At 36.2% G+C, this 144,179-nt stretch overlaps 2 protein-coding genes across 3 annotated transcripts; both read left to right on the top strand.

The window, feature by feature from the left end:
- Window positions 1-48,915: 48,915 nt before the first annotated feature.
- On the top strand, window positions 48,916-102,260 carry LOC117318132 (serine O-succinyltransferase-like). 2 transcript variants are annotated; one of them, XM_033873149.1, is made up of 11 exons: window positions 48,916-48,985; window positions 91,142-91,355; window positions 95,323-95,435; window positions 95,812-95,845; window positions 96,029-96,115; window positions 96,476-96,555; window positions 97,236-97,385; window positions 97,942-98,125; window positions 98,827-98,980; window positions 99,180-99,271; window positions 100,055-102,260. In XM_033873149.1, exons 2-11 carry the CDS (start codon window positions 91,146-91,148, stop codon window positions 100,136-100,138), a joined length of 1,188 nt encoding a protein of 395 aa, XP_033729040.1. In that variant the 5' UTR covers window positions 48,916-48,985; window positions 91,142-91,145; the 3' UTR covers window positions 100,139-102,260. The 2 variants fall into 2 exon arrangements, with proteins under 2 accessions (XP_033729040.1, XP_033729034.1); XM_033873143.1 differs by lacking the exon at window positions 48,916-48,985 and adding an exon at window positions 84,873-85,474.
- Window positions 102,261-104,412: 2,152 nt separating this feature from the next.
- On the top strand, window positions 104,413-131,736 carry LOC117318124 (glutamine synthetase-like). The gene is given in 9 exon segments (XM_033873129.1): window positions 104,413-104,641; window positions 108,482-108,679; window positions 115,681-115,842; window positions 118,302-118,448; window positions 128,982-129,109; window positions 129,420-129,509; window positions 129,511-129,620; window positions 130,785-130,971; window positions 130,973-131,736. Coding segments are annotated over 8 exon segments (1,110 nt in total). The 5' UTR covers window positions 104,413-104,641; window positions 108,482-108,501; the 3' UTR covers window positions 131,081-131,736.
- Window positions 131,737-144,179: the final 12,443 nt, after the last annotated feature.

Genomic DNA, 144,179 nt, shown 5'->3' with positions numbered 1-144,179 from the left:
TTTCTGTACCTTTTTAGTACCTTTTTTGTAACTTTTTAGTACCTAGAAAAAGTTATAACTTTTTTTTAACTTTTTAGTACCTAGAAAAAAGTTATAACTTTTTTGTACCCTTTTCATACCTTTTCTGTACCTTTTTAGTACCTAGAAAAAGTTATAACTTTTTTTTAACTTTTTAGTACCTAAATTATACCTATTTTTGTGTGAAATGTAACTTTTTTATACCTTTTTTGTACCTTTTTTATACCTTTTTTGTACCTAATAAAAGTTATAACTTTTTTTAGGTACAGAAAAGTTATCAAAAGTTATAACTTTTTAGTACTAGATTGGAACCGCTGTTTAAACATGGTTCCAATCTAGCATCAAAAGTTATAACTTTTTTGTACCTAAAAAAGTATAACTTTTTTGTACCTTTTTTTGGTATGGGTTATTTCCCTCGATGTCTAAAAAAAGATGTATACTATCTAATTCTCTCGTTACTGTCTAAAACTAGGTGATGTGTCCTATTATTCTTCAATTTTAACTATTTTTCCTGGTCGGTACTAGAAATATTGGACAGTGTCTAAAATTGGAGAAAACGACTAGTTTTCTTGGGACAAGGACTAATTTTGACAGATTTGCCTCGGGCTATTTTATGGCACAGCAACACCAGCACTGCTAGCTGTATACTACCTTACCTGGACGGGGTGTTCTCTGAACGCCAACATTTTTTTAAACAATAGATAGGTGTTGTTTCAGGAAACAATGGGGATGCAATTATATACTGTTTCATATAAGTTGTCCTTTTTTACCTGTACAGTCAACTGAGATTTACATGTGTTTCACTAGGAATATATCATAAATATATTTTTCCCCAGCTTTTTGTACATGCCCACATTCAATAAATGGTAACAAATATATGATACAATGTACCATGTAATAACATCATGTTTTTATATATATGTACTTATACAGATCACATTTACTAGAAATGTTCAAAGAGTTAAATATAGTTTACTTAGCTTGATCCTCTAAACGTTGTTTGATCAAAGGTAATAAACTGAGGAGCAAGTCGCATCCATATAAAACCCAATCCAAGTTCAAAAAGTTCCTGTTTTACAAACTCTAGCTAATTAGATTTTGGATAAGCTTTTTCAATTTCTTGAGACAAAAATCTGTAAATTTCATTCAAAATACAATATGTACAATTATCATGATTTAACAACAAACTAATATTTTATGTGATTAAAAAACGTGGTTATTTCTTAATCTTAAAAACGGAGATAGATTATCGCCTAGTCGGACCCCGGAAGAACTAAAAAATACAGTTGAGAATACACCATCTTTACTTACTTGGGCCTTGATACAATTGTACAAATTTTTAATAATTCGAAAACATTTGCATCGATGTTATTGATATTATTGATCAAAGATTTATTCCAAAAAAGACCAATTCGCCATACACTATCAAACGCCTTTTCAAAATCTATAAAGGCGCAAAACAATTCTTCGAAACCCTTCCTGATTTTCGAGAATGAGTTCAATTTTATTAGCATATTCATTTAAACGGGGATCGAACAAACTACCATTATTTTTAAAAACAGGAATAATAGATAAGAAAAATAATTTAAGTAATGAGTATACCTTTGATATTAGCATTGTCACATCAGAGAAGATTACTGAGGCTGACATCAATTCTGTGAAAGGAACAGAGCTCATGGACAGCGAAGATGACGATGATGATGGAACTGACCCGGAAGTTTACATGCGTCACAGATCGCGAGGCCCTCGAATGCCTTGACAACATGAAACGTGTGCACATGTGCTGTGCGTGCATACATGGTGTTGCACATTGGAAATACGACCCCACATAATACGAAACCCGTATAGTACGAAAACATTTGAGGGGTCCCCTGAAATTCGTCATAGCCGGGTTGGACTGTATACATAATCACGTTTTGAAAAGTAGGAAATTTAAAAGTAGGAAAACATCTTCTCTTAATATTTATTTTCAAACATTCCAAAGAAACTGTTAATGTTATATATCTAAATGGAGTTCATTTGAAAATCGTACGCTTTGCATAAGCATCTAGTATTTGTAAACTACAAGACAAAAACACATTACGTTATAAAGATGGCAAATATAAATGATATATTAGCTATTTAAAAGTGATTTTCTCCTAAGCTTAGCATGAATCAATATCTTCCAAAATTCCGTTACTTTGTAAACCGATGGTCGGTAATAAAAGTATGAGTAGATATATTGTAACTCTTGATTCTGAATAAATTGACACAACAATATAAGATGATTTTCATCTACATCTTAATAACTTTCACATGGCGTATCTACCAGTATTAAAATTCAACGAATGTGCACTCAACTTATATGTACAGAGTGTATAATTATATGTATATTGCTGTTTGGATATACTTTTCTATATAAAGCTGTATATATTTCACTATTTCATTTATCGCATTAAACATTTTTTGGGGAAAATAAACAGTTATAATTAAAGACTTTAATTTTAAGACTGTGATAAATTCAAATAATAATTTTTGACATAAAAATCATATTCAGAAATATAATATTGTATTGCATTTTTTTTAGAAATGATATATTAAACTTTAGAAAAAAATACACATATAAGTATATGATGTTTAATTTAAAATCCTTCAATTTACCTACAAGTGAGTATCAACAGTAAACATTTACAGGTAAATTTACCTGTTAGCATTGAGACTCCTTTTTGGAAAAAGACTATAATCACTATCAAAACAAACTGCCCTACAGGTGAATTCAAAATGTTGGCGTTCAGAGATACACCCACCTGGACAGCAGTAATCCCTGACCACCAAGCTCAGTGGCTAGCCCTGGCCTGGAGCGCTCATCCATGAAGCTGTCTTATATAATTACCTAATTGATGGATCAGGTCTTGAAATAATTAGGACACAATAGGGAAATATTTCATCATTGTGATAATTTATTTGTGAAAATTAAAATACATATGTCTAAAGTTTAGTGATATGAAAAGGACTACCCAAAAAGCTGATGAATATTTCGAGGTACGGACAAAAGCCCCCCCGGACATTAGCCCCTAGGACAAAAGCCCCCCCCCCCCCCCCCCCCCCCCCCCCCGGACATTAGCCCCTTCACACTAATCAAAAAGTGGACAAAAGCCCCTTCATAAAAAAAATTAAATATTCATTTTTTTTTTAAATTACAATATATGTTTTAGCAGTGGTTATATTAAGTGCTACATATATATGTAAGTGACTTCAGTCACCAGTGGCTTCTGCAATGTAAACAACTACTTGGACTGTTACATAAACAATAATCTGTTACACAGGTGTTTGGTAGGTTTTTCATTGATTTTACTGTTACATAAACAATAAGCTGTTACACAGGTGTTTGGTAGGTTTTTCATTGATGTTGTATTCTCCTCGAAGGAAATATATCATTAATGGCTTCATGTGTATCAACAGTGAAATTTCTATGTTTGCACAGGTATAAATTGTTTTTATATTGTTCCTTTGATCTTAATCATTCCTAAAATTAAAATTACAACACAGAGCAACATGTTTTGTAGGCATCTTTGATTATCAATATTTGCAGTATATTACAAATTTCAGAGATAAAAACAGCAGTATATATACAGTTTTTGTTTTTCAAAAGTACAGATTTATATAAAGTATACCAGCTAAATTTATAATGAAGGGGCTTTTGTCCGGGGGGGCTAATGTCCGGGGGGGCTTTCGTCCGGAGGGGCTTTTGTCCTAGGGGCTAATGTCCGGGGGGGCTTTTGTCCTACACTCGAATTTTTCATCAATTAAAGGATTTATTCAGAAAAATGGAGAACAAACTGTTTATTGAACATAATCATAGACGTATATATCACAATATTGTATGTGTTTTAGTGACTAAATGCTATATCTATCTTTGATAACACAATAGCTTAGCAGATAATGACAATTAGTCAGCGACAGTGGTACATGTATACAGGATAATACAATATTTCACACTTTTCAAGTTTGCATTGTGACACTGTATTTCATTGCATCATAAGCAAAATTATATGTCTGCAAATATCTTATCTGTCATCATACGTCAAAGTATAAATAGTAATATAATTAATTTTAAATAGTTGTGTTACAATACAAGTAGTATTTTATCAATACTGATCGATTACATGGTGCTATCATGTTCCTAAAACATCTCCCTTTAGTAGTATCTGTATAATTAGTTTCAAGTGTATCTTATAGCTGGGTATATCTGTAAAAGACTATTGGACTACTTAATTTATCAATGATATAGGCTACTTTATTATAGATATTAAAAGTTATAATGGTTTGTATTCCATGTAAAGGACTTGGTATAAGGTTATGGTATGTAGTAATTGTCGTGAATAGAATAGCAGAAATTGTCAAAATAACAGTTTAGTTTACAGTGTATATATATTCAAAGTTTCAACATTTTGCATTCCATGCATAGGACTTATAGGTTATGGTATGCAGTAGGAGAAATTGTCAAAACATCAGCTCATATTAAAGTTGGATAGGACGTAGTGATAAACATAAAAGATATATAATCAAACTTTTCTCCATATACATGAAGAAGCAGATTTTGATAGTATTACATAAAAGCAGGGTGAAGGTATATTTTTTAGATCACAATGTAACTTATATCATCACTTATGTCAGTAAATAACCCAAAAATAAGACCCTGTTATAAAGTGACACTTCAGTCAATAAACAAAAGAAGTGTAACCTTTCCTATCCTTGGCTTTTGTTTCAGCTCACCCAGGTATCACACCTTTACGCCTGAGTGAGCCCCTCCTAGTCCCTAGCTCTACAGGTAAATACCAACACCAGTATAAGGAGATCAGTATTAAACCAATTATTTATTCTAATTGTTTTCTTTTTTTTTATTTCCCTCTAAAGCACTGACCAATTTGATAGTTCATAGCTTGAAATATAACTTTATAATATATAAATATAGTTAATATAATAGTAGTTAATCGTTAAATAATTTTGTGAAAAAATTTTTTTTGCATGATCACAGGGTACCACCAGGTTCTTTTCATGGAAAGCGACATTCGCCAGTATCTTATCATTTTCAAGATTCAAAATTGAAGTTTTCATGTACATTTTTTAATGATAGGTTATTCATTATTGATAGTAATATTTAAACTTTTGCCTTACGTTTATATGAGTGTAGGATTAACAGTATAGACACTCGATTATTTTTTTTTTGAATAATAATTTACTCCGGATTCTATTTACCCAGGTCAATAAAAAAAAATCATAAATTCTTAAGTTTTAACTATTTTATTTAAAAATATTTGATAGTATTATATAATATCATTATTTATCATATGACTACCGTTATATACGGTGTCATAAACCCATCACATAAATTTTCTTTATGACACTAGTGTAATAACACCTTTCGCTACGCTGATTGGCTGGTTCCGTGAGAACTGTATTCATACGCGTGGGAACGACCTACTTCTTTTTACTACGACTCGTAAAAATGGCGACTAGTGCTTGTAAACTTTGAAAAAAAATCAACTGAACGACAAATTGGTCTATTAACATAACATATTGTACAATCAAAGATAAAATCCAAGATGTAAACATCCTAAGTTTTTTAATTATATTTATACCATAAGATGTTAAATTAGGCCTGGCAAACATCTATTTTATGACCCCTAGTAACATATTTCAACTCCGATAGAAAATTGCGGTTGCGTTGTCCGATGAGACATATCTAGTCTAGATTCTTTTCAAATAAACAAATAATAACATTATTTAATAAAATCCTCATGAAAAACGGCAATGTAGTTTGTTACAACTTGCCTTCAACGGTTACTCAGAATAACATGCTGACACTGTCGTCGACAAACACGTGTAATGTCAAAACAAACAACACTGCCAACAAATCGGCATCCAAAGTCGCTTTTCACGGCAGTCTGAACACAATGTTCAGTGGGAATATTCACGGTGGAACATTTCACATCTCCATAAACTCCCGCGAGGACGAGGATAAACACAAAGCAGTGAAAAGGCGCCGTACAATGGTTCTGTACGACAGCGACAGCGAATAGACATTTGTACAACGAAGCCTCCATTATCGCGCCAAGTGACGTCACGGCTTCGTCACATCAAAAACAGTCGCTCATGAACTTTCAAACTAAAATATTTTCCTCATTGTTTCAAACACCAAGGACAATTTATCTATTATAGATTAAATGAAAAAATGCTGAAATTTTGTTTTGAGACGTGTATTTAATGAAATGAATCCTTTTCAAGAGTCAGTTGTGTTAGAACTATTTCTTCTCTCGTCGGTATAATTGACCTACTTCGAAGGTTCGGGTGATTTGGTTGAGATGTGACGATTCAAGGCAAAAGAGAAAATCAGTTTTTGATGGGGAACGATGAAAGAAAACGTCATATGATAAAAAGAATCTGTCATTCGTTTCCCTTCATATTAGATTTATGATACTCGTTTAGAATTTTTTATTTTTGCTCGCCAGAGGCTCGCAAAAATAAAAAATTCAAAACTCGTATCATAAATCTAATATGAAGGGAAACTCATGACAGATCCTCTATATGTAATACAAAATTCCTAAAGCAAATGAAAATTGATATTATGTAACACTCTTTAAAATAGCACTTCAATTGCTAAACATGCTTCGGTTTGCCCAGGTAACACACCATCACGCCTGAGTGGGCCTCCCTCAGTCCCCTGCTTTACAGGGAAATATTAACACCTATATATATTAAACATGTTTCAATTTTTGTTTCTCTCTGTAACATTGTGACCAATATGATAATTCAATGAATATATTTTCTTTTAAGTGTAACTGTTGAACTACGATATTTGTCACAGTGTTTCAACGAAAAAATGAAACAAACAAAAAAATTAGAATGGGTAATTTGTCTAAACCTTATCTGTTTATCTGGTGTTGGTTGGCATTTACCTATAGAGCAAAAAAAACTTTGGGAGGCTCACTCAGGCGTGAAGGTGTGATATCTTGCCAACCTGAAACAAAAGTCAAGGATAGTAAGGGGTAGGCTTCTTTTATTTCGTGATTAAAGTGTCACTTTGTAACAGGGTCTTATTTTTGAGTTGTTTACTAACAGAAAGTGATGACATAAGTTACTTTGTGATCTGAAAGAGGTGATTTGATCTGCTACCATAGTTTTCTTATATTCTACTATATGTATGCTGAGGTACGGACAAAAGCCCCCCCGGACATTAGCTCCCCCCCCCCGGACATTAGCCCCTAGGACAAAAGCCCCCCCCGGACATTAGCCCCTTCACACTAATCAAAAAGTGGACAAAAGCCCCTTCATAAAAAAAATTATATTTATTTTTTTTATTTTTTATATTTTTATTTATTCATTTTTTTTTAAAATTACAATATATGTTTTAGCAGTGGTTATATTAAGTGCTACATATATATGTAAGTGACTTCAGTCACCAGTGGCTTCTGCAATGTAAACAACTACTTGGACTGTTACATAAACAATAATCTGTTACACAGGTGTTTGGTAGGTTTTTCATTGATTTTACTGTTACATAAACAATAAGCTGTTACACAGGTGTTTGGTAGGTTTTTCATTGATGTTGTATTCTCCTCGAAGGAAATATATCATTAATGGCTTCATGTGTATCAACAGTGAAATTTCTATGTTTGCACAGGTATAAATTGTTTTTATATTGTTTCTTTGATTTTAATCATTCCTAAAATTAAAATTACAACACAGAGCAACATGTTTGGTTAGGTACTTATTATGTTATAATTTGAGACACTGCAAATAGGGATCAAATGTTTATTGCTTTTGTAGGCATTTCTTTGATTATCAATATTTGCGGTATATTAGGAGGTCAGAAATTATGTGTAAAAATAGAAGTACCATAGACCAACTGGTGAAATTAGAAAACGAAATTAGAAAGGCCAATTTAAATAAGGAGTCACTACTAGCAGTGTTCATAGATTTTGAAAAGGCCTTTGACATGATGTGGAGGGATGGTTTACTGTATAAAATGAAAAATATTGGAATAAATGGAAATATATATGCATTTATTAAAGATTTTTTACAGGATCGATTTATACAAGTACGGATCGGAAATGAAATATCCGATACCCACTATCTAGAGAACGGTACCCCCCAGGGCTCAGTTCTCAGCCCAACTCTTTTTAATATATGTATTAATGATATATCAGACTGTCTGAACAATAAAAAAGATATTTCTCAGTTCGCAGATGATAGCGCCATCTGGAAAACACACAGAAATATCAAATTTCTAAGTACCTGTATATCTTCAGAATTAACAAAAATACTAAACTGGTGTAACACATGGGGCTTCAAAATATCAAAAACAAAAACAGTTGGTGTTCTTTTCAGGAAAAAACAAAGTGCGAGTTTACACTCAAAATTGTCAGACGTAGAAATACAAATGGGAGACACAAAAATATCACTCGCAAATGTAATACAATTTCTAGGTATGTACTTCGATAGTGGACTTACCTGGGGTCCACATATCGAAAATATTGTACAACGTTGTGAACAACGGCTTAATTTACTCAAGTATTTAAGAGGAACAGATTGGGGGTGTGACCGCTATACATTATTGACGTTGTATAAAACTCTAATACGTAGTATACTAGATTACGGTGCCGCAGTATACAACTCGGCCAGTAATTCACAATTAGAAAAATTAAATGTTGTACAATATAAATGTCTTGTTACCTGTCTGCATGCCATGAAGGGAACTTCACTCTCTAGTCTCCAAGCCGAGGCTGGAGACCCTCCGCTTCAAATACGCCGAAATTCCATCATCGCAAAATATCAATTAAAACTTGAGGGGCTGACAATGGCGCACCCTACATTGGAAAGTCTTGAAAATGACTTCAAATTCAAATATAATGAAAATAAAATACTGCCTTCATACAAATCGTATTATACATGTCTAAAAGATATCCAATCTACTTTTCAGCTGGGTAACATCAACGTACATACAGCAGAGTTTAGTTCAATCCCATTGTGGACCCTGAACAAACCGATGATTAATATAGACTTACACGAGACCGTAAATAAATCAATGTCTCCTGCAGACGCCATAGTTCCAACACGACTTTATATCGACTCATTTAAAGGAACACATATATACAGATGGATCTAAAGATCCAAATACTCAAAAATGTGGATGTGCTTTTGTCATTCCAGCCTTAGACATTAAAAATAAGTTCCGATTGAGTAATAATATTTCTATTATGACAGCGGAACTTGCAGCCATACAACTTACTTTACAGTTTCTAACCAATACAGCGGCAGATAACTCCGTCATACTTGTAGACTCACTGAGCGCACTACAAGCATTACAAACACCAGAACACAAAATTACAAACCCGATTATATACGAAATCTTGAAACTATCATCTATTTTAGGTAGCACTGTATCCCTGGCATGGATACCAAGTCATATTGGTATCCATGGAAACGACATGGCTGATGCCGAGGCCAAAAGTTCTTTAAACTCAGAAAAAATTGACATACATGTACCTTTAGTAAAAGGAGAAATACATTCCTTTTTACAGAATAAAATGTTTGATTGCTGGCAAACATACTGGGGAGATCCTGATATCGGCAAATCAATGAAAAAACACATGCCAATTCTGAAAACTTTTACCAAAAAAATCATCTGTAATAACAAACAATTAGTCACTGCATATACACGTTTAAGATTAGGAAAATGCCGATTAAATCATTATCTATTTCAGATGAATCTACATACAGACGGTCTTTGCGAAACTTGCAACGTACCAGAAACCATTGAGCATTATTTATTAAAATGTGATCGTTTTTATATACAGAGGCAGAGGCTATTCCGGGATATGGACATACAGCCATCCACATTAACTAATATATTTCCAAATTTATTTGCAGACAATCCCAAAGCTACTACGGCAGTACTCAAATATATTTCTAAGACTGGTATAGCAAATATGCTATAAATACAATTTATTTTTCTTCAAAATAACCATCAAAATCTAGGTGCTTGTCACGTGCTTTTAAACCTTTTATCATCCTTTGTAAGACAATACCTGTCCCCAACATAATGACGAGGGGCACAGGGACCTGTCTCATCAAACAATGGTGTCCTAAATTACAAGGTCACTTTTTAAATAATTTAATTAACATTGAATTTATATAATGCCATAACATGGCACTACAACTCTTGACTCATCTTCACTCATCTTCGTCTTATATGCATCTATCTCAGAAGTAGAACTTCTTTTTATTATTATGTCTTAGAATAGGCCTAGATTTTTAATTATAGTGTATATAGGAGGAATACGGCAATTAGGGGTGTGACGTATTGCACGGCACACTCATACGCTAATGTCCTCATGCCCCACTCTATCATTTCTGATAAATAACTGTATTGAATAAATAAGGGGGGAGTCGTGATACTGCTGCGACAGTATACACGAACTATTTCTTTAAACTATTAAATAAAGCCCGTATAAATAGGGAGGTATTTTTTCTACCGTATAGACTTTAATAGGGATAACATTATAAGCCTTTCAGTAGGTTTTTTTTCTTTTTCCCATTTATAGATAGGATAAATAGAATTTAGATTACACTTGGTAACACCGCTGGCGGTTAGCAATTTAAGTCAGCCCAACATGAAGGTGGATCGATACAAATATACAGGTACGGGTGAGCGATATGAAGTATACAGGTGACGGTATATATGGGAGGTGTGTCCTGTTGGTAGGGGATTGCCCAATCACTAGCGCACTTCTCATTATACCCCACAGCAGCCATTTCAGTGAATATTAACACACCCGTGTGTTAATGGCATATATATGTGTGTGGCTCAGATCCCGGTACGGTTAGAAAGAAGTAACGGGAAATGGGTCACAAGGTCAGTCATGAGAATGTAGGGCGAGCCCACCTAATACAAATTGTTTTAAAAGGGAATTACTCCCTAAGTAAATATATGAACTAAAATACAAAAGTTTATATTTTAAGTAAATATATATTCATGTATAGACTCATGAATACTCCATCGCCTTCATGTTCGGAAAAGTGTTATCATAGTGCTAAAGAATTTGAACTTTTTTTTCGGGGCAATAGATTACTAATAATACTTTGTACATCGACTAATTTCCTTAAGAAAATAGTCGATATAACTCAGGAATCAAGGTTTCTTTTTATAACAACTAACAACCCTTGATATCCAGCTTGTACCTTTTTCTTTTTATAAAGAACCCAACTTTTTCCATAATAAGTGCTCCGCACATAAATTTTTATTTATATATTGTGAAACGAGTCAACCCCCCACTAATCCTTTAGTGGACCAGGGGAGACAACTCCAAAGAAATACCGGTCAGGACACTAAATGGGTCAAACCCGCCTGACAATCTATACCTTGTACTTACTGGTATAAGGATATTTTTTTTTATTAGATTAAAGTGAAAACTACATATGGAGATAACTATTCCTGTGGCAGAGGAAATAGTTAAGTAATAATTTTTGTTCTCTTTTTTATATCATCTCCACATAATAGCTGGTAATATTTTAAACCAAACTTCTTCAATTCTACTTCATTCAATTACATTAATCTCATCAGCATCGTATCATTTTTTTTTTTTTTTTTTTTTTTTTTTTTATCCCACTTTCTTGGCCAGGACACTAAAGGACACAGTCCGCCTGGCAACCAAAATAACTTAAATATTTTGTTTCATCAAAATGATACCAGACAACTATTCCTGTGGCAGAGGAATTAGTTGATTTTTTTTTAATGTTTTTAACTGATACATTTTATACGTAGCTATTACGTAATTATTTAAATAAGCTGGGTACATTAGCCCTCACGTAACAATAAATTACTTTTTATAAGTATTAGACAGCTAAATGATTTTTCTCCTCCTTTTTATGTTAAATCTTTTGCTTTTCTTTTATAAAACTTCTATTGCCGCTTTTTTCTACATTTTCTCATACTGTATAATTTGCATACATCAGTATAAGATAAAAACCCGCATACACTATAGGGACGCCCCGGACCATCTATACCTCCAGCCAAGCCCGGCAAAAGGACAAAGTACTGTACCTTACGGAAGCAGTGACGTCCTCGACTGTCGGGTGTAACTGGTGGCCTTAGACCCGGGGTACACAACAGACACATTATATATCACCCCTATTCGAACATCAACATACGACAATAATCTCACTTTTGAACAAATACATATATCTATCGATTTTACTTTTTTGCAAAGATAACTTATCAATATATAAAGATAAATTTTTAACACAAGTATATAGTAAGCCTCTTGGCTCCCTTCGGTCACCCTCCCACGACAAAAAAACTATAACGTGGGCTATTTTAATACCATCGTAGAGCGACTGGCGTACATGGGCCCGCCCACAACGCCACACCCCCATCACATCGTCGTCGTGTAATCAGTAACAATTTGTTCAGCATGGAGATCATACGTACTGCCAAAGGTGGAGTGAAACTATGTGTAGATGGTTATATGTTTACGAAGAAAGGTACATTTCCTGAAATGTTCAGCTTACTTAATAATATAAAGTTTGAACAAATAAATTATGATGTTTAACCACAGACATATAATGCAGCTCTGACATTGAACCAAGGACCTTCATTTTCCACACAATTATTCTCCAAATTTCAGAGATAAAAGCAGCAGTATATATACAGTTTTTGTTTTTCAAAAGTACAGATTTATATAAAGTATACCAGCTAAATTTATAATGAAGGGGCTTTTGTCCGGGGGGGGCTAATGTCCGGGGGGGCTTTCGTCCGGAGGGGCTAATGTCCGGGGGGGGCTTTTGTCCTACACTCATGTATGCTATCACTATGTCCTATCCAACTTTAATATGAGATGATGTTTTGACAATTTCTCCTACTGCATATATCATAACCTGAAAGTCCTATGCATGGAATGCAAAATGTTGCCACTTTGAATATATACAGTAACTACGTAACTATATACTATTATATTACTATTTATACTCATAAAGTATGTTGATAGATAAGCTATTAGCCGTCATATTGTGTTCATGATGCAATGAAATACAGTGTCACAACAGAGACATATGTATATATGTCTCTGCATGGTCACAACGCTAACTTGAAAAGTGTGAAATATCCACTTCTGTCGTGAGCTGCATCATTGTATTATCCTGTATACATGTACCACTGTCGCTGACTAATTGTCATTATCTGCTAATCTATTGTGTTATCAAAGATAGATATAGCATTTAGTCACTAAAACATATACAATACTGTGATATATACGTCTACGATTATGTTCAATAAACAGTTTGTTCTCCATTTTTCTGAATAAATCCTTTGAAATATTCATCAGCTTTTTGGGTAGTTCTTTTCATATCACTAAACTTTAGACGTATGTGTTTTAATTTTCACAAATAAATTATCACAATGATGAAATATTTCCCTATTGTGTCCTAATTATTTCAAGACCTGATCCATCAATTAGGTAATTATATAAGACAGCTTCATGGATGAGCGCTCCAGGCCAGGGCTAGCCACTGGGCTTGGTGGTCAGGGATTACTGCTGTCCAGGTAAGGTAGTATACAGCTAGCAGTGCTGTGGTGTTACTGTGCCATAAAATAGCCCGAGGCAAATCTGTCAAAATTAGTCCTTGTCCCAAGAAAACTAGTCGTTTTCTCCAATTTTAGACACTGTCCAATATTTCTAGTACCGACCAGGAAAAATAGTCAAAATTGAAGAATAATAGGACACATCACCTAGTTTTAGACAGTAACGAGAGAATTAGATAGTATACATCTTTTTTTAGACATTGAGGGAAATAATAGACACTGAAAACAATATTAGTGTCTACTACAGAAGTATTAGGTACATTTCACAAAATTCGGCTTGAAGGCAAAAAACTAGTGTGTGAATTTCATAATTAGATATGTTTCTGAAAAAATAGTCTGTGCTGTGCTAAATTAGTGCTTATTTGGTAAAATTGGTGAAAAATTCTAAATTAGGAGAAAATATGAAAAAACTAGGACATTCGTGTCTCCCAGTGCCTGTTAACAGGGCATCAGAGAAGTTTGTGTTTGTCGGAAACTTTGTTATTATCAATTAACACCATATATTTACTTTCAATTTCATGTTACTGTATTTATCCCAGAATATTAGTCCCCTCCCATAGTTTAAAAGGTTAATATTAAAGTTAAAGAGGACTTATTTGTGAACTACATTTAGCTTACTTTTTTAAATTAATGTCTCTCCAAAAATAAAGAAGAGAGCTTCTTTGTGCCCAGGGCTTATCTGTGGATATAAATACAGGAATGCCACTTATTTTTCATGTGAGATAATTAATACTTATTTCCATTTCAATTTATGTAATTTATATGTTTTTGGGAACAAAGTGGGGTATTTTTTTTGGGGGGGGGGGGGGGGGGGGTTGGCTTTAGTCTTTTCATATAATAATTAAAGAACTCTTCTCTAAAGTCCTAACTGTCATGTGCCGTCGATGAAGCAGAGGACGCTCAACCTTCTGTGTCTCCTTGTCTTATTCTCCTTGTACAAGAGTCACATGCAGATCCATACTTTTTGTTCATATTCTGACCTTGTTTTGTAATTGTTTTGGGTAGAATTACAGTTTCGTTATTATATTGACTATATAAAAACCAGTAACATGTTCCGTATAATTAATCTCAAATGAACACACCCCACCCCCACCCCCCTCTCATAGTCTAAAGGTTAGTGTTAAAGTCATAAGGTCTAAGATATTAATTTTTTCAGGGAAATGACTCTTAAATTAAATGGATTTAAAAAAAATACCTCGTATCATTTTGTTTTCACTTTAATATAGTTATTAAAGATCTTTTTCATCATATCTCATTACTATCGAACCAATAATAATTACCTAACGATTTCAACATACAAAATCACATTTCTCTAGTAATATTAAAATTAAAAGAAACTTTCGTACCTTTTTTCATTTTAAAATCATATAGTTATATAAATTAAACAAGAATTCCACAGAAGTGGATGCGTCACCTGCACAGCAAGCTAGGATTTGAATTTTAAAAATCAAACTGATCTGCTTTGCAAATCAAAACAAGTTTCATGCCAAATTTGAGTGTTTTTCATACAGAAATCAGAAAGCACTATATGAATTTTTAGGTTGATTGACCCAAAGGGAACTGGAAAGATTTTCTATTTATTTACAGTGACCGTGACTTTTGAACCTGAAAGCAATCCCAAGCAAGCACTTTTGATAAGGAAGTACTATGCAAAGTTTGAGCTTAATTGGTCCAAGGGAACTCGAGTTATCAAATGAAAACAAAGTTTCTATTAATAGCAACAGTGACCTTGACCTTTGACCTTTGAACATCGAAACTTAAAGCAATCCCAAGCAAGCACTTTCTATAAGAAAGCAATGAATCAAGTTTGAGTTTGATTGGCCCAAGGCAAACCTATTTTCTATTTATGCAAACTGTAGTAGCAAGGACCTTTGAACCTGAAAAGCAATCCCAAGCAAGCACTTTTGGTAAGGAAGCACTGTATGAAGTTTGAGTTTGATTGGCCAAAGGTAACTCAAGTTATTGGATGGAAACCATTGTGCGGACAACGACGCCGTTGACACCGCCGCCGCCAACATAGTAATACCTATATGTCACCTTTTCAAGGCGACACAAAAAGATATGGGCTTACATGGTGACCTCAGATGGAAAGGAGGTCAGCTAACTGGAGGAAATAGAGATGACAGATGGAAAGGAGGTCAGCTGACAGGAAGACATAGAGATGACAGATAGGAACAGTTTTGTAAAAGTAAAATGAAAGATCAGATAATGATTTGTAAATCTGAACCAATGGACATAAATTGTCAACACTTAAAATCATTTGACAGGAAAACAGCTAATCACAAAGTTGTATCTGTGGTTTCTGTCGTAGGAACTCAAAGAAATCAACACAGCAAACAATTAAATTAACACTGATGACAATCTGAACATTTCTATAATTTGATGGAGACTTTCCTAAATAAACTGTCAAGTTTGATAAATTATCACAAAAAATAAGCTGATATTGAAGGAAATTTAGGTCATATTTAAGATTTTATCAGTTTTTATCTGTTTTTCTGAAAATGTCAAGGTTTGAACTATTCCAAAGAAATGCTGAGATTTGAGACATGACATTAATTTTTTGGAAATCCTTGTCATCTTATCAAACAAACCGGAAGTAATACTGTTGTATATCAATCTGACATCGCAGAGTCTCTGTGAATTATGGGTAAAACACCACACAGGAAATTAAAATGTAGAGTCTAATTATACCATGGCATTTAGGGAAGTGTGAAGCCTTGTCATAGTCTTCTCTCACTCCTGATCTTTATAACTCAAACAGAGATGCCATATATCTCAAACAGGGATGTCATGTATCTAAAACAGGGATGTCATATATCTAAAACAGGGTTGTCATATAAATATCTCAAACAGGGATGTCATGTATCTCAAACAGAGATGCCATATATCTCAAACAGGGATGTCATATATCTCAAACAGGGATGTCATGTATCTCAAACAGGGATGTCATATCTCAAACAGGGATGTCATGTATCTCAAACAGGGATGTCATGTATCTCAAACAGGGATGTCATATATCTCAAACAGGGATGCCATATATCTCAAAATCTGTTTAGTATTACAAAATGACGAAATGAGCATACAGTGGAATAGTACATATACCCTACTGGCTCCCACTAAAAATAGTTAACGGTGACCTTGACCATGACCCAAAAACCCTGAAACATATAATCCAGATATAATGGTATCATTGTGTGAAGTTTGATCAAAATCCCTCAAGGACTGAAGCCACTATAGAGCGCTGACAATCACTGGTGTTAATGTTCATAAATACATACAAGACAGACGGCGAGGAATCCTCTCCTCAGTTTCACTCTCGTATCAAGAGGACTATTAATCTATAATGATTATCATATTTCTGTTTTTATAATTAAAACACATCACTGACTTAACTGTGTCTCATAAATACTTGTTTGAAATTTAACCAATCAATTTTCTGTTTTAAACTTTGAACTTTTTATAAACAAATTTATTAAACAAACAGCCTAAAGGAAAGCCTAAATGTTTGAAACTGTAAATAGATGTAATCATAAATGAGTCTCAATAGAGCTGAGCCCCTCTAATGGTATCACACTTTTTGTAGGTGCTATATCTTCTGTGAATAAATTTTAGGGCGAGTGCCTAATATGGAAGGCTTTTAGAGCAAAATTGATGTCATATGAGTCCATATTTTATGACATAGTCTGAATATGACCTATACTGATTGAACAACCTGCACCAATCTAAAGGAAGAGTGCCAATTTGGGCCCTCTGGTGGCTATCTGTACTGATAACTTTTATTTTTGTATACAGATACTTTATGGTTAGGTGGTCATGACTGAGGCCATTTTGAGCTATGAGGGGGTATAGTGAGAGATCAATTTCCTGATTGGCTCATGCAATCATGAAGAATAAAGATAGTATTTCAATCTTTCTCCATAATTATGATGCATAGATATTTTGAAATAAAACTAACTGAAAAAAAAATAACCCATCCTCAAAAGTAGGTCACATTGACCCAATTTTATAAATGCCAGATATGTATTCCATTTTGTGCCTTCACGGACCATGGGCAGTTTTATTGTGGCCAGTGTGTAACAAGTACATAAACATAAACATCTGGCTTAATTACCTAGTTACAACAACCCTCTGTCATCAGACTGACCAAAATGTTTAGGTATACCAATCATATATAAACATCTGATTGACCTAGACATATAGCAACTGAACATCTGGCTGACCCAGACTGAACAACCACAAACATCAGACCGACAATGATTGCATGATTATAAAAATCAAGATTGGATGACTTGGGAACAAGCTTTCTTATCTACTGAGTGCATGCTACTCTTATATCAGTTTCACAGCCACAAAGATCTCCTTAACATAGAAAATAGCAACAAACTTTCTTCACCAGAGAACATATTTAAAAAACATTTTTAGAAACCTAGACTCTGTACATATTGGAATAGCTACATCCAACGACTGCTGATTGACAGTTACCTTATTTTTTTTTACCTACCACGACTGCTGATTGACAGTTGTCTTACCTACCACAAACACAAAATCAGGAAACTTTATCCTGTTGGCATTATACAGTGTCAATCAGTTTCAAACAAAACATGGATGACTCAAATTATGGCCCAAGTGCATGAAAAGGTGAAAAGCGCTGCTCATAAAGGAGTAACTTATGTTTTTCTCCCAAGGTATAGTCATACATCAATGGAAATCCTGATAATTAGGACAAAAGACTATAGTCTCTACCCGATTACATCAACCTATATGTGAGAACTGTATGTTGGAACCGACATGAATGTTAGTGATCTCAATGGCCTCTACTGTAGCATATTACTAACCGACTTTAAAGTGGTTCTGACGTAGGCAGTATTGAGAGCTAGGGTCACTGTGGGACACCTAACCAACTTATACCACCAACCCTAGATTGTCTGCCAGCTGCCAATCACAAGACCATCTTAAATGACATAACTAACCTTATCTTAACTGAAATGGCCCTAGTGGGACTCTCCAAACTCCATGCAGTGACTTTTCAGACAATGCAATATTAACCAAATTGGCCGATAGAACAATCAACTTAGTTGTACACCTGTTAACCTGACTGACTTTTGTGACCTTTAAACTCTAGCTGGCTAGTAAATAGTTCCAAAAACAGTCTTATTCAGACTAATATCAATATAAAATTTGATGAATGTCTGTCTAAGCTTATATTTTTCAATTATGTTGCCTCCAAAATTTGTTAAGGTAATTCATTTTTTCTAAAGGTGATATATTAGCTTGCTTGTTTTTCCATGGCCAGCGAGCTACAGGCCAAGCTTTCAATGTGGACATTATTCATTAAAACTTGATCCATGGGACATTTCACAGATCACCATCTTTCTATTACAGAAAGACATATATTGCACAACAGACCAGTCAACTTGGTCACACACCTGTTACTGAACCTGTTGCCCCTTGTGACCTCCAAAATTGGAAGTCACATTGTACTAATTAATTGAAAATGAAATCCAATTAATGGCACATTTTAAGAGTTAATTTAATTAATAAGCCAGACAATTTGGGAATGGTCAAAGGCCATAAACTGTCAACATAAATTATACACATATCTGCATATATCATGTTTTTTCATTTAGTTAAAAAATCAGAATCTTTCTCTTTAACCTGAAAGGGGCCAGGGTGGCCGAGTGGTTAAGTTGTCCCGACAATTTATCACTAGCCCTCCACCTCTGGCTTGCGAGTTCGAAACCTACGTGGGGCAGTTGCCAGGTACTGACCGTAGGCCAGTGGTTTTTCTCCGGGTGGCGCCTTTCCTCCACCTCCAAACCTGGCACGTCCTTAAATGACCCTGGCTGTTAATAGGACGTTAAACAAAATAGACCATAAACCAAACTTTAACCTGAAACCCAGAAAGTATGAATATATTTGAGTTCCTAATTGTGTACTTGCACCTTGATCAACTCTCATCAAAACTCATTGCTAAATCTTTGTCACTGAAGGGAATAATCAGGATAGGAAGGAATGGATAAGGAACAGACCTGGATTGTATACACTTAAACTTATATATGTATTTGACAGGACACAATTAGCCTGTTACTGGAAATGGCAGGCCTAGCAGCTAACAGGAAATAATTGGTAGTTACTCTATATATCGGAGCACATTTAGATGGCATTATATTTGTACTGTATTGTATCCAACATGTATCAGTTAAGTATATCTTACAAGCTGTCATCTTCATCAACGAAAACATCTTCAGTGCACAGCCATACAGTTCACCAAGGGCCACATGGGAGTTGGTGAGGGCATCTGGTATCCTATATATAGCAAACATGATGACATAACTTAATATTGTACATTTAAATATAATAATACAACTTTTTATATGAATCCAGATGGAAAATGATATGCAAAGGCATGTCGCTAAAGTACATATCAGTCTGCCAACCCTTCCCCATAACTCTTTGCCAGCAATATAATATTACCTGTGACATGTCCTATCAAAAGTCTGCCAACCCTTCCCCATAATTCTCTGCCAGTTATATAATATCTGGGACGTCCCATCAGGAGACTGCAATCCTACCCCATAATTCTCTGCCAGTAATATAATACCTGGGACGTCCCATCAGGGTCTCCCGACCCTTCCCAATAATTCTCTGCCAGTTATATAATACCTGGGACGTCCCATCAGGAGACTGCCAATCCCTAACCCATAATTATCTGCCAGTTATATAATACCTAGGACATCCCATCAGGAAACTGCCAACCCTTCCCAATAATTCTCTGCCAGTTACAGTGGACCCGCGATAATCCGGACGCCGATAGTCCGGAAAACTCACAGTCCAGACGGAATAGCACAGGAACGGATTTCCGTAACGTTATTTGTACTCACCAGTCCGGAAATTCGGATTCCGATTCCGGAAGCCCATTTTGGGAACGGAACATACTTTTTAATAGTAAATTTCCCGCAATAATCCGGACGATTTTTTCACCACGAGGAGAGAAAAATGTCGGGGCAAGTCACCCGTGTCAGCTGTACAGACTATCGCTTGACACTGTGCGTAGTCATAGCGACCGCTGCCAGGTCATAGCCCCGGGTGTTTACCTGTGTAACAATGTAGCTCTGTTTTTTTTAGCAAGAATTATTGCACTAACATAGTACGTGATACGATAATTAATCAATCTCAAATACATGTAATAGATTTATAATCGGTAAATAACATCATTCACACTTGTATTGGGTACACACGGATATCGGCTTGCAACACCGTTACGTGAAACGACGATGCATGTTATTTTTAAATACACATTTACGTATTAAGCAGTGATCACAAGAACTGGTTTGATTACACATAAATTAGTTAATAGTCGTCTGATACCTCTGATCTACTTAATTAAGTGTCACATTGTTGCATATGAATACGTGTTTAATAATTATCGGACAGCTTGGGTAGTTCTCGCGTACTTTTAAATAGGTAGCTAGGAGTTTCTGGTACAGCAAAGTGAGTTACGATTCACCACATTAATTAATTATTTCAGATTTTTAACTTACGTAAAAATCATAAAAAACATGGACTGATGGTAAGTTGTACAGACCGCGGGTCTTTCATTTTAGGTTTCTAATTTATGTAAAAAACGTACATTGCACATAGCGGGTCTTTCATTTTAGGGTATTAACTTACGGTAAAAAAACGCAAAAACCTGGACTGTTCGTACGTTGTAAAATCCGGTCTTTTATTTAAGGTATTTAACGTTTGTAATTTCTACTCCTCCGGGACGTGACACGTGTGTTGTTTGTAGGTCACATATGCCCGCTATAAATAAAACAACTTTCACTTTACATGCTCTTTTAAAAACAAAGTTTATTTTTTAGTTTCTACAAAATAAAACAAAACAAGAATCATATCAGAAACATAAGTTTATTTATTGTTAAAAAGACCGACAATTAGACGTGTTTATGAAACGTCCCGGATTGTATATAGTCAAGGGAGATAACTCTTACACGACAATTTTTTTTAACCTGGTAGACGAAATTCGGCAGTCCGGAAAACTCGTAATCCGGACGGTTTGGGCTGGGAACGAAGGTGTTCGGATTATCGAGGGTCCACTGTATATAATACCTGTGACGTCCCATCAGGAAACTGCCAACCCTTCCCAATAATTCTCTGCCAGTTATATAATACCTAGGATGTCCCATCAGGAGACTAGCTGCCAACCCTTCCCCATAATTCTCCGTCAGTAATATAATACCTGTGACGTCCCATCAGGAGACTGCAAACCCTTCCCCATAATTCTCCGTCAGTAATATAATACCTGGGACGTCTGATCAGGAGTCTGCCAACCCTTGCCCATAATTCTCTGCCAGTAATATAATACATGTACCTGGAACGTCCCATCAGGAGACGGCCAACCCTTCCCCATAATTCTCTGTCAGTAATATAATACATGTACCTGGAACGTCCTATCAGGAGACTGCCAACCCTTCCCCATAATTATCTGCCAGTAATATAATACCTTGGACGTCCCATCAGGGGCTCCCAACCCTTCCCCATAATTCTCTGCCAGTTATACAATATCTGGGACGTCCCATCAGGAGACTGCCAATCCTACCCCATAATTCTCTGCCAGTAATATAATACCTGGGACATCCCATCAGGGGCTCCCAACCCTAACCCATAATTTTCTGCCAGTTATATAATACCTGGGACGTCCCATCAGGAGACTGCCAACCCTTCCCCATAATTCTCTGTCAGTAATATAATACCTGGGACGTCCCATCAGGGGCTCCCAACCCTTCCCCATAATTCTCTGTCAGTAATATAATACCTGGGACGTCCCATCAGGGGCTCCCAACCCTTCCCCATAATTCTCTGTCAGTAATATAATACCTGTGACGTCCCATCAGGGGCTCCCAACCCTTCCCCATAATTCTCTGTCAGTAATATAATACCTGTGACGTCCCATCAGGAAACTGCCAACCCTTCCCCATAATTCTCTGTCAGTAATATAATACCTGGGACGTCCCATCAGGGGCTCCCAACCCTTCCCCATAATTCTCTGTCAGTAATATAATACCTGTGACGTCCCATCAGGAGACTGCCAACCCTTCCCCATAATTCTCCGTCAGTAATATAATACCTGGGACGTCTGATCAGGAGTCTGCCAACCCTTCCCCATAATTCTCCGTCAGTAATATAATACATGTACCTGGAACGTCCCATCAGGAGACGGCCAACCCTTCCCCATAATTCTCTGTCAGTTATATAATACCTGTGACGTGTCCTATCAGGAGACTGCCAACCCTTCCCCATAATTTTCTGCCAATAATATAATACATGCGACATGTCCTATCCTATCAGGAGTCTGCCAACCCTACCCCATAATTCTCTGCCAGTAACATAATACCTGGGACATATCACATCAGGCATCAGGGGCTGCCAATCCTACCCCATAATTCTCTGTCAGTAATATAATACCTGTCCAATCAGGAGACTGCCAACCCTTCCCCATGGAATATTATGTAACAACATGGAGACATGTCATCTCAGAAGAGCATCTGGGACATATATCATGTCAGGAGAGAATCTGGAACATATCTTGTCTGGAGAGGACAAAATATATATATGGACATGTCCTTTCAGAATACCATGTGTGATTTGTCCTCTCATAACAAGATCTAGATATGTCCTTTCAGAATGATAACTTCTCTCAGGACAATATCTGGAACATGTCCTCTCAGGACAATATCTGGGTCATGTCCACTCAGGACAATATCTGGGGCATGTCCTCTCAGGACAATATTTGGGACATTTCCTCTCAGAACAATATCTGGGACAAACCCCCTCCAAACAATATCTGCGACATTTCCTCTCAGGACAATATCTGGGACATATGTCCTCTCAGGACAATATCTGGGACATGTCCTCTCAGGACAATATCTGGGATATATATGCCCTCGGGACAATATCTCGGACATGCCCCCTGCTTTCATATAATGGCAGGGATATGCCTTCTCACTGGTATAATTACTGAGAAGTTTTTCCTTCCTATAGTTCCAGGGCAATTCTTTTCTTAATTACAGTAAATAAAACCTAGAATTGATACCGTCTCATAATATTTAAAACCCTAGAATTAATACCGTCTCATCAAATAAAACCTAGAGTTGATACCGTCTTATCAAATAAAACCTAGAATTGATACCGTCTCATCAGATAAAACCTAGAATTGATACCGTCTCATCAAATAAAACCTACAGTTGATACCGTTTCATCAAATAAAACCTAGAATCGATACCGTCACATCAAATAAAACCTGGAATCGATACCGTCTCATCAAATAAAACCTAGAGTTGATACCGTCTCATCAAATAAAACCTAGAGTTGATACCGTCTCATCAAATAAAACCTAGAGTTGATACCGTCTCATCAAATAAAACCTAGAGTTGATACCGTCTCATCAAATAAAACCTAGAATTGATACCGACTCATCAAAAACCTAGAGTTGATACCGTCTCATCAAATAAAACCTAGAATTGATACCGTCTCATCAAATAAAACCTAGAGTTGATACAGGCTCATCAAATAAAACCTAGTGTTGATACCGTCTCATCAAATAAAACCTAGAATTTATACCGTCTCATCAAATAAAACCTAGTGTTGATACCGTCTCATCAAATAAAACCTAGAATTTATACCGTCTCATCAAATAAAACCTAGAATTGATACCGTCTCATCAAAAACCTAGAGTTGATACCGTCACATCAAATAAAACCTGGAATCGATACCGTCTCATCAAATAAAACCTAGAGTTGATACCGTCTCATCAAATAAAACCTAGAATTGATACCGACTCATCAAAAACCTAGAGTTGATACCGTCTCATCAAATAAAACCTAGAATTGATACCGTCTCATCAAATAAAACCTAGAGTTGATACAGGCTCATCAAATAAAACCTAGTGTTGATACTGTCTCCTCAAATAAAACCTAGAATTTATACCGTCTCATCAAATAAAACCTAGTGTTGATACCGTCTCATCAAATAAAACCTAGAATTTATACCGTCTCATCAAATAAAACCTAGAATTGATACCGTCTCATCAAAAACCTAGAGTTGATACCGTCACATCAAATAAAACCTGGAATCGATACCGTCTCATCAAATAAAACCTAGAATTGATACCGTCTCATCAAATAAAACCTAGAATTGATACCGTCTCATCAAATAAAACCTAGAATTGATACCGGCTCATCAAATAAAACCTAGAATTGATACCGTCTCATCAAATAAAACCTAGAGTTGATACCGTCTCATCAAATAAAACCTAGAATTGATACCGTCTCATCAAATAAATCCTAGAGTTGAAACGTCTCATCAAATAAAACCTAGAATTGATACCGTCTCAACAAATAAAACCTAGAATTGAAACGTCTCATAAAATAAAACCTAGTTGATACCGTCTCATCAAATAAAACCTAGAATTGATACCGTACGTCTCATCAAATAAAACCTAGAATCGATACCGTCTCATCAAATAAAACCTAGAAATGATACCGTCTCATCAAATAAAACCTAGAATTGATACCGACTCATCAAAAACCTAGAGTTGATACCGTCTCATCAAATAAAACCTAGAATTGATACCGTCTCATCAAATAAAACCTAGAGTTGATACAGGCTCATCAAATAAAACCTAGTGTTGATACTGTCTCATCAAATAAAACCTAGAATTTATACCGTCTCATCAAATAAAACCTAGTGTTGATACCGTCTCATCAAATAAAACCTAGAATTTATACCGTCTCATCAAATAAAACCTAGAATTGATACCGTCTCATCAAAAACCTAGAGTTGATACCGTCACATCAAATAAAACCTGGAATCGATACCGTCTCATCAAATAAAACCTAGAATTGATACCGTCTCATCAAATAAAACCTAGAATTGATACCGTCTCATCAAATTAAACCTAGAATTGATACCGTCTCATCAAATAAAACCTAGAATTGATACCGGCTCATCAAATAAAACCTAGAATTGATACCGTCTCATCAAATAAAACCTAGAATTGAAACCGTCTCATCAAATAAAACCTAGAATTGATACCGTCTCATCAAATAAAACCTAGAATTGATACCGTCTCATCAAATAAAACCTAGAGTTGATACCGTCTCATCAAATAAAACCTAGAATTGATACCGTCTCATCAAATAAATCCTAGAGTTGAAACGTCTCATCAAATAAAACCTAGAATTGATACCGTCTCAACAAATAAAACCTAGAATTGAAACGTCTCATAAAATAAAACCTAGTTGATACCGTCTCATCAAATAAAACCTAGAATTGATACCGTACGTCTCATCAAATAAAACCTAGAATCGATACCGTCTCATCAAATAAAACCTAGAAATGATACCGTCTCATCTGTTTTTAATTTGTAGCTAAAATATAAAACTTTGAAATATTTTACTTATAGCAAGAATGATGTTCCAAAACTTTTACAATATGGGAGTCATGAAATTTGGAAAACATATCAGATTACATGACAAACATCTGCTGTCTAGTGATGCAGCTGGGGGATGTGGCCACAATTCACCACAGCCAGGGTCTTCTATAGGACATTATTCAATTACAGGCTCTACACAAAATCAATTTCTTCTTATGAATGAATGAGATGGACAGATTGATGACAAGAATGTCTACAGTGCTGTCAATATCCTGTAGGCTCTGAAATGGGCAACATTTACATTGGAGTCAATGTCTGGGGCCGATATTCTAATCTCGACTCCATCAGCTTGCGGTCTAATGATATAGAAAATATGAATATCTTTACATATATGTGTTAGTAGTTATACGCCAAAATTTCTGCTTCCTCACACCAAGTGATAGCCTATTACAAAATATGTCACCAAATAGAAGGCTTCAAAATGTCTCACCATCGATGCAAATTACTTGAGTATATATATGTTTGCTCCTTCAGTTTCTTCTTTTTAGCTGTTAAATGATATTTCTAAGATATTTTGAAGAATTTAATTAAGTTATATTTATAGTAAAACTTCAGAATACTGAATGCTGTATAAGCTTGTAATTTCCCACTAATCTGTCCAATATTCAATCAGTTTCATCATTGTTAATTTTACATATCAAAAAAATATATCAGCATCAAAAGACTTCATCAAAAAACTTACTAAGGGGGATTTGTAATATTTGCGATTTCCAGAATTCAATTCATATTTGATTCCATCAACTATTGGGCAGACAGACATGAGATTTCAAACACAACATTGTTTCAACTCTGCTATAGGAGAGAGAAGTGTTATGTGAGTGAATCCTGGGCACTGATTTATCTATGGTCTGGGTTGACAGTCATTCTGGAGAACGCATTGACCTTTGCGTTTCCACTTAAGCTCTCTGCTGTAATCAAGATATCTTATTCCCAGTGTTGTATTCTTTGCTAATTGCAGAGCTCAACTGTCACGGAAAGGGCAAAAGGTGAGTGCTTAGGTCAAACTGGCAAGAAAGTCGACATCTGAACTCAAAAGTACAGATCATATATACCTTATCTAAAGGATTTTACTCTAAAAATAATGCGCCTACAATCAAAGGGATAACATCTAATTATTGAAAGGTTGAGGAATAATCTTTAGTTAATAGATTAAGAAAGAATTTCCAAAATCATAATGACACAGTATAGGAAAACTGGTGGGAGTGACTTTATTGAGGAAAATATACTAATGAGATGCCACAACCTGTCTTGAACTTTAAAGTGTTATGTAAATATATACAGTGGATGATTTTTGTTATGGTTACTAATTGCTTGATGAAATTGTAAAATAAAGAAATAAGGCGTTTTCCAGATGTATACAATTTCGTGAAATGCACACCTGTACGTGAATGTCATTCGTCCTAGATAATGACCTATCTACCTGTAACATCACAAATGTGTTAAATTTCCGCCATATTGTATACAAACAAACAAGACAGATGAAGCATGAGATACGTACCACCATGTTAAACAATGTGATATAACTATTTTAATATTTGACAATGAACTATATGTTATAGATGATCTTGGCTATTGGATCAATATTTTGATACAAATAGATTCATTATCAGGAAATGATTTGACAATTGTGAGAATCTCAGGTCATACCGCGAATGCCGTTTCTACCAAGAGTAGACTTAAACTTTTGCCTGTTTGACCCTTGTGACCTTGAATGTAGGTCAATTTAAGGTCTTTCATTTGCACAAAACATGGTAGCCCTTCACCCATGGCAAGCATGCTACAGGCCCAATATCAAGTCACTGTGGGCCTCTTGGTTACTGAGAAGAAGTCACTTGAAGATAGCCTTATTTACTTCTTCAACCTTGAATGTAGGTCAAGGTCTTTCTTTGAATAGAAATGTAGCCCTTCACCCCAGCATGTTACAGGCTCTATATCAAGTCCCTGGGCCTCTCGGTTATTGAGAAGAAGCGGTTTTAAAGATTTTAGGCTTTTTGACCCGTGACCCCAAATGTAGGTCAAGGTCTTTCATTTGAACAAACCTGGTAGTCCTTCAACCCAGCATGCTACAGGCCCAATAAAAATATCAAGTCCTCCGGCTTCTTGGTTATTGAGAAGAAGTCATTGAAAGATTTAAGCCTATTTGACCCCTCTGATCTTGAATGTAAATCAAGGTCTTTCATTTGAACAAACATGGTATACATATAGCCCTTCACCTAAGCATGCTACAGACCCAATATCGAATCCCTGGGCTTTTGGTTATTGAAAAGAAGTCTTTTTAAAGATTTTAGTGACCCCTGTGACCTTGAATGTAGGTCAAGATTATTCATTTGAACAAACTTGGTAGCTTTTCACCCCAGCATGCTAGAAGGACCAATGTCGGGTCTTTGTGCCTCATGGATATTGAGAAGAAGTTGTCTAAAGGAAAAAGTTGACGCCGGAACAGCCAGACGGGGCCGGACGGACAGCGGACGCCGCACCTGCCCCCTTTGGGCAGGTGAGCTAATATAAAGTCCCAATGAAAATATTTTTCACACGAAATAAAACTCAAACATTTATGATTTGTGAATAAATTGCAGATTTTATCTGAATATTTCCTGTGGTTTGTACATAAGTAGTTAACATGGTGGAAATAGAATACAGTTTCATTTTCATTGTTCATTCCACAAATCAACTGATTCTTTTGTTGTCTTCAGACTTTCCTATTTTGATGATTTAGCTCAAGCTCTCCAACAATTAAGCTAGGTGTTATCGAAATCTGAGTAGATGAGTCGGAACAGCAATCCACAGAGAGGAGAAGGCTCTCTGAGATGCAGATTTCGATAGCTTTTAATGTTCAAGCAAACAAATTCATAGTTAAAATGTCAAAACTCATTCAGGGTACATTTAAGCCCGAGACCTTGGGACCAATTACACTACATGTACCTTACCAGCAGTGATCAGATTAGTCAAGTTCATCTCACTCCTTCCTCCTCCAACAAAGTCTTTAACCCCCAAAGAGATTATGTATAAGAATCTCATGACTTAATCATTGGAAAGAAATTTGTTTCCAATGGCCATGGATTGGGTGCAGTACGTGGGCAGTAGTTTTTTTTATTTCATTTGATTTCCTGAAGTTAAACAAATTTTAAAATATTTCCAACACTGACAGACCTACAGCATAGTGTGTGGGTTTAATTTTTTTTGTTCCTTATAATCCAACCTGGTGTCAGATTAGCATGATATCCTTTAACAGTTTCAGTATTGTGTTCTCCCTTAAAGTCATGCCAGATAAAAACATTATTTTGTAGTCTTATCATCCAAACATAAACATGCCAACAAATCTGACATAGGGCAAACCCAATAAACAGAAACTAAACCATAGTACTGTAAAAAAATAAAAATGATAAACTTATACTTGTCAGGTTCATCAAGGTTCTTGTATTGTTCACCGATTTGTTTGTATTGTAGATCAAGACTTTGATAGAACTGGATCCAGACTCACCAAGAGGGTACATAGCAATCTCTGTTGGAGGTATATTAAGAGACAAGATTGTCTGTACACGTGCAGATATAGTTTTCTTCTGAATGACAGTGAAAAGGTTTGTACTGCAAGATGAGAGTTATTTTCCTACAGAAGTTATTCAATTATAAATCTCTGTTAAAGTTCCCATGAATTTTGAGGATTTTATAACTTTATCTTATTATAACAGAAAATAAAACAAAAAAAAAACAAAAAACAAACGAAATACAGAAACTGAATGTAATAATATAAGTAGTGTTTTGATTTTTTAAATCAAGTTCTTCCGGTGTCACTTGTTTGAGGTGTTTGACCAATTAATGGAGTAAGAAATTTGTAGTCAAGTTTCGTCAGAAATGTCCACAATCATGATAAACAAAAGAACATCAACTGATTGGTATATCACATGTATATGTAAGGAAAGCTTGTCACGATTGTGGTTGTCACTTAAGTATATCATATAAAATACAAACGTCTAGATTATATCATATAAAATACAAACGTCTAGATTATATCATATAAAATACAAACGTCTAGATTATATCATATAAAATACAAACGTCTAGATTATATCATATAAAATACAAACGTCTATATCACATAAAATACAAACGTCTAGATTATATCACATAAAATACAAACGTCTAGATTATATCACATAAAATACAAACGTCTAGATTATATCACATAAAATACAAACGTCTAGATTATATCACATAAAATACAAACGTCTAGATTATATCACATAAAATACAAACGTCTAGATTATATCACATAAAATACAAACGTCTAGATTATATCACATAAAATACAAACGTCTAGATTATATCACATAAAATACAAACGTCTAGATTATATCACATAAAATACAAACGTCTAGATGACGTACTCCATGGAATGGCAGTAAGCACTACGAAATAATATAAAAAACAGTTAAATCCCAAAGAAAGATAGTAAAAAAAATAATTGATTGGATAGAAAAAACTGATGATCGATCAGGAAATTTATACCTGAAGCATGGCTGAGAAAGTTGTGGAGAACTGAGTGGACGGGTGGACTGGGAGGAAAACAATCAGTTGTTATACGGTCCCCCTCCCCCAGTTTCACCGGTAGGGGTCTAATAAACCAAAATTCAATACTTCACAATTTTATAATCACACCTGAAAGCTAATTGTCAATCCAAAATCCATATCCCAGCAGCATTAGCCCAACAGACCAAGCAATAGATACGGACAATCTCCAAGTTCAAAATAAATCTCCAGATTGTGGGCCATGGAGATGAATGAATTCTACTTGGCATCATAAATCAAATTTTAATTCATTTCAGTATTCCTTTCATGCAAAACAAAACAAGTTCCGATTTTCTCAAACACACCAGAACAATGAATGAGTACAAGCACACAAATTCCGATTCAATATTACAGTAATTTAATTACAAATATACTACATTTGGTCTTGGTGCTTTCAAAGTCTGCCTTAAATTCACTAATAAACAGATCTTCCACTAATGGTTATAAGTACAGAATAATAAATATAACAAATCACATATCAAAACAGTCTCAAATGAAAAATCTTCCCCACTAATATCATTTAACATACAAAATCTCACTACAGTGTAGTGATACAATATGGGAGAAAAGCGCAGTACAAGTGAAATTTTATCTGTTTCAGATATTGATTTATATCTAACAATTCTCTAAGTCAGCCTGGAATACATTGTAGCTAAATGCTTAGCACCATATTGACTCGGTTACAAAATGAATATTTTTGAAACCTTACCCATGATTGTTTTATTGTTTTATCATTTTTGTTGTGGTCTGGGAGGCAATCACCAAAAACACCTGTGGTCAATGAGTCCCACTCGGTGTTCTCAGTCCTCCCCAATCCACAACAGGGAACCACGTACAGCACATCATACCCTCCCCAATCCACAACAGGGAACCACGTACAGCACAAAGTAGGTGTTACCCTTGGTGCAAATACATTATATTTATCAGTTTGTTAGATTGCTTTATCAGCTTCTAACAGCAACAAATTACACATGTTAACATTTAGAATGCACTTTTAAGTTCAGGTACAACACCTCTCCTTTCCTGGGTGTGTGTAAAGCATGACTGTGTGACTTTTATTATTTCAAATATTTTGAAAATGTATTAACTAGTAAATACCTGATCATTTTAGTTCAAAATTAATCTAAGGTTGATTATTTAATGAGTCATGCATGCTCTATAGTTCATCTTTGGATCAAATATAGCTTCATCCCATATAAAAAACTCAAAAATGAGATAAAATGATAAATATATGAATAAACAGATTCAAGAACGATCTTTGAATTTTATTTTATTTTTTTTTTGCTTTAAATTGTCACTATAAAAGAAGTATGTAATCTATGCTTACACACTTTATATGTTTTGTAAAGGTAAGGTCCAGTCTCTATCAATACTGCTACAGCAACATCACATTTCTCCAATACTGCTACAGTAACGTCATGTTTCTCCATCAATACCGCTACAGTAACGTCATGTTTCTCCATCTATACTGCTACAGCAACATCACATTTCTCCAATACCGCTATAGTAACGTCATGTTTCTCCATCAATACCGCTACAGTAATGTCATGTTTCTCCACCAATACTGCTACAGTAACGTCATGTTTCTCCATCAATACCGCTACAGTAACGTCATGTTTCTCCATCAATATCGCTACAGTAACGTCATGTTTCTCCATCAATACCGCTACAGTAACGTCATGTTTCTCCATCAATACCGCTACAGTAACATCATGTTTCTCCATCAATACCGCTACAGTAACGTCATGTTTCTCCATCTAATACCACTACAGTAACGTCATGTTTCTCCATCTAATACCACTACCGTAACGTCATGTTTCTCCATCAATATCGCTACAGTAATGTCATGTTTCTCCATCAATACCGCTACAGTAACGTCATGTTTCTCCATCAATACTGCTACAGTAACGTCATGTTTCTGTATCAATACTGCTACAGTAATGTCAGGTTTCTCCATCAATAACGCTACAGTAATGTCATGTTTCTCCATCAATACCACTACAGTAATGTCATGTTTCTCCATCAATACCGCTACAGTAACGTCATGTTTCTCCATCTAATACGTACCACTACAGTAATGTCATGTTTCTCCATCAATACTGCTAACAGTAACTTCATGTTTCTCCATCAATACTGCTACAGTAACGTCATGTTTCTCCATCAATAACGCTACAGTAACGTCATGTTTCTCCATCAATACTACTACAGTAACGTCATGTTTCTCCATCAATACCGCTACAGTAACGTCATGTTTCTCCAATACCGCTACAGTAACGTCATGTTTCTCCATCTAATACCACTACAGTAACGTCATGTTTCTCCATCAATACTGCTAACAGTAACTTCATGTTTCTCCATCAATACTGCTACAGTAACGTCATGTTTCTCCATCAATAATGCTACAGTAATGTCATGTTTCTCTATCAATACCGCTACAGTAACGTCATGTTTCTCCATCAATACCGCTACAGTAATGTCATGTTTCTCCATCAATACCGCTACAGTAACGTCATGTTTCTCCATCAATAATGCTACAGTAATGTCATGTTTCTCTTTCAATACCGCTACAGTAACGTCATGTTTCTCCATCAATACCGCTACAGTAACGTCATGTTTCTCCATCAATAATGCTACAGTAACGTCATGTTTCTCCATCAATACCGCTACAGTAACGTCATGTTTCTCCATCAATAATGCTAACAGTAACGTCATGTTTCTCCATCAATACCGCTACAGTAACGTCATGTTTCTCTATCAATACTGCTACAGTAATGTCATGTTTCTCCATCAATACCGCTACAGTAATGTCATGTTTCTCCACCAATACTGCTACAGTAACGTCATGTTTCTCTATCAATACTGCTACAGTAATGTCATGTTTCTGTAGCTTATTCCATCATCTCTATGGACAACTAAGAACTTGTTGTCATAATAACCAGCATCATAAGATTCAAGTCAGAGTAATATAAGTTGGCTGATCTAACAATATTATGTGATGGTTATGGAGCTCACTATTTATGTTATTCCTGCAAATTTTGCAAGCTAGATTTTTGGAACAAATCTGATCAAATCTGGTTGAAAATCTTTCTACCATCATAAAAACATAACATTTCATTGACCAAAAATCTATGATCTTCATTTTTTAAGCTAATCTTGTGAGAGGTTTATAGAATTTGATTGGAACTTGGAGTCATAAACATGAACAAAGGTTATTTTCCCCCCATCAGCCATAATGAAAAGATTCTATATATAGCCGTGATCTAGGCCTTGAATATATGTTCAATTTTCTCAAGAGACAAATATCAGAAATACTTGTTAAAACCTTAGTAAATTCCTGTTGAAAGGATCATGAAACTTAACTTGAAATTTTTATGTGATGATTCTGAAGCTGAATGTATGACCTTGACCTTTTTCTGATCTTCATACACAGACTATAGCTGTACACATTAGGTAGGGCCCCGTAGAAATAAAATAAGACACTCAGACAGAGAGAATGATCCAAATATATCCACAACAAAGGGGTACTGAATTGATGGGGCCACACAAAATTAGATATGACAAACACTCCTATTTTTCAATAATGCGACAAAAGATATGGTATTATTGGCCATGCAGTCGTTTTCTGGATTGCCTTTCCCCAAAAAAATAAAATTTATTTCATCGTTTTATAATACAAAGTAACAAATGAAATAACAAATAAATTGTTATCAGTTATATACAGAGCAACCCGCTTATTTGCATAGCCCTTTTTCCATGACAAAATATGCAAATAACCGGAGTATTCGTATAGGCGGAGTTGGGTTTAGGCCCCTCTTATACACTATGTAGATCGTCAGGTAGGTACTCAAAACGGGCGCTATATGATTGTTTACGTTATTTGCATTAAAAATATAATTAAAACAAGAGGCCTATGGGCCTTAACAGTCACCTGAGATTTGAAATATTTCAGTTAATTTAATTTACCCTTTTTGGCCCCGCCCATCAGCCCTCAGGGGTCAGTCAGGGCCAACATTTGCATATTATCAAACTTTCATCCCATGCTGAAAATGTTAACCAAGTTAGAATGAATTCCAATAGAAATCAAACAAATCAGTCAAAAATGTAATTTCCCTATATAAACTATAGTAAAATTTAACCCCTCTCCAGGGGCAAACTTATGACCCCCGGGTCATTAAATTAATAAATTTTAGTAGAGCACCTTAAGACCCTTCCAACTATGAAGAGTATTTGATTCTACCTTATTTTGGTCTTTAGAAGAAGATTTTTGAAATTTCAGCCAATTTGACCATTTTTAGCCCCGCCCATCAGCCCCTGGGGGTCAGTCAGGGCAAACATGTGCATGCCATCAAACTGTCATCCCATGCTGACAATGTTTACCAAATTAGAATGAATTTCAATAGAAATGAAACAAATAAAAGTCAAAAATGTGATTTCCCTATATAAACTATAGTAAAGTTTACCCCCTCCCCAGGGGCAAACTTGAGACCCCTGGGTCATGAAATTCACAATTTTAGTAAAGCATCTTAAGACCCTTCCAACTTTAAAGAGTATTTGATTCCAACTTATTTTGGTCTTGAGAAGAAGATTTTTGAATTTTCAGTCAAATTGGCCCTTTCTAGCCCCGCCCATCAGCCCCTGGGGGTCAGTCAGGGCCAACATGTGCATGCCATCAAACTGTCATCCCATGCTGAAAATGTTTACCAAATTAGAATGAATTCCAACAGAAATAAAACAAATACAAGTCAAAAATGTTGTTTCCCTATATAAACTATAGTAAAGTTTACCCCCTCCCCAGGGGCAAACTTGAGACCCCGGGGTCATGAAATTCACAATTTTGGTAAAGCACCTTCAGACCCTGCCATCTATGGAGTGTATTTGATTCCATATAATCCGAGAGTAGAGAAGAAGATTTTTGAAATTTCAGTCAATTTGGCCCTTTTTAGCCCCGCCCATCAGCCCCTGGGGGTCAGTCAGGGCCAACATGTGCATGCCATCAAACTGTCATCCCATGCTGATAATGTTAACCAAATTAGAATGAATTCCAATAGAAATAAAACAAATAAAAGTCAAAAATGTGATTTCCCTATATAAACTATAGTAAAGTTTACCCCCCTCCCCAGGGGGCAAACGTGAGACCCCTGGGTCATGAAATTTACAATTTTGGTAAAGCACCTTAAGACCCTTCCATCTATGAAGAGTGTTTGATTCCACCATATCTGAGAGTAGAGAAGAAGATTTTTGAAGTTTTAGTCAATTTGACCCTTTTTAGCCCCGCCCCTGAGGCCCCTGGGGGGTGGGGACCATATAATTTACAATTTTGGTTGACCTTTAGCCATAGAAGCTTCCTGCCAAATTCATATTTTATGTTATTCCTGCAAATTTTGCAAGCTAGATTTTTGGAACAAATCTGATCAAATCTGGTTGAAAATCTTTCTACCATCATAAAAACATAACATTTCATTGACCAAAAATCTATGATCTTCATTTTTTAAGCTAATCTTGTGAGAGGTTTATAGAATTTGATTGGAACTTGGAGTCATAAACATGAACAAAGGTTATTTTCCCCCCATCAGCCATAATGAAAAGATTCTATATATAGCCGTGATCTAGGCCTTGAATATATGTTCAATTTTCTCAAGAGACAAATATCAGAAATACTTGTTAAAACCTTAGTAAATTCCTGTTGAAAGGATCATGAAACTTAACTTGAAATTTTTATGTGATGATTCTGAAGCTGAATGTATGACCTTTTCATTGAATTTGGTTTAGGGGTTTTGGAGAAGAAGTCGAAAATGTAAATTGTTTACGGACGGACGACGCACGACGCACGACGACGGACAAAAGGGGATTAGAATAGGTCACTTGAGACTTTGTCTCAGGTGACCTAAAAACATTATTTAAAATATAAGAGTAAATACGAAATAAATGGGTTGTTATTCTTTGTAAATGTACAAATATTTGCATATACTTCATCGTTTACTACTTGTCACTCCGAGTCTGTGGGTCCGATATCGGTCATACACGCGTGGGTTGGCACTACGATGTACAATGTGATCGTTTCAATTAACATTCATTATCGTCTCGAGATGCGTTTTGTTCCTGCTATGAGTATATTAGTTGTTTGATCATAGATGATGAACTGCTTAAGCAATAGACTGTCTTAAATGACCGTGAGATGTGTATTGTCGTTTGGGTTTGTTCTGGAAAATGGCGCACACACACACAAAGAGTTGTCGTTCATTACACATATGCCCCCACAATGCAACGCGCCTAGTAAACAATCATGGCGATCGCAACCTGCCTCAGCGAGTGTTCAAGTGCACAGAACACAGGTTTGGATCGATGCTATAATAAATAAACAAATCTCATCAAAAGATGAGGCATATAAATATTTTATTCAGTAATTCTTCTTCACAATGCTACTGATATGGTCTGGATAATAACTAAATATCGATATCGATGCATCGAACATAACCTGTTTTGACGAAGTGGGAACCAATGATTAGATAACGTTGTACATCGTGTCGAATCAACATGTAAGTTAAAACACTTTTCTTAAAACTTTTATTACGGGAAAATCACAAAAATACCCTAAAATCAATTAAAATTTTCGATTTTTTGGAATTTTTATATGCATATAAGCGGGAGTCAGTGTTTTAGTCGATGCAAATACATGGGATTAAAATACAAAGATAAAGAAGAAGAAAATCGGGACCTGAGAATTTTATGCAAATAAACGGGATATTCAAATAACCGATATGCAAATAAGTGGGCTCCTCTGTATTCATAAATATAATCTGCACATTTTCACAAGGATGCAGAATTCGCTATTTCCTGTTTGCGTGAGCGGCGTGTTTACACCCAGTGACAATTATCTAGGTACCATATCAGTTTCCTGTGATATTTGAATAATCACAAACACTAAACCACAATACAATTTTGTGATGGGATAATGTGTTTTTCTATTGACAATTCCAATTGAAGTTTTCCAATGGCTTACACAAAAGTGCATGGGTGTTTTCAGATGAAAATGGATAATGTTGCTGTGATATGGAATGCTGGGATGGGTACTGATCAAGATCATACTGCTGTCCATAAGGAATGGAGGTGCAGCAAATGTCAACCATAGGACATGAATATTAAGTAATTTACAAAATGAGGCATTGTAAAACTGAATACAAGGTCAAACAACATCTGTGTACAAGGTCAAACTACATCTGTGTACAAGGTCACACTACATCTGTGTACAAGATCACTCTACATCTGCGTACAAGGTCACTCTACATCTGTGTACAAGGTCATACTACATCTGTGTACAAGGTCACTCCACATCTGTGTACAAGGTCAAACTACATCTGTATACAAGGTCACACTACATCTGTGTACAAGGTCATACTACATCTGTGTACAAGGTCACTCCACATCTGTGTACAAGGTCATACTACATCTGTGTACAAGGTCAAACAACATCTGTATACAAGGTCATACTACATCTGTGTACAAGGTCACACTACATCTGTGTACAAGGTCACTCTACATCTGCGTACAAGGTCAAACTACATCTGTGTACAAGGTCACACTACATCTGTGTACAAGATCACTCTACATCTGCGTACAAGGTCACTCTACATCTGTGTACAAGGTCAAACTAAATCTGTGTACAAGGTCACTCCACATCTGTGTACAAGGTCAAACTACATCTGTGTACAAGGTCACTCCACATCTGTGTACAAGGTCACACTACATCTGTGTACAACTTACCTAACAAACTAAGGTTAAGATCACACTTTATCATAAATTTGAAGAAAAAAAATTATATTACAAATTAAAGCAAGATTGCACTATAACTGCATGTATACAAATTTGCTTCATACACTATAGGCTTTAGATATACTTTTTAAAAACAACACACTTGCCAACTCTACCTGTTTAATATAATTATACTTTATGCCATGTTTAGACAGAAGTTATCAATAAAACTTCTTCATAATTCATAGTTTTAAAAATCCAATAAGTCCTCCAGGAAGTGCAGCTTTAAATATATAGAAATAATGTATTAGTCAAATTGTGGTCTGTAATTGTACTTTACTGAGGCTCCACTAGGAATCTTTAATCCTCCCCATGGGATTTTTAAAAAGCTGGCAACTATGAAATGACCGCCACAGTTAACAATACCTTTGTTTTTGTCTTGGAATAAAAATGCCTAAAATATACCAAACACACCAGCATAGTATAATTAAAAAAATACATTATAGATGGTATTCAACACCATTTTCTATACATGTCTTGTTCATATCAACATTTTACAGTGGACTTTGCTTGGATTAAATGAAAATGCCCTTGATGAGCCTCAATAAATGACAAGCACTTGGGTAGGTGGTCCATCTCATTGAAGAGTTAAGCTGACCACCAGGGGAGTGATACTCAAGGGAGATAATCAATTATTGATTGAGGATAAGGGAGCCGGAACTCACTACAATTATCGACAGGTAATAAACACTGACGGCAGGGTGAACCATTCATCATTCCAAAGTGATGTAGTGGTTTTACAAGGTAAGAAGAGATAAAAACTGTCAATCAAAACAAACAACACTCTAACTTTATTGACAAATGTAACCATCTTGTTTCTCTAGTATCCAGTTCATTTTGGAATCTAGAAACGGGAAAATATTGTGATTAGGATTGTTTTTCATGCAATGTAGGATGTCATTATTGATTATATAACAAATGTGTATTTTGAACAATATCACCCTTGTATACAAAAACATTAGGATAAATCCTCATTCAGCATCCCTGAGCCCCCATGGGGGGTTATAATAACTACAGACTGTATCAACAATCTGGGAGGTAAGAAATCCTGTAAACAGATATCCAGGTCATCAAATCTGGATTACAAACAAACTGCTTTTCATACCTATGTAATTTGTCCAAATCAAAATGTCAATGGGCCTTTTTTTCTGTTTATCTAAACTCCTTAACTAAAGCTGATCAATATCTTCACATTAATACTACTTTATCTTTGATTGAGTAAATCCCCATACAACAGAAACATTTTAAAACCTCAACTGATCTCTGTTTTAATGGGAACATTCCTTTGACAAACCTGGTACAATGTTTTACACATTAATGAACACACAAGCTACAATATATCAAGACATCTTCTTACACTTCAGATCAGCTGAGCATTCCAGTTGATTGCATATTTATGTTTGATAACATTGTTTCTGTAAGATGTCTCCCAAAGGAAACGAGGAAATTCTGAATTCCAAGCCAGTCTTAGCCCACTTAATTTACCAAGTCTTATAGTACATCCATTAAAGACAGAGTCCCATACAGTATCATAAAGGGGGGGGGGGGGGGGGGGGGCGTCCCTATAACCTCTATTGTCAGGTCACAACTGGATGTGATTTTGTCATTGAACAATAAAGGTTGATAATTCTTAATTTGTTTTATTCCATCAGATTTTGTATAAAACTAAAGAAAGTTTGATTGAGCCAATTCTCAGCATGTTTCTTAGCTATCTAAGAAGTTACCTTCTTTAAAAACCACAACCACATTCAAGATTCATTTGTTGGGTATATCAGACTTACAAGAGGCCTAATGGGCCTGCACTGCTAACCTGTTCTGCAGCATAATAAAGAGAAGACTTTGTTTCAAGATTTTATTCAAGCGACATTTAATGTTTAATAGATTGGATCCCAATTTACTATCCCTTTTCCAAATATGTTAGTGGACTTTAAGTTTGTTCAGAATGTGTGAACTTTTATAATCACATATGACCCACTAGACTTCATTAGAGTGATCCAGGGTCTTTTATTGAGCAAGCATGCAACCTCTCATCCCAACATGTTACTGGCCCTATAAATACCAAGACTCTACATCTCTTAGATACAGAGACAAGAAGTTGTTTAAAGTTGAACACAGAAGATTTCTGTGACCTTAAAAGTGAGTCAAAGTCATTCATTTGAACAAAGTTGACAGCCAAAAATTATTCCAGAATGCTTAGGATGATTTAAACAGGAAACTTTTACTCATATTCACATGCAGTCTCCATATTTTGATTTGATTACAAGGTGTTTGTGGGCGAGTGGCCCACACATTAAGCTATTTTCTACTTCCAATTACCTTCAATTATAACAAAATGTGCATGCTTTATCATTACATATATACATGTTCCACTTACATAGGTAAACATTGAGTAAAACCAACCACCTGGTCAGTGTTCTATCATTAACAAGTTGATATATATAGCAGATCACTGGATATACTTGATGTGTAGATGTAGTTTCCTTCTCACTACAAACCAATTATATTTATCCTCAAACAACACATGCTTTTAGACCACCTACACTTAGAGATTGGAAACCTAAAGACCCCTACAATACATACAAGGTGGATATTTCAATGTTTATTAGTTTCTCTTAAGTTCTAAACCAAGTGCTGTTGTTTTACTACCATCACAGCAGAATTTTATCAAGCACCATGAGGCCAAGCCAGTTTACTGATCTGTTAATGGTGAATGACAAATGAAGCAAAATGATTCCATAAATAGTATAAAGCTGGTAATATTTGTGGGAATTTAATTTCACTATATTGGCAGCAATTAGATATATTATAGTGTGAAAATATAAACTGTATTCGACCTAATAAGCGCAATGTGTGCTCACAAAAACACAAAAGGTGTGCTCAATAAATCAAACCACCTACAAGGAAAAGTTTCCATGAGAAATATGGATGGAAAAGATAACACCTTTTTTTCACTATTTACAGTAACAACCGATATTTCGCTATCCATTATACCCCCAAACTTGTTATACTGACAAAATCACAGAGAACATAAGGTGGCGATATAGCGAGGGTTTACTGTACATATATTTATGCAGCAAAAACAATCTAGAGTCCCTATAGCTGAAAATATGACGATTTAATTACTGGCAGATCAGAGAGGTAACAAACCTTTTAAATGTTTCAATTACAGTGTATATAGTGAAACCTTTGTTTTTTCCTGAAAAAGGTGAGGTGTGCTCCTTGGAGCAGGTGTGCTTATTAGGTCAAATATGGTACCTAGCAAATATATATCTGTACAGTAAAACGCACGACGGACGCCGTCGGACAAAAGGCAATCGCAATAGGTCAACTGAGACTTTGTCTCAGGTGACCTAAAAACCTGCATGCACATCTTCAGATATTGGAGTATTATGGCATCAAAATTAAGGGCCATAACTTTGGGGGAAAAATGATGAAACTTTTTAACATGTGTGGAAATTTTCTTGAAACCAATGTATAATTCTTAACAGAGTAAGGGGAACAAAATACTGATATTAGCAAGTACACAAAACCTGTGTATATTGACTTGGTTGTCATGACAACCAAAATTTCAAAAACCCTGCAAGCACATGTACCTCAATGGCTTACACATGTTCCCTAACATGCATGTGTAGTTTCATTGAAATTTTTTAAACATGTTTGGATTTTCAAAGATTTAATTCACAAACTCAGAAACACTATTGTGTGCAACAACAGCTAGGTTACATACAGTATATTACATTGTTTTTATTTTTAACATATCACACAATGGTATCATTTACACTATTACATTCATCAAACAATCAAACACTGACACTAATGGCAACTGAATTACCTCTATCATTTTGGAGAATTGTACCATTGTATTTGTCATTCCTCAAAACCTGTATATACCAATTTTCATTATAATTGGACAATATTTCAATTTTAACCAATCAGAAGTCTCCATTATCTGTTTCTGTAGTAATGATTCTGGAAACACCTGATGTCTTGAATGAGAGGAATGCACATGACCAAGTTTGAATAAAATTGATCTAAGGATTGATGATCTATTGGACATTACACAAAACCAGTCTATAGTTGCCTGTAACCATGGCAACCAAAATTTCTGAGAAAAAAAAACAACCTGCGTGCACGTCCTCACATATCTCCTACATTCATGTGTAGTTTCATTGCAATTGGTCAATTTCTTATGGAGGAGTAGTCCAGGCAAGATATATATCTCACTTTGTGGCATCAAGTGTCATAACTCCAGAAAAATTATAAACATTAATGGCTTTCAGGGAGACACAAGAACATGCCATGAATAACACGTGCAAAGTTCCTTTAAAATCCATAATCCTGGGAGGAGTAGGTGGTCAAAATAGTCTAGACAGTTAGACAGATAGACACACACACAGAGAGTATACCCCCCCCCCCCCCCCCCCCAAAAAAAAAAAAAAACAACTTTGCTTCGGGTGGGGGGGATGGGGTATAATAAACTAGCATGACTGCATATAATGCATTTTCCTGCTAACAAGCAAAATTGTTATTAATTCCAACTGAAACATTGTCGTGTAGCACGACAAAACCATTTCCTGTATTTTGTTTCATTAATATCTTTTTTCTCGAGATTTGATGAGATTTGGTTATATTTAGTAATCACACGATCTGTCAGACAGTTTTATTGGCTTCACTCATTCACTGCTTGAAACATCAGCCCAAAATATAGACATCTTATAGTAACATTAACGGTTTTACAAACTTTGTCATTTTATTCAACAAATACCATGTACAACATATTGTAAAGTACTTTAGGAAATCTTTGTAAAGGATCGGAAGACAGTGCCAGAGCCAGCTGGTCAAATAGCAATAACTTCTTATCTTATTGAACAGAAAGTGGCTGTATATCACTGAACACTGAAATCCATGGAAGTGCAAGATGTTCACAATGCATATTGTTGCTGAAATTTACTACCCAGGAACTAGGTCGGACTGGGACAACCTTACAAAATAAAGAGTAATAAGGGAGGAAAATCATTATGAAATGTCACTGTTTAAACATTGTATATTACACTGTGCATCCAATTATCACCCAATCTATTTTAAACATGAACACTCTCCTGATGTATTTCATCAGTAGGTCCCTATTGGTTTCAAGTTTTAACTGATAACAGATTGACTGCATGTATTTTGTTCTAACTTTGTCAATTTATAACCCTAGGTTTGAGGGTTGTATCATGGAGAATCCTCCGCCTTCAATCCATCAGATACCAAACTCTAAAGTTCAGGAGTTTATAAGAAAACAAGTAATCAGACACTTTGTGACCACAGACATATAAATGTTTTGTTTTAACCTTGTAACAGGGGTCCTCAGACCTGTCAGACAGACCACCCTAGCAACACTCCATCACCCTTGACAACACATGGCAACAACTGCTGAAGTTGAGAGTTCTCAATGCTAAAATGTTACAATAGAGAAATCAATTTTCTATCCTTATTGCTTTCTGAGCAACAACTGGCCAAGATAGTCAGAAGATTCCAGCTGTTTTATCCTGACTTTTGACATTGATCTCAATAGAGTAGATTCATAATTTCAAATGAATTAATCAAACAAAGAAATACATCCTTCAAAATTCAGTGCAAAAATAAGAAAAATAAACAAGAGGCCCAGAGGGCCTGTATCGCTCACCTGGTTTCATGAGATATGAAACAAGAATGATGCTGAAGTATATTTGTCGCTGGTATTGCTATGTCAATATATATCATAAGCATTTTATATGGGTACATGTACATTGGTTTTATTTTAATACTGAAAATTCCAAAAAGTACATTAATCCATGAAATGATATTGACTTTTGGCGCGACCTCATAGGGATGCTACCACACAAATGTGAGTGATATCCATTGCTTAGTTTCAGAGAAGAACTTGTTTAGACCAATTGACCCCTTTTGACCCTGACCTCTGCCCCCTTGGGGGTCAGCTCCTTCCTTTATGCAATTTTGAATCCCTACCCCAATAGGATGCTACCAGTCAAACCATTGCTAAGTTTCAGAGAAAAGTTGTTTAAATCAATTTAGCCAAATTGACCCCTTTTGGCCCCACCCCTCAGCCCCCTGGCGGCCTGGGTCAACCCCAACATTTTTACAATTTTGAATCCCCACCCCATAACCATGCTACCATACAAATGTGAGTAATATCCATTGCTTAGTTTCAGAGAAGAAGTTGTTTAAACAAATTGACCAATTTAGGCCCCGCCCCTCAGGCCCCTGGGGGGGTCAGCCCCACCATTTGTACAATTTTGAATCCCCATCCCATAGGGATGCTACCCAGGAAATATGAGCGATATCCATTGCTAAGTTTCAGAGCAGAAGTTGTTTATTTCAATCTTGCAAAACTGACCCATTTTGGCCCCGCCCCTCAGCCCCCAGGGGGGTCGGCCCCGTCATTTGTACAATTTCAAATTCCTACCCCAAGGTGATGCTACCAGTAAAATATGAGATATCCATTGCTTGGTTCCAGAAAAGAAGTCAATTATATGAATATAGCCAAACTGACCACATTTGGCCCCACCCTCAGGCCCCTGGGGGGTCAGCCCCATCATTTGTACAATTTTGAATCCCCACCCCATAGTGATGCTACCAGGCAAATATGAGCGTTAGCCATTGCTTGGTTTCAGAGAAGAAGTCGTTTATATCAATATAGCCAATTGACCACATTCGGCCCCGCCCCTCAGGCCCCTGGGGGGGTCAGCCCCATCATTTGTACAATTTTGAATCCCTACACCATAATGATGCTACCAGGCAAATATGAGCGAAAGCCATTGCTTGGTTTCAGAGAAGAAGTCGTTTATATCAATACAGCCAAATTGACCACATTTGGCCCCGCCCCTCAGGCTCCCGGGGGGTCAGCCCCTTCATTTGTACAATTTTGAATCCCCACCCCATAATGATGCTACCAGGCAAATATGAGCGATAGCCATTGCTTGGTTTCAGAGAAGAAGTCGTTTATATCAATATAGCCAAATTGACCACATTCGGCCCCGCCCCTCAGGCCCCTGGGGGGTCAGCCCCATCATTTGTACAATTTTGAATCCCCACCCCATAATGATGCTACCAGGCAAATATGAGCGATAGCCATTGCTTGGTTTCAGAGAAGAAGTCGTTTATATCAATATAGCCGGATTGACCACATTTGGCCCCGCCCCTCAGGCCCTTAGGGGGTCAGCCCCTTCATTTGTACAATTTTGAATCCCCACCCCATAGTGATGCTACCTGGCAAATATGAGCGATAGCCATTGCTTGGTTTCAGAGAAGAAGTAGTTTATATGAATAGCTCCAAATTGACCCCTTTTGGCCCCACCCCGGAGGCCCCCAGGGGGTCAGCCCCATCATTTGTACAATTTTGAGTCCCCTACCAATAGGGATGCTTCTGACCAAATTTGTTCAAATTCCGATCAGCGGTTATGTTTAAGAAGTCAATTGTTGACGGACGGACGGACGGACGGACGACGGACGCCACGGTATTGCATAAGCTCACCTTGGTCCTTCAGACCAGGTGAGCTAATAAATCACATCAAATGTTATAACTAATCTGATAGATCTAACATTTACGGGCCACAGGATTTGGTGTTGAATCAATCTGATAGATCTAACATTTACGGGCCACAGGATTTGGTGTTGAATCTGGTACATTTACAGGCCACAGGATTTGGTGTTGAATCTGGTACATTTACGGCCACAGGATTTGGTGTTGAATCTGGTACATTTACAGGCCACAGGATTTGGTGTTGAATCTGGTACATTTACAGGCCACAGGATTTGGTGTTGAATCAATCTGATAGATCTAACATTTACGGGGCCACAGAATTAAGTGTTGAATCTGGTACATTTACAGGCCACAGGATTTGGTGTTGAATCTGGTACATTTACAGGCCACAGGATTTGGTGTTGAATCTGGTACATTTACAGCCACAGGATTTGGTGTTGAATCTGGTACATTTACAGCCACAGGATTTGGTGTTGAATCTGGTACATTTACAGCCACAGGATTTGGTGTTGAATCTGGTACATTTACAGCCACAGGATTTGGTGTTGAATCTGGTACATTTACAGCCACAGGATTTGGTGTTGAATCTGGTACATTTATACGTGCCACAGGATTTGGTGTTGAATCTGGTACATTTACAGGCCACAGGATTTGGTGTTGAATCTGGTACATATACAGGCCACAGGATTTGGTGTTGAATCTGGTACATTTACAGCCACAGGATTTGGTGTTGAATCTGGTACATTTACAGCCACAGGATTTGGTGTTGAATCAATCTGATAGATCTAACATTAGTGGGCCACAGAATTTTGTGTTGAATCACTCTGGAAGATCTTATTTGTTTGTTCCTGAACATAAACGATGAATTCTATGTAAAGCTGAGGTGTCCTACATTGCAGTTTGCCATTGACGAAAAAAGGAGATTCTCATGAGGGACACAAAGGCTTAAGAGCCATTTTCTGTGAATTCGTTTCCAGGGTAGTCGTAAAATTTTATTGATTCTGAGTCAAAAATAGCAACAAATAACAAGTAGACATTGAATAGCATGGCTTTTATACAGCTGACCTTAAAAAAGACACTATTTCAACAAGTAATTATATCATTTAATGGCAGTTTCTCAGGGTAATGAAGAAACCTCAAATAAGGCCTTGAGTATGATGTTGAAATGAAGCTGATTTCAACTTGTATATTGCTTATGCTGAGACATTTTAAGTGTTTTGTATGTTTCAAATATTGTATATATGTGGGTATTTAATATGCTGAGTTTGAATATACATATTTCTATCAGGAAAGGTGAGTGCATGCATGGTTACTCAACTCCAAAGGCATCAATTAATCAATACAACTGTTTAATAAAATTCAGTTGTACAAACTGTAAATGCATTTTGATTGGCTGACAAAGAACAGAAGTGATAATTAATACACAAAAAGTAGTTGGCTTTAGTGTAGATTTCTATCAATTGACTGCTTTGAAGATAATAAACTTGTTAATTATTTGATATGATTTGTTACTTTACTAAACCATTGACAGGTCTGCAAATGTGTGGAAATATACCAGCCAGCCAGCCTTGGTCACGGACAGTGATCAAATTTATCCTTGACCTTTGGACCCAAATGACCTTGATCTTTGGTCATGAAGTTGAGGTTTTGTTTAATTCTGACCAACTTTGCTTTCGATCATGATGTCACAACAAAATACTCATAATGAAAAAAAAACAAGGTTGGATTTGACGAAACGTCAAAATAATGTTCATGTTCAATTCCTTAATATGTAGCTTTTTGTCAATCTCGAACAATGATATATATGGTTACAGTGTGGGGATCTCAACTCGTAAGAGTCACCAATTATGCAAAATCTGTTCCCCTTCCCCCAAGGATGTTTCTGACCAAATTGGGTTCAAATCAACTGATAACTTTATGACAAGTAGCAATTTAAAGGAATTACCTCTATTTCCCATATTGGGCCCCGCATCTTTGGCCCCTTCGGGGTCAAAGTCACCATTTATGCAAAATCTGTTTCCCTTCCCCTAAGGATGTTTCTGACCAAATTTGGTTAAAATCCACTCAGTATTTTATGACTAGTAGCGATTTAAAGGAAATGTTGATGGACAGACGACGGACCTTAGGTCCAGGTGAGCTATTGAAAAACTAAATTTGACTTTGACATATAACCTTGGACCCAGTGACCTTGACCTATAGTCTGTTGACTCCTTGTTTTGATAACAACCAATGTTGCTTGATAATATCTTAACAAAATGTTCATCAGTGAAAAGATACCAAATTTGGACTTAATTAATTATATTTGGCCTTTGATCCAGTGACCTTGACCTTTGGTCAGTTGACTCCTAATTCTAACCAACTTTGTTTCATGATTTCATAATTATGTGCTCATCATTGAAATTATGTAAAATTTGACCTTGATTTTTTGACTTAATGACTATGATGACCTTAGGTCAGCTGACCTTCCCTTTAATTGCAACCATCTTTTCTTCATAACATCATAACAAAGTGTTCATCATTAAAAAGATATATAATTTTTACCTTAACCTTTGGACAATAACAGCTGATTAAAGTGATTTAGCTTTACATTTTGTGTCAAATTAACATACTTTTTGTGTCAAGTTAATATACATTTTGTGTCAAGTTAATATACATTTTTTAATGTGTCAAGTTAATATACATTTTTTAATGTGTCAAGTTAATATACATTTTGTATCAAGTTAATATACATTTTGTATCAAGTTAATATACATTTTGTATCAAATCAACATATATTTTTACTTGCTCATCAAATTCTTATGGTCTGGCTTTATTATCGTAATATAAAGGGTTTTTTTCTGAGTGGCATTTGAGTTTGATAATTTTTCTTTGATACTGTCCTTTGTTTTTTGCAGCATTTGAATCCTTCCATAGAACTCCTCTCTTGGCATTGAACAGATCTCTTTGAAACTTGGTAAGCTTAATCACTGCAAAATCTAGTTGTGTTTATCAACTGAGCAGGTTTTGGAGAGTTATTGCCCTTTATTCAACATTTTGATCTTGCTCAGAGGTCACCTCTCTTAGTTTTTTAACAAAAAACATGGTAGGTGTTACCATCATTGCATGCATTTGTTTTTTTTCCTGAGTGGCATTTCAATCCAATGTTTTTTTAAACAGTTATCACCCTATTTTCAGCATCTAATCTTGCTCGGATGTCTCCTCTCAGCTTTGTAATTTCATTCAATTGACAAGCAAGAAATAAAAGCCAATCAGTATTTTACAATCATATAAAAAAAAAACATGTAAGGAAATTACCGAAGGGGCATAAGTTCCAGGAAAATCATTGAAATGAATTAGAAGTACGGTACTGAGTATACCATCTTCTACCATGGTTTGTAACAAGAGGCCCAGAAAGTCTGACCACCCGATCACCGGAACATGGTAAAACATTCTCCTTTAAATTATTACAAATATATCTTCCCATTTAGGAATCTTGAACATTTAATTTACAGATTAAAAATTTTTAAAATGATCTGAAGCATTTATAATTACCCAATTTTAACTTCTTCTATTGATGGCCCCCTACTGGCTACCACAGGAGATGAGGGAGTGTTATTACCCTATGATAAAGGATACTGCAGACCAAATTTGATAAAAAAAATCCCTTTCATCATACAAAAGCAGAATTTTTAGGTTTCAGAAAATTTCCCATTTTTCTCAAACAACATGAACTGATCAAACCTGTGTTTAATCCAATGATCTGATCTGTCATTTTAATCCACTAATCTATAATCAGTCAGTTTAATCCACTAATCTATACTCTGTCGGTTTAACCCCTTGATCTAACCTGTGTTTAAAAAAAAAATCGATAATCTATGATCAGTCAGTTTAATCCACTTATCTATAATCTGTCAGTTTAATCCACTAATCTATAATTAGTCAGTTTAATCCACTAATCTATAATCAGTCAGTTTAATCCCCTTATCTATAATCTGTCAGTTTAATCCACTTATCTATAATCTGTCATTTTAATCCACTTATCTATAATCTGTTAGTTTAATCCACTTATCTATAATTTGTCAGTTTAATTCCATGACTGTTTTTTTAACAACTTATCCATAATCTGTCAGTTTAATCCACTGACCTATAATCTGTTTTGAATCCACTGATCTGATTTCTAATTATCTAAACCACTGATTTGATGTGTTAATTATATATGGTTCACCTCTATATTGAAACACATTTAATAATTAGCATAAAGATGGATGCGCCACTTTATATATCAATGGGGCTGGTCAAGTTGAATAAGGATATTAAATAAAAACATACTGACAGTTTAATTTCAATATTCATCACAGTGAATCCTTACATATTGCTAAATAGCAAACTAATTTTAGATTTTGATCTAGCTCCAATAATAAAATCAAACCAGGAAGAAAATGGTCAGAGATCAATAAATAGAAACTTTACCATTTGTGTTTTTGCTTGTTTATTCTAACAAGCTAATGACATGTACAGCATTTTTATATTCAGAAAAAAAAACCTTCATTTCTATCACTATCACATAAATGAAATTTCAGAAACTTTTCATGAACTGTACAATGTACAGTACATATATGTAAAAGATTCTGCTACCAAGCAAATTAAAAGCTGTTTCCAGCAGGAGAAACAGTGTCATTCCCTCCAGAAGACTCTATGTCAGCATTTCTAAAAAATCAATAGAGTTTCTCGTTTAAACTAGAATTTCAATTCCCATAGCTACATATTATTTCTGCTGCATACCATGAAAATACATCATTCCCTTAACAAAATCTTCAGCTCTGGAAATATTACATAATTCTTTTTTCCTCTTCTTTATTGAATAAATTAGCTAGGCTACTGTCTGACTATAATAACACTTTAAAACCAAAATCAAATCCTTGTACACTTCCTGCAATTTCAGTGTCAATAAAGAGGAAATACATTGTACAAATCACTTATTTATTAGATTTTAATTATGGTTATAATAAATACAGGAAGGATCCAACATCAGTGCAAAAAGTTCGGTTCTGTGACCCCCAGCAGACGGATTCCACTAAGAATACAGGAGTCGGCCGTAGTAGTAGATAGATCAATATAGGTAGAGATGACCACAACAATGTCCTGCAGGGTAATTCAGCTTTAATAGCACACATATGATCTATTAAAGCTGAACTATACCCAGCAAAAAGTTCATTATGGTCATCTCTACCTATTGTTTTGATAAATGCTATTGTTTTATTGAGTGCTTCAGACAAAAGAGGACAAAAGCAGCATAATTGTGAAAGAAAATGAAATGATTAACTTAAAGATGGTCATTGCCCAAAACATTATAAAAATATCCAATTTTACATATATTCCTTACTTTTTTGGACAGTCTTAAGTGTAAGCTTGACTAGAAAAATATCTATAAATAGCCTAGAGTTGAATTAAATTTTATTAGGGATATATACAGGCAATCTTAAATGGACTTGTTAAACTTAATCAGAAATGTACACCCTCACAATAATGTATTCATAAACCCTCACAACAATGTACTCATACACCCTCACAACAATGTACACATACACCCTCACAACAATGTACTCATAAACCCTCACAACAATGTACTCATAAACCCTCACAACAATGTACTGATAAACCCTCACAATAATGTATTCATACACCCTCACAACAATGTATCATACACCCTCACAACAATGTACACATACACCCTCACAACAATGTACTCATAAACCCTCACAACAATGTATCATAAACCCTCACAACAATGTACTCATAAACCCTCACAACAATGTACTCATAAACCCTCACAACAATGTATCATACACCCTCACAACAATGTACTCATAAACCCTCACAACAATGTACTCATAAACCCTCACAACAATGTACTCATAAACCCTCACAACAATGTATCATACACCCTCACAACAATGTATCATAAACCCTCACAACAATGTACTCATACACACTCACAACAATATACACATACACCCTCACAACAATGTACTCATAAACCCTCACAACAATGTACTCCTACAACCTCACAACAATGTACACATACACACTCACAACAATGTACTCCTACAACCTCACAACAATGTACACATACACCCTCACAACAATGTACACATAAACCCTCACAACAATGTACTCATAAACCCTCACAACAATGTACTCATACACCCTCACAACAATGTACTCATAAACCCTCACAACAATGTACTCATAAACCCTCACAACAATGTACACATAAACCCTCACAACAATGTACTGATAAACCCTCACAACAATGTACTCATAAACCCTCACAACAATGTACACATACACACTCACAACAATGTACACATACACCCTCACAACAATGTACTCATAAACCCTCACAACAATGTACTCATACACCCTCACAACAATGTACACATACACACTCACAACAATGTACTCCTACAACCTCACAATAATGTACTTGTACACCCTCCATAGCAACATGTTCTATATATGTATGTAAAACCCAGTGTGACAAGGGAAGCAACTCTTCCTTTCTGGAAGGAATATAAAAATAAAAAACCCTTTAACTATCTAGATTTTTTTTCAAAACATATTCATATCACCTTCAATCATTTCCCAAACAACACATTATAAATTTACAATCAAAATCATGGGCTACAAAATTGATTGTTGCATTTATTCATGAATATTGTTTTTAATGTATTTTTTTTTTTTTTTTTATAAAACCAATGTATCATCCTCCTGATAAGATGGAAAAATCTGATGAAGCTCAGGATCAGTTATTGGGAGGAAATGACTATCAAAATCAAAATTTTATGTGACTCACTAAAATTATGGTAAGCATTCAAAAAGGAAGATCAGAAGGGGCAAAATATGCAGGTATCCCAGCCAGGGACCACACCTGCCAGGGATCGAAGACCCCCTGAAAATCTGAAGAAAACAATTCAACTGAACCCAGGATATATTCATTAACAAGATATCTAATTTAAATAAAAGCCATCAGAAACAAAAGACCCTGTTAAAGTGGTTCTGCAGTAAGACAAAGGGGAGTAACCACTTCAAACTTCTCTCTGGCCAGGATGAAACAAACATGTTCTTACTGTTGAATCCTGAACCAGAACAAAGGGTATTTTTTTACTATTGAATCATGAGCCAGAACAAAAAGTATTCTTTAAAATCGAGTCCTGGACTAGAACAGACTTTTCTTTACCATCTAATCCTGAACCAGAACAATTGGTATTCTTTACGATCGAATCCTCAACCAAAACAAACATTATTCTTTACTATCGAATCCTGTGCCATATGCAATTGAAGGAAATGTTGAAGTAGATGTGAACATCTATCAAAAAATTACATCTACGTGAAACAGCTTGGTGAAAATCAACGGAACAGAGGTGAGTCTGTAAGGCATGGCAGGACCTAGAAGGCCTTAACTATCTTCGTAATGAATTGTTGTCTTTTTAAAGGCTATAAGGAAATATAAGATTTAGTGTTATTTTTCAAAGTGCAATTTCTACGAAAATCAAAAGAATGTACCATGTGTAATGTTCTATTGTAATTACAATTTTGCTATTTCAATGTTTTAGAAGATTTAAAAAGAAAAATTATAAAACAGTAACGATAATTAACCTATATATACTGAGTACAGCAGTATTTACAAAATATTTAAGTGTAGTCAAAATACAAATTAGTGATTCATGATTCACAAGCTTTATTATTCTCACTCGAATCAATTATTTCCATCCCAATGATTGATCAGTTTCTAAGTACAGCAAGATTGTCTGTAACAAAAAAGTTAAAGCTCAACTCTGAAGGGGAATGACCTTGACCTTCGGGGTGCGTTTGTGTAGGAACCTGGCTTCCTAAAACTTCATTTTTTGTTTCTTCAATCAAAATGTCTTCTGCTCGGTTGTCAAATTAAAGCTATGGTTTGTATTAAAAACAACCAGATTGATAGTTCACAAGCAACACATTCAAATGTACCGACAATTAATTCATGATCATTCAACCACAACTAATGAATAGGTGACATTTCTAGTGGTGATTATTACGTTATTAAAGGTAGGGAATATTCAATGAATGATTCCCAATTTTTACGATTTTGATAATAAAAAATCAAACTTTTCTTTGGCCCACTCCTCTGGGGGAATAGAATTTTAAGTAAAACTATATTCAAGTTGCCCGAGGATTTTATAGATCAAAATCTGTTTATCCATTCAGCAAAAGAAAGATTTCAAAGAAACTCCTCTTTTCCCTTTTTTAGCCCACCTTTCCACACAGCATTGATATAAAGCTGGGTTCTCTTCTTTCCTGCAGTAAACCTACATGGGCAGTTGCCAGGTACTGACCGTAGGCCGGTGATTTTTCTCCGGGTACTCCGGCTTTCCTCCACCTCCAAAACCTGGCACGTCCTTAAATGACCCTGGCTGTTAATAGGACGTTAAACAAAAACAAACCAAACCAAACTTTCCTGCAGAAGAAATAGGAGGACTTTACAGAATTTTCTATATTTTCCATATTGCGGTCCACCCCTCAGACCCCAACCCTCCAGCCCTTGGGGAGCCAGATCTACCTTTTAAATAAAATTCCTTCCCCTTCACATACCCAAGGATGCTTCAAACCAGATTTAGTCAAAATCCACCGAGTCATTCAGGACTTGCAGCGTTTTTTATAAAAAGGTGGCGGACAATTTTTTTGAACCAACCAAGATTGCTACACCACGACAAACGCTCACTGGTGAGCTTAAAATAGTAAAGCTACAATGTAACTGTATCAATTAATATTTGTTCAGAATATCACATGTGTAAGTAAGATCTGGACAGATTCAGGATAACAAGTGCGAACAAACATGACAGATAAGTATTTTTTAAATTGCAATTATGGCTTAGCTTGGATTTTCTGGAACTCAACATTGAACAAACATTCAAAAATTCTTGTTTTACACACATTAATATGACAATTACATATGTACTGTAGTTAGGGTTTGTAAACTATATCTATATAAACTGTATCGAGGTGTATAAAAAATCTGTGATGCGTAAAATATATCTGTGATGTGTAAACTTTATATGTGATGTGTAAACTATATCTGTGATGTGTAAACTATATTTGTGATGTGTAAATTTAAAATATATTTGTGATGTGTAAACTTTATATGTGATGTGTAAACTATATCTGTGATGTGTAAACTATATCAGTGATGTGTAAACTATATCTGTGATGTGTAAACTATATTTGTGATGTGTAAATTTAAACTATATCTGTGATGTGTAAACTATATCTGTGATGTGTAAACTATATCTGTGATGTGTAAACTATATCTGTGATGTGTAAACTATATCTATGATGTGTAAACTATATCTGTGATGTGTAAACTATATTTGTGATGTGTAAACTATATCTGTGATGTATAAACTATATCTGTGATGTGTAAACTATATCTGTGATGTGTAAACTATATTTGTGATGTGTAAACTATATTTGTGATGTGTAAATTTAAACTATATCTGTGATGTGTAAACTATATTTGTGATGTGTAAACTATATCTGTGATGTGTAAACTATATCTGTGATGTGTAAATTTAAACTATATCTGTGATGTGTAAACTATATCTGTGATGTGTAAATTTAAACTATATTTGTGATGTGTTAACTATGTTTGTAATGTGTAAACTATATCTGTGATGTGTAAACTATATCTGTGATGTGTAAACTATATCTGTGATGTGTAAACTATATATGTGATGTGTAAACTATATCTGTGATGTGTAAACTATATCTGTGATGTGTAAACTATATCTGTGATGTGTAAACTATATTTGTGATGTGTAAACTATATCTGTGATGTGTAAATTTAAACTATATATGTGATGTGTAAACTATATTTGTGATGTGTAAACTATATCTGTGATGTGTAAACTATATCTGTGATGTGTAAATTTAAACTATATATGTGATGTGTAAACTATATCTGTGATGTGTAAACTATATCTGTGATGTGTAAACTATATTTGTGATGTGTAAACTATATCTGTGATGTGTAAACTATATCTGTGATGTATAAACTATATCTGTGATGTGTGAACTATATTTGTGATGTGTAAACTATATTTGTGATGTGTAAACTATATCTGTGATGTGTAAATTTAAACTATATATGTGATGTGTAAACTATATCTGTGATGTGTAAAATATATCTGTGATGTGTAAACTATATCTGTGATGTGTAAACTATATTTGTGATGTGTAAACTATATCTGTGATGTGTAAACTATATTTGTGATGTGTAAACTATATCTGTGATGTGTAAATTTAAACTATATCTGTGATGTGTAAAATATATCTGTGATGTGTAAACTATATCTGTGATGTGTAAACTATATTTGTGATGTGTAAACTATATCTGTGATGTGTAAATTTAAACTATATATGTGATGTGTAAACTATATTTGTGATGTGTAAACTATATCTGTGATGTGTAAACTATATCTATGATGTGTAAATTTAAACTATAGCTGTGATGTGTAAACTATATCTGTGATGTGTAAACTATATCTGTGATGTGTAAATTTAAACTATATCTGTGATGTGTAAACTATATCTGTGATGTGTAAACTATATATGTGATGTGTAAACTATATCTGTGATGTGTAAACTATATTTGTAATGTATAAACTATATCTGTGATGTGTAAACTATATCTGTGATGTGTAAACTATATCTGTGATGTGTAAATTTAAACTATATCTGTGATGTGTAAACTATATTTGTAATGTATAAACTATATCTGTGATGTGTAAACTATATTTGTGATGTGTAAACTAAACTATATCTGTGATGTGTAAACTAAACTATATCTGTGATGTGTAAACTATATCTGTGATGTGTAAACTATATCTGTGATGTGTAAACTATATCTGTGATGTATAAACTATATCTGTGATGTGTAAACTATATCTGTGATGTGTAAACTATATCTGTGATGTGTAAACTAAACTATATCTGTGATGTGTAAACTATATCAATGATGAATTGTGCAAACTATATTTGTGATGTGTAAACTATATTTAAGATTCTTTATACCATTTAGCACTGGTTTAATAACTAAAGATTTATAAGAGTTAATGATGTGAATCAAATGATCTTTTACCCTTTTAGCACTGAATAAAAACAAATATACCTGAATTGGTTTTTTTATCAAATTAATAAATGGATAATTATCTACTTATCAATATAGCTATTTCCCTAATTATATCAGCCTGACTTGCAGCTATTAAGCAAATGGTTTTGTACTTTATCAAACATGTAAAGTACCAAGGTATCTGGATTTCCTGTTACAAGCATTGTATTCAATTAGCACCATGGTATGATAATGGTAGGTTAGCTAAAGTACAGAATTTAGGTTAACCAAAGGACTTAATAATTAAACAGTGCACAATATGTGAATATCTCAGTACTTAAGGTATAGACAGAGTATGTTTTCCTGTATTAATACTCAATAATTCAGTAAATGATAAACAAATCAACAATTTTTTTTTTACTTTTTCCAGAGTTCAAAGTAGAGTTTCAATACTCTGTATTAAATTAAATAAGGATAACTATTTTTTGTTTCAATCAAGGTTACTGTCAAATTGTTTCAATCCAGACTACTGTCACTTTATTTCAATCCAGACTACTGTCATTTTGTTACAATCCAGACTACTGTCACTTTGTTACAATCCAGACTACTGTCACTTTGTTACAATCCAGACTACTATCACTTTGTTACAATCCAGACTACTGTCACTTTGTTACAATCCAGACTACTGTCATTTTGTTACAATCCAGACTACTGTCACTTTGTTACAATCCAGAGTACTGTCACTTTGTTACAATCCACGCTACTATCACTTTGTTACAATCCAGACTACTGTCATTTTGTTACAATCCAGACTACTGTCACTTTGTTACAATCCAGACTACTGTCATTTTGTTACAATCCAGACTACTATCACTTTGTTACAATCCAGACTATTGTCATTTTGTTACAATCCAGACTACTGTCACTTTGTTACAATCCAGACTACTATCACTTTGTTACAATCCAGACTATTGTCATTTTGTTACAATCCAGACTACTGTCACTTTGTTACAATCCAGACTACTGCCACATTGTTACAATCCAGACTACTGTCACATTGTTACAATCCAGACTACTGTCACTTTGTTACAATCCAGACTACTGTCACTTTGTTACAATCCAATCTACTGTCACTTAAAACATAACCTGTCTATAGAGACCTCTGTGTCGGGTAGAACAGAGCCTGTCTTTAGAGACCTCTGTGTCGGGTAGAACAGAGCCTGTCTTTAGAGACCACTGTGTCAGAGAGAATAGAGCCTGTCTTTAGAGACCACTGTGTCAGATAGAAAAGAGCCTGTCTTAAGAGACCACTGTGATAGATAGAACAGAGCCTGTCTTTAGAAACCTCTGTGTCGGTAGAACAGAGCCTGTCTTTAGACACCTCTGTGTCGGTAGAACAGAGCCTGTCTTTAGAGACCACTTTGTCAGATAGAACAGAGCCTGTCTTTAGAGACCACTGTGTTGGGTAGAACAAAGCCTGTCTTTTGAAACCAATGTGTCAGATAAAAAAGAGCCTGTCTATAGAGACCTCTGTGTCAGATAGAATAAAGCCTGTCTTTTGAGACCTTTGTGTCAGATAGAAAAGAGCCTTTCTTTAGAGACCACTGTGTCAGATAGAACAGAGCCTGTCTTTAGAGACCAATGTGTCAGATAGAACAGAGCCTGTCTTAACAAGACCACTGTGTCAGATAGAAAAGAGCCGGTCTTTAGAGACCACTGTGTCAGATAGAACAGAGCCTGTCTTTAGAGACCAATGTGTCAGATAGAACAGAGCCTGTCTTTAGAGACCTCTGTGTCAGATAGAACAGAGCCTGTCTTTAGAGACCAATGTGTCAGATAGAACAGAGCCTGTCTTAACAAGACCACTGTGTCAGATAGAAAAGAGCCGGTCTTTAGAGACCACTGTGTCGGTAGAACAGAGCCTGTCTTAACAAGACCACTGTGTCAGATAGAACAGAGCCTGTCTTAACAAGACCACTGTGTCAGATAGAACAGAGCCTGTCTTAACAAGACCACTGTGTCAGATAGAAAAGAGCCTTTCTTTAGAGACCACTGTGTCAGATAGAACAGAGCCTGTCTTTAGAGACCACTGTGTCAAATAGAACAGAGCCTTTCTTTAGAGACCACTGTGTCAGATAGAACAGAGCCTGTCTTTAGAGACCACTGTGTCAGATAGAACAGAGCCTGTCTTAACAAGACCACTGTGTCAGATAGAACAGAGCCTGTCTATAGAGACCTCTGTGTCAGATAGAATAAAGCCTGTCTTTTGAGACCTTTGTGTCAGATAGAAAAGAGCCTTTCTTTAGAGACCACTGTGTCAGATAGAAAAGAGCCTTTCTTTAGAGACCACTGTGTCAGATAGAACAGAGCCTGTCTTTAGAGACCAATGTGTCAGATAGAACAGAGCCTGTCTTAACAAGACCACTGTGTCAGATAGAAAAGAGCCGGTCTTTAGAGACCACTGTGTCGGTAGAACAGAGCCTGTCTTTAGAGACCAATGTGTCAGATAGAACAGAGCCTGTCTTAACAAGACCACTGTGTCAGATAGAACAGAGCCTGTCTTAACAAGACCACTGTGTCAGATAGAACAGAGCCTGTCTTAACAAGACCACTGTGTCAGATAGAAAAGAGCCTTTCTTTAGAGACCACTGTGTCAGATAGAACAGAGCCTGTCTTAACAAGACCACTGTGTCAGATAGAACAGAGCCTGTCTATAGAGACCTCTGTGTCAGATAGAATAAAGCCTGTCTTTTGAGACCTTTGTGTCAGATAGAAAAGAGCCTTTCTTTAGAGACCACTGTGTCAGATAGAACAGAGCCTGTCTTTAGAGACCACTGTGTCAGATAGAACAGAGCCTGTCTTAACAAGACCACTGTGTCAGATAGAACAGAGCCTGTCTATAGAGACCTCTGTGTCAGATAGAATAAAGCCTGTCTTTTGAGACCTTTGTGTCAGATAGAAAAGAGCCTTTCTTTAGAGACCACTGTGTCAGATAGAACAGAGCCTTTCTTTAGAGACCACTGTGATAGATAGAACAGGGTCTGTCTTAACGAGACCAATGTGTCAGATAGAAAAGAGCCGGTCTTTAGAGACCACTGTGTCAGATAGAACAGAGCCTGTCTTTAGAGACCACTGTGTCAGATAGAACAGAGCCTGTCTTTAGAGACCAATGTGTCAGATAGAACAGAGCCTGTCTATAGAGACCAATGTGTCAGATAGAACAGAGCCTGTCTTAACAAGACCACTGTGTCAGATAGAAAAGAGCCTGTCTTTAGAGACCACTGTGTCAGATAGAACAGAGCCTGTCTTTAGAGACCACTGTGTCAGATAGAACAGAGCCTGTCTTTAGAGACCACTGTGTCAGATAGAACAGAGCCTGTCTATAGAGACCACTGTGTCAGATAGAAAAGAGACCACTGTCGGATAGTGAGATGTGATGTTGTGAGAGGCCATTTTTTATCTAGTGTAGAAAGCATTGGTATAAGAGAGACCACTGGATACCAGAAATATCTTAAAATTAAATAGGTGATCTGAATTTGATCTTTTGATCTAATTTTTTGAATTATTTATATACAATGTTTGATACTGCAGATCATGCCTTCATGAAATTGACCATTTGATTGTATATAACTAGAATCAAATGAACAATTAAAGACTTTATTTTTTCTGTAATTTCATCGCAGGATATAATGGTTGTGGTAGTGCATCTTTAAGTGTGTGTATAGACTATATTTCTGTTATCGGTAGAGCTACCCTAATTAACCCACTAAACTCAAGCTTCACCTGAAAAATCTTTGGCCCAGTCTTCAGGATTCAAAGTCGTTAATACAAGCCATTCCTCTTCATTCTCTTTCATCTTCAGATCTAGCCTACATAGTTGGTTTTTTGGGATATTTGGCTCTGACTGAATTTTTTATCCATTACAAATATCTTACCCAGATAACTTCCAGTCACCTGGTTGCTGTAGGTGGAATAAACTGCCAAAAATCTCAGCCATTTTCACACTACAACATATGAATGTCTGTGCCACATTTACTGACAATCTCCTATCTCAGTGTTCAAGTTAGCACTTGTACAGATGGTATCATGTTCATCCTTCCACCCTCTAGGCAGGTGTGTAAACTTTGAATGTAATAGGTGATGCTGTTCTGTCATTCTATCTGCTGCTTCATGCAAGTAAGAAAATTCACATCATGTCACTTGTAAAAATACATATCACAACATAGACTTTAAACTACAGCTACCAAGAGACGTATATATACATCTCTGATCTACCGTAGTACAGTAAAAATGATTCAATTAAAGTTCAAATTTCCATGCACTAGGTCCTTAAAGAGGATCAGCTGAAGGAGGATCTGGCTGGGTGGGGTTAATGTCCAGGTGAGAAGGAGAAGAATCAACCATACTATGTATATATGGGTAATTTCAGAGCTTCAGGAGGGGCAATATATCAATATACTGGGAGGTTAACTGGTGCTCTGTCCAGGGTGTGTAACCCTGATTGGGGGCAGGGGGAAGACGTTAATAAGTCAATAATCAAGGGGCGAGGGTTGTACCGTCCAGGGTGTGTGACCCTGGTTGGGGAGGGGGGGGGGGGGGAGACGTTAATAAGTATAAGTATAAGTCAATAATTAAGGGGGTGAAGGTTGCCCTGTCCAGGGTGTGTGACCCTGGTGTGGCGGCAGGCTGGGGGGGGGGGGGGGGGGGGGGGGGGGGGGGGGGGCGTCAATTGGTCAACAAGGGGTGAGGGTTGATCCGGCCAGGGAAGGGGATGCATGTTACTACTAGTGTAAACATAAAGGTAAAGTTGACTCACCGAATCTTCACAGTCTGTAACGTCTGTATCAATTTTAATTCTCCACTTCTTCACTTTGGTTGTTTTTCTCGACATTTTTTCCATACTAATATCAAGCTCAAACGTCAATATCCGGATTGGTCCATCTGTTGTTCCTCTGGCAAAATCAGACAACAATGCTTAAACAACAAAGCGATCCAAATAAAATCATGCACGTGCCTTCAGAAATGTCCGATTACGTCTGTTGGATTCGTTATAACGTTACTCTGTATGTCAATGTACTCTGCGACTTCTACAGTGTAGATTGACATTTCTACCATTTTTTATGTTTCACCTGACGCAGAACATCAACAAACCCCCGAGACTAGGGCAATTATCTAATCAGAAAGATGACGTCAGCGGCAGGCTTATAACTTTTTGTCAGTCACTCAGCATCCCAGTTTAGCAGACGATTCCATTTGGATAAGTGTTGGGGAGCATTTTGGCGGGAAATTGTAAAAAGTAAATGTTACTATGCAATCATTTAGTAACACGTTCCACACGAGACAATAGTGATTCCAACACTTGTTTTGACCTTGTTCTAACGTACCAACTGCTGTAGAAGAATGACTTTTATTCACCGAAGTAAGATATTTTTGTTGAAACCATGAGAAATCAGAATCCCTCGTTGGCTAGTGGGGAAACTCGGTGTGTTATAAATAGCACACAAGTGTTTTATAAATAGGTAACAGCCGCATCAAGTCGTCACGATTGATGACGTTTCTTCAGATGGTGTGTAGAAACTTCGATAGACCATATTATAAACTTAATTGTCACGATACACTATACAAACATATAACTCATGTTTCATATCGCAACTCATCACTAAAGCCAAACCATGAGAACTCAAGCTAACAAGACGGGCGTTAGAAGACTTTGGTTACCTTATAATGGGTTTCACACGACTATCGCTTTCAAGGCATACGTTTCATGTAAACTGTTTGATTTACATTTTGTATGTGTTTAAAAAACTTATTGACAATTAATTGATTAGCGCTGTGAGGTTATCTCTGAAGATTTCTGCGGCATCCATTTTTAATACATAGATCTGTGGATCGACCCTAGTGTGTTACCTAGTGTGTAAAGGACATTGTTACACTTTGGACCTACCCTAGTGTGTAAAGGACATTGTTACACTTTGGACCTACCCTAGTGTGTAAGGTACATTGTTAGACTTTGGACCTACCCTAGTGTGTAAAGGACATTGTTACACTTTGGACCTACCCTAATGTGTAAAGGACACTGTTAGACTTTGGACCTACCCTAGTGTGTAAAGGAAATTGTTACACGTTGGACCTACCCTAGTATGTAAAGGACATTGTTAGATTTGGGACCGACCCTAGTATGTAAAGGACATTGTTAGACTTTGGACCTACCCTAGTGTGTAAGGTACATTGTTAGACTTTGGACCTACCCTAGTGTGTAAAGGAAATTGTTACACGTTGGACCTACCCTAGTGTTTAAAGAACATTGTTAGACTTTGGACCTACCCTAGTGTGTAAAGGAAATTGTTACACGTTGGACCTACCCTAGTATGTAAAGGACATTGTTAGGCTGTAGACCTACCCTAGTGTGTAAAGGACATTGTTAGACTTTGGACCTACCCTAGTGTGTAAAGGAAATTGTTACACGTTGGACCTACCCTAGTGTTTAAAGAACATTGTTAGACTTTGGACCTACCCTAGTATGTAAAGGACATTGTTTGACTTTTGACCTACCCTAGTGTGTAAAGGACAGTGTTACACTTTGGACCGACCCTAGTGTGTAAAGGACAGTGTTACACTTTGGACCGACCCTAGTGTGTAAAGGAGATAGTTAGACTTTGGACCGACCCTAGTGTGTAAAGGACATTGTTTGACTTTGGACCTACCCTAGTATGTAAAGGAGATAGTTAGACTTTGGACCGACCCTAGTGTGTAAAGGACATTGTTAGGCTGTGGACCTACCCTAGTGTGTAAAGGACATTGTTAGGCTGTGGACCTACCCTAGTGTGTAAAGGTCATTGTTTGACTTTGGACCTACCCTAGTGTGTAAAGGAGATAGTTAGACTTTGGACCGACCCTAGTGTGTAAAGGACATTGTTAGGCTGTGGACCTACCCTAGTGTGTAAAGGACATTGTTAGGCTGTGGACCTACCCTAGTGTGTAAAGGAAATTGTTACACGTTGGACCTACCCTAGTGTTTAAAGAACATTGTTAGACTTTGGACCTACCCTAGTATGTAAAGGACATTGTTTGACTTTTGACCTACCCTAGTGTGTAAAGGACAGTGTTACACTTTGGACCGACCCTAGTGTGTAAAGGACAGTGTTACACTTTGGACCGACCCTAGTGTGTAAAGGACATTGTTTGACTTTGGACCTACCCTAGTATGTAAAGGAGATAGTTAGACTTTGGACCGACCCTAGTGTGTAAAGGACATTGTTAGGCTGTGGACCTACCCTAGTGTGTAAAGGACATTGTTAGGCTGTGGACCTACCCTAGTGTGTAAAGGTCATTGTTTGACTTTGGACCTACCCTAGTGTGTAAAGGACATTGTTTGACTTTGGACCTACGCTAGTGTGTAAAGGACATTGTTAGACTTTGGACCTACCCTAGTGTGTAAAGGACATTGTTACACTTTGGACCTACCCTAGTGTGTAAAGGACATTGTTAGGCTGTGGACCTACCCTAGTGTGTAAAGGACATTGTTACACTTTGGACCTACCCTAGTGTGTAAAGGACATTGTTAGACTTTGGACCTACCCTAGTGTGTTAAGGACATTGTTATACTTTGGACCTACCCTAGTGTGTAAAGGACATTGTTACACTTTGGACCTACCCTAGTGTGTAAAGGACATTATTACACTTTGGACCGACCCTAGTGTGTAAAGGACATTGTTAGACTTTGGACCGACCCTAGTGTGTAAAGGACATTGTTAGACTTTGGACCGACCCTAGTGTGTAAAGGACATTGTTAGACTTTGGACCGACCCTAGTGTGTAAAGGACATTGTTAGGCTGTGGACCTACCCTAGTGTGTAAAGGACATTGTTAGACTTTGGACCTACCCTAGTGTGTAAAGGACATTATTAGGCTGTGGACCTACCCTAGTGTGTAAAGGACATTGTTAGGCTGTGGACCTACCCTAGTATGTAAAGGACATTGTTAGGCTGTGGACCTACCCTAGTGTGTAAAGGACATTGTTACACTTTGGACCTACCCTAGTGTGTAAAGGACAGTGTTACACTTTGGACCTACCCTATTGTGTAAGGTACATTGTTACACTTTGGACCTACCCTAATGTGTAAAGGACATTGTTAGACTTTGGACCTACCCTAGTGTGTAAAGGACATTGTTACACTTTGGACCTACCCTAGTGTGTAAAGGACACTTTTAGACTTTGGACCTACCCTAGTGTGTAAGGTACATTGTTACACTTTGGACCTACCCTAGTGTGTAAAGGACATTGTTACACTTTGGACCTACCCTAGTGTGTAAAGGACACTTTTAGACTTTGGACCTACCATAGCGTGTAAAGGACATTGTTACACTTTGGACCTACCCTAGTGTATAAAGGACATTGTTAGGCTTTGGACCTACCCTAGTGTGTAAAGGACATTGTTAGGCTGTGGACCTACCCTAGTGTGTAAAGGACATTGTTAGACTTTGGACCTACCCTAGTGTGTAAAGGACACTGTTAGGCTGTGGACCTACCCTAGTGTGTAAAGGACATTGTTAGGCTGTGGACCTACCCTAGTGTGTAAAGGACATTGTTACACTTTGGACCTACACTAGAGTGTAAAGGACATTGTTAGACTTTGGACCTACCCTAGTGTGTAAAGGACATTGTTAGACTTTGGACCTACACTAGTGTGTAAAGGACATTGTTACACTTTGGACCGACCCTAGTGTGTAAAGGACATTGTTAGGCTGTGGACCTACCCTAGTATGTAAAGGACATTGTTACACTTTGGACCTACCCTATTGTATAAGGTACATTGTTAGGCTGTGGACCTACCCTAGTGTGTAAAGGACATTGTTACAGTTTAGACCTACCCTAGTGTGTAAAGGACATTGTTAGGCTGTGGACCTACCCTAGTGTGTAAAGGACATTGTTAGACTTTGGACCTACCCTAGTGTGTAAAGGACATTGTTAGACTTTGGACCTACCCTAGTGTGTAAAGGACATTGTTACACTTTGGACCTACCCTAATGTGTAAAGGACATTGTTAGGCTGTGGACCGACCCTAGTGTGTAAAGGACATTGTTACACTTTGGACCTACCCTAGTGTGTAAAGGACATTGTTACACTTTGGACCTACCCTAGTGTGTAAAGGACATTGTTACACTTTGGACCTACCCTAGTGTGTAAAGGACATTGTTAGGCTGTGGACCTACCCTAGTGTGTAAAGGACATTGTTACACTTTGGACCTACCCTAGTGTGTATAAGGTACATTGTTAGGCTGTGGACCTACCCTAGTGTGTAAAGGACATTGTTACACTTTGGACCTACCCTAGTATGTAAAGGACATTGTTAGGCTGTGGACCTACCCTAGTGTGTAAACGACATTGTTAGGCTGTGGACCTACCCTAGTGTGTAAAGGACATTGTTAGACTTTGGACCTACCCTAGTGTGTAAAGGACATTGTTAGGCTGTGGACCTACCCTAGTGTGTAAGGTACATTGTTAGGCTGTGGACCTACCCTAGTGTGTAAAGGACATTGTTAGGCTGTGGACCTACCCTAGTGTGTAAGGTACATTGTTAGGCTGTGGACCTACCCTAGTGTGTAAAGGACATTGTTAGGCTGTGGACCTACCCTAGTGTGTAAGGTACATTGTTAGACTTTGGACCTACCCTAGTGTGTAAGGTACATTGTTAGACTTTGGACCTACCCTAGTGTATAAAGGACATTGTTAGGCTGTGGACCTACCCTAGTGTATAAAGGACATTGTTAGGCTGTGGACCTACCCTAGTGTGTAAAGGACACTGTTAGACTTTGGACCTACCCTAGTGTATAAAGGACATTGTTAGGCTGTGGACCTACCCTATTGTATAAGGTACATTGTTAGACTTTGGACCTACCCTATTGTATAAGGTACATTGTTACACTTTGACCTACCCTATTGTATAAGGTACATTGTTAGGCTGTGGACCTACCCTAGTGTGTAAAGGACATTGTTAGGCTGTGGACCTACCCTAGTGTGTAAAGGACATTGTTAGGCTGTGGACCTACCCTAGTGTATAAAGGACATTGTTAGGCTGTGGACCTACCCTAGTGTGTAAAGGACATTGTTAGGCTGTGGACCTACCCTATTGTATAAGGTACATTGTTAGACTTTGGACCTACCCTAGTGTGTAAGGTACATTGTTAGACTTTGGACCTACCCTAGTGTGTAAGGTACATTGTTAGACTTTGGACCTACCCTAGTGTGTAAGGTACATTGTTACACTTTGGACTTACCCTAGTGTGTAAAGGACATTGTTACACTTTGGACTTACCCTATTGTGTAAAGGACATTGTTAGGCTGTAGACCTACCCTATTGTATAAGGTACATTGTTAGACTTTGGACCTACCCTAGTGTGTAAGGTACATTGTTAGACTTTGGACCTACCCTAGTGTGTAAGGTACATTGTTAGACTTTGGACCTACCCTAATGTGTAAAGGACATTGTTACACTTTAGACCTACCCTAGTATGTAAAGGACACTTTTAGACTTTGGACCTACCCTAGTATGTAAAGGACATTGTTACACTTTAGACCTACCCTAGTATGTAAAGGACACTTTTAGACTTTGGACCTACCCTAGTATGTAAAGGACATTGTTACACTTTGGACCTACCCTAGTGTGTAAAGGACATTGTTACACTTTGGACCTACCCTAGTGTGTAAAGGACATTGTTACACTTTGGACTTACCCTAGTGTGTAAAGGACATTGTTACACTTTGGACCTACCCTAGTGTGTAAAGGACATTGTTAGACTGTGGACCTACCCTAGTGTGTAAAGTACATTGTTAGACTGTGGACCTACCCTAGTGTGTAAAGGACATTGTTACACTTTAGACCTACCCTAGTGTGTAAAGGACATTGTTAGGCTGTGGACCTACCCTAGTGTGTAAAGGACATTGTTAGGCTGTGGACCTACCCTAGTGTGTAAAGGACATTGTTAGGCTGTAGACCTACCCTAGTGTGTAAGGTACATTGTTAGACTTTGGACCTACCCTAGTGTGTAAGGTACATTGTTAGACTTTGGACCTACCCTAGTATGTAAAGGACATTGTTAGGCTGTAGACCTACCCTAGTGTGTAAAGGACATTGTTAGACTTTGGACCTACCCTAGTGTGTAAAGGACATTGTTAGGCTGTAGACCTACCCTAGTGTGTAAGGTACATTGTTAGACTTTGGACCTACCCTAGTGTGTAAAGGACATTGTTACACTTTGGACCTACCCTAGTGTGTAAAGGACATTGTTACACTTTCAGTGGACTTGATTAACATTTTATTTTTACCTATTGTTAATCGACCTTAACTATTAAGTCATTGAATAATTTGGTTTAAACAGATGGCAACATACATGTATGATATAGAATGTGGGTATAATTCTGGCTAGGTGATTATAGCTAGTAGTCCGGGGCCTTAGGGACTACCGTGTGCATTTTTTGAAAAAAGAAAGAGACTATGTGCAATCTAATATATATGTGATGGCATTGAAGAAAAAGTATGCCTTGCCTCCTAAACCCGCGACTGGGGTTTTTTATGACGTCATAAACATTTGGTGGTTAAGTTTCATATATAATTGTTATAGGTGCCGTAGATTGAGAGTTGGAGGCCGGATCACAGCACATGTCCTAAAAGAATCTATCTGTGTCTTTTGTGTTACTATATATTTAACAGTAAATTCCTTTCTTTTTTTTTCAAATCTACCGCATTTTTCGTATTTATAAGTAATCTGCTTGGACGAGTCGTCCGGAACATCCTGACCCAAAAATAACTCTTTTCTATCACCCGCTAAATTAATTTAAATGTTCATACGATACTATTCTACTCAGGATTATGAATTTTCAATTTCATTGATTGTTATCCGGTGTCCAATGATACATATATCAGCTCCTCCCAGCTGTGGTCGAGTTTTGTGGGACGAAATGGAGATAAACAAAATAATTTTGCTGTAATCATATCGTTATCGTTTCAACTTGCGATGTTGTTTATTAAACCTTTTATCAAGCTATTTATCCATTAAAAACCATCTAAGATGTTCTGTAATTAATACATAGCAATAGGCTTTCGGCGAACGAATTATTGGACGAACGGATCATTAACACAAAAATAACGTAGTTCGTTGTTTATCTACTAAACTCATGATACTGTTTCATGTTCTTTGTCTGTATGTTATAAGACTCTTTCATATGTGTATATGTAGGATATGGATATTCCACCCGAGGGGTCACAAAATGTGGTGAAACCCGAGGCTTGCCGAGGGTTTTACCACATTTTGTGATCCCGAGGGTGGAATATCCCTATCCTACATACACACAAAATGAAAGAGTCTTTTTCTCTCATATCACTACCAAATTTCTAGCGAAAGTGTCCCTCAGCCATCCATTTTCTTCAATTTTTTATTTTTTTTTATTTGACGTTTATACTGAAAATGCTTATGATATCCTGAAAGATCATACACAATTTTGGCAAACTAGTTTGCACACAAATTTCATTCCTTTTGTGGTTAAGTGATGAACGAATGAACAATTCGGCGATAAAAATTGCCGTAACTTGACCGACTTTTACGTAGCGGTGATCAAATTGTCAACATCCGAGAAAAAGAAGTGCTGTTCTGTTCCATTCTTTGTAATGTGGTAACAATTACGATTTGTGGGAAAAGATTATCATTATAACTTAGCATGCAGTACAAAATTATTTTTATATTTTTCAAGTGCACTTCAGTGACACAAAAAGTTCATGCAGGTGAAGACATCCCCACACCAGCTGGAACTTCTATGGGACCGCCATCACATGTGTGCACCCCTACACCAGTAACATCTACGCCTACACATGCCGATAAAGAACCTATAGCTATAGATAGACCTCCGATGTCTCAGATATAGAGTAAGTTCTTGGATCTAACTATGTTGGATTTATAACCCCTCAAAATATACATTGATGTATCTCCGTGTTGAAGTAAATTGTAGCAGGTCACACATAAATGACATTGTAATTCCATAAATGTTTTTACTATTTTGTTTTTTACAACATATTTTACATATTTTAACTGTTAGACCCAGCACCATACTGTTTGGTAGGGCAGAGACCTATATACTATAGGTCTCTGGGTAGGGTGAGCAGTCAAACATACTAAATTTATATTCTGTAATTATAAACATGCTCTGCTACTGCATGTCATGAATAAATAATACACCATTTCGGGCATATCTATTTGTTTTTAAAAGAATTGTGTAATTTTTCATAATTTTAATATTTCAGAGCTCAGTCATCACACTCGTCTGATTTATCTTGTGTGGAAGCATTACAATCAGACTCCGAGAGTAACATTAATGTCAGTTTGCTTTCCCATTACCAACAGAAGGCTAAAGAGGATGACACCTCATTTATTGAGTAAGTATGTTGTGTTATTTTTTATGGTGTGTTCTTGACTTCTTGTTGCTATAATAATACATTACTTGTATATAGTAAAGAGGTATCGGTACGCCCAATTTCCCTGCAGGACATTATGTTCTGTCACCTGTCATCCTGCACACAGTCTGTAAATGGATGACCTTGCTGTCAATGTCATTCAAGGTCACAAAGGTCTAACATCCTCAATTGTAAACTAAAAGGACATTTTTATCAATAACCAAGAAACATATAATTATAACTGTAATATGCTGCTGTGTAGGAGTACTGGTGCGGCATCCGACGTCTGTCCTGCTGTCTTTCTGTCTGGTCATCCGGTGTCCACGTTTTACTTAAAACAACTTTTACTCAATGACCAAGAGGCACAGGGACTTGATATTAGGCCTGTAGCATGCTGGTGTAAAAGGCTACCAAGTTTGTTCAAAATGAATGACATTCATTCTATGTAATTTGGGTTAAATAGGCTTAATCTTAAAATATAATGGTTTCTCACTAGCAGAAACTCTGAAACCTAGTTGTATGCTGGAAGTTAATTGATATTGATAATCCTAGCCTACTGTGATTTTGATAAAGCGGTAATCTTCATAGTATCTTCAGAAATAACCGAGATAACTTCAAAGTTGCTGTATAGCCAAGTGAGCGATACAGGTTCATTGGGCCTCTTGTTTAAATGAATTACATTGTACATTGTCTTTTACTTTCCAGTATACCTCAGACACATCAACCTGAACACTTGCCAATGGCTGAAGATCCCATAGAAATGGAAGAGGTTGATGTTGATGATGAGCTTACAGAGGATGAAGGAGACATTGTGGAAACAGACACTCAAAAGGATAGTGTTGAAGAAAGGAAATCAATATGCTTCCAAAGTGCCTTGTTGTAACTCACGTCAGTTCGAATACCCACAACTTGTCAAAGAAAAGCATGTGGTGCAAATATCATTGTCCAGTGCAGATATGTTGGATGTGCAGTACAGTTGAAATGAATTGGAGGAGCAGCATTTGGTACTAGTCCTGGATCCTCTGGATCTTGTGGATCCTCTGGTTCACCTGCATTTTCGCAAAGGTCAAAAACTAGGCCTGGCTGACGATACACTAGCTGAAGAACTAAATTTATCAGTGGCTTTAGGTCCATCCTTCTGATTATATCCTAACACATAAAACAATTATTATAGAACAAATCCATGTGGGTGGGTGTACTGTAGTATTCTAATGTATAACAATAACTGTTTTTCCTTATTTTTGGTTTTGGAGTTGATAAATTATAATGCACTTATATAACTTTTCCCCTCAAATTTCATCCCAAATTTTTCTACTAAGGTTTTATTTAAGGTATGTATGCGTTTTGTGATAATTGTTTGTGGAAGTAAGTATGGTGTAAATGTGGTGTTCAATTTCAGAGCATGTAGGAGGTAGGTGTTCACTTAATGGTGTATTGCAGGTGTTTACATTTCAGTACTAGTGTGTGTTTGAGAGTGTTCACTTGACAGTATGTGCAGGTGTTCTTTCAACATTGTGTATAGGAAGTGTTCAATTATCAGTTTGCAGGAAGTGTTCACTAATCAGTGTGTGTAGGAAGTGTTCACTATCAGTATGTATAGGAAGTGTTCACTATCAGTGTGTGTAGGAAGTGTTCACTTATCAGTGTGTGTAGGAAGTGTTCAATTATCAGTGTGTGTAGGAATTGTTTACTATCAGTTTGTAGGAAGTGTTCACTTATCAGTGTGTGTAGGAAGTGTTCACTATCAGTGTGTAGGAAGTGTTCACTATCAGTGTGTGTAGGAAGTGTTCACTATCAGTTCGTAGGAAGTGTTCAATTATCAGTGTGTATACGAAGTGTTCACTTGTGAGAATGTGTTTGAGGTGCACGTGTGTACTAACACTGTGTGTAGTTGTTATTAACTTATAATAACACTGTGTTCATAGATGGTTCATTCTGATAAATGTGCTAATCAAGTGTCTAGTTGCATTACAAAAAATGGAGTGCATATTTTTTCAATATTCTGTGATCTAAAATTAAATACCCCCATGTGTAATGTAAATACCAACTTAGAGAAACAGGTCTTATAACCATACCATTCACTTGTTGAGGTTGTTCGGCTGAAACTTAGGTGTTCATACACATATGGGAAGTATGTTTGATGTGTGAGAGGGTCTGAGCATTTTTGGTAAAATTTAACATTTTCAGTGAGAAATAGTATAAATTGTCTCCTGAATGCTTTGGTAAATTGTCTACTGTTCTTTTTGTCTGTGTACATGCCAAAGAAATATCAAAATAAAAAAGATATGAAAAGAACTAATACGGTACTTTGTAATTGATTATCAACTAGTCAAAATAATTTGAATGATGAAGTAAATTGTGGATAACATTCATAAAACAGTAAAGTGGCATACAAAAAGTCACACTACTAATATTACAAAAATATGATTATTAGCTTTGTATGATAGGAGCGCAAGGTTCATGTAGATCCCTTCTCCTTTGCTGTTGCAATGTCAATACCCTGGCCCGATCCTCCTGCTGCAGCATAGCAACTGTACCACGTGCACCCCTTGGTCCCCTTCCTCTACCTCTTCCCCTTCCTCGCCCTCTCTCCATCCTTGGACTGGTGTCTGCCCCGAGACCCCTTCCTTGACCCCTTGGCCGTCCACGGGTTCCTCCCCTCCTCCTTGATCCCCTCCCCCTCATCGGGGATGTATGGACTTGTGCATATTCATAATCTATCTGATGAGAAAGCAAAAAATTATTGTAAGAGTAAAACTGAAGGAAATATTTTACAATGCAATGCAACAGAAAAGTTCATTGATGAATTTTATATTGCTATGAATATCGAAGACAAAATATCAATATACTTGTACATATATTTGTATACATGTACATACTAATTCATGTATATATGTGTAACAATAGAAAACTAAAGAAACTTGCATGTTCAGCAACCAAAAGTAGGTATTCTCATACACTTCAGTTAACAAGATCACATAAGCCTGGTATGAAAGTACAATGTATGATTAGTCTATAGCTACATTTTGTATATACGTATGCTCTATTTGGTATATTGATTATGTTTGGTGATCAATGACAGCAGCATTCCTTTAAATGGTAATGATGGGGGTAAGACTTTCGTATCAAAAGAATTCTTCAAGTGCAAAATTTAAATAATGTTATACATACAGCAGTACTATGCAAACTATTACAACTTTCCATGGGGGAACTCATTATTCAAAATTAAACATAATTGAAATGTATTCAACATATAGAGACAAATAAAATAACAATATAAAATGGCATATTTTGAGGGTTTTTTTTCATAAAGAATCAATAGATCTTTAAATATACAAATAGATTAGCTTTATTAATTGATAATAGTAAATTGAGCTGTCCAAAATTGGAAACTCTGTCCTAAACAGAGAGCTCGAGGGTTGAATTGGCAATTCATTACATGAAGTTCTTCAAACTGATGAGAAAACAAAACACATATCGTCATGGAAGTAAGAATCGTGGAGCTAAGAGGCTTTGTCAATAGCCGTTATGTGCATGTATACATGTATAACATATTTGTAATTGAAACGTTTCCCGAAGCTTCACTTCTGTCGAGAAATACATGTAGGTCTACATGCATATGATATTTGATTGTTTAAATTACTGTAAGCATTCACCTCATCTACTCATATCCTGTTAAATCAATAACACTATGTCTTGATTGCTTTTCTAATATATATATATATATATATATGCCTACACAACTATTGATTTAGCGTAAATGAATTGATCGCGATATCACCGGTGACGATGACATAAATTAGATTACCCCACATTGGGCCCCATCTCTGCATCGGATGCCGATTCACACCGATTTCAGTTTTTATTGTTGTTATTGCATGTTTTAAGTCATATGAAAACAATCTTTAGGTATAAATCCCACACATGCATCATATATGACATGTTCATTAAGTATTTACGTACCGTGTTACTGCTTTGACTGCTTGATGAATCGGACATCTCTAAAAATTCACGTGTTTCTGTTGATGTTTTCTCACTGCCTCGTTTTCGAAATACCACATGACTTATAAAAATAGATATATGTTATATTAGGACAGGGCTTTTCCCGAATTAAAGTGGTCAAAACTGGACAATGCAAGCAGAACTTGACCATCGCATTGCTGTGATAGAACTTTTGGAAGACCAGATAATGCATCTAGACTAAGTTTGTTTCCCCGAATAGTCGCTTTAAGGAATTGAAAATTATTTCAATTAGAATATTTATTACTGTACATATATCATGACTGTAAAGGAAGTTTAGATAATATATCTATATTATGTTATTGAAAGTTTACAGTATTTAATGAATTATGTGTTTTTTTTATAAGACATCCTCTACATACATGTACTCAATTCAGGCAAGTAATTATAAAATAAACAATCATTTTAGTTTCATTAGAAAAATATACATTTACAACTGTACATATTTACGAGCATTACCTAGTTAAATTAATGTTCTGACATAACGTACACACAAGTATGTAGTTCTGGACTACCCATAATGAATGACAGTATCTGTTTAATTGCTATTATTATTGGTCATGCATGACTGACTCTGGCCTGACACCCCTGATAACTATGCCAGGTGAGTTTTAGGAGCCAGCTACAGGTACTGTCCTGGGTTCACAGAAATACCTGTGTCAATTTTGTCACTGTATGGCTTCAAATGATGAAGCTGTGCAAAGCAGGGTCACAGTGTTATAACCTCAGGCCAATTAACAGAACAGAAAGATTATCTCCTGACTTGAAGGAAAGGATTGTAGCTCTCCATTTGAGAGGCCTTAATCAGACCAAAATTACATGTATAAACGAAATGCCAGTGTAATTAAGGTGGAAATGTCAAGATAAGTAGTAAAACCATTAACAAATTGGTTAAAAGGTTTAAGAAGACCAACTCTATTGAAATGAAGTCATTCTATACTGAAATTAGAAAGTAAAAATAAGCTGTTTCTTATATTTATTACATTGTAATCTGTCTAAACCATAAGTCATTGAGACCAAACGTATTGGCTGGTTTATGCAGGTGTCCGGTATGTAGAGGTACAATGTTGAATGATATAAGTTCAAAAAAAATTAATGCAAATCAAATTAAGAAATGATGCAGTTCTTATCTTGTTATATTCAAAAATATAAAGACATTGCTTTAAAAAATTAATTGCAAAGGAAGAGATTAAAGTAAAAAAAAAAAAAATGTCAGTGTAATTCCAAATGGTATAATGAATGTAAATTCACCTTTTCCCAAACCAACCTATAGCCTTATACCCGTAATTAGTACACATTGTTCTCATCCAGGAAATAAGATTATAGAGCCTGAGGTAAAATTTGCCTAAGGGCAGTTGGACACGGCAACCTATGTACCATTTACCTGTAAAACTGACCTGTTGGAACTACATCGTTTTCTATTCCCATTCAGTCAATATCTATCATGATATGTGTCACTCATTCTTTATATGTAACAGATACAGTTCATGAATGTACAAAGGTTGTTCAAGCCAATTATAAAATCATAAAGTTAAATGTTCAAACTTTTAAAAAAAAATGACATAAGGCCAGCTGCAGTTGGTGTATGGAATGTTTGATAAGTATTTACTTAACTCAAACATGAAAATTATATTAATCTATGTTGATTTACATATTGACCTCTAATACTCTATGCATGCTTCCATTATAATATCAAAGACATATAGTAATAGTACCAGTTTGAAATATTTTTTTTTCAAATATTTTTTTTTTATAATAATGACTTATAACTGTTTTAATAATACTGTAATAGGAATGGACAATCATATTATTTCAAAAGTGTCAGATATCGACCGTCACAAGTCTGTACCTATATTCTATATGACCTTGGTATAGGTCAGCCTGAGTTTCCGCTAGCCCTGACACCATACCAGACATGGTGTCAGGGCCAGAGGAAACTCGGGCTAGGTAGAGGTAAGGTGTGATGACCAGTTTCCATCTAACAATTAAGGGGGTCTTTATCTAGTTAGATGACCGTACACCTGTCCAGATCTTCACACCTTATGAGGTAAACTTAGAGGAAGGGGTCATTATTGGGGTCAGTGTAAGTCTGTCTTTTCTCCACACCCCTGTAATCATGCTTGATATACAGGTAAATATTTACCTGGAAGTTGGGGGGGGGGGGGGGGGGGGGGGGGGGGGTTTAAAAGAACTCCATTTATGACCAGGATTTATGAGGCAGGTATAACAAAACAAAGTTGGTTTACCAAATGGAAATTTAAGTCTGATGTTAAACTGTAAATCAATATTAGACATTGGATCCGGAATATGCTATCAAGGTGATAAAAATATAAACCGTTGGAAGTAAAATATTTGAAATATTAAAAACAGTAGTACTTTGAGTACAAGATAGTTCCAGTACACATTCAGACTCTACATTTTAAGAGACCACAACCAACTTATGGGGGATTGGATATATCTGATATAACTGTTAAAAGAACTCCATGTATGACCTGGATTTAATGAGGCAGGTATAACCAAAACAAAACAAAAGTTGGTTTACCAGATAGAAATGTAAGTCAATCTGATGTTAAACTGTAAATCAAAATTAGACATTAGATCCGGAATATGCTATCAAGGTGATAAAAAAAACCAACAACTTTCTTTTTTATTGTATGTTAAGATAAATATAAACTGTTGGAAGAAAAGTATTTGAAATATATATAAAACAGTACTTAGTACTTCGAGTACAAGTTATGTCCAGTACACAATCAAACTCTACATTTTGAGAGACCACAAACTGCCAATTTTCTACTAATTGATGTGGCTTGTTAAAACTCTTCAAATCAAAGGAAAGGAATGCTATCATACATTTTTCAACGAAGTGCCAGATCTATTCATTTTATATAGGGTTAACTAATAGAAAAAGTCAATTATATAAGATGCTGTTAGTTAACCAACGAAAAATGAACCAACAAAATAATAAGATGATATATATACAAAGATAAAACAGTAACACATATCTTATTGTTACATGTTTAAGGAGTCTAAATGTATAAGAGTATACATCTATCTATAAACATTATGTATATATGTACTTGGTTACAGGTACATGTGATACATGTGGACCCAGGTAGGATTGGGGCCTGATAGGACTCCAGGTAAACTTGGAGTGCACTCCGAGTGCACTCCAAGTTTACCTGGAGTCCAAACGGAGTGCACTCCGAGTCAAAACGGAGTGCACTCGGAGTGCACTTTGTGTAACCTTTAGTCTACACTCAACTGTACATCACCAATCTTATACACATATGTATAATGTATGTGGTATGTCATGGGGATTGGAGAAAGCTCTTTAAAATACCAAGTTCAGAATTAAATTATGTTCGCATCTTTATCCGCTGAGATAAACGTTAATTGTGTGCATTCTTTAAGACTGGTGTAGATGATGCCAGTATTTTCACACAATAGTTTGCATCAACGGTCCCATATATAGCGCCTTCAGTCTCTTGTCGATGTTTCTGTTTGTGATATCATAGAGCCGTCAGTCTCTGTCGATGTTATTGTTTGTAATATCACAGGGCCTTCAGTCTCTGTCGATGTTTCTGTTTGTAATATCATAGAGCCGTCAGTCTCTGTCGATGTTTCTGTTTGTAATATCATAGGGCATTCAGTCTCTGTCGATGTTTCTGTTTGTAATATCATAGAGCCGTCAGTCTCTGTCGATGTTTCTGTTTGTAATATCATAGAGCAGTCACTCTCTGTCGATGTTTCTGTTTGTAATATCATAGAGCCGTCAGTCTCTGTCGATGTTTCTGTTTGTAATATCATAGAGCCGTCAGTCTCTGTCGATGTTTCTGTTTGTAATATCATAGAGCAGTCAGTCTCTGTCGATGTTTCTGTTTGTAATATCATAGAGCAGTCAGTCTCTGTCGATGTTTCTGTTTGTAATATCATAGAGCCGTCAGTCTCTGTCGATGTTTCTGTTTGTAATATCATAGAGCCGTCAGTCTCTGTCGATGTTTCTGTTTGTAATATCATAGGACCGTCAGTCTCTGTCGATGTTTCTGTTTGTAATATCATAGAGCCGTCAGTCTCTGTCGATGTTTCTGTTTGTAATATCATAGGGCATTCAGTCTCTGTCGATGTTTCTGTTTGTAATATCATAGGACCGTCAGTCTCTGTCGATGTTTCTGTTTGTAATATTGAGCCGTCAGTCTCTGTCGATGTTTCCGTTTGTAATATCATAGAGCCGTCATTCTCTGTCGATGTTTCTGTTTGTGATATCGTAGAGCCGTCAGTCTCTGTCGATGTTTCTGTTTGTAATATCATAGAGCCGTCATTCTCTGTCGATGTTTCTGTTTGTGATATCATACAGCCTTCAGCCTCTGTCGATGTTTCTGTTTGTGATATCATAGGGCCGTCAGTTTCTGTCGATGTTTCTGTTTGTAATATCATAGGGCCGTCAGTCTCTGTCGATGTTTCTGTTTGTAATATCATAGAGCCGTCAGTCTCTGTCGATGTTTCTGTTTGTCCTATCATAGAGCCATCATTCTCTGTCGATGTTTCTGTTTGTCATATCATAGAGCCGTCAGTCTCTGTCGATGTTTCTGTTTGTAATATCATAGAGCCGTAAGTCTCTGTCGATGTTTTGTGTTTGTAATACCATAGGGCCGTCAGTCTCTGTCGATGTTTCTGTTTGTAATATCATAGGGCCGTCATTCTCTGTCGATATTTCTGTTTGTGATATCATAGAGCCGCCAGTCTCTGTCGATGTTTCTGTTTGTGATATCATAGGACCGTCAGTCTCTGTCTATGTTTCTGTTTGTCATATTATAGGGCCGTCATTCTCTGTCGATGTTTCTGTTTGTAATATCATAGAGCCTTCAGTCTCTGTCGATGTTTCTGTTTGTGATATCATAGGGCCTTCAGTCTCTGTCGATGTTTCTGTTTGTAATATCATAGGGCATTCAGACTCTGTCAATGTTTGTTTGTGATATCATAGAGCCGTCAGTCTCTGTCAATGTTTCTGTTAGTGATATTATAGGGCCGTCAGTCTCTATCGATGTTTCTTTTGTGATATCATAGAGCCGCCAGTCTCTGTCGATGTTTCTGTTTGTGATATAGGACCGTCAGTCTCTGTCGATGTTTCTGTTTGTAATATCATAGGGCATTCAGACTCTGTCAATGTTTGTTTGTGATATCATAGAGCCTTCAGTCTGTGTCGATGTTTCTGTTAGTGATATTATAGGGCCGTCAGTCTCTATCGATGTTTCTGTTTGTGATATCATAGAGCCGCCAGTCTCTGTCGATGTTTCTGTTTGTAATATCATAGGGCATTCAGTCTCTGTCGATGTTTCTGTTTGTAATATCATAGGACCGTCAGTCTCTGTCGATGTTTCTGTTTGTAATATTGAGCCGTCAGTCTCTGTCGATGTTTCCGTTTGTAATATCATAGAGCCGTCATTCTCTGTCGATGTTTCTGTTTGTGATATCGTAGAGCCGTCAGTCTCTGTCGATGTTTCTGTTTGTAATATCATAGAGCCGTCATTCTCTGTCGATGTTTCTGTTTGTGATATCATACAGCCTTCAGCCTCTGTCGATGTTTCTGTTTGTGATATCATAGGGCCGTCAGTTTCTGTCGATGTTTCTGTTTGTAATATCATAGGGCCGTCAGTCTCTGTCGATGTTTCTGTTTGTAATATCATAGAGCCGTCAGTCTCTGTCGATGTTTCTGTTTGTCCTATCATAGAGCCATCATTCTCTGTCGATGTTTCTGTTTGTCATATCATAGAGCCGTCAGACTCTGTCGATGTTTCTGTTTGTAATATCATAGAGCCGTAAGTCTCTGTCGATGTTTTGTGTTTGTAATACCATAGGGCCGTCAGTCTCTGTCGATGTTTCTGTTTGTAATATCATAGGGCCGTCATTCTCTGTCGATATTTCTGTTTGTGATATCATAGAGCCGCCAGTCTCTGTCGATGTTTCTGTTTGTGATATCATAGGACCGTCAGTCTCTGTCTATGTTTCTGTTTGTCATATTATAGGGCCGTCATTCTCTGTCGATGTTTCTGTTTGTAATATCATAGAGCCTTCAGTCTCTGTCGATGTTTCTGTTTGTGATATCATAGGGCCTTCAGTCTCTGTCGATGTTTCTGTTTGTAATATCATAGGGCATTCAGACTCTGTCAATGTTTGTTTGTGATATCATAGAGCCGTCAGTCTCTGTCAATGTTTCTGTTAGTGATATTATAGGGCCGTCAGTCTCTATCGATGTTTCTTTTGTGATATCATAGAGCCGCCAGTCTCTGTCGATGTTTCTGTTTGTGATATCATAGGACCGTCAGTCTCTGTCGATGTTTCTGTTTGTAATATCATAGGGCATTCAGACTCTGTCAATGTTTGTTTGTGATATCATAGAGCCTTCAGTCTGTGTCGATGTTTCTGTTAGTGATATTATAGGGCCGTCAGTCTCTATCGATGTTTCTGTTTGTGATATCATAGAGCCGCCAGTCTCTGTCGATGTTTCTGTTTGTAATATCATAGAGCCGTCAGTCTCTGTCAATGTTTCTGTTTGTGATATCATAGAGCCTTCAGTCTCTGTCGATGTTTCTGTTTGTAATATCATAGAGCCGTCAGTCTCTGTCGATGTTTCTGTTTGTGATATCATAGGGCCGTCATTCTCTGTCGATGTTTCTGTTTGTAATATCATAGGGCCTTCAGTCTCTGTCGATGTTTCTGTTTGTGATATCATAGAGCCTTCAGTTTGTGTCGATGTTTCTGTTTGTAATATCATAGAGCCGTCATTCTCTGTCGATGTTTCTGTTTGTAATATCATAGAGCCTTCAGTCTCTGTCGATGTTTCTGTTTGTGACATCATAGGGCCGTCAATCTCTCTCGATGTTTCTCCTTGTGAATTCAGTCTCTGTCGATGTTTCTGTTTGTGATATCATAGAGCCGCCAGTCTCTGTCGATGTTTCTGTTTGTAATATCATAGGGCATTCAGTCTCTGTCGATGTTTCTGTTTGTAATATCATAGAGCATTCAGTCTCTGTCGATGTTTCTGTTTGTAATATCATAGGGCCATCAGTGTCTGTCGATGTTTCTGTTTGTAATATCATAGAGCCGTCAGTCTCTGTCGATGTTTCTGTTTGTAATATCATAGGGCCATCAGTCTCTGTCGATGTTTCTCCTTGTGATTTCATAGGGCCATCAGTCTCTGTCAATGTTTCTGTTTGTGATATCATAGAGCCGTCAGTCTCATAGAGCCGTCAGTCTCTGTCGATGTTTCTGTTTGTAATACCATAGAGCAGTCAGTCTCTGTCGATGTTTCTGTTTGTAATATCATAGGGCCGTCAGTCTATGTCGATGTTTCTGTTTGTAATATCATAGAGCCGTCAGTCTCTGTCGATGTTTCTGTTTGTATATAATAGGGCCGTCAGTCTCTGTCGATGTTTCTGTTTGTAATATCATAGAGCCATCAGTCTCTGTCGATGTTTCTGTTTGTAATACCATAGAGCAGTCAGTCTCTGTCGATGTTTCTGTTTGTAATATCATAGAGCCGTCAGTCTCTGTCGATGTTTCTGTTTGTAATACAGTTTTAGTTGGAATGAGAGCGAACACCATGATTCGTTTCTTTCGTTTTTGATTACATATCATAGGATTTTAAGTCTCTGTCGATGTTGATGTGTGTAAAAACATACGGTCTTTTGTCTGTGTCGTTGTTTTTGTATAAGAACCGTGCACATTTCTTAATGATAAAATGTACACTGAATGAATTGTACTACCAATGACAATGACAACATTTTATTCGCATAAACATATAAAGTGTAGAGAATTACAAACATACAAAATTGTACAGGACATATGATATAATACATGGATACATTTATTAAGCAAGAAATTATATTAAATATTGTTGAGTTGTATACTTATTTGCTTAATTAATTTCACAAGTGATTTCAATTCATCGTCTTCTACAAAATTAAAAAGGGTATTAAACTTGAAGGCACTTGGTCTTTCATAAAGTATCTTAATATATATTTTTTTCTGTTTAATGATATTTGTTGATCGCTACAATTAAATAAATAATGGAACTCGTCTCCTTTTTTTATTCATGTTGCAACAGACTACAGATTCTATTTTCTCTTGGGATGTTATTCAATTGGTAATTTAATGTTACAAGTTCGAAATTTACAATAGGAATTAGCTAGCTGAGGAGGGAGGTCAAGTAGATATTTTTCTAGAACTAAGTCATGCTTATAAATTCTGTAATTGGTCCCTTTCGGAAAACATCATTTTCCAATTTCAAATGAACATGTTTTCTAGGGTATGAAAAATAGTATTTTTAAGCAACGTATACTAGTAAATTCATGTTTTTCAAAAACATCTAATAAATTACAATTGTCAAAAATATGTTTGATATAGTTTGACCATTGTGGATTATAATTTACCAGAGTGGCATGGTATTTTGAAGCATGGTGAAATTAACCGGGGTCAAAATACCAAAATATTGAAGTGAAGTGACGTTTCATTTCACTGCTGTTCACCTGATTTGTGGAGGAAATCAATTACACAACGTGATTAAAAATTAAGGGAAGACAAATAAATTGAAAACAAAATAAAAGACGGCTTTAATTTACCATAATACATCAGTACTCATCCGTTGTTCTGTCAGAGTGCAAAACAAAATATAGATCAGTATGTCGATGGATTAAACTCCCGTGGCATGTGACCTGCCATATTCATTGTATAAACTCATTTATTGTTGGTCGTTCCGAAAACTATTGGTAAATCTAGCCCCATCATAATGCCCATGTGTGGAATGTAGAGCTGGTAAGCTGTTGAAAAGTAAAATAATGAACTTTGAACTCTAATATCTTTATAAGGAAAGCTGTGTGTAGAAATGTGTTCTGTGAGGAACAACGGAGCCACGTGAGGTTAAATATAACTTACGTCTAGTTATATAATGTAAGCCTAAGATAAGCGGGACAGTAGATAACAGTACAAATCACGTGACGTCACTTGACAGCGATGACAATCCAATCTATTGTAGATTAGTTGGTAGTCATTATCAGAGACTTGTATATGATATACAAGTGTCTGTCATTATGTAACGGAATCTGGCTAAGAGTACTTAACGCGATTTAGGTATAACCAGGGACATATATACTATACGTCCCTGCTATAACGCGTCATTTCAGTTGAACGGGTTAGATTTATGTACTTGTATACTTCATTTTGAGTGGTATACTTATTACGATAAAAAAAAAAACATGCTTAGCCTACGTAGAAAACTCGAGAACTTTACATACAATTGGTTCTGGCCTCCTACACACGGGTTTGGGACAGACTTGTGGCGCCGCTTCTGGGCGGAAAGGACAGACTAAGTATTGGTTTTCTAGTCAGAGATCGCCACTAGAATGTTTTCCAGTGAACACATATTACAAATAGAATCATTTATTTAGCCGACAGATTCCTCATTCTTTCCAGTGAAAACATTTCCCATGTGTCTTGAAACCACCAGATCGAGATTTATACTTAAAACACTTAATACCTTTCAATTAGAGCTAACCAGATCGAGATTGATACTAAAAACACGTAACACCTTTCAATTAGAGCTAACCAGATCGAGATTTATACTTAAAACACTTTTAAAATACCTTTCAATTAGAGCTAACCAGATCGAGATTGATACTAAAAACACGTAACACCTTTCAATTAGAGCTAACCAGATCGAGATTTATACTTAAAACACTTTTAAAATACCTTTCAAAAAGAGCTAACCAGATCGAGATTTATACTTAAACAGAAAAGTAGATAACGTGCTAAAACATAATTACTTTCCAAATTTATGTATTCGAACTAACCTTTATATACGTACGTAGAATTAATATAAAACTATTAAATTGATTCAACACAATAGTGATTAAAGGCGGGGAAACAATAAACAAAATCCTTGAGGTTTGAATATTTCACATGTAAGATGGGGAAACGGGCCAAATGTGCACGTAGCCATCGATCGTCCCACTACACGAACTTTGACCTCCATTGTCACAACCAGACCATGTGAAGAACACATGGCTTTGTTATTATTGTTAATAAATCAGGTTGCTATAAATATCAAAACATCGATATATAAAAACGGAATAATAACAAAATAATTATGTAAATTATATCACAAATTTGAAGACCAAGTTTGTTACTTTATGTATTGTACTTAAGTAATTTTTTATTTTACCTGTGTGCCGAGTACATTTTATCATCATTTAGTCAGCGGTTATACATCGCTTCGGATAAACCTACCTGTGTGAAAGATTGTGTCATGACACACGTGTTTGAAGTTCGCGGATTTGGGGTGAATTTTGAGAACGATCGGTAGCATAAAACTCTCAGCTGTCTTCGAAAGAGCACAGTCACAAGTCGGCGATTTACGTTAACGTTGATTCATTGAAAATGTCGGTGTTAAGTTCAACGGTAGCGGGGACGAATTCAATGCTTCGTCCAAAACCGCTAAAGCTGAAGAAAAGCTTCTGTCAACTCAGGAGAAAATTACAAACTCTGGAACAGTCGTCTGTTAAGTTTGAAAGTCGTCACAGACAAACATTACCTGTGTGTTCTAGAAGCAGGAAACAGTTCAATTTAATATCTCACAGCAAACTTTCATCTGAACAAATTTGTAACTTTCATCGTGGCGTTTCCCCGACTCTATCTAAATCCACGGGCGTGAAGTATCAGCTGAGTCGACCGAGACTGATAGAGGAGGAGGAGGACGAGGAGGAGGACAATGTTTACTCTGGACTTCCTCAGGTGGACACACCGACAGAGGAGGTCTTTAAAGGAATGTCGACCGACTTCCCCTGTCTCACCAGAAAGTAGGTATAGTGATGGTATATTCACGTCACATGTCACTACCCACATCCTTACCAAAGTTACCTCAGAGGCATAAAGTCAAAACATATAAAGTCTGTGACATAATATGGCATTACCTTATTTGGACAAAGAAAATCAGTGTAGAATTATTTTAGTTACTTTCCACAAAGCTCCAAATAAACTTTAGTTTGGAGTTTGTCAAAATCACAGGTAACGGTCAAAATGCATTTTCCTATGATTTTTAATGTTACAGGAAGGATAGAGGTGATTAGATTATCATTCTGTAGTACGGAGATGCTGGGCTCCCCCACTCCTGTTGTATACATATTAAGGACAGTACGAACATAATTACATGTACTTTGTGTAATTATTACATTTTTACCAGTGAAATATCGGAAATTATTCATTCTATAAAAGTTATATCTTTCACTAGTAAAAAAAAATCCCTTTATATGATTTGACCAATCAAAACAATGCTTACAAACGACAATGGGGAAAATTAAAAGCTGACCCGGTATGTTTTACCATAAAATGTAATAAACATAAAATCTAACAGTATCTTCAGTAATTCTAAATGTATGTTACTCGTATGGCAAATATTTTGATATTTTTTACCCGTATTGCGCACTCGTGAAAAGCATCAAAATACTAGCTCCATCCGTGAAATATGTTTGGTATTACTGAAGACACTGTTAGATATCCTCTCTATATATAGGATCTTAAGTGAGTTTTCATTTCATAACGGATTTTATGAAACAACTTTTAGAAGTTTTTTTTTATTTTTTCGAGTCTTGGCACCATAGCCATTCAGGAATCTATGAAGTAATATTTACATTACGCAATTTCAAAATCAAAACAATTGAACAAAGCTAAACAGATTTCACCAGGGCCCTGTTTCATCAACGTTCCTTAGCCTAACATCTCCCGAAGAAGGCGTTCCTTAATTAAGTTTTCCCCATATAAAAATCCTTTATGTTTTCCTATACAAAATTCTAAGCTAGTTCCTTAAGCTGAGGGGCGTTGGTGAAATTCGGGTCATAAATGATACATTCCTAATAGGATAGGGACCGCGTTGTTGAGCGCCAATATTCCATATACAATGCAGTGTACGTAGCATAAAGAATTTTTCCGTTGTTTCGTTTCGTTGGAATGAAGAAGTAAGAACTTGTTAAGTTAAACTTGGAAATGTAATGTACGATAACTTTATGACTTGTATAGCGGGTTATTATGGAATGTCCACAATAAATCTTGTGTGTTCCGTACAAAGTCAAGGTCTTCAGTGATTACAAAGCATGTACAAAATGTATATCGATGTTAAAATACAAACACAGGTAAATAATGAGATATTTTAGTGACAGGTGTCACTTAACTATACGTCTAATTAGCCTGACGTCAGTACCAAACTGACCAGGCAGATTAGAATGATAATCCTCGTGTGTAACACAATGGACAGTAAGCTGAGTTGTTATACGACAGAAGGTATTGATTGAATAATTGATCAACTACACTGTAAAAAGAAATATTGATAAAAAATTGACATTTAAAAGGTGAAACGATATAGATACCTATTGTAATGTCTAAGAAACTCATTTTTGAAAATGTCTCTTGAATAACCAAATTGAAATAAACACAATCATATCAAATAGATTTAAACTGAAAGGAGTCAGAGTCATTTTAAGCACTTAACGTTTTTATCACATTTCCTTGTGATGTTTCCCTCCGGCTTCTAAAAAATCGACGTCCCTTTATTCGCTGTTTAATGGGAAGTAAGGGTTCGTTCCGTGCGTAGTATTGGCTGTTGCGCGTGGTGGATGTGACTATTCCGTTTGGGAGCACTCTTGATGACTATGGCTGACGGAACGCGATGTATCCTCACTGGAGCTTCAGCTATTCTTTTATAGCTTTGTAATTTCAGCTTTAAGTTGATATACAGTATTTCTGAAGATGATTTTTCATTCTGAAGGCGTTATAGTCTTCTCTGGTCCGATTTAAATCTTGATGTTGATATTAAGGTCGTTGGATTTTATTTTCTGGTATATACATTGTTTCACTCTGAATTTCACTCTGAATTTCACTCTGAATTTGGATTTTTTTCTTTTTCATTTTGTCATATTCTTTTGGGAGAAATTTCAAATATGATTGCAGTTTTCTGATTTGGGTACTGGCCGAGTTAAGACTAAATTTGTTTTTGTCGAATTATATTCACGATTTCTTTATGGTGTACAGTTTGAAATGGAAAAGTAGACTGTACCTGTTTATTTTCTCTAAGTACAATGTCTGATCGGAATAAAGCACGTTATTGAAAAGTGTCCAATATTTCATCATCGACATCCATATGCTAGACAGAACATCAGATGGTTCGGACTGTATTGACCCCCAAATGTATAGCAATATGTAATCATGGACAATTATTGTTACAAACGTGATTCTGGATACTTCCAAAATATGGTGAACACAGTCTTAGTTAGATTCCAGTCCGTGTGATCCCGCCTTCTGAGTAGGTCCTACATGTAGTTTATTTCACAATCGGGAAATACTTGCTTGGCTGCTGAGGCAACGGGGAAGCGTACCTAGCTAAAAGGTCGGCACTTCTCCACCAATTAACATATTGAAATTTCCGTTGTTTTGTTTTGTTGAAAACACTTTGAAAAATGTACGATAACTTATGTCTTGTACGGCGGGTAATTATGGAATATCCACAATAAATCCTGTGTGTTCCGTACAAAGTCCAGGACCTCACTGATCACAAAGCATGTATATCGATGTTTAATACAAACACATGTAAATAATGATATATTTTAGTGACAGGTGTCACTTAACTATACATGTCAAATTATCACGAGGTCAGTATAAAACTGACCAGGCGGAGTAGTATGATAATCATCTTACGTAACATAATGAAGCTACATGTATAAAGAGATATTGATAAAAGTTTGACATCCGGAATTTATCTTAATGATGCATGTAAAAGGTGAAACGATATAGATACTACTTGTAACGTCAATCTAAGAAACCTATTTTGCAAAATGTATCTCGAATTACCAAATTGATCACAAATAGATTTAAGCACATGACATTTTATAACAAAATTTCCTTGTAATGTATTACTAGCACACATCGGTTTCCGCCATCAATCTTGTTGTCTAGGAAACGCGACAAAACAAACAACACTATCAGCAAAACATCCGTACAGTGTTATAGGGGACAGGATCACGTGGCCAAGAAAGAAAAAATCTGATCATGAAAACTAGAACACAAGACAAATAACAATACCCATAGTTTCTTCCATGATACGAGGGAAAATTCAAAAATAGAGGTAGAGGAGTTTTTATCGTCGCCTTATACCGGAAAGTATTGAGAATTGGAGAATGCGGTAGTCATCAATCTGCAATACCATGACAACAATAGAATTCCTCATCAGCCGAGATGCAGTATTAGCCATGGACACGAGACTGATTATGTTGAAGAGCTTATCAGAACAGACAATAGAGTATGTTTTCATATTTTTTACCATATCAATTAGACAGATCCCAAGGACTTGAAAATGTCGACTGCTGACTAACAAGAAAGGTTTTCGGAAGGTGCAGGTTAATTAAGGTCATAATCAAGTTTCACGGTCCATATCATGATTTCATTTGGAAACATTCGTTTTTCTTCTGCGATATGAACTTAAACATGTTCGTTACTCGTTGGTATAATTGCTGGTTCCGTTGTCACCATTGAGGATGTGACACAACATGGAAGACGCTATCTCTTTTGAAACGCCCCGGTCTTATTCTCCTTTTCAATACAAATATATTTTTGTTCATGTGTTGGCCTCGGTTTATCCATTTTGAATTAGGATTAGGATTTCATTCGCATGTCGACATTCTGAGTAAAATATGACAGACCTCAGCATTAATGCTTCCTATGTGTTAACGATAGCCACGCCAATATTTGTCTTTGGGAAACTGACGTAATAGCGTTACTATCCAGGAAACACTTGCTGAGTCACAGTGACCGTTAACAGCATGTCAACAACCTAACGTACCTTAGACCAGGATATATTACGGTGAAAATATATAACGTAGGGTGCCACACCTGGCGTTTTGTAAACATGATAACGATATAGACATCAGTATTGTATTTTGACTGATAGGTCAAAGATCTTCCTCTGTAGACGGGATTCGCTAGTACACTATCGCCGTGTTGTTGTGCCGAGTCGAGGTGGATCTAGGGCACAGAGGCCCATTGATATGTGACATACAAACCTTGTGATAGTAACCACATCCACGTCCCGTGATTGGCTTATCGCCTTCATGAAAGGAGTGCGTGGACAACTGATTTCTGTCCCGGGTATCTTTCCATTCATAGTCCCCAGTTACTATCAGATGATCGGGGTCAGGTTGTGGACGACGTAGTAAATAATTGAACTCTGCACTTCTATAAGGACGGATTGTTGACCAGATTTACTCGATAAAAGAACATATTTTCAACACCTGACAATCCAATACGAGTTTAATGAACAAACATGAACATTGCCATGGCGAGCATTGTAATAAAGGATTTCAAATTTAGGAGAATTTGTGATTTCAATTATGAGTTAATATTCTTTACATGTTAAAAAGATACACAAAAATGTTTATAATGAACAGACATTCCCATGACTTCTATCAACATTAGAACCTGCTATTATACCATACCATTGTCCCTCTTCAGTACTTGCACAGGATGTTAAATGTTTGTGACAAATTTGATCTCCCAGCTATAATGAATGTCATCTAAAATTATACAAGATATACAGTGTAATTAATTTGTTCAGGACGAAATGACGTCATCGTTTCCTAGACAAGATTGTAATGATCAATTCTAATGTTGCTTTTTTGTTTATCATTACTCTGCATCTAATGATGATATTTGGTAAATAACTGGAGTATTCATTGTTTGTCCTTATGGAATTCCACACGGTTTGCCTGTTCCTACCACCCCTAGCGCCACCTAGAAGGATGATACGACAGTATTGATGTAGTTCGTATTTTCATTATTTGACAGATACTTCTTTATTTTTATTAACTGAATATTCACTATAATATTGGGATGTCTATCCTCTTTTGACTGGCTGGAAGCCAATAGCGATATGAAGGTTACACGAAAGGTAAATTATTGTAAAGTATTGTACAAAAACACACACATGAATATTGGTCAATTGGGTATGTGACATCTTCGCTAAATAAACCCCAATGTCACTTCAATTAGGGTTTATTTATTCAACAACCCCGGCTCTGTAACAGATTCCCAGCTGAGGCAATCAAAAATTCTCTCAAAGCACATTGAGTTATATTACTGGTTTTTGGACCCGTTACTTACTGCAATGTCCAATAACCCTTATTTGATGTTAAGGAATCCAATATTGAAAATTATGAAATAAATTAAATTGTTGAGCTATTGTACCACATCTATCAAGATTTTGACTTGTTTTCAGCCTTATTTTGAGGTTATTTTGTCGTCTCTTATGCATCAACAAGTAAGTCTCATTGAATCACAGACTATTATTAGAATGCCGAAACAGTTAAGTTTTGGCTCCACTGTATCTAACTCTCAATGTTTACTGGAATTACGGACTAATATATTGTCTGTCCATTGTACAGTGCTTGGAGGTGTTAATAATGATGACGTTTTGTCTGTTTCAGTAAGATGACGGGCCCTGAACCTGATTACGATAAGATCTCCTCTGGTTACAAGACATTCACAAGTGATTTCCCTTTCCCTGTCAAATACAACAAAGCTGTCCTCCCCGAGGTAACGATTGCCTATGAGACGTGGGGAGAGCTGAACCAGGACCGAAGTAATGTAGTCATCATCCATGCCGGACTCTCGGCGAGTTCTCACGCAAAGAGTCATAAGGTACGGGCAACATGTGTTGTGGATTCAATAAGACACATCTTATTTCTTGTCAAATATAGAAATACCATATGGCTAATATCTCGGAAAAGTATTATTGGAAATATTAACACTGCTAAATTCAGAGATAACGAACAACATTAAAATGATGCGCTAGTTTAGGCTAAGTCAGAAGAGATAGAACACGAAATAATCCATACCGAATTATCGAGAGAAAACCACATATTAGATATAACAGCGTTTGTTTAGGGGAAAAAATGTCACCACCCTATATGTACAAAGTGAACATTTCCATGACGTTTTATATACTGACAAGTGTTTGTAAGGATTTTGTGACAGTATATATACTAACATGTGTTTGTAAGGATTTTGTGACAGTATATATACTAACATGTGTTTGTAAGGATTTTGTGACAGTATATATACTGACAAGTATTTGTAAGGATTTTGTGACAGTATATACTGACAAGTATTTGTAAGGATTTTGTGACAGTATATACTAACATGTGTTTGTAAGGATTTTGTGACAGTATATATACTAACATGTGTTTGTAAGGATTTTGTGACAGTATATATACTGACAAGTATTTGTAAGGATTTTGTGACAGTATATACTGACAAGTATTTGTAAGGATTTTGTGACAGTATATACTGACAAGTATTTGTAAGGATTTTGTGACAGTATATACTGACAAGTATTTGTAAGGATTTTTATGACAGTATATATACTGACCTGTGTTTTTGAGTATTTTTATGACAGTATATACTGACCTGTGTTTGTAAGGATTTTTATGACAGTATATATACTGACATGTGGTTGTGAGTATTTTTATGACAGTATATACTGACCTGTGTTTGTGAGTATTTTTATGACAGTATATATTACTGACATGTGTTTGTGAGGATTTTTATGACAGTATATATTACTGACAGGTGTTTGTAAGGATTTTTATGACAGTATATATTACTGACATGTGTTTGTGAGTATTTTTTATGACATTATATATTACTGACAGGTGTTTGTAAGGATTTTTATGACAGTATATATTACTGACATGTGTTTGTGAGGATTTTTGTGACAGTATATATACTGACAGGTGTTTGTAAGGATTTTTATGACAGTATATATTACTGACATGTGGTTGTGAGGTTTTTTGTGACAATATATATACTGACAGGTGTTTGTAAGGATTTTTATGACAGTATATATTACTGACATGTGTTTGTGAGTATTTTTTATGACATTATATATTACTGACAGGTGTTTGTAAGGATTTTTATGACAGTATATATTACTGACATGTGTTTGTGAGGATTTTTGTGACAGTATATATACTGACAGGTGTTTGTAAGGATTTTTATGACAGTATATATTACTGACATGTGGTTGTGAGGATTTTTGTGACAGTATATATACTGACAGGTGTTTGTAAGGATTTTTATGACAATATATATTACTGACATGTGGTTGTGAGGATTTTGTGACAGTATATATTACTGACATGTTATTGTTATGATATCCTAGTCTCTATTACAGACATATGAACTATGACTGTGTATAGAGGGACCTTTGATAGAGTGTTCCATTCCGTGACATTGATTTGAGAATTGTCAAAGGGCGTCGATATTTGTAACGAATACCGGACACATAAACTATTACAGATAAGCTTCCTGGTGTGAGTAAACAATAAACGAGATAATTCAACTGATACCATTAAATAGAGCTCCTGTCCAAACAAAGCAAACGTCTTTATTTTCTAAACCAAGTTCAAGTGTGGGTGACATGATGATTCCTTACACATTCTCACCTTGTTATCTGGACACCAATAGTCAATATTATCTAGACATCACTAATCCATATTATGTAGACATCACTAATCCATATTATCTAGACATCACTAGTCCATATTATCTAGACTTCACTTGTCCATATTATCTAGACATCACTAATCCATATTATCTAGACATCACTAGTCCATATTATGTAGACATCACTAATCCATATTATCTAGACATCACTAGTCAATATGTTCCCCTATATATCATAGGTTTCGGTTCTGAACTATCTACACCATTCTTTTTTTAAATTTATCGAATCATATTAATAACAATGCTGTTGTCATTGAACCATATTAATAACAATGCTGTTGTCATTGAACCATATTAATAACAATGCTGTGGTCATTGAACCATATTAATAACAATGCTGTAGTCATTGAACCATATTAATAACAATGCTGTGGTCATTGAATCATATTAATAACAATGCTGTGGTCATTCAACCATATTAATATCAAGTCTAAGAGCAATTGCCTTTGTTCATAATACTGTTATGGTCATTGGGTCATAGTAGAACAATGTAGATGCCAGATAGCTGATGTAAAAAGTGACGAGAATTGAATTATATAGTAGTTCCAAATATAGTAAGCTAAACACTGAGTTAGAACATAGGTAAGATATTGTATGACCTGGAGTTTACATTGAAGAGATGTTCTATATTTTGACCTTCCGAGTTATAAAACAGAGAGACTTAGTCATCTGGAAGCACTTTTCGATATACCTTAATCTCAAGGTACATATGTACAATGACCTTTGTTTGACCTACATGTGCAAACAGTCCAGCAGTGTCCAGCGTGCTCGCAAGATAGCAAATGCCTGCACGTCTGCTGTCTGTGACATGTTAGGACTGACTATGACCTTAACCGTAAACTTTATGGACAGGCCAGAGACTGTGACGTTTCTACGTTGAATAATCTTAATGGACAGGCCAGATGCTCTGACGTCTCCAGTTTTTTATTACCAGTCCAGATATAACCTATAAGTTCTCTCAGCCCCCATACAGGAACTTTTATCCGATTAAAACTAAGTTCAGGTTGAAATTGTTCATTTTTCATTTTACAACCGTCACGTTCAGTATACAAAATGTACTTTCATTGTTTTATAGGGATTTCCCGTTTTTATATAAAACAGTCCTGAGTAATCCCGCTACCACATAATCACTTAAGTGTTTAAAGGTATAATTCAAGGTTCGATATATGCTTGTCAAAAGCGAAGCATATCATTATGGGAACCGCCTATCTGTGCATTAATTCATACACGTAGTCCCATAACCGTATGATCACAAGTAGAGCCTTAATGTATTTTTATGGATTTTAATCGAAAATTTTGGATTGAAATTTGAAATAAGTATACTTGATTAAAGTCTGTGGTGCAATTATGACCCTTTCTTGTTTTGCCAGCAATTTCACATCCTATAACACAATTCGAAATAAAAATAGGAGTGTCTGTCTTACACAATTTGTAAACTAGTTGTCAAGACACAACCGAAATGGCCATAACATTCTACGCTATACGTTTTCTTTTTGTAACACCTCAAAGTATGTATATAGAATCCCTACGTAATAAAGTAAAAATGTTTTACGCTGTCATATCATGATATGTTCTGTTACAAGGGCCAACGTGAAGAAATTTATTTTTAGAAATTGCTATTGTCAAATCTTTGCAGATCCATTTCAGCGGTAATCGCTATACATAAAACGACTTATTCTGTGGTGCTTTGCTGTATTCATTTTTATGGTATTTTTTTTTTTTTTTTTTTGCTTTTTTTTTGTGATAATTGCTTTCTTTTTGTTCATTTTGAATTGTGTGGACATCTTACATCAACCAAGTATTTAGAGAGCGCAATTATTTGTATAGATATGATATAGCTAATATAAATGAAATCAATCTAGACAGTTACAAGTACATGTTAGTGAATGTACAGGATTAATGATGCTCGGTTGGTGGGAGGAATTTGTTGAATGTGGATATGTTTGATTTATTACAATATAAGTTGTGATATAGTTAATTATCTTTATCACAGTAACAGTTGTGATGTGGTTTATTTTACTTATTAAAGTATAAGTTGTGATGTGGTTTATTTTATTTATTACAGTATAAGTTGTGACGAGGTTAATTATATTTTTACCAGGATAACCCGCTGCCCGGTTGGTGGGAGAAATTTGTTGGGTCTGGATGCGCTGTGGACACTGACAAATTCTTCGTCATCTGTATGAACAACATAGGCAGCTGTTATGGATCAACGTAAGCACATCATGTGATTTATCTTATGGCCCAATTATAATTTCAGGTCTTTCATGGGTTTGATTAGTCGCACAGACATTTTCTTTACTTATGTACTTATATATTAGTGGTATATCTGTTAATTAAAGTCTTTATCTGTCTATAGGAAAACGTTTAAGCGAAACATTCCGTTTTCCTTGGACAATGACAGTTATATTTGTATGTTTTGAACTTATTTGTATTTTTACACTAACATGTCAAATGTTTCCCCATTTCGTTAAGTTTTTATTCATCAAGAAATCCAGGATAGCCTTAATACTTACTACCAATAGCAGTCTGAGCGATATAAATGTCGTCCTTGAAGTATCATTATATCTGATAATGTTTAACATTTCAGTGGCCCGTCTTCTGTCAACCCCATCACTGGAAAGGTAATTATGAATTTCTCTGATAATTGTTTGGCTGAAGTAATGAATCTATTTTGTCTCTCTGAAGAAATAAAAATAATAACTAATACTTGCTACTCTGTTAATAATGCTTGTTTTTAAATAAAGTTATTTTCATAAAAAAATGTCGCCTTTGTTTTTAACCAGAAAATTCTCTTTTTCTTTCAGCAATATGCCACTACGTTTCCTGTGATCAGTATAGACGACATGGTGAACGCTCAATTCCTGCTCCTTGATCACCTTGGTATTGAAAAGGTAGGTTATAATTAATGATACTGAGGGTATTAAAACAGTTTTCACGCTGTTTTGAATGTCGTACATATAATAACTATCTAATATAAAATCACGTTTACCCTGTATTCGTACAGTTTAATAAATCGAAGCAATCTCAGAACTGCACAGATAGATATATGTATTATGAGATAAACTATTTATTGTTCATAATATGTTCGAGAGTTGGAAATTGGAACAGGAAACTCTTGAAGCAACATTGATATCTGAATAATATACATCAAAAGTTAATTTATTATTAATATGTCAAATACTATACCGATATACCCGGATATCGAGGGAACCATACATCGGCTAATGATGCTCCTGTCTTGTATGTTGCAGATCTATGGCAGTGTTGGGTCTTCCCTGGGTGGCATGTGTTCTTTGTTGTCGGCATCTCTTCATCCTGATCGTGTAGAAAGGTATAGATATTATTCAATCATTGTCTTATCGCGAAAAGTAAAACATTTAATACATTAGGCGGGAGTCTGTTATTTCGGTGTTTGTGAGAGTTATCTCCTCTGACACACTCAACTGACGTTGATTAGATAGATACTGCGTATATTGTCATCACTTGCAGACCAAGGATTGGGAAACAATAGCCTTTCGTTAACACATTTTAGATTTGATAGGGTTTTTCTATTTTTGGACATTCTTGACTTTGAACTTTCACACAGGAATGCCATTGGTTCTACCACCTGACGACTTTCAAGTGACCGGGTGCTTACCTTTGTCTGCTTTAAATATATGGTGACCAGGGCTAAACACACTGCTGCCAGTTCATGATAATACATCCGGCAAAATGTCATTATTGTATCCGGGTTATGATATTTCGGTGAACTTGAGCTTTCAAGTGGCCGTCAGGTTGCTTCGTCACATTTGTGGTTTCTCTTTATCATTTGTGTAGTCTTTCTTCATCGCCTTTGTGATTTCTTTTTACCAGCTGTGAAGTATCTTTTTATATTTTATTATGGATGAAAAATTACAACCAAAAAAGCAATAACGATAAATACATTTAACGCTTTGTGATAGTTTACCGACGTATACGTTACGTAGAAATCTTTGAAATATGGATGTAATTTTATATGGTACATATTTCCAGGGTGGTGTCGATTTCCTCCTGTGCCCAGTCCCATCCTACATCCATATCAATGCGGTATCTACAGCGGAAGACGATAATGTGTGACCCAAACTGGAATAAAGGCTATTATTACAATGGAGCATTTCCCAAGATTGGCATGAAACTCGCAAGGTAAGAGCTCTCTCAGGTCCCGTCATAATTATATAGGAGAAGTGAGTCTTACCAATTCTTTTCGAGTCTAGATTCAAATTCATCACTTACACGACAACAATGTTAGCAACGCATATTATTACGCTATGCAAACCGCCTTCGTAGCTTGAACTTCGGTTAGGATTGTAAATACAAAAAAAAAAAAAATCATTTTGAAAGACAAAAGGTCCTAATCCCCCATATTTTAGAATGACATAATTACTTTTGTCGTTCGGTGATCGTGCAGATTGATATTAAAAGATCAAATCATCCACTTCTCGATGCTGATTTCGTCGAAAAGTAATTATGCTTTAATATCCAAAGAATGATCGGTAAGTTGTCTACAGTCCGCTGTTTTTATATTATGTTCATGGCCTGAGTACGTGCAACTCATTTTCTGGTTTGTCGTTCATGTTATGATCGATTATAGTTTAACTTGCATTGTTTGTTTAACGTCTCTTTTAAAACCACACACATTCAGAATTGTTTTACTTTGGCTGGTAGGTAGTACTCTTACAACAGATTTACCTTTTGATAGGGAGATTGCGACCTTGACCTACAGAAGTGGTCCAGAGTGGGACAAGAGGTTTGGGCGAGGCAGGATCGATGAAAATGTGTGCCCCTCCCTATGTCCTTCTTTCCTCATAGAAAGTTATTTGGAACACCAGGGGGAGAGCTTCTCCACCAAGTATGACCCTAACTCTCTCCTCTACATATCCAAGGTGAGCAGTACATGGTAAACAAAGAAAAGAAACGTTCATTTAACTCATTTAAGCATTGATGTCATTTTTTTTTAGTTTCATCCGGGTATGAAACAAATTTTGTTTGCATTGAAAAAATAAATGACATCAACGCTTATAATTATTTTTTGAAAATGATTATGACGTCAATTGTCGTATTGTGATGTCACATTTTTCGCGCCATTCTCGGAATTTCTTTCATAGAAGAATGAAAAGAATTTTTCGACCAATCATATTTGAGTACTGACCATGAAAACAAAGAATTAATTATAAATCATTTAGAAGGGTGTATTGTATAATATAGAACCGTGTTACATACTACGACAGAACTGTGTTTTATGTGTTATATTCTCTTACAGAACCGAGTTAACTAACGAAATACTTCCAGATCTTATATGTACACATCTGAATTTTTAAATGGTGTTTTAAACTTTAAGTTCATAGATCTACATACATGTATAGAAGAAAGTTCCGGAATCAATTTAATTGGTTCTGAAAAAAGAACAATGACAACATATCAAAATTCATACCCAAAGGGAACTCTCCTTCCAACTTTGACGTCTTGGTGTCCTCTACGATGTATTTGCGATAATACGACTGAATGAACAGTTGATTGAGATAAGTGATAGTTAATTAAGACGTCCCTTCTCTGTTTATACATGTCTGTATTTGATGTGTTGTAGGCTATGGACTTGTTTGACATGTCGGAAGGAAAGTCCTCCCTCCACGCTGGTCTCGCCACAGTCAAATGTCCTACCATGGTTCTGGGCGTACAGACGGATATCCTGTTTCCCATATGGCAACAACGACAACTCGCCCGTATCTTAAAGGAATCTGGTGAGTAGATCATGGCCGTCTTTTTACCAGTGACGATGCTCATCTTAAAAGATATAAGACATTAAATAGTCATTGTTTTCCCCTTGCTTTGAAGATGACAATGGACAAAGTGAATCATTGTTATTATTATTTTTATTATAAGCTTCATGCAATTATTTTGATAAGCTTATTGAATAATTTTTATCTTTTTTTTTATCAGGAAATCAAGCTGTTACATATTATGAGCTGGATTCACTTTTTGGGCACGACACATTCTTGTTAGATCTCAACTGTGTAGGAGCGGCTGTTAAAGTAAGTACGATGCATAGCTAGCCGAATGATCACACCGTCAAAATATTACTAACACAGTCAACATAATACTAACATAGTCAAAATAATACTAACATAGTGAAAATAATACTTACATAGTCAAAATAATACTTACATAGTCAAAATAATACCAACATAGTCAAAACAATACCAACATAGTCAAAATAATACCAACATAGTCAAAATAATACCAACATAATCCAAATAATACTAACATAGTCAACATAATACAAATGTACTAACTTAGTTAACATAATACCAACACAATCAGGCAAAGGATAACACCGTCAAAATAATACAATACCAACATTGTCAAAATAATACATAGTTAAAAGAATACTAACATAGTCAACATAATACTAGCATAATTAACGTAATAACAACATAGGTAACGCAATACTATGATCGGTGCAAAGTTGGAGGGGGTAAAGACATTTTCGTTAATATGATCCAGGAAGTTTTTGGTTAAAACAGATAGAACCAAGAAATTTACTTTTGCAAAATAGGTTGAGAAAAGTTTGTCAACGGAATAGCCAGCGTCATAATGTGTGTACTTGGGTGTTTGGTAATTGTCAACTATTTGTTATTACTGCACTTTTGCTTTTGAAATTTTACAATAATAGAACATCTATGTTATTAGTAATTTTTTTAGGTATGGTTTAAACACGCAAAGCTAGAAAACAAAACATGTAGATCCTCTTCATGTAATGATCACAAATACCACCCTACAACGCTTATTTAGAGTTTTCAAAATTTCTATTCTAGGGTTTCCTGGAGACTGATTTACATAATACAAGAGGCCATGCTGGGAAAGAGAAAACATTCCAAAGTAAGGCGATGCCGATGTGAATTTAGTCTGAAGACGGAAACAAAACTTCATTTTGATATATGAATGGAGGGCAATGGAAAAACACATATTTGTCTCATGGATTGTCTTCATTGATTCATATACTTTCTGTAATAATGACGTGACATTAACTATCCCTATATTATTATACAGACATCTAAATCAACTAGTGTATAACTTACTAGTCTAGGGCCAGTTATTGAAACACTATAGACTGGTGATGAATCCGTCATTGACTTGTGTTAAAGCTGATGAAATTATATTTTTCTATTGTCCTTAAGTACGGGAATATAATCTGTGCAATTGATTTTTATTTTGGAACTTTTGTGCATCCAGGAGTTAGTACCGTTCATTTTCGTTTTCTGCAATTGAGAGTGAATGTTACCCCTGTAGTATCGAGTATGACCCTTGTGTACATTGATTCACACACCATTCCATGTGTAGTATGTGGTGATGAATTATCAGGGGAAGGTTTATATACGTATTCAATGTACATGTTCTTTTTTCCTTAAACGTGTATTCAAAATATAAATAGTTATAGTGCACGCAATTGTGCCTGCATGATATGGTTTTGAAATGAAGCAGTGATGATTTGTTTTCACATAATGTTCATTTTTGTAGAGATATGTCGAGTTTTGTATCAATTTTTCTGTACAGTAAATGTGCATTGACAATTTGTCATTTTGCTTTTTCTTTTTTTTTTTTTCTTTTTTTTGCAGACTTGTTAATTCGAGAACATTGTTAAAATATGGTGTTATTTTGAAGGTTAGTTATGTACTTGTGTTGGATAAGTAATCCGTAACGCTATTACGTCTATACATATCTTTATGCTAGTCACTATTAACTTACGTATAGGTCAGTGATCATTGATATACATTTTGTTTGTTTTCTAGATACATATTTGTGTATTTATTTAATTTGACGATGTCTCGAAGCTCTTTGCTGAGTTAGTATTAATCTTGTAATTCCGATAGGGTCTTGCCCGGTAAGTTGTTTTCCATTTCATAGAAGATTTCGAAACTGATCTCAAATTTTCAATTGTAGCTAGTCATTGGCTCGTATCAACTGAAATATCTATAATTCTCATATTATCGTTTTCTTATGAAGTGGAAACTGAGCCAGTATCCAACGTATCCTTTATACATATTCATATTTAATTAATATAATGAAAGGAAGTTTTTAAATAAATTCCAGGTTACCAAGTTTTGTTATATCTTTTCCGGTGGTATTGCTTCATACACATGGTAAACTTCGTATCATTATCAGGAAAAGTAGGAATTTTACATTCGCCTTCAAGGACGTGTAAACATATTGTGAAACTAGAACAAAAAACGTATATAGATTTCTTTTTTTATCTCTCTTACCGCGGTTTGTAATTCAAAACCGGTTTTTGGTTTTATTTGTTTTTCTTACATTTTAGTAGACATTTTAACTTCACGAATGGTCCTAGGTTAAACACTTTTTCATTTGGCAGACAAGAGTTACCTCCCTTTACATATATAAGTTCTCATAACGGAATGTCATTACTGCTTAACTAGATTGAAGTCTAGTTCAATATTTACTAATGATTTTTTCAATGATAAAATGTGAAAAAGCAAGACGTTTACATTGGTAAATAAATTTGCTCGAGAGACAAAGGATTGTGAGGGAAAATGTGAGGAAAATAATGAGTGAGAGAAAACAATGCGTGTTGTGTGGGACAGTTATAAGAATTGCAATTTTTAAAGTAATAACCGGCGTTTTGCTCGATTAAGTTTGTGTTTTGCTGTTGATGTTTATGTCAAGCGGAACCGTTTATACGCCTACCTGCATGTATATACATACAGTTAGATGATATGAACACATGTTTTCTTTTGAAACATGTTTCGCAGGTGTTTTTATTATGTTATACTATTACATGTGCTACAAAATGATACGAGAGCTTTTTGTCTGGCATATTGTAAAATTGTTATATTTCTAGTAATCTTATGAAACATTTGTTCAATACGGTTTTGTATGCATGATTGCAAATTCTGCATATTTCAAATCGTCACACCGGTAAGCATACGTAAATGGTTTTCATGATTGACTGAGTTTAGACGTTAAGCTGTTTACTGATTAAAAACATTTCGGTACGCCCATAAATATGTGTTCTTGTATGTGCTTGTAATATGACAGATATTTGTAACGTAAGGCAGCTCGCGGTGCTGTGTTCCATGGGAGACTTTAAAGTACCCAGTACAATCTTGTCTTGTGCTTATTGAAGAAACCAAATTTGACTGATTGTTCTTGTAACATCTGCTTGCTCTTTTACGTAGTCTTTCTTTTTTCCTCCTACATACTATTCTTTTGTCCCATTGCTTGTTGTCTTCGATGGTGTCCTCCTGAGTACTCGTTGTTATATAACATCCCTACAGAGAAAACGTGAGGATAAATTTAAAAAGAAAATGTTCCAACTTCTCAACTTCTAGCACCGTCTTACGTCCGTTTATATAACGACGAGTCATCCTAGTCCCAACTTAATCTTGACAGTTCCTGACAAAGCTCTCGCTGAAAGATAACATTTCAGCAATGTTTCTGATTGTGATAAAATTGCTTAAGGAACGTACATTGCATTACATATATCGTGGATCAAGGGTATAGCTTGTATTCCTAGGAAACAAAAGTCATTCAACTAGCCTGATGATGTTTGGATTGTTGGACACGTCATCGTAAACAGGAAGTTTTGGTGATTTACGTTGTATGTGTTTTTTTCGGAGGACGTTCGAAACTCAATGCCACTTCCTGTGTTCGTCCCTACAACGTGGATAAGGTGCAGTGCAAAGATACCCGTTAAAATGGCTCATGGATTGCTATAAAACAAAGGTCATTCCTTGTTCATTTGTCTTGTTTGTTAGGGGATTAACATCCTCGTAAGTAAGAGGGCAGGTGTCAAGGTGACACAAACATCCAGGGTCATATATGGACGGGTGTCAAGGTGACACCAACATCAAATATCATAATTTATGTGGACGGGTGTCAAGGTGACACCATCATCAAGGGTCATATGTGGACAGGGTTTCAAGGTTACACCAACATCCAGGGTCATATGTGGACGGGTGTCAAGGTGACACCAACATCCAGGGTCATATGTGGACGGGTTTCAAGGTTACACCAACATCAAATATCATAATTTATGTGGACGGGTGTCAAGGTGACACCATCATCCAGGGTCATATGTGGACGGGTTTCAAGGTGACACCAACATCAAAGATCATAATTTATGTGGACGGGTGTCAAGGTGACACCATCATCCAGGGTCATATGTGGACGGGTGTCAAGGTGACACCAACATCCAGGGTCATATGTGGACGGGTTTCAAGGTTACACCAACATCCATGATCATATGTGGACGGGTGTCAAGGTGACACCAACAGCCAGGGTGATATGAGAACGAGTGTCAAGGTGATACCAACATCCAGGGTCATACGGGAACGAGTGTCAAGGTGATACCAACATCCAGGGTAATATGTGGACGGGTATTCGTTGTTGAAATATATCTATGAAATATAGTATCGATATCAATGAAAGACACATATCCATATCTATCTATTTCGTTTGGACACATGGAATTCTTCGCGAAGCCTTGTTGGGAAGAACGGAAATACTGAGAAAGGGAATTTCGATATACAGTGTATGAGGCGAGGATATAGGCCCTATATTGTTTGAGAAGGTTTCAATAACTCCTTGACAAACACAGCAATTGTTGCAAACCGGCAGAAGAATGGTTGTATTACATTATATTATATCAATTGCTTATCATTGTGATTCTTAGCTCGGACTCAGATTGGAACTACTGGTGTAAGACAACCCGATGACGACAGTTTAGGAAATTGAGAGAAGGGTTGGCAGGGACCTCCGCAAGTGGAGATGAGTGTCATGGACCTCCAACATCAGACAATGTTATAAAGTAAAATGTGTTTGAGATCACTTACTGTAATGTTCAAAGTGAACGATGCCAGTTATGTTTCTTTTTCAGACCCACAATGGTATAAAAAGTGAGGGAGCCAAGAGTGAAAGTCAAGACTAATAGGAACTTGGTGAAAAGCGTACAACAGGGCATTGTCGGTAGGGTTGGTACTTATGAATATCAAGGAACATGTGCGTGTGTGTACCTATATGTAGACATATATGTAAGTATATGTAGCCGTACTGTACGTATGCATACATGAAAGTAGGTACCTGGACGTATATGTACCAGGAAGTACGTCCAGCTACATGTATATGCTGTATGTACTACTGCACATACTTGTTCTAGTTCTATTCTTTGGATCCTGTGTATGATGTAATGTCTGACCCGTAAATAGAAAATAAACCAGTAATACATAGAAAGTACGCTACTGGTACGTACAGAGTAGGTGTGGTGACACCTGGTTGACTTACGAAGCGTTACGTGTCAGTATATAAACAGAAAATCGGTGTATCAGTTCATACAACAAAATCTGGAGGCCAACAAAGACAGATTTTCCATTTTTCCCGAGATAAATGTAAGTATCTCTAAGTCAACGTTGACATTGATGTATATATAGAGCATTAACAAAGAAAAAACTCCGAAAATTTGATGTATGTAATTATTATCATAAATACATGATTATGTCTATTTTATGTATCAACAGTTAAGTGTATTGTGTGAAGTGGTAACAATTAAGTGGACATATCATAGTGCGTAAGATACGGGCTCACATTCCCGACATGGAAATGGTCATCTTTCAGATCACCGTTTTTTCGGGTTCTATCCGTTTCAGCAAGAGTGATCAGTATTAAATGTTGTCAAAAGTTGATAGACAAAGACTGCTTGATGAATATTGACTAGAACCTAGACATCGCTCAGATCCTGAGCCCAGATCACATTTCAAACATCGGAGGGCAGACTTCACCCTTACATCTAATTAGAATTTATTTAACAATAAATAGGCATTGATCTCATAAACATGGCTAAATTGGAATCATAACGGATGTGTATCTAGTATCAAAGTTTCAAACGCTACAAAAAAGTTTTTTATACTTGTTTCCTTAACTTGAGATTTAAAAAAAAAATCGGTTTGAGACACTGATCACACATGTGTAGATTAAAAGAATCTTTCATCCATAAGATCTCTAGTCCCGAGGTCAGTTCGTGTTTTAGATGATAATACTCATGAACCGCTTTCTAAGATGATATAATAAAGGTTCATCTTTAAGGGCGTTTTACCGATTCCGTATGACTTTTATTATCATGAAAACAAACCGGTTTATTGTTAACAGGGACCGGATCACTAATGTTTGTTTGTTTGTTTTATCTTGCACTGTATAAATGATATTGTAACATTAACACACCGTGATTGTTTTAAGTACAACACATTCCATTCGATTTCAATGTGATATTTTTAGACACATTGGTAATTTCTATATACCAGGAAGTCTAGAATATAATCACCACACAGGTTCGATATGCAAGTCATTATCTGTGTGTGTTGACAGCAATATAATTGTCACGGCGAAACTATTGATCCTATGGAATCTCTCAGACTCATTATGACTTATTTTACATATAAGCTACCCTATTAATGTCCTATACACGTAAACATTTCAACATATCGGCATTTAAATATAATTGTTTGTTCGCTAAGACCTAGTAGATAGTCTGTGTTATGGTTATTAACTTCCCCGTGGTATACAGATGTTACACAGCGAGTGTTCGGTAGGGTATCTATTACACACGAGTTATTTTTCAAAAGTTACAATCGACACCAGTTTTGTCGAGTGTCTTTCATAACTTTTTAAAACATAATTACTAACTAGTGTGAAATAAAAAAAAACATACCGAAAACCATGAGTCACGTGACTTGTTTCTAATACAATGATCTGGTTTTAATAAGCATGCTGACATAATTTATTATGCAAATAAGTGAAGTGATACCTGTATTATAAAATCTAAAAGCCCTTAATTGATATTCAAAAATTAGATCTTTCATAAATAATTTGCCATTTTCAAATTCGTCTAGTCATGAACAAATATATACACGGTAGTTAAACGTCTTTCAAAATGTAATGTCTGCAGTTCTGTAGTGCCTAAACTGATCAATAGCGGACAATATGCACGACAGATATATGTCTGGTGTAACCGTAGACTACTAGACATCTGTCTGCCTGAATGTCTACGATTTTAGACTCGGGCTTCTTAGTAGCGTAACCACTTAACCCACACGACTGATTCAATAATTTTTACAATCGTACACATGCTTTTATTATCCATAATGCCAATCAAAGTCCAAAAAGACAGGTCATTCCGGTCGGTTCATATGTGACCGTTATCCTCTCAAAGTTATCGGTGTGACCGATATCACTTTCTGAACTCAGTGCCAGGAAACGCCCCCTTTGTTATCTCTACAGGTTGTATACTGAACTAGTTTAGCGGTAACATTTTTATATTATATATTAGTAAGGCGAGTGTGTGAAGTGAGGATGAAGGTGGCAATACATGTACAGCAATTGATACAGTTCTATTATAACCAATATCCTCATCGTCTAAATTTGTAGCGAAGTGTTGATCAAAGATAGCCTGAAGATACATATCAGATGTCTTTATAAGTTTTTAAGCAGATATCTACCTCGAAGCGAACGTTTTCGCTGTTTGACGTGTGTCCGATATCACTTCCGGTGACGTATGTTGTCCCCTTTGAACTTTCATCTGTTCTAGATCACATCCTAATTATGATACATTTCCTTACTGATCAATTTTAAATGCCAATTATTTATTTCTTTTCTTTCTTTCTTTATTTTTTTGAATTTTTTTATTTGTGTTTTTTTTGTTTTTGACAACTTAGGGAACGTTATTTTTTGATATGGTCATTTGGTCTCACGTCTGTTACTATCGGCCAGAACATTTGTTAATACACATTTGGTGCATAAAGACATAAACATATCCTTTCACCTGTAAGATGATGTTGTATGTCAGCATACGACGATAAATTCCCCTGCAATCACCACGAGTTTTTATCACAACACTCAATCTATTAATCAGGATATGCACATTTAAATGTATTCCTATCACGTCCAAATACACCATCACTAACTCTTGATTTTATGCAGATCTGATGTGATACGTCTGAATGTGCCCACGGTTATGTAACCAACAAACCTGTATTTTGTAGATTCTGTTTTTCGGTATAATAAACAATCTATTGCCCTGGTTGTAGAGAGACATGACGATTTGTTTACCCAGCCCTCGGGAAATATGACTTGCCGCAGGTTAACTAATCGTCATGTTTCCCTACAACCAGGGCAATAAATGTATAATATACATTTGATGCATAAAGACATAGACAGAGCCTTTCACGTGTAAGATGATGTTGTATGTCAACATACGACGATAAATTCCCCTTCAATCACCACGAGTGTTTATCACAACACTCAATCTATTAACCAGGATATGCACATTTAAATTAATTCCTATCACGTCCAAATACACCATCACTAACTTTTGATTTTATGCAGATCTAATGTGATACGTCTGAATGTGCCCACGGTTATGTAACCAACAAACCTGAAATGGTAAATCTGGGATACAACATACATAACACCTACATCAGTGGTTCACTGTGTAAAAACCTTCCTTTATCACAACCCTTTATCAAATGTCATAAAAACCAAAACTTAACTACGAAAGAGAGTCTAGGAATATGGGAACTTCAAAGCCTACGCATATAAACAGATTAGAAATCATTTTGAGCTTTAAAGGAAGGCTTTAAGTAACATGGTCATCCCGATTTTCAAAGAAGGGAGGTCAAACCTGCTAAACATCTTATTGAAGTGATGTATTCCTGTAATAAACTATTTAAACGATATAAAGTGACTGTAACAAGGAATTCGGGTCTGTGTGTTCATCAACATAAATAATTAGTTTAATTTTATAATCTATGTCAGTCGTTTTTGTAACCCAATAAAAGGATACAATGCAAGATGACACGATGCGTAAAGGTCATTTACCGGGTATGAATACCTAGGTCATGCGAGCTAGACATATATCTAGGTCACGCAGGCCTTACGCTATCCTTGTATAAACATCTAGGTGACGTAAAAGAAGATAAAAGATAATGAAAGATAGATATAGTTTTAAGTTGTGAAAAACTAGACTACATAGATTGCAACCAGATCCATGTTAACAGTCTCAATACAATGTAAGTATCTAGATAAAGTAAAATAAAATATCTCTTCTAACAATAAGATGCATGCTATGTTTATCAGAGAAATTCTACCTGAAATGACCGATATGTGTAGGTACGTATGTTAATGTACTCAATATTCTTTGTCCTCAAATAATTTCGAATTATTTATCTCAATTTCAGAAAGTTAAGGCAATAGCAAAATGGCAGCTATTCTTCCTTTTTCCGGAAGCAATACGACCAAAAAGGTCTTGGAACGGTATTTAGACATTCCACAACCATGTGACATTGTCCAGGTAGAATATATATGGATCGACGGAACGGGGGTCGGCCTCAGGAGCAAGTGTAAAACCATGGACTTCGAACCCATGAACCCTAAAGGTAACGAACAAGTCACCATTAAGAGTTTAATTGTCGGTGTTATATACTTTATAATAATGTTTATAATATTGAGATCAAGCACTGAAAATAAATATGTACCACCCCTGGAGGTTTGGTAGGTTAAGAACCATTGTGATGTTTGTAATTTAAATTTATTGTGATGTTTTGGTGGTTAGATCTATGGTGAGGCTTGGTGTTTAGAGATATGATGAGGTTTGGTGTTTAGAGCTATGGTGAGGCTTGGTGTTTAGAGCTATGGTGATGTTTTGTGTTCAGAACTATGGTGAGGCTTGGTGTTTAGAGATATGATGAGGTTTGGTGTTCAGAACTGTGGTTAAGTTTTTTGTTAAGAACTATGGTGAAGTTTGTTGTTTAGAGCTTTGGTGAGGTTTGTTGTTTAGAACTATGATGAGGTTTGGCGTTTCGAGCTATGGCGAGGTTTAGTGTTTAGAACTATGGTGATGTTACGTGTTTAGAACTTCGGTGAGGTTTGGTGTTTAGAACTATGGTGATGTTTGGTGTTTAGAGCTATGGTGATGTTTGGTGTTTAGAGCTTTGGTGATGTTTGTTGTTTAGAGCTATGGTGATGTTTGTTGTTTAGAGCTATGGTGATGTTTGTTTTGTTTAGAACAACTGCGAAGTTTGGGGTTTAGAACTTTGTCCTCTTTGTCCACACAATTACCAGGGTACAACAGTTGCCATATATGTGTCCTTACAATTGACGATAACGTCATTAACATGCAACAGTGGTTAACATAATCAAAGATAAATGCACTACAATCTCCTTAATGTAGGTAATTTTTCCCTAAAACACGTATTCTCTTAAACAGTCAAACATAGACTACCAAGCAGTTGTGAACTTCAGTGACACGTGCAAATTGCATTTAAGTGTTTTAGAAGCAGATCTGCAACCGATAAACTTTGATTTCAGTGAAATGTAAATTGCTGAACTCGTTGATGTATCGTTCGTCAACAATTTTAATATTTTCCTGTGGTATGATTTACATATCACAGCAGGCGATCTACACTGGAATTAGAATAGTCCATATCGTGATGTTACGTTTGTGTTTTCAATCAAAATGTCAAAATACTCAATGCGATCTTGTTGATGAATTTTGATGGCTGGTGTCAATACCGTGCCGGAAACTTTGTCGACCTATGCACATTTTTATTTTCATATCAATCGATCATTTTGATTATAAAACGATGCATGCAAATCGTAAAACATGTTAATTGAGTCACCAGTACGGCAAATGAATTCCAATACCAGTACAGTATGGGAATACCAATACTAGTAAAAGAGAAGTTAGCAATACGATATACAAATGTAAAAAGGTGGAGTCGTGCAGTAAACCTCGGACTATCTAAATGAACCAGTTATACGGTATAAAATACACGGAGTCCATTAAACCTTGGACTATCTAAATAAACCAGTTATACGGTATAAAATACACCGAGTCGTGCAGTAAACTGTAACTATCTAAATAAACCAGTTATACGGTATAAAATACACGGAGTCCATTAAACCTTGGACTATCTAAATAAACCAGTTATACGATATAAAATACACCGAGTCGTGCAGTAAACTGTAACGATCTAAATAAACCAGTTATACGATATAAAATACTAGGAGTCGTGCAGTAAACTGTAACGATCTAAATAAACCAGTTATACGATATAAAATACACCGAGTCGTGTAGTAAACTGTAACGATCTAAATAAACCAGTTATACGATATAAAATACACCGAGTCGTGCAGTAAACTGTAACGATCTAAATAAACCAGTTATACGATATAAAATACTAGGAGTCGTGCAGTAAACTGTAACGATCTAAATAAACCAGTTATACGATATAAAATACACCGAGTCGTGTAGTAAACTGTAACGATCTAAATAAACCAGTTATACGATATAAAATACACCGAGTCGTGCAGTAAACTGTAACGATCTAAATAAACCAGTTATACGATATAAAATACTAGGAGTCGTGCAGTAAACTGTAACGATCTAAATAAACCAGTTATACGATATAAAATACACCGAGTCGTGCAGTAAACTGTAACGATCTAAATAAACCAGTTATACGATATAAAATACTAGGAGTCGTGCAGTAAACTGTAACTATCTAAATAAACCAGTTATACGATATAAAATACACCGAGTCGTGCAGTAAACTGTAACTATCTAAATAAACCAGTTATACGATATAAAATACACCGAGTCGTACAGTTAACTGTAACTATCTAAATAAACGAGTTATACGATATAAAATACACGGAATCGTGTAGTAAACTGTAACTATCTACTGTAAATAAACCAGTTATACGATATAAAATACACGGAATCGTGTAGTAAACTGTAACTATCTAAATAAACCAGTTATACGATATCAAATACACGGAGTCGTGTAGTAAACTGTAACTATCTACTGTAAATAAACCAGTTATACGATATAAAATACACGGAATCGTGTAGTAAACTGTAACTATCTAAATAAACCAGTTATACGATATAAAATACACGGAATCGTGTAGTAAACTGTAACTATCTACTGTAAATAAACCAGTTATACGATATAAAATACACCGAGTCGAGCAGTAAACTGTAACGATCTAAATAAACCAGTTATACGATATAAAATACACGGAATCGTGTAGTAAACTGTAACGATCTACTGTAAATAAACCAGTTATACGATATAAAATACACGGAGTCGTGCAGTAAACTGTAACTATCTAAATAAACCAGTTATACGATATAAAATACACGGAATCGTGTAGTAAACTGTAACTATCTACTGTAAATAAACCAGTTATACGATATAAAATACACCGAGTCGTGCAGTAAACTGTAACGATCTAAATAAACCAGTTATACGGTATAAAATACACGGAATCGTGTAGTAAACTGTAACTATCTAAATAAACCAGTTATACGATATAAAATACACCGAGTCGTGTAGTAAACTGTAACGATCTAAATAAACCAGTTATACGATATAAAATACACCGAGTCGTGTAGTAAACTGTAACTATCTAAATAAACCAGTTATACGATATAAAATACACGGAATCGTGTAGTAAACTGTAACTATCTAATGTAAATAAACCAGTTATACGATATAAAATACACCGAGTCGTACAGTAAACTGTAACTATCTAAATAAACCAGTTATACGATATAAAATACACGGAATCGTGTAGTAAACTGTAACTATCTACTGTAAATAAACCAGTTATACGATATAAAATACACGGAGTCGTGTAGTAAACTGTAACTATCTAAATAAACCAGTTATACGATATAAAATACACGGAGTCCATTAAACCTTGGACTATCTAAATAAACCAGTTATACGGTATAAAATACACGGAGTCGTACAGTAAACTGTAACTATCTAAATACACCAGTTATACGGTATAAAATACACCGAGTCGAGCAGTATCTGTTACTATCTAAATACACCAGTTATACGGTATAAAATACACGGAGTCGTGCAGTAAACTGTAACGATCTAAATAAACCAGTTATACGATATAAAATACACCGAGTCGTGCAGTAAACTGTAACGATCTAAATAAACCAGTTATACGATATAAAATACTAGGAGTCGTGCAGTAAACTGTAACTATCTAAATAAACCAGTTATACGATATAAAATACACCGAGTCGTGCAGTAAACTGTAACTATCTAAATAAACCAGTTATACGATATAAAATACACCGAGTCGTACAGTTAACTGTAACTATCTAAATAAACGAGTTATACGATATAAAATACACGGAATCGTGTAGTAAACTGTAACTATCTACTGTAAATAAACCAGTTATACGATATAAAATACACGGAATCGTGTAGTAAACTGTAACTATCTAAATAAACCAGTTATACGATATCAAATACACGGAGTCGTGTAGTAAACTGTAACTATCTACTGTAAATAAACCAGTTATACGATATAAAATACACGGAATCGTGTAGTAAACTGTAACTATCTAAATAAACCAGTTATACGATATAAAATACACGGAATCGTGTAGTAAACTGTAACTATCTACTGTAAATAAACCAGTTATACGATATAAAATACACCGAGTCGAGCAGTAAACTGTAACGATCTAAATAAACCAGTTATACGATATAAAATACACGGAATCGTGTAGTAAACTGTAACGATCTACTGTAAATAAACCAGTTATACGATATAAAATACACGGAGTCGTGCAGTAAACTGTAACTATCTAAATAAACCAGTTATACGATATAAAATACACGGAATCGTGTAGTAAACTGTAACTATCTACTGTAAATAAACCAGTTATACGATATAAAATACACCGAGTCGAGCAGTAAACTGTAACGATCTAAATAAACCAGTTATACGGTATAAAATACACGGAATCGTGTAGTAAACTGTAACTATCTAAATAAACCAGTTATACGATATAAAATACACCGAGTCGTGTAGTAAACTGTAACGATCTAAATAAACCAGTTATACGATATAAAATACACCGAGTCGTGTAGTAAACTGTAACTATCTAAATAAACCAGTTATACGATATAAAATACACGGAATCGTGTAGTAAACTGTAACTATCTAAATAAACCAGTTATACGATATAAAATACACCGAGTCGTACAGTAAACTGTAACTATCTAAATAAACCAGTTATACGATATAAAATACACGGAATCGTGTAGTAAACTGTAACTATCTACTGTAAATAAACCAGTTATACGATATAAAATACACGGAGTCGTGTAGTAAACTGTAACTATCTAAATAAACCAGTTATACGATATAAAATACACGGAGTCCATTAAACCTTGGACTATCTAAATAAACCAGTTATACGGTATAAAATACACGGAGTCGTACAGTAAACTGTAACTATCTAAATACACCAGTTATACGGTATAAAATACACCGAGTCGAGCAGTATCTGTTACTATCTAAATACACCAGTTATACGGTATAAAATACACGGAGTCGTGCAGTAAACTGTAACGATCTAAATAAACCAGTTATACGGTATAAAATACACGCAGTCGAGCAGTAAACTGTAACTATCTAAATACACCAGTTATACGGTATAAAATACACGGAGTCGAGCAGTATCTGTTACTATCTAAATAAACCAGTTATACGGTATAAAATACACGGAGTCGAGCAGTAAACTGTAACTATCTAAATACACCAGTTATACGGTATAAAATACACCGAGTCGTGCAGTAAACCTTGGACTATCTAAATAAACCAGTTATACGGTATAAAATACACGGAGTCCATTAAACCTTGGACTATCTAAATAAACCAGTTATACGATATAAAATACACCGAGTCGAGCAGTAAACTGTAACTATCTAAATACACCAGTTATACGATATAAAATACACGGAGTCGAGCAGTATCTGTTACTATCTAAATAAACCAGTTATACGGTATAAAATACACGGAGTCGAGCAGTAAACTGTAACTATCTAAATACACCAGTTATACGGTATAAAATACACCGAGTCGTGCAGTAAACCTTGGACTATCTAAATAAACCAGTTATACGGTATAAAATACACGGAGTCCATTAAACCTTGGACTATCTAAATAAACCAGTTATACGGTATAAAATACACGGAGTCCATTAAACCTTGGACTATCTAAATAAACCAGTTATACGATATAAAATACACCGAGTCGTGCAGTAAACTGTAACGATCTAAATAAACCAGTTATACGATATAAAATACACGGAGTCGTACAGTAAACTGTAACTATCTAAATAAACCACTTATACGGTATAAAATACACCGAGTCGTACAGTAAACTGTAACGATCTAAATAAACCAGTTATACGATATAAAATACACCGAGTCGTGCAGTATATCTGTAACTATCTGAGAAAACATGCTATACGGTATTTTACGATCCTGGAGGGTATATATAGATCGATATGGTCAATAAATTCATGAGAATTTAATTACATAATTCCATCTTTATTCAAGATACATTGGCCTTATCTTTATAAGGATGTTGATCACTTTAGCTACGAATTAATATAAAAGGTCGGCTTGCTCATGTAAATTTCAAGACAAAATCTCAACACAAAACTCCATTTAGTCAATCGAATTATTCTCGAGAGTCAATCTTCCTTATCATATTTGTACTCGACTTAACGGTGTCAAAATATAGAAACACAACCAACATGTTATGTTGTGTGCCTTACTTTGAAAGGAAAACTTAAATTACGTCAGAGGGAAGGTACGAAATATATATACAGTATAACAACACGTCGATGTTTCTCTATCTCTACTGGTACTAAGAATTGTAGCGAGAAATTACCACTTAAGCATGTTGTAGTTCTGGCAATATATATGTACAAGTACTGTATAGTTTATATCCAGCAAAAACACTGTAATTCTGTCTGTCTAATTGGTTATACGTAAGATTCTAAGGTAACAACACTGCTAGTTATCGGCCTAAACAGATATCGAGTAAATATATGAAGTCTTTCTCTCGTTATTGCATTTTAACAAATGTTACTACAAAAGACAAAAAGACGAGGCATTAGGCAAAACCTATATTCACCGTCTGCATGCCATTTCTTTTGATAGTATGTAGTTGTAATAATTTACATTGGACCCATGATGATAACCTCTGACATATAATATACATATATCCAGCTGTATCATGTAGCTGCATGACAATGCAGAACGAGATATGGTGGATTTTGAGGTAATCGATTGTGTATTATATACACTGACACAGTTTGAATGATATTGACAATATATTGAAGGTATTTACGCTTTAAACACATTAAAACGCTAAGTTTATCATCTACATCATCTCCATCACCCTTATTACTTATCTATTGTTTATCATCTACATCATCTCCATCACCCTTATTACTTATCTATTGTTTATCCTCTCCATCATTTCCTTCAACCTTATTCGTTGTATGTATTTTGATGTATAATTTTCCTCTTGTCATCTATTACAGATTGTCCGGTGTGGAACTTTGACGGGTCCAGTACTGGTCAGTCTGAAGGGTGTAACTCGGACATGTACCTACATCCTGTAGCCTTGTTCCCTGATCCCTTCCGAAGGGGGCAGAACAAGCTGTGTTTATGTGACGTTTACAAGTACGACAATACGCCCGCTGGTAGGTATAGTCATGTCAATCAAACTTATAAGTATGCAGCTATGGTTAGTCTTCAATAGGCAGCTACAGTACAAAGAGAATATGAAAAATCAAACTTTTTTCAGGATTAAGAACATTATGAAAATAAAAAATGGAATAAACTATCTAACCCTCGTGTAGTATAACTATAGACAATGTACAAAAGACAAAAAGAGTTATATTACCGAATTATAAACTGTTGGTAATTTTATGATAATAAAGTATTATATTTCTATTTTATCAACAAGAATGTGACTTCACAGTATTATTTATAGTATGTAGACATGTACAACCAACTATAGTTATATTTGAAGTAGGGGCGACCTTCCTATTGGGGTTACATACGTTAAACGGGAAAGACAAATATGCCAGGTCGTTAGATGTCTGTGATAATATTCTTACACGTGTAAAGTAGAATCAACTTACAAAAATATGGTCAGCATCATGGTCTCGTTTGGAAATATTTTCATTCCTAACTCTCATCTTAGATTGTGACTTAACCCAGATTTAGGGTGTCGTGGTGACCTAGATTTGTATGGAGGGTGTCGTGGTGACCTAGATTTGTATGGAGGGTGTCGTCGTTATCTAGACTTGTAAGGAGGGTGTCGTCGTTATCTAGACTTGTAAGGAGGGTGTCGTCGTTATCTAGATTTGTATGGAGGGTGTCGTCGTTACCTAGATTTGTAAGGAGGTGTCGTGGTGACCTAGATTTGTATGGAGGGTGTCGTCGTTACCTAGATTTGTAAGGAGGTGTCGTGGTGACCTAGATTTGTATGGAGGGTGTCGTCGGGACCTAGATTTGTAAGGAGGGTGTCGTCGTGACCTTGATTTGTATGGAGGGTGTCGTCGTGACCTAGATTTGTATTGTGGGTGTCGTCGTGACCTAGATTTGTAGGGAGGGTATCGTGGTTACCTAGATTTGTATGGAGTGTATCGTCGTGACCTAGATTTGTATGGATGGTGTCGTGGTGACCTAGATTTGTATGGTGGGTGTCGTGGTGACCTAGATTTGTATGGAGGGTGTCGTGGTGACCTTGATTTGTATGGAGGGTGTCGTGGTGACCTGGATTTGTATGATGGGTGCCGTCGTTACCTAGATTTGTATGGAGGGTGTCGTCGTTACCTAGATTTGTATGGAGGGTGTCGTCGTTATCTAGACTTGTATGGAGGGTGTCGTCGTTACCTAGATTTGTATGGCGGGTGTCATGGTGACCTAGATTTGTATGGAGGGTGTGGTCGTTACCTAGATTTGTATGTTGGGTGTCGTGCTGACCTGGATTTGTATGGAGGGTGTCGTCGTTACCTAGATTTCTATGGATGGTGACGTGGTGACCTAGATTTGTATGGAGGGTGTCGTGGTGACCTAGATTTGTATGGCGGGTGTCATGGTGACCTGGATTTGTATGGAGGGTGTGGTCGTTACCTAGATTTGTATGGAGGGTGTCGTCGTTACCTGGATTTGTATGGAGGGTGTCGTCGTTATCTAGACTTGTATGGAGGGTGTCGTCGTTACCTAGATTTGTATGGATGGTGACGTGGTGACCTAGATTTGTATTGAGGGTGTCGTGGTGACCTAGATTTGTATGGCGGGTGTCATGGTGACCTGGATTTGTATGGAGGGTGTGGTCGTTACCTAGATTTGTATGGATGGTGACGTGGTGACCTAGATTTGTATTGAAGGTGTCGTGGTGACCTAGATTTGTATTGAGGGTGTCATGGTGACATGGATTTGTATGGAGGGTGTCGTCGTTGCCTAGATTTGTATGGTGGGTGTCGTCGTTACCTAGATTTGTATGGAGGGTGTCTTGGTGACATAGATATGTATGGAGGCTGTCGTCGTTATCTAAACTTGTAGGGTGGGTGTCGTCGTACATAGATTTGTATGGTGGGCTGTCGTCGTTATCCTAACTTGTATGGTGGGTGTCGTCGTTACCTAGATTTGTATGGTGGGTGTCGGCGTGACCTAGATTTGTATGGAGGGTGTCGTGGTGACAAAGATTTGTATGGTGGGTGTCGATGAAATAGAAGACGTTTACTCTTCTGAAACACCTGGTCCTAATATTATTGTACTATTTCAAGAGTCTCCAAGTAAATTTTATTTTATTTTTTTCCTCGTTTATCGAGTTTGAGTTTAAATTATTGTTTTATTTTTATGTCGGTATTCTTTGAAGTTTTTGTGTACCAATATATTACATATATAATAAACTAACAAGTATTACGCATACCTAACTGACACCGATATATCAGACATTTGTTTTGGGTATAATGAAATAACAGGTATTTAGCATAATTAGGTGACACCGATATATTATATATTGGTTTTAAGTATAATGAACTAACAGGTATTACGTATTACTTACACCGATATATTATATATTTGGGTATAAAAATCCTTCACATTTAGGATAGTTAACCAACACTAATTGATATCGGTTTTACAGAGACAAACCATCGCCATACGTGTTACGATGCAATGGAGAAGACCAAGTCGGACAAACCATGGTTTGGTATAGAACAAGAGTATATTTTACTGGACAATGATGGACATCCCTACGGCTGGCCGAAAAATGGCTTCCCTGGACCTCAGGGTAAGTATTTGGCCGACCACCCGGACTTAGGAGATATACCATATGTATATAGGTGCAAAATCAATTTAATCACGGTTATATGAATGACAACTAAAATGTAAACAAACAGACAATATAACAATACTGCGCTTTATTGTATACTTTGTAATAAATACATTTTTTGCATATACATTATGACGTCCCGACCCGTAATCGTCACCCATACATCATTGATTTAATAATGCACCACACACCCAGTATTTGCCCTTTTCGCGGAACCCTCTAGCTTTAACCTCACAACAAACCATTCGGGTCTCTTGAGATTTTACGTAGCTGCTGTGTTACAAGCAAAATGAAAACAAACAATATGGCGTCTTGTAGACGAAGAGGTGAGGACATGGCAGAGAACATTTTTAATCCTCTAGCAGTTTAAGATTTAATAAGGATGAAAAACTATTACATAGGTTCGGCACTGTCAGGCTTTTAAATGTTTTTCGATAAAGAAAATATAATTAAAAGGAATAAATGGGGGAAACATTTTTTTTTCTTTTTTAACGACAACTCCAGCAATGGCTTCCATTTCCTCCACTTGATTTCACACATCCGTTTTTTTATGCTGAATATTTCCATCATGTATATACATGTATGTACTTTTGAGCAAGAAAATAGTCTTTGATAACGTTAACAAGCTTATCAAGATTTAAAGAATTATTAAAACGTCTGGTTATATAGATATAGTGTTTGACAAGAATTAACATTATCCACTTGGCTGGCCTGGGGTGATGTGATTCCAAATAGAAAAGACTTCTTATTTGTTAAAGGAGCAATTATCAAGAAATCTAATAGATTTTCAAATTTCTGTAGTAATCTCTGAGCTTATCTGCATTCCCCAAAGCAATGAATTGTTGTTTCTGGTTCACCATTACAAAAGGTACACATCGGACATATTTACTTTAAACAGAAAATTGTTTGTAACTAATATATGGTGTATGATTCTCGTCTGAAACCACTGTAATTTTGAATTGTTTGTGACTGTAAAGGGAATTTAATAAATTTTCCTTCTTTTATCTGCATCAATAAGAAAGGTTTTCCCCTATTTCCTAACCTCAGTTGTCACAGATGGCGTAATAGGACAATTATAAAATTCTTCTGAGCCGTTATGATTTTTAAATATTAATTACAAAAGCAGAGATATGAAAAAAAATTGGGCTGTTAATTATTACTAAGTATACAATATTGAATAATAAAAGCCATTTTCCGAAGGCCAATATTGGGGTCGAGAGGTCAATGTAAGGTCCGAAATGGAAGAAGATATGTATTTATCTCTATATCATCATTTTGATAAACTCAGAAAGTTCAGGATAAAGATTTTTAGTATCAGGAATAATGCTGTGGCATTTTTAGGTCATCTGACTCGAATGACCAGGATGACCTTAAAGCCATCGTGCTCCGTCCGTTGCCGCCCGCCGTGCGTAAAACCTTTACTTTCAAAATGCTACACCTCCTTAACCCCAAAGAGGATTACTACCAAATGGTGTGAAACATCCTTGAGGGTGAGCAATCATATTTCATATAAATTAGGCTTATGTCACCCCTGACGACAGAGGGGCGAGGCCCAAAAAACGTGAAATTTGCTAAAATTTAGGTTTCTATATACAGTAAAACTCGGATAAGTCGAAGTCGACGGGACCAAGCAAAATATTCGACTTATCCGATGGTTCAAATTATCCGTGTTCGTGTGTATACGGAGTCATTATGAAATTACTGACCCGAATATCATTGGTTGCATGTTGAATACGTGCTTGATGATATGGTCTAAGCAATGAATAATAATAAACAAATAAATTTGACATAACAATAATTCATTTATTTAATAAACAATATTATGCACGGTTACAGATAAAACAACAAAATGCACGAATAAAATTATCTTTGCCGTAGATAAGTGATTTACACACAGATTGTCGTACACATAATAGAATATACATTGTACGTGTATACACATGTACATTGTATACTGTACTCACGTTATTTCTTTAAAATCCATTTAGATTGTTCGACAAATAAAAGATATGAAAACAGTAAACAGTTCAGGAAATTACGATCGGCTGCACTGACTTTGTATAAAAGGTGAAGGTCGCAGCAACTGAAGCATGACAATTAATCACATTGTGGGAGCATATATGCAGCGAAAACACATTTACACGAGCACTAAAACACTATTGGTTTGTTTTGGTTTGTTTTTATTTAACGTCCTATTAACAGCCAGGGTCATTTAAGGACGTGCCAGGTTTTGGAGGTGGAGGAAAGCCGGAGTACCCGGAAAAAAACCACCGGCCTACGGTCAGTACCTGGCAACCGCCCCACGTAGGTTTCGAACTCGCAACCCAGTGGTGGAGGGCTAGTGTTAAAGTGTCGGTACACCTTAACCACTCGGCCACCGCGACCCCTATATAAAACACTATTGTCCGTATCTTGCACTAGATGTCTTATTTCAGCACTAAGTAACTATAAGCACTGTCCATACTCATTTGAGCAAAATAGTGTAACACACTATCGTTGGGGACAGTCTATCTGTTACCATCATGCACTCACTGAAAAAGTCGGTAATCTTGGATTGCTGTCGGACTTGTCTCCTTAGTAAGTTGGTTGAAATTTTTCCCGAGATGTGAGTCATCATGGCTAGTAGATCGTCAGATCTCTCGCAGTTCTCCAAGTGGGTCATGATGATATCACATGCGTCGCGGACGGCAGTGGTGGATGGGTTAGGTCTAGGTGGTAGAAGATTGGAATCGTCATCTTCATCATCACTGTCGGAGGGCTGTTTCTTCTGCTGAATGTCGCTGACGATGTCGTCGTCGGTGATTGGTTCGCTGGTAGGTGTGTCGGCGTCGACGGAAACGAATTCATCGAATGTACATGGCAGGCGAACAGGTCTGGCTAGAGGAATGTCTTCATCGTCGTCGAGCTCATCGGACGTTGGCGTAGTGGTGATGGAGTTGGTGGTGGTGAAGCCAGCATGGCGAAAACAGTTCTGGATTGTCTTCTCTGTCACCTGATTCCAAGCATAAGTCAGCATTCTAAGGGCGTTTAGGACGTTGATTTCCGGGATGGCGTTACGGTCAGCTGCCTCGATGTACTTAATCAGGACCCTCTTCCGGTAGTGGACTTTAAGGTTCTGAACTATCCCCTGGTCCATTGGCTGTATCTTACTGGTGGTGTTTGGTGGCAGGAAAATCAGCTCGATTGCTTTGAGGTTGGTGAGTTTCGGGTGGGCAGGGCAGTTGTCGATGACCATGGCGACGTTCCGGTGTTGTCGGTGGAATTTCCTGTATATATGATTCATTCATCAGATGACCGTCAAGGGCCATGACCCTCTTGTTTCTGTGACAATACCATCCCTCGTTAAATCAGTATGTTAATGAATTAATAAAAGATTATTTCGTAACTGAAGTCAGGGCCAGATAAGTCTATCATGAGTAGTATTACTTCTGGATCAGAGTATTTCAGGGAGAACGCTAACGTAAAATGGTCAGCCTTGCCTCTTTTAACGATTGTACAGAAAAAGCATCATACAATAAAAATTGAGAGTTAGATACATTTGATCCAAACATTAATTGAAATTTCCCTGACATATGTCGACTACTGACCGAGGTATTAACAGCTCAAGTCGAAATATGCGGGTTGATGAAGACAATGGGAAGTGTTCGACATCATGATCACATACGGAAAATATTCTATTTCCGTAAGCGATGTGAAGTCGGACGTGTTTGCTACTTGAAGTTATACCTAATGAGTCTGTGATCATCACTCTCTTTTGATATATCGACTTCACCCGAATTTGACCTATATTTGTATGGCGAGCATCGTATGTTGATGAATCAGAAGACGCTTACACCTCTGGGACACCTGGTCTTCATGTAAATCTATATTTTTGTTCATATTTTGCCTTCGTTCAATCGATTTGAGTGTTAACTATGCATGGTTTGGCTATTATGTCGGTATTCTTGTTTGTTACTGAATCGAATAGCGGTTTCGTCTTACCAGATTGGGCGTGTATATAATGTCACATGTTCATTTGATTTAAAACCCAACTTTTCAAAAGTTTAGTAAAGAAAGAATATTTAGATAGTTAAATGATTATCGTAATTACTTTTCATATATCACAACCATTGAGTAGCCGAGTATTGCAGTGGCAGTTCTTGGAATGGCAAATTGTGATGATGACAGTGTATGAATAACATGAAAAACAGCAAGTTTTATAATTGAGAAAGGCGAATACATACTGTAACATAACACACTTTAAACAAGTATGAGTACACTCAAAGACTTGTGACTTCAACAAATCGACTATTTATCGTCCGTGGAACTAGGCATTTCCTGGCGTTGGTCCTTATAGTCTTAGTCAAACTAACAAATTGGCCACAGAATTGGTATTCGTGAACATTCAAAGTAAGAAAAAAAATAAGAAAAAAACATAAAACAAGAAAAACAAAAATAAATCAAACTTACAATTTCAAAGATAATTTGTTTTCAATGGTAATCCACGTTTGGACCTCTTACTCCTAGGACAGGTATAACCATCGTTTACTTCATTACATAAAATCAAATCCATCCTTGTTAAGAATATCAGGGCTGAAATACCCTGATTGCTCACTCATAGGACTCGTAACACATGAAAGAATCTCTCTTGAGAAGAATGACTCTCTCTGAGAAGAATAAGTAAATTGTGGAGTTTGTTGTAAACGTGCACTTTATGAACTGTGCATTCTATTGTAAAGAAGACCTGACTGTTTGGTGTGTGGAATATATATCCTATCTGTTATGATGTTCTACTGCAGTTGGCCGCCATACATCTAACCTTACGGCGAGTGTAACTCATTAACAGATACAGAGCTCACAGCCATCAATCGACCAGACACATCGCCATCCTCTCGTTGTTAGTCTTTAATATATCGGTGTCAAACAGTTATTTAGTATCCAATGGAATTTTCAAATGGTTGTGGTGTATAGCATTTTAAACTGTGTGAGTTAAAATCATATGGTCAATGCCTCAATGTACATATACATAGGTGGTATTAATAGTGCAGATAAAATATAAAAACGAAAACAAGGTGGTAAAAATACTTATATAATACAGCCCCATAGTTCTCACATAATGACGACGATTTCTTACTTTACGACAACCTATCATATACGTTGTATATTGGTGTCTCGAGATACCATGTTAGCCTATTCACGAGCTCTGGTCGTGACATCTTACTGTTACTATACAAGTTCTCGTGTACTAACGAAGAGCACGAGTCTTGCCGTGATCTCTTTCATCGATCGTCGACTTAGTAATAAGTTTATACGAGCGAGGTCACTGATCATGACCTTCATTAGTGTGTTCATACTTAGACAGACCTAGAGTTATTAAAGCGAGGGGGATACAAACTTAATTACCATAAGAAATATGAAGGTGTACTGGAGGGTTATTTTCATATATACTGTAAACGTGGTTATTGCACTATCTGCCCTCAACTGTCCTTATAATATTATTATAACCCCATGGTGAAATATTGTATCAATAATGAAACCAGCTGATTTAGCGTTAACTTCAAAGTCTTAATACAGATTTTAATTTATTTTGATTGATTTTAATATACAGTATTTTTGAAGTTTCCTGTATGCAACTAGCTAGATCCCGGCTGCCCTAGCACTATAACATTTAAGGAAAGTATATAGTATTGGTCATGCCCTAGTAGGTCCTAAATCTGGGACTCTAATACGTTAACCTCCATTTCGGATCACCTGGGGTATGTATGGAAATCCATCCTGTAGAAGACGTCCACGCATCTAACACACATTTACCACTGCTTCGTCACGTGTCCGTCACGGCTGACTGAATCTTACAACCAAGTGTTCTACCAAATAAAGGTTGTAACCGAGACATACCTTTGTACACCTGACTAAATAGTCAATAGTGCATATACATGTATTTCATACGGCGTTTTGCTGTATCTGTTTAGATTCGGACTGTTGTATGATTGGACGCATGGCAGGACATAAAACAAAGAGTTTAAATCAGTTTGTAATGATTTCTTATCCTATTTGTTTCAAAAAATATCAACCGTTTCGCAAATTATAACAGGAAAATCAAGTCCACATGTATTGGTATTCCAATAAATACAATGTATATAGCTGGCGATCCAGCTTTGTAAATTAAGCAAGTCCAATGATGAAGTTCTGATCACACTTGGTAATCCGTAGTGTATGTGTTGTCCATTTGCTGGTTGGGAATCCAACTGCCGCCCGGGTCTCCGGTGTAAACATATAAAATGGAACGGACCATTGTCCAAAAAATGCTGACTTGAACAATTTGCTGCCCCCACTTTCTCACCATACTGACTATTAATAGCTTTAGTTACCCGATCTGTCCAATCTACTTCTCAAACAGCCCTTAAATACAATAATGTTTTGAGATCGAAACATTTAAGTTAATTAAAATGTATTGAAAGCTCGGCCAGGTATTGCTCTTCATCTGCAAATTATATCATATGAATAACGTCCTTAATATATAGACGTATGTAAATTTTGTGATGTAGGTTTCTGTTTTAAACGTAATTTGTTATCATTTCCAGGACAATAGGCCGTGTTTAATCATGTACATAGAGTATGCTTTCATTCTCAGCTCAATGGGCTGTGTTTTATCACAGCTATCATGTACACAGGTTTGACCTTCATTCTTAAGTCAAGGGGCTGTGTTTTATCACAGCTATCATGTGTATAGGTTAGACCTTCATTATCAGGCCAATAAGCCGTGTTTTATCCTCACAACTACCGTGTCCATAGATTAGACCTTCATTCACAAGTCAATGGGCTGTGTTTTATCACAGCTATCATGTACACAGGTTTGACCTTCATTCCTAAGTCAATGGGCTGTGTTTTATCACAGATATCATGTACACAGGTTTGACCTTCATTCCTAAGTCAATGGGCTGTGTTTTATCACAGCTATCATATCCATAGACTAAGTCTTCATTCCCAGGTCATTAAACTGTGTTTTATCATACAACATCGACAACAACAAATTCAATACTTTTATTAGCGGTTTTACAAAGTGGCATAGTTTGGCTTATCATACATCAACTTTCTTCATCAATCCTTATTCTGTGTCCGGGGCCGCGGTGGCCGAGTGGTTAAGGTGTCCCGACACTTTAACACTTGCCCTCCACCTCTGGGTTGCGAGTTCGAAACCTACAAAATGTACGTGGGGCAGTTGCCAGGTGCTGACCGTAGGCCGGTGGTTTTTCTCCGGGTAGTCCGCTTTCCTCCACCTCCAAAACCTGGCACGTCCTTAAATGACTCTGGCTGTTAATAGGACGTTAAACAAAAACAAACCAAACAAACCAATATTCTGTGTCCTAAATTATTTACTACCCTAATACATACAGGAAGAAAGGTTAATACCGCACCACCGTCTACTTCAGCTACAGCACAAATATTTACTGGAAGAAACGTTGATATCGCATGTTTAGCATCAGCAGCTTTCTAGTATGTTACGCACCGAGACACCCCGCAGTAAGTCGGTAGTCAATTATCCACGTCACTTGCTCTCTCGTTCACAAGTGTCTTTAAATGACCATAGCTTTTGATAGGCTTTAAGCAATACCAAACTCGTGTTCACAAATGACCCTAAATGATCATAGCTTTTTATAGGCATTAAGCAATACCAAAACTCGTGTTCACAAGTGTATTTTACCGAATGTATTGGTGATGTGAACTGGTATAAGTACTGAAATTTCAATAAGTAGGGCGTCCATCTGAGATACGAATAATTTCAATAATTATATCGTCCATCTGAGATACGGAAATTCTGGATTCAAATCTCGACGCAATAACGTTGATGTTCTTCCTCGTGTTACTTTGGTATAAGTGCCAAATATTTTATCCGGTACTTTGTGTGTTATTCACAGCGGGGTAACCGTGCAGATCTGAGTAGAAGTAATGTTGTATTTGAGACAGAAGAATCAGAAGTTTTCCTTGAATCCCGTATACTTTGGTAGAATGTATTTGTAAACACACAACCACTAAGAATGATCTACTCAGCATAACACACCAAGTCTCTGGGGAATTATACACCAATCCCAAAATCGAGAGAGCCTTAGCGAGCATCCACTGTCCACAAAAATACTTTTAGAACAATAGATTACATCTCTGAATTATCCATTTAAACTACATGAAATTGATATCGTGACTAGGATCGTTCATTATACACGTCCTGTCAATATTGGACAAAGAAATGGAGTTTTCAAAAGATATAGAACACCAACTAGTCTAAGGCGTGACAAGAATTTTCTTACCTGCGAATACATTGTGGATATCTGGCTTCTTGTATATTAGTTATAGATATAATCAGCATTACAGAGCATATCAAATGGAGTTTTTTATGGAAGAAACCCGTCACATGTTGGAGCAATTTCTATATATTCGTGCCAATATGGCCTTTACTTAATTCAGTAAAACGTTTGCTAATGTACGTACAGAGACGATTGTAATTTAATGCATGTTTTCAAAAAGATCTTAATCTTCCTGTAGCCGTCCACCCTTGTGCATCAGTCTCAGTGATCGCGGTCTAAAGCATGTCCTTACCACAGCGATCACAGTCTGTCTAACATGCATTTCTTAAAAATACGATCAATAAAAAAATTAAGATATTACGATTTACTGTATACACCGAGGAGTTGACAAAACTATTTGTCGACATTTTATTATAATGAGCCTGGAAAAAAGTTTTGCCATATAAGCATTATTTATATAATTCCCCTCATGCGCGATATTTATTTCATTTTTACCAGTGAAATATCAAAATTATTCATTCTATAAAAGTGATATTTTTCACTAGTGAAAAATATCACTTTTGCTGATTTGACCAATCAAATTAATGATTAGAAAATACCAAAATAATTGACCAATCGGAAAGCCCGACATATATATCAGCACCTGGACACGGGAAACTACTTTTTTGTTTACAAAGTATCGCTGTAGGCCTAGTTAGCATACGGGGTAGGTTTTTCGTTGATAAAAAATGTAATAAACAGAATATCTAACAGTGTCTTCAGTAATACCAAATATATTTCACTCGTGTGGCTAATATTTTGATATTTTTCACTCGTGCTGCGCACTCGTGAAAAATATCAAAATATTAGCCCCACTCGTGAAATATATTTGGTATTACTGAAGACACTGTTAGATATCCTCTATTTATCTAACAATAGCGAACGTATCAGATATATTGTTCAATCGAGCGTGCTGAAGCAAATTGTTTTCAGATAGGTATACCTTCTATAACTATTTCTCTTAATAGACTATATTTTCATATTGGTATCCTTCTATCAATACAAATGTAGTTTCCTTGACAGACTCTATTTTCATATTGGTATCCTTCTATAAATACAAATGTAGTTTCCTTGACAGACTCTATTTTCATATTGGTATCCTTCTATATTCAGATTGGTATCCTTTTATCAATAGTTTCTTCTGAGCACCAATTCCTGATGAAGATTTTGACAGATGCATGAAGATCGGTAATTGAGACGAAATCCAAAACAAGTAAAAGCCCATGTGGCTACCTCACGATGATGTCAAAATGTTTATTTTTAATTTGTAATCAGAGGCAGTGGTATATAAAAACTAGGTACGATTACTGTCCATCACGCATCCTTTTGTTACAATTGTATTCCCGAAACGCCAATACAGTCACCATTTAATATAGATTTGTAAATAAGAACATAACACGTGGACGTCTGTTTCAATTAAGCATGTTTGAATAAGGTGCTTTAATTGTATTTAAACTGATGTGTTTCGAAATAGACGTCCTGAAATATCATATAGGGGACCTCACAATATAATAGTTTAGTTAAAGAACAGGGTTGGTAAACTGTGTCTTGTAAATTCAGCTATAAATCGTTATCATGTATGGCAAGACTGACTTGTACAAACTACATGATAACTGTTCAGAATATTACTCCGCCTACCTCAAGTTCCCCAAACAATTGTCTATAGTCTATGTCACGTGACTGCCATACTGGCGCTGTCCTCTGACACGTATTAAGTGTTTTGAGACGCTGTATCTTCATCATATTCCCTTGTAAACTCTTCTGCCTTCTATAAACCCTTCGTCTTCATGACATTGTCTTTCTTATAAGCATTTTAACACTTTTCAAACAGATTACAGAAAAGCTACGCCGGCGTGAGATGGTTCCTTGACGATTCAATGACAACTTCGTAATATGAAGTTTCCTATGATCGCTCGTAGATAAAGAGAAAAACATACATTGATTAATTAAATTGTTATTATTTCAGAATATATAGGGAAATTGAATGTATCCAATGATGCAAACATTCAAATGTCTTTGTCCATTTAGATATGTACAGAACGAGAGGCATGTGTAGGAGCGTACCCGTTAAGCCTGCCTCACACCTTTCCTCAAATGAGAGGCAATGGGCGAAAACATCAACCAATGCTATAAATTAAGTACATGTGGTATTTATTGAATTATGTATTGTCAGGTCCTTACTATTGCGGAGTGGGAGCCAACAAAGTATACGGGAGGGATATCGTTGAGGCTCATTACCGCGCATGTCTGTACGCCGGAATCAAAATCGCTGGCTGTAACGCCGAGGTGATGCCCGGGCAGGTTGGTATCTAACGTCATATAAATCTCTGTCTTACTGTAGAATCTCTGTATATTGTCAGATATATCAGGATAGCCATTCGGTCATATCACTTCAGACCATAATACTTTCTTCCTAAGAATGAGAAGAGTTGTCATTCCTCCTGTGTCTGATCTGGCCCCAGTTTCACCAGGTTCCTTAACATAGTACAGTATCTGATGACGTGAAGACATGCTGTATTCAACAGTTGTGTGTCATTTCAAAGTCACTTCGGCTATGACGCTTCGCTGACTGTTGTGTAGCATTGGTTTAAGTTATTGTCCTGATTTTCAGTGGGAGTACCAGGTGGGACCATGCGAAGGAATTGAGATGGGGGATCACCTGTGGATCGCACGTTATATCATGGACCGTGTCGCCGAAGACTTTCGGTGTCATCGTTACCCTTGACCCTAAACCTATCACCGGAAACTGGAACGGTTCCGGTGCTCACTGTAACTACAGTACATTGGCGATGAGGGAGAAGGACGGACTCCGGTAACGTACCATCGGTCAATCAATCAATCAATCAATCAATCAATCAATCAATCAGTTAATCAGTCAATCAGTCAGTCAGTCAGTCAGTCAGTCAATCAACCAATCAGTCAATCAGTCAGTCAGTCAGTCAGTCAATCAAACAATCAAACAATCAGTCAGTCAGTCAATCAATCAATCAATCAGTTAATCAGTCAGTCAGTCAATCAAACAATCAATCAATCAATCAATCAGAAATAATTGTCGTCAACGTCGTCGTCGTCGTCTTCGTTAAGCATGAATCATAGAAACTCCATTCCTACTCTACTCCAGAATAAACAATCGCAATGAAAGATGCTTTGCCCGAATTCATACGTAGGCAGAAAGGAATCACTGATACCTTAACTGGCACCTTATCAAAACCTTTTGATAATTTGAATTCAACTAGGATTCCACCGTATAATAACCCACTAGGATTCCACCCGTCTGATACCCCTCGTCTAATAACCCACTAGGATTCCACCCGTCTGATACCCTCGTCTAATAACCCACTAGGATTTCTCCAGTCTGATTCCCTCGTCTAATAACCCGCTAGGATTCCACTCGTCTGATACCCCTCGTCTAATAATCCACTAGGATTTCTCCTGTCTGATACCCTCGTCTAATAACCCACTAGGATTCCACCCGTCTGATACCCTCGTCTAATAACCCACTAGGATTCCACCCGTCTGATACCCCTCGTCTAATAACCCACTAGGATTCCACCCGTCTGATACCCCTCGTCTAATAACCCACTAGGATTCCACCCGTCTGATACCCCTCGTCTAATAACCCACTAGGATTCCACCCGTCTGATACCCCCTCGTCTAATAACCCACTAGGATTCCACCCGTCTGATACCCATCGTCTAATAACCCACTAGGATCTCCACCCGTCTGATACCCCTCGTCTAATAACCCACTAGGATTCCACCCGTCTGATACCCCCTCGTCTAGTAACCCACTAGGATTCCACCCGTCTGATACCCCTCGTCTAATAACCCACTAGGATTCCACCCGTCTGATACCCCTCGTCTAATAACCCACTAGGATTCCACCCGTCTGATACCCCCTCGTCTAGTAACTCACTAGCATAGGACTCCACTCGTCTAATGACTCAATGATAAATGATTAATATCTACTTTTTCAGACACATAGAGGAAGCGATCACAAAGCTAGAAAAGAGACACATGACTCACATAAAAGGATACGATCCTACGGAAGGTGCCGACAATTCCCGAAGGTTAACGGGACTACACGAAACAGCTCATATAAATGACTTTTCGGCAGGTGTCGCCAATAGAGGCGCAAGTATCCGGATCCCCCGCCAGGTGGCAGGGAGACAAGCAAGGGTACCTGGAGGATCGGCGTCCATCGTCAAACTGTGACCCTTACCGGGTAACGGAACTCATGGTCAGAACTACAATTCTAGACGAGAGCGACTAAACCAAAGTCACGGGTTTAAAATGTTACAAAAACTTTTATATTGAACAAATCTCCTGGGAGGCTTCATTTTAGGATGTGCTTCGTCCGTAATTCTTCACTCTAGTACAAACAGTATACCAACATTTCTTAGAAAGCGAAGGGAAACTCCAGGAGGCACCGAGCAGGGAACAATATAATTTTAACTACCATTACCTATTTCTATATATATGACTGTATCTCATGTAAGGTAACAGTTTTGTTAACAACAAAACAGAACTATGATTTATGTATCAATGTATTGTATTATTTATATTATTTATATTTAAAATGTACATGCAATTTTATACAGGAAGAAGTCTCTAGGACTTTATTATTATTATATTTTTTAATAACTAGTACAATGTCATCTTCATAAAATAGATGCAGTGAGTTTGTCAGTGAGCTCACTTCTCCATAAATCATACCAACTTACCTACAATAAATCTCGTCTGTTGTTCTACAATATACACCAATAATCTGTGTCTTTTTGGCACATGTTCTATTTTTGTTATAATTTTCTACTTTATGTACGAATTTAAAATATATTTTACAGGTTACTAAATAAGTATTTAGATAACAAAATAGCAATGTAAACACTTATCGCCAGTAAATATATATTATTTTCAGAATCCTACACATTTCTTTTTTTGTTACCATTATTTTAGGGTTCTCCGCTTTTCTATAGTGTACTGTACCCTGTATGGAATACATGTGTGACGGTCTGGTCAAGTTTGTTCTAGAGTTATATATATATTACTCGTTTTGGTCCCGAAGATGACGTCAAGAGTAATGATTGTCATTAAGAGAACCAGTTATATTGAAGGTGCCCATCGCTCATCGCACAAGTAATATCAGAAAACCACCGAACCTCACACACTAGTTTTTACTTCCATACGTCTATTGTTGTGAAATCGAGTGGTGTAACATGGCAGTAATGAGTTATCGTATCCTGAATGACGATATTACAATTTAGTACAATTACATTGTACGTCTGTATTGCTCTGAGGTCTAACCTATAACCGAGGGCTAAAACATGGGTACTATAAAAGCACAAGGCCTTCCGAAAGATAACTACCCGGAATCCTCGGAACCGCACGTAAAATACAATGCTGTTTCATAACGCTATTCCTACTAATACTGACTGCAATTGGACAGTTTAGTGTCCAGTCTGGCCAACATACATTGTAGAAACCGAATGTGTGGTAACATCATGCCGTGCTCGACTATGCACTTTAATTTCACCTCACCAACTGTTTTATTAAGGAATAATATCACAGGAATTTAACTTTTCTTTCATTAAACCATTATTCAGAAAAACAAACAAGCAAACAATTAAACAAACAAAACAAAGTTCATGGTGCGATCGCAAGAAACTGATCTGGGATTGGGCACAGCGTAAAATTTCACCCCACGTGTACACAACGGCATCAGTCTTTCATGACATTTCGGTGGTCTGACGTCACAGTGGTAGCACACTTGCCTTTCACCTAAGCGACCGGGGTTCAATTCCCCGATCGGACTTGAAAAGGTATTGGGTCACCTGCCCGACCACGTGAGTTTTCCCCGGGTACTCCGGTTTCCTCTTACACTTGTAACTGGGCAGGCATTATTACTAACATTTTCAAAAACACTAAACCATTTTCCTTTCACACTTGACATATACAAATGCAGCGAGTCGTTTCCAGTTTTTCTTATTATAAATATGTTAACACCAATCCTTAGAACGTGTACTATACAAATATAATATATAACATGTTTAGCTTCAACACTGAGAACGTGTACTATACAAATATAATATATAACATGTTAGCTTCAACCCTGAGAACGTGTACTATACAAATATAATATATAACATGTTAGCTTCAACACTGAGAACGTGTACTATACAAATATAATAAACATGTACTATACGAATATAATATACTATAATTAATTTTTCTTTGTTTTCATGGTAAATACTCAAATGTGATTCACCGTGTGCGAACTCAACTGTACGGCTACCGGATGTTGCGATAGCTGAAGCGAGGCGGTAAGGTAAAAAGCAGAGAGCGAGATAAGTTTTAAAGCTGAAATTAGGTAGTTATATTATGTATTGTACATACGCCAACGTTACGGTGCCTCCTAAATAAACTCTTGATATTATGTAGATTTATAAGTTAAAAATACACCTGGGAAATGGTACTTTTATATCAAAATTCTGCGTGAAATCAGCTGTCGATGTGACTATCGCATCAAATTTGCATATTTTACAGATAAACACGGATAATATATAACTTTCTGACTGTTTGAGTAGAAACATATACGTCTCCTAAATTGAAAATGACATTCAGCATGATTCTGTCTTGACTACGTTTTGTAAAATATCGAAATACAGTTAGCATCGACTGTACGGGTTGTAACACAAACAAATCTAGGATTGTGTACGGCCTATAGCGATGTGATTGGACGGTGTGTTGTGATTTATGTATGCACCAAGCTTTTTGCCTGGTAGTGTACGTACAGCGTACAGAATTCAATACAACCGCGTGTCAAGAAAATGTCTGGTTGTTTCTTTGGAGGTAAACTTTCCTGACCGTACAATTTCTAGAACAAGGCAAAATTGTCCCGAAACAGTTCATGGTCGAATTTCGCTAGGAATGTCGTTGTGCTTTCCGTGCTGTAGCATAGAAATAGTAAAACTCTGTGTTTGCAAAACGAACAGAATTTGAACGACGTAATACCATGGTAATGAATAAACAACTGGTGTTTTGGATAGTTGACCTGGAAAGGGACATTTCATTTCAATAGCATACGTTTTTTCCCGTGTGATCTTTTCATTTCATCTGTCTGTCTGGCACTGCCATCTGGACTCATAACAGCAAAAGGGGCATCTTTGTAATGAACTATCTCGCATCCTTCTTCTTCATAGTACAACGACGGAAAGAAAACGGATAAAACCTTTGATACATGTACCAGTGTTGCAATTACATTGATTCCATTTGACGTTCCATACTCCATCCTTTGCATTGCCTCATCCCCGGGGGCCGGTTTTTCTTTTGAGTTGAAAACATTTTCATAATGTTCTTTCATCTTTTTTAAACCGTAGAATCCAAGTGCTGTTTGGTCAGTACTTCCTGTCACTTTGGCGTTCTTTCGCGTCTCTTGCCATTCATCTGTTCATTGCTTAATGAAGGACGGGTTTATGAGATCTTCTCCGCTTCTAATTCCATTAGGTCCTGTCAAGCAAATGTAGTTCTCTTGGGATGGCAAATTACAATTTTGCCTACGTTAATACGTGTGTTCCATGTCGTTGCATTCAGCGACTATAGTCCCAAGTAAGTCAAACGCATTTATAACCCTACTGATGGTCATATTCAATCTGTAAACATGGGTTTTGATGGCACTGATGGCATATGTATACTTTACTTTCAACAGTGGTGTTGCGCATGCCGTTTGTAACTTTGTCAACGTGACAATCTTCCTTTGCCCTACAGTCCCGCAGTTTGCAAACACGCTTGCTGAACATTTGCAATATGCCCTTACCAATCTTGCGAACTTGCTCCTTCTGTTCTGAAAACAGTTCGGAAAGGTATGGTACACCCCTTGCATCAAGTGATTCCAATAAATTTGCAAATGTTTCAGTTAGCATAGTTCATCTTTCCGTTGTGAAAATGTAGGTTCTGTTTCATAGCCCAATATATTTACACCACCTTCTTTCTGATCCATTGCACCTGTGTTGATTTTTTTTACCGTCGATACAGAGTTTGAATGTATTGTAATGCTCCACGTTGTCCAGTTTTGCCATTTCTATCATCTCGTGCAATATTCCTGGCTTTACATTTCTTAGCTTTTGTGACGGCTCAATATCCTCTAAACATGAATGATGCGGAACAGCAAAATTTATTTTCGCATCCTGTGAACTGGTTTCTTCCAACCTCCCATAAATCTCAGGAATTTCCCTTTGAACAGTTTCAATCCTGTTCTCCAAATATGTTTCACCACGGCGGAATACCGCATAGCATGAGTATTTTCATGGGAGCCTTCATCACTTTCCTGTAATGTGATAGTACAGGTGTCACTATTTACTTTTATCTTTTCCCCCTGTCTTCCTACTACATCTGGTACACTTTGGGAATTTTTGGTCTGAACTATAGTTCCTTTTGGTGAGTGTTTTTCAGTTTTGAAATTAAGCATTTCATGTCCATGTAATGTTTGACTGTACTAAATTACGTCTTCAAACAGCAAACATTTGAAATCACAATAATAGCAACGGTACTCCATCGTGATCTGAAACGGTAAACAAGAAATCTCATTGGAAACATGTTTTGATATCGAATAAATTACATAAAAATCGTGGACATTGAGAGTGTGACTCAGACTTCTTATAATGCATCGATAACCATCACCATTACCCGTACGATTCATTTTTCATAAATCGCTACAACCCTTACAGTACTTTCATAACAACCCGTACATATTCCCGCATTCAACTCCGTGTATTTTTTCTCGTAAAATGTAAGTTTGCATAATATTGCATCGTGTAGGAATGGTGATATAGAATAATCGGAGTTCAAACTTTCGTTTCAGAACTAAAATAGAAGACATAACACATAACGAGAGGATATAAATGAAAATAATAGCATCTTTCAGATGAAATTTTCGATGAGGAGCAAGTGATTTTTAATCCTTGCAATAGTTTGGTTATAGTTAAAAGACATGTTGATAGTCTCAGGGCATGATTGATATCTTAACATGTACCATAACTTATTCTTTGTATCAATTCCCAATTTATCGGTACATAATTGTTATTTTCTTCTCACCTCTGCAATAAGCAGCAATTTTCAACCGCTTCAGCAATCGCAACATCCGGTAACCGTACAGTTGAGTTCGCACACAGTGTGATTGGTCGAACAAATCTTTTCATTCTTCTATATTTACATTCCTAATGTGGTTTGCTGATATGAACATACCAAGTGAAAACAACAAACATATGACCATGAATACACTATGAAAACCGTATGAAAACATTGTCTCTCGTGCTGATTGTCCACACATAACATCAGAAAAATATCAATGCGCTTGAAAAATAGTCCTCGTTTCATTTCCGTAAATTATGTTTTCTTTGTAATCTATTTACATAAATTAAATCTAATTTAACACAAATTATTGTATTCGATGTTATTTCATGTCTCTTTGTTTTAAATAACAAGGAAAAAATAAATAAATAAACTACTGCAAACTGCGGAGCGGAAGGACACGGTAAACGATGGTGCATAGGCGGGATCTCCCGGCTGTTCTAATAATTTGGCGTTTCGTCGTATACATGACAAATTTTTCTTTTTAATAAAATTTCTCGTTTTCTCGATATACATTTTTTAAATCAAGGTTATGTAAATATATGAATTGAATAGATTTTTTTAATTTTCATTGCGGCTATGAATACCAGTAGCTAGCTACATATCCTCCGAGGCGCGCAATGAAAATTAAAAATAGAAGAATGGAACTAATATTGACCGAGGCGAAGCCGAGGTCAATATGGTTACATTCTGGTTAATATCAGAGCATATTAACCAAGTAAAAAGTCCATAACTGTTTTATTATATAATCAAAGTATATATGATGAAATGATAAACGTACTCAACTCGAAGTCCAAAGTCTCAACGTCCTCTGCCACGTTCTTTTCTTTTAAATATTCCTTAAATTTTTTTACAGCCGAGTCTGTCGCTCTTCTTGTGTTTATGGAATCCTTTTCTGTCATTAACTTGTTAATGTTCTCATCGTTTAGAGACGCAAACCGCATTTTTTTTAGGACTCGAATCCGGCGAAACAGCAGACGCAGCCATTTCCTATGCGTTGCTATGGTATTACGTAACTTCCGGTAGGGTATTTCCAGAATCTATTTTTAGCGGAGGTGTTATTAACTGGTTTTTCATAATCTATTTTTAGCGCCGGTGTTATTAACTGTTTTTTTTATATTAACTAGTTTTGCTTTGGAAACCAGTTAATATCGCTATTTATCAAAAGTCACGTGTTCGCGATTTAGCCAATGAGAATATGGATAAATACACATTATATAATAAAACATGTTAACATCAACACTGAGAGCGTGTACTATACAAATATAATATACGTGTACTATATAAATGTAATATACTATATAAATAAAATACATAACATGTTAACATCAACACTGAGAACGTGTACTATACAAATATAATATACTGTACAAATATAATATACATGTATTATATGAATATAATATACTATACAAATATAATATATAACATGTTAACATCAACACTGAGAACGTGTTGGCCATAATGTCAAAAGTTTATTTACCATTAGGTCAAAAGATTTTTTTTGCCATTATGGCCATAATGTAAAACGTTTAAGGTCAAAAGATTTTTTAACCTTAAGGTCAAAAGATTGTTTCAACCTTAAGGTAAATAAACCGTTTTGCCATTATGGCCATAATGTCAAAAGTGTATTTACCTTAGGGTCAAAAGATTGTTTAAACCTCAAGTAGTTCGTCGACATGTCTGACGTCACATAATGGAAATATTTTTTTACCTTAAGGTCAAAAGATTTGACGATAAGGTAAAAAGATTTTACATTATGTGTCTTACTCCTTAACGTAAAAAAGTGGACAAAATGTCAAATAGTCGTTTTTGCCATTATCAGACTTATTAACAGATCTTTTTTTTTTACCTTAAGGTAAAAAAATATTGAGAAGGTCGAAATATGCCATTTTCAAAACAATCTTGGGACCGTTATGTTAGAGATATCAAACAACTAAACAGACCGTTTTCTTCAGGAAACATTTATCTATTCATATGTGCATTACATATGTTTCTCGATTGTTTTTTTTGATTTTGAGGGCGATTTAAACAGAACCTCGAAGTCAACATGACGATTTTGGCATGTTTGACCCAAAATATATCATAAATACGAATATCCACAGGGATACCAGATACATCCAGACCTAGATCGAGCCGAGTTTTACAATAGTTAAAAAAACCCATCAAAATTGTTAGCGTGTTCCATTTAGCGGGACGTTCCGGTTGTGCCAACTTGGAACGGGTTCGCTAAATGGTACATGACGTTGTAGCATGTACTTTGCAAGTACCGTGAGAGTTGCAAGCGCGCATGTGCGATGAAAAGTGTTATTTCCGCCGTAAGAGTTACAAGTTTTCAGATCATAAAAGAAGTATTTCACTGTTAATGATGATAATCAATTGTGTCAACATCCGAAATCACCATAATCAAGATCTTTGAATAACAAAATTATATTAAGTAAGTCGTGAAAACCGCTAATACTACGCTAAGATCAGTAAAACGTTGTCAGTTGTAACCGGCGTATGTTACACCTCGTGTGAAAACGTAAACAAAGTTTCAACCACAGGTGCCCGACTCGTTTTATGAAATAATAACATACAGGACTACATATAAAATCTCATTTATATGTGCTGTTATATGTTATTATTTTATACAACGAGTCAGACACTTGTGATTCAACGCAGAAAAAATATAACGGTCGGGAAAGCATATGTACAAAAATTAGAGGTACATGTAGGGGTAGCAGAAACGTACTGTAGAATCTACTGCTGTTTTAATATTAACCTATTTACAGATTCAAATTGAAAATCCTTATTCTTTAGACCGAGCATATATGCTAAGCACGTGTATAACTATAAGTCAAGACCGATTATAGACTAATATATAGAATATCTATTAGTCTGTAATCGGTCTTTGACTTATTAACGTGCTCAACACCTATGGGCTGAGCACAGGTGTCTAGTCACAGCTAGACTTCACGCGTTTGGAATTCTGACAGTGAACAGAGTTATATATCGTGTAAAAATGGTATTGTTATTAAAAGAACATCTTTCCAGACACCTAGTGGTTAGCAAATATGTATAGACAAATATTTGCCCCTGTTCATTTTTTTTATAAACATGACCTAACCAGATGGCAATGCCTGCGGACCAATTTTACAATTTTATTTATTTTGGAGCTCCCGTCTAGAAATCGGAGGTCCCTGGTTAGAGTTCTAATCTGGATGTTGTAATTTTCATCTCCTATTTTAAAAATAATTGGTGCCCAACTATCCACCAAAATCAGGACTGAAGCTCTTGTTGAAGGAGGATTCTAGCAGAACTGGACTATTCATTTCCTTATGAAACGTGTGAATGTCAGAAAATTGGATTGATGAAGGTTTGGCACTCATCATAGTTGCTATTAAATTGCAATTGGGATAAATTGAGGGTGTAATGATCAAAAGTCGGTACTATAAAACTGGGGTAAAAGAAGGGATCATAGGTTATTGAAATTAACATCAACTGCCACCATAAAGATTTTTATGGCACAAGATAAAAATCACACAAATACTTTATTAGCAATAGTGGTGGAATTGGTCAGTAATTTATAGTATATATATATATTGCGTGTCTACCCAGTACTTGATAAATCTCAACAAACCCATAGTGGTATATATGGCCAACAAGGGTGTAATATCATTTCCCAGTTTTTACAAAATACATACGTATTTGAACTTTTATTTTGAAAAATAGATTCAATGAGCAATGTTTCCATCTCAAATATCATCAAATCATATATTTTGTGTATTTTATAAAAAATATTTTAAATATATATAACCCTAGTAAATATACTGCCAGGCTGTAGATAATTTCTCTGTGATAAATTACCGGAATAATTAGTTTAAGGCTTTCACAAGGGATCAGACTATAGGGACCTCTGCATGACTAACTAGTGTTTTCCTTGGTATTTTGGGAAATTCCAATTGACCAAATTGGTAACATTGTACATGTAGATTATGTTTAAAAAAAACACGACCTTGTTTCATGAGTATCATTCTTACCAGTTTACTAACCAGATGAGTATCACCAGCTAGTTATATACAATATTGTTTTGTACTTTCTTTCATCCAGACTTTACCTTGTTGATCTGCAGGACAGTATATCTCGGAATGCAAGGAACTGACAGGGCCAACTTCTAAGTTCAAAGTCAATGAAATCGTTCTTACAGGTACATAATATATATACATACACTTTTTATTATGGACAGTGTATATACATGTATGTATATCAAATGTCTGTGACTCTATGTAAGGTCGTGTTCTTTCAAATTAACCCGCCTCCTTAAAGTTATGATAACTCCGGAGGTGGAGGACTAGTTTATAAACAGCACACAAAATTTCCAATTAATATTTATTGTGGATATTTCATTTAAATCAACTACATTAGCACCAGAGAATTTGATTTGAGTCCAACAAATTATTTACATGTACAATATCATGTATATATCATGTATTATCAGTGACCTAGATCTTTTCAAATTATATCACTGTTATACTGGTTGATTACGGTCATATTGGGGTGACCGGACCTGATCCAGCCATGAGAAATGCAAGCACAAATTATAAATGTCAAATGTCAAAGTTATAATGGTTTGTTATGGTCATATTGAGATGAGCCGACCTGATCCAGCCATGAGAAGTGCAAGCACAATTTGAAAATGTCAAATATCACTGCATGTTATAATGGTTTATTATGGTCTTTTTGAGTTGAGCCGACCTGATCCAGCCATGAGAAATGCAAGCACAAATTATAAATGTCAAATGTCACTGTTATAATGGTTTATTATGGTCATATTGAGGTGAGCCGACCTGATCCAGCCATGAGAAATGCAAGCACAAGTTGAAAATGTCAAATATCGCTGTTATAATGGTTTATTATTATGGTCATTTTGATATGAGCCGACCTAATCCAGCCATGAGAAATGCAAGCACAAGCTGAAAATGTCAAATATCTATGTTATAATGGTTTATTATGGTCATTTTGATATGAGCGGACCTGATCCAGCCATGGGAAATACAAGCACAAGTTCAGAATGTAAAATATCACTGGTACAATGGTTTATTTTGGTATGACCAAACCAAAATCCATTGTAATTGTCGGTATAATGTAGGTGTCGTACCAAGTGATAACAATTCAGACAGATAACTTTCCATAAAGCAGGCGCTTTCCACATTGCTTCATATGATCACAGCTGCTGGGAAGACATTAAAACCCAATCTAACTAACAAATAGGCAGCCATGCACAACGTGCTGAGTACTGTTTAAATGTAACTACTAAACCATATCGAATGTCAAGATGTGTTTTGATACACGAACTGTATCATATTCTGTATATAATAAAACGTTTTATCGTATACTTTATGAGATATAGTCACGGTCCAGTAAATACATTTCATGGAAGGATATTATGTTGAAAATAATGTACGATATAACTTAAATGACATTTTATCTCGATGTGTCTTAGGAATTCTTTATGATATAAACAGACGTTTCCTTAGATAACTGCGAATATTGCTCCAATAACATCGCAATAAATCAACACTATTTGATTTCGGTGTATAGTACTGTAACTTGTTGACTAGAATTTGTATCCAACAATCTCTATCCTAATATTTGTAGAGTTTGCAAAAGAGATCTGCTGAACAATCGACTTTATTTTGAACGTATAGGCGAGAACCTCGCCTGTGTATTCTACCCTGCAATATTTTATTTCAGAGGAAACTGTACACAATGTACATACAAAAAGGAAATCGAATAATAAAGAAAGACTCAAGCTGAAACACTACTATCCCACGTACTGCAAGGCATCCTTAGAAGCGACAGTAATTCATGTTCCAGTTATAACTTAACTTACACATAAGGAACAAAAGTCAGTTCCTCTTGCTCGCAACATTCCGTGGAGTATACCTGAATATTTCTAAATAAGATATGGAATGGCCCCTCATAAATTGTTCAAACGCCTTCAATTACCAAGGAAGCCTCCATTCAGTAGTTCCCTACAATCACATGCAGTGGGATACATTAGGCCTTATTCTCGGGGTCTACATTGCCGTCTTGAAGAAGACAAAGAAGAATCGACCCGATTTTTAAACAATTGAGTGGGATAAAGAAGACATGCTTTTTCCTCTTTCCTGCATGGATTATCTTTATACGTGTTACTGTGTTGTAGTAAACGAAATGGGTAAAAGTATTAAGGAATGAAACTGAAACTGAACTAGGTGAAAGCTGAGTGGGAATGACAATAGTGATCAGTGTTCCCGGTCTAGGTTAGGTTTAATCGTCATACCAAGTAATACCAGTTTGTTTGCTTGTTTGTTTGTTTCTCAAAATGACCATAATATACCATTATAACAGTGATATTTGACATTTTCAACTTGTGCTTGCATTTCCGATAGCTGGACCAAGTCGGCTCAACTCAAAATGACCATAATAAAGGTGCTGTTGCAGGAATGCTTTAAAACCGCCCACGAAGGAAATCGATCCTTTACCTAATGCCCGGATAGACATATCCATGGGGCATCTGATAGTAAATATGAAAACCTTGTTCCGTTCCGGACATGCCAGAACGAGGCAATTTTGTACCAAAGTCGTAAATACTCACAAGCACACTTTATCAAGTGTTTATAAGGTCAAAATGTTATTTGTTTGTAAGGAAAATTGTATTAAAATTACATTTATATATCGGGCAACGTAATCGGATATCGATTGTATGAATCTTTTCGTTAGTTTCAGTGAAATTTGACATCAAACATAAAAAATGATATTTCTCATAAAGTTGAATGCACGTTTAAACGGCATTTTGTCTAATTCAAACCCCGAGTACTATCGAATTTTGTCGATAGAAAATATCTCCATTCATTTGTGTAATCCATGAAAAAAAATTGCGCTTCAGAATTACTGAATATGCCTCGTTTTTGCAACTTCTATTAGTCAACCCCCCATAAATCTTCATATAGATCAAAGTGCTAAATGCACTGCATGCTAGTGAAGACATCTCGTCCGGACAAGAAATACGTTGAAATATTTTAGGAAACACGATTGGACGAATTCGCCTTCAAGGAAACTATTTGTTTCAAGATTTTTGTCAGGACAATGTTAGTCCCTTTACCAATTTTCCTATCTCCACGACTTTGTTGTACAACTAATGTGCTTTGTTCTTGCTCATTCAGCTCATCATGTATTATTTGTGTATTTAGAACTTAATATCATATATATATGAGTATTATATTCCTTCACAGTTACATTCTAGACACTGTCGATCATTTTTGAAGAGTGACAATGACGCAACGTTGTGTATATCAGAAACATTCAAGTAGTATCTTCCCTACATTCTGGATTATATGTATTAGCGGGCTATTTACTTCATCAGTGGCATAAACTTGGTTGGTCGAAGTGGTTTTCGAGACTGACTATGGACATAGACCCCAAGGTAGAATTGAACACTGGCGATATGAGCACACATACCAACAGTCCTCTGACCGGTTGGACACGTACAGTAGTAATTCTGTATTGGTGGTTGTTCGGTACCTGAGTACTGGATCCATATGTTTCGTTTGCGATTCATGACGAGATCGGAATTGACATCGAATCAGGTCAGAAGAGTGTTGGTATGCTATGACTTCATAATCTCCATCTGCTGTCAAATGTTCCGATATGTATCCGGGGGCCAACTTCACCTGGTACGTCCCACATGCCAGAGTTTCTAGATATTCTTGGTCAAGACGTGGGAACTCGAGCTGGGCTGCCTCTAGCTTCTGCCATTGGGATTTGGCTCTCCGTGATAGGTCTGGCTCTTTCTCAACACGCTCTGCTAGGATGTTGGGCTTGTTTAGAAGTGACTTCATCTCCAGAGCAACTTTTTCATCTTCGGCTGCTTTTGTTGATGAAGGCTGATCTATGGGTCCACGTAGCCAATTCAGATATGCCGTGACCCTTTTCAGAAGACTTTCGAGATTTTTGATGAAGTAGTTTGATGTGAGTTCAGTTTAAAAAAATCTGAATTGCTTGAAACGAGAGTGATAACTTTCGACCACCCATCTTGTTTTAGTGATACACCTGTCTGTGTTTGCCTCTATACCATCATGTTTGCTCAAAATGTCTCGGAAAGTATCTTGTCAGTGATTTTGGTGTCATTATCACTTCCAAGAAATGGGCCGACTGTGTCTAGAACGTAACCGTTAGGGAACACAATACTCATAAACTTCACGTAGTTGCGTTTTTTTTTA

This window comes from Pecten maximus, chromosome 2 (genome assembly GCF_902652985.1).
Source record: "Pecten maximus chromosome 2, xPecMax1.1, whole genome shotgun sequence".
NCBI classification, from domain to species: Eukaryota; Metazoa; Mollusca; class Bivalvia; order Pectinida; family Pectinidae; genus Pecten; species Pecten maximus.
This window is presented reverse-complemented; position numbering and strand designations above follow the sequence as displayed.

Excerpts from the sequence above, each read along its gene's own strand:
- LOC117318132 (XM_033873143.1), top strand. The coding sequence starts at position 85,056 with ATGTCGGTGTTAAGTTCAACGGTAGCGGGGACGAATTCAATGCTTCGT. Across the intron at positions 95,846-96,028 it reads TCAACCCCATCACTGGAAAG|CAATATGCCACTACGTTTCC; the intron begins GTAATTATGAAT and ends TTTTTCTTTCAG. Across the intron at positions 97,386-97,941 it reads ATTGGCATGAAACTCGCAAG|GGAGATTGCGACCTTGACCT; the intron begins GTAAGAGCTCTC and ends ACCTTTTGATAG.